At 50.4% G+C, this 125610-nt stretch overlaps 5 protein-coding genes across 12 annotated transcripts; 2 read left to right on the top strand and 3 right to left on the bottom strand.

The window, feature by feature from the left end:
* Positions 1-8094: 8094 nt before the first annotated feature.
* On the bottom strand, positions 8095-11744 carry POU4F3 (POU class 4 homeobox 3). Of its 2 annotated transcripts, none has more exons than XR_009968406.1 (2): positions 11219-11327; positions 8095-9299 (listed from the first exon to the last, which is right to left on the bottom strand). XR_009968406.1 is itself a non-coding variant. In XM_062638204.1 (2 exons), the coding sequence occupies exons 1-2, from the start codon at positions 11333-11335 to the stop codon at positions 10102-10104; spliced, it is 963 nt and encodes a 320-aa protein (XP_062494188.1). In that variant the 5' UTR covers positions 11336-11744; the 3' UTR covers positions 9993-10101. The 2 variants fall into 2 exon arrangements, 1 of the variants encoding a protein (XP_062494188.1); XM_062638204.1 differs by lacking the exon at positions 8095-9299 and adding an exon at positions 9993-10947 and having other exon boundaries at positions 11219-11744.
* Positions 11745-19330: 7586 nt separating this feature from the next.
* On the bottom strand, positions 19331-42024 carry RBM27 (RNA binding motif protein 27). 6 transcript variants are annotated; one of them, XM_062638192.1, is made up of 21 exons: positions 41863-42024; positions 39626-39744; positions 38698-38822; positions 37622-37728; positions 36852-37045; positions 35815-36072; positions 35039-35275; positions 33716-33850; positions 31566-31715; positions 29581-29728; positions 29144-29297; positions 28214-28471; positions 27961-28089; positions 26992-27114; positions 26393-26467; positions 26120-26284; positions 25592-25696; positions 25299-25490; positions 24029-24115; positions 23041-23151; positions 19331-22416 (listed from the first exon to the last, which is right to left on the bottom strand). In XM_062638192.1, the coding sequence occupies exons 1-21, from the start codon at positions 41919-41921 to the stop codon at positions 22330-22332; spliced, it is 3018 nt and encodes a 1005-aa protein (XP_062494176.1). In that variant the 5' UTR covers positions 41922-42024; the 3' UTR covers positions 19331-22329. The 6 variants fall into 6 exon arrangements, with proteins under 6 accessions (XP_062494176.1, XP_062494179.1, XP_062494182.1 ...); XM_062638195.1 differs by having other exon boundaries at positions 36852-37042; XM_062638198.1 differs by lacking the exon at positions 31566-31715.
* A 1101-nt stretch (positions 42025-43125) lies between these two features.
* LARS1 (leucyl-tRNA synthetase 1) lies at positions 43126-63109 on the top strand. 2 transcript variants are annotated; one of them, XM_062638190.1, is made up of 31 exons: positions 43126-43284; positions 43861-43948; positions 44570-44650; positions 45079-45216; positions 45665-45826; positions 46526-46638; positions 47027-47090; positions 47619-47686; positions 48012-48237; positions 48634-48721; positions 48822-48898; positions 49341-49394; positions 49855-49995; positions 50645-50722; positions 51302-51387; positions 51473-51538; positions 51635-51717; positions 52347-52485; positions 53790-54002; positions 54192-54249; positions 55089-55152; positions 55775-55958; positions 56173-56263; positions 57108-57248; positions 57801-57941; positions 58035-58145; positions 58276-58386; positions 60769-60873; positions 61085-61180; positions 61806-61938; positions 62743-63109. In XM_062638190.1, exons 2-31 carry the CDS (start codon positions 43898-43900, stop codon positions 62946-62948), a joined length of 3369 nt encoding a protein of 1122 aa, XP_062494174.1. In that variant the 5' UTR covers positions 43126-43284; positions 43861-43897; the 3' UTR covers positions 62949-63109. The 2 variants fall into 2 exon arrangements, with proteins under 2 accessions (XP_062494174.1, XP_062494175.1); XM_062638191.1 differs by lacking the exons at positions 43126-43284; positions 43861-43948; positions 44570-44650; ... (1 more) ...; positions 45665-45826; positions 47619-47686 and having other exon boundaries at positions 46524-46638.
* A 6786-nt stretch (positions 63110-69895) lies between these two features.
* SH3RF2 (SH3 domain containing ring finger 2) lies at positions 69896-96959 on the bottom strand. Its single transcript, XM_062638188.1, has 9 exons — positions 96878-96959; positions 95822-96307; positions 83935-84204; positions 80179-80499; positions 75954-76048; positions 73823-73993; positions 71947-72173; positions 71059-71411; positions 69896-70381 (listed from the first exon to the last, which is right to left on the bottom strand). Exons 2-9 carry the CDS (start codon positions 96191-96193, stop codon positions 70097-70099), a joined length of 2094 nt encoding a protein of 697 aa, XP_062494172.1. The 5' UTR covers positions 96194-96307; positions 96878-96959; the 3' UTR covers positions 69896-70096.
* Positions 96960-105107: 8148 nt separating this feature from the next.
* On the top strand, positions 105108-111943 carry GRXCR2 (glutaredoxin and cysteine rich domain containing 2). Its single transcript, XM_062638189.1, has 3 exons — positions 105108-107432; positions 109300-109515; positions 111227-111943. Exons 1-3 carry the CDS (start codon positions 107001-107003, stop codon positions 111404-111406), a joined length of 828 nt encoding a protein of 275 aa, XP_062494173.1. The 5' UTR covers positions 105108-107000; the 3' UTR covers positions 111407-111943.
* Positions 111944-125610: the final 13667 nt, after the last annotated feature.

Here is a 125610-nt window from a genome sequence, read left to right as displayed (position 1 = left end):
TGCCCCTGCTCCTGCTCCTGCCCCTGCTCCTGCCCCTGCTCCTGCCCCTGCCCCTGCTCCTGCTCCTGTTCCTGCTCCTGTTCCTGCTCCTGATCTTGTTCCTTCCCCTGCCCCTGCCCCTGCTCCTGCTCCTGTTCCTGTTCCTGCCCCTGCCCCTGCCCCTGCCCCTGCTCCTGCCCCTGCTCCTGCCCCTGCCCCTGCCCCTGCCCCTGCCCCTGCCCCTGCCCCTGCCCCTGCTCCTGCTCCTGCCCCTGCCCCTGCTCCTGCCCCTGCCCGTGCTCCTGCTCCTGCTCCTGCTCCTGCTCCTGCTCCTGCTCCTGCCCCTGCCCCTGCTCCTGCTCCTGCCCCTGCTCCTGCTCCTGCTCCTGCTCCTGCCCCTGCCCCTGCCCCGGCCCCGGCCCCTGCCCCGGCCCCTGCTCCTGCCCCTGCCCCTGCCCCTGCTCCTGCTCCTGCCCCTGCCCCTGCCCCTGCTCCTGCCCCTGCTCCTGCCCCTGCCCCTGCCCCTGCCCCTGCCCCTGCCCCTGCCCCTGCCCCTGCTCCTGCCCCTGCCCCTGCTCCTGCCCCTGCTCCTGCTCCTGCCCCGGCCCCTGCCCCGGCCCCTGCTCCTGCCCCTGCTCCTGCTCCTGCCCCGGCCCCTGCCCCGGCCCCTGCTCCTGCCCCTGCCCCGGCCCCTGCCCCGGCCCCTGCCCCGGCCCCTCACGGCCGCGGGCGCGGTTCCTCCGGGGCAGCCCCTGGCTCCCCGCGGGGTCAGTGGGGGTCACCCACGTGGTTCCGCTCGCAGCAGGACCGTGGCCGAGCCGAGCACGGGCGCGCGGCGGGGACGTGGCTCTGGCGCAGGGGCTGCAGCGCGGAGGTGGGAGCCCGGGCAGTGCCCGGCGGTGCCGCGTTCAGTGTGGGGAGCCCCGCTGCGGCGGGCACCGTGCGGCTGCGGCACCGCGGGTGCCCCGGAGCCGCGTCCCGTGGGGCTGGCGGCTGGTGAGCTGGGGACTCGGTACAGCCGTTAACGAGCGAGAGCAAGGGAAGCACACAGCCGGTCCCGCGCTGATCCCGTGTAACTGAACCGCTCCACACGCGGGAGAGGAGCCCTTCCTGCGGCGCTTGCAGGGGGACGGAGGCGGCAGTAACCCCGCGCAGCCGCCTTCCCTGTGCCGGGGGAGCACGCCCGGAGCCATCGGCGCTTCCCACCTCCGGCTGCTTTGATTTTGTGGTCCCGATTTTCCCACTCCTCTTTGTCAACGTGCCTATTGTTAAACAATAAAGACGATGCGAGCTGCTGAGGGGCGTCCGGAGGTGCCGCGCTCAGGAGCCTCTCGCAGACTTTGATTTCGCTGCGCGGTTTCTTTATTCATGTGCTTTGCTTTGAGCTGCTGCCTCGAGGACTCCTGACAGCGGCCCCGGGAGCTGCTCCCAGCCTGTCCCCGACCCCGCACCTCGGTGGGAGCAGCCCCGGGAGCCGGGTTCTCCGTCTTCCCGGGGCCGCTGTCAGGAGCCGCGGGAGGAGCTGGGACAAACTCCTGGGCTCTGCCCAGTGCAGGATGCAAGGAGCCCGTCTGTGCCCCGCGAGGGGAGAGGGGACGGAGCCGCGTCCCCTTCGCGAGTGATCGTCGCCTTCTGACAACAGGAGATAAAACAGGTTTTGGACGCGATAGCTCAGCTGCCTGCCACCAGCGTCTGGGGGAGCTCAGCTGCCTGCCACCAGCGTCTTTCATCCCCTTTTCATCTGCTTATTTCAGGATTGTCTCAATAATTTATTAATTACAGGTTGGCAGAGAAAGCTGCCAGGCCCGTCCCTGTGCTCGGGGGGAGCCGGGCCCCGTTCCACGCTGCCCCCCCCCTCCCTGCTCAGCTTTGTTTCCTCAAAACATTCCAGCCGCTAATCCTCGGGCTGCAGCTCTTCCAGGAGCAATTAACCTTGAGTCACTGTGGCAACTTCGATGGCCACTGCCCGTGGAGCAGGATGGGGCTCTTGAAAGCAGCAGTTTGTTGTGCTTAACACCTACTTCCTCTCAGTGTCATTAAAAACCTGAGTTCTGGTAACGCAGGGACACCCTCGCTAATGAGCCGGCAGAGCAGTACATGGGGACTGGTGGGCACGGACACGCTCGGGTGGACACCGGGGCTGGAGCAGAGCAGGCCTGGCCAGGACCAGCCTGTTCACCTCCTGGAAGCGCCTCCGGCTGCGCTCCTGCTGGAGAGCACCTCCAGCAGCAAGGGCTTGGCCAGGGAGAGATGGAAACTCAGACCTAAACCGACTGCGGGGCTGCTGCGTCTGCTGGTGCAGTGTGGATGTGGTGAGAATGGACAGGGTTCCAGCCTGGGTTTCCTCTCACGGGTCCACCCCAGGTTCGTTGGGGTGGCTCAGAAGCTGCTGCCCCTGCTCCAGGAAGAGCGTCCTCCGTGGAGGTTTTTGAACTATAAACCTTTTCAAGTGTCTGATCCCTGTGATTCCTGAAGGGCTGTTCCCTACGCGGTCCCACTTCTCCGCCAGACACACAGGGAGGATGCTTGAAATGTCTCTTTCCGGATATTCCCTCTCAAATCTGCCCAAGTTCCTGAGGTCCGAGTGGCCTTTTCCTTCCTTGTGGCAGCTGTGTGATAGGAGCTGGTTTTCAGCCCGGAGATGCTGAGTTCCTGTCATTGCTGTTCAGCTGCTCTCAGGGTTGAGGCTGAAGCGTGATGCTGAATCAGAAACTTTGCCCTGGGCTTTCTGCAGGGCTCTGGGCTGCTGCAGGGCCAGCATCTGCCGAGGAGACCCAGCTCCCGCGCCGCAGGGCGGCATTCCCGAGCTGGCATCGCGCGGCACAGCGTTCACCGGCCTCCTGGAGCCGTCGGGGCAGCTCCCCGGGGAGGGAAGGTCCCTGCAGGGCCCAGGGCTCAGCCTGGCTCCAGGCTGTCCCGTTGGCAGGAGCACAGCACGGCTTTGGCGAAGGGGAGTGCCATATGCTGGGTCTGCGCATCCCTGGAAGCTGCTTACTCCCAGACCCAGCAGCTCTTGCAAAGCTGTGGACTGCAGATAAACAGGAAGGACGTGGACGACGGTTCTGATCGGGATCTGCCCCCCTCTGTTCTGCTGATGCACCCGTTGTTTAGTCCTCGTGTATTTTTTTTTAATGCAGAATAGCAATGAATAAAATGGAAATCGGCTTCTCGGGCTAATTTAACTTCACAGCAAACCTGCTTGTGGAGCAGCCCTCCCATGTTTTCTGGCTGCTAGGCTATTAAACTAAGGGCAGGGAAAAGCATTTGTGGTGGTGCTTTTCCATGAGGTTTAAATAACTGTTGGGTTTGGAAACCACACCTTGGGAATGCAGGGGAAGACCTGAAGGAAGCCTTGACAGCCAGCGATGGGGAGTCCAGCTCCTTGGCGTGCACACTGCAGTGGTGGTACCCACGGTGCCACATCACACTGCACCCTGTCACATTGCACCCATCACATCACACTGCTCATCCTTCTGCTTCTGCAGCCCTGAAGGGGGATAACATCATTTAAACCCTTCAGTAATCCTGTGGTGGGGCTCAAGAGGAGGGTTTGGGGGCAGAAACCCTGGGACTGGCATCCCCGGCCCCACATGTGCTGGTTGTGCCCCTCCACCAGCCGTGCCTGCACTGTGCTCCTGCTTGACAGCGGGGCTGGAGCAGCAGATGGGCCTGGGCACTTCCAGACTTTAACACATCCCCACCCACTGCATCAGCTGCTGCACAGCACACACACAGACCCTGGCACAGAGCTCCCTGCTCTGGCCTGATGCTTTCCCTGTATTTATCTAAATCCTGGTTTTAATGTACGTGGGGAGTCTGAGACTCCCCTGATAATGCAGGACAGGGCCTGCAGAGCTCAGCTGTGGTGGGAGCTGCAGAGATGGGTGTGAGTTCCATGGAGGTGCCCAGTCAGCCAAAGCAGAGGGTTTCACTCAGGCTCGGGAGCTTACAGGGGAAGTACAGCCAACAGAGCCATGCCCAGCCTCTCTGCCTGCTGTTTGTGCCACAGCCATCCCCTGCAGCCCCTTGGCCAGGAGGGACCATGCCACCCAACACCCAGGTCCTTCTGGAAGCACTGGAGACCAGTGACAGCCACAGGGCACTGCACACTCAGCCTGGAATTCTGGGGGTGTCCAGGGAAACTTCTGCCTGAAACCAGCCACGGAGCTGACGCTGATAGAAACAGACCATTAAAAAGCTCTGTGATATTCTGTTCTCCTGCTTCAGGTCCCTCTCTGCCTTTGTTGCTGCTGGCATTGTATGCATTATTGATGTGCCTAGGTGCTGCTGCTCTCCCGTTTCCACCGCCGCTGCTCCCGCTGCCGCAGGACCGCGCTGTGCTGCCATCAGGCGATGCCCGGGGAGGTGGCAGCAGGGCTCAGCCACCGGTGACCCCCCAGCAGAGCCCCGCCGCCGAGCAGCCTGGTCCCGGTGCCGGGGCACGGACCCGGCTCCCGGCTGGCGGGTGGGGGCTGTACACGGACGCTGAGGTGCCCCGGGTGCATCTCTGCTCGTGCCGGGCTCTCCTCCAGCTCTGACCACGGCTTCTGCTCGTCCTGGGCCCCTTCCCCAGCCCGCGCTGCCGGGGGCTGCAGGCCGGGGCTGGCTCAGCTCCCTCGCAGAGCGCGGGCGCAGGGGCAGGGTGTGTGGGGCAGACGCGGTTTGCCCGAGTGCTGCCAGGGCTGAAGCGCCCCCGGACCCCCCCAGCGCCCCCCCAGGGGAGCAGGATGGGCCGGGAAGGGCCGCGGGGTCAGCTCAGGGGACAGCCCCGGGACAGCTCCGTTTCCCTTCCCGGTGGGAGGTGCGGGCTGGGGTGGCCACGTGCCAGCCTCGTGCGTGTGCGTGTGATGGGGTACAGGGGAGAGGAGGACTTCCACAGAGCACTGAAAATGTGCCTTTCCCTGCGAGACCGGGAGCGCTCCGCCTCGGGGTTAACGTTTAATGAGGCAGCTTTAGGATAGAAGCTGTCTGGTGGAGGACAGGGTGGATGCGCTCTCCTGCTCCTGCAGCGGAACGGGAGGGTCCCCAGTGTCCGTGGGGCTGACCCTCGGGGGATGAGGCTGGCAGAGGCCATGGGGTGACATGCGGAGGGCTGCAGGAGTGATGGGATCTGTTCTGTCCCGGGGGGAGCTCCCAGTCCCGTGTCCTTTTGGCTGCGGTGAATTGGAGCGAAGCGGCTCCTCGTGCTCCGCTCGGCTCTGCCGCGCCATCCCACAGGACGGGACCGGTGTGGAAACCCAGGACACGGCCCTCACAGCCGGTTTGCTCAGGTTTCCTCTGTGGGAGCTAATGCGTTTTCCATGTTAAGGTGCCCGCACGTGGCATCCAATGCGACTGCGACACGGAGCCGCTGACACTACGTGACTGGCTCATGTGCCCCGTGTGCAGGGGCTGTGAGCATCGCTCTGCCCCCCCGGGCAGCGCCGGCCTGCACTGACCCCAGATTCCCAAGGGCTCCTGGCAGCACACGGCCAGAGGCAGACAGGACCGTGCAGCCTCTGGTGCGTTCGGCCTGGGCGGTGTCACCGGTTCTGGGGGGAAGAGACAAGGATGGATCGAAGCTCAGAAGCAGTTGGTTACAAACAGGATGCAGATGGGGGGAGCTGGGGCCTGGCTCTATGCGGAGCACCCCAGGGATGTTCTGACCGAGTACTGATGCTGCCAACAGGGTTGAAATGCTTCACAACTCCAATTCTCTGGTCTGAAGACCCCTGGGTGCTGCCAGGGAGACCTTGGACCACTGTGTGCTCCCCATGCTATCCCTCTCCCCCACAGGTGTCCCTGTGCCACCATCCTCCCCCCAGCAGCATACCCAGTGTTCCCAGGGTCCTGCAGCAGGGCTCACCCTGTGTAAACAAGGGCTGGTGTAAGCTCGCAGAAGGCTGGTGTCAGACACAGCAGCCTCGAGGAGGAGGGAATCAAAGGATTCCCTGCAAATCCATCTGCCCTACATCTCCTCTCCGTTCTGATCTCCAAACTCATGCAAGTTTAAAAAGCAAGTAAATGCTGGCAGTGATTAACCTCCCCACTGCTCCCGGCTTCCTGCTCTCCTGGGAGGAGAAGCTCTCAAGGAAAGGTGTAACCCAGGGGGAGCAGAGCCCAGGTCCCAGCCGCAGCCCAGTGCAGTGAAGTCCAGACCCCTCAGCATCCAGCCCCTTGGTGCTTCCTTCCGCACACGCGGCTTGTGGAGCCCCTCGCATGTCGCCGTGGGGTGCAGGGTGCAGGGTGACTGCTACCAGATCCTGAATTTACGATTATTGCACTTATGCCCCAGAAACGTTTCATGAATCCTCAGCGACGCCCCAGCAAAGGCAGCAGATCTGCAGCCAAGAGGTGTTTTTGTGCACCCCCTTCTGCTCTGACTGCCTGCAACCGGGGATCCCTGCTCCTACCCAGTGCAGCCCCCCCTGCCCCACAGGCCCCTACCTGAGCCGCAGCACCCACAGGCAGGGTGGCTGGGGGGGGTCTGGGGCTCAGCGGCTCTGAGGCCACCCCTAGTGCATGCTCTGTGTAGGAGCTCCACGTGCTGCAGGCAGTTGGAGACGTTTGCTGTGTGTCAGTGCCATTGTACAGCAGCTGATCCGGGTTCACGGAGCGTTATTGTACATTAATTCCCTTTGGATCTGAAACCAGTGTTTAATTTTCCTCTTGTGCTCTTTTGCTCCATACAAAATTCGATTGAAAATGTTGTGACGTGTCTCCATACAGAGTTCTAAATTTGCTTAAGTGGTCTAAGCCATGTCTTGGTGATGGAATAAATTTATATCATTTCCAGGCAAACTGCAAAGCACAACTGGTGTCATTAAAGACAAACTCATTGAATTGCTCTAAAATATCCTGCCCTGGAGATAACTACAGGGGCTCTATGGCTGGAATGAGCTCCTCTTGCTTTACACCGGCGAGCAGTGGGGCTTCCTTTCCCATCAGAGGGTCTCCAAGCCAGCGGGTGACAGAAGGGCCAGGCCCGTCCCTGTGCTGAGCTGCTGGGGTCAGCGGGGTGCTGGGGACAGGGGGCTGCCAGGCCAGATGCCCCTTCTTGGAAGCCCTGCTCAGAGATGGGCATCCAGGAACAGTCCTGGAGCTGCGCTGAGCGCTGATCCCGTGCTCAGCTGGCCTGAAAAGGGCTGAGGTGGTCTGAATTGAACTGGTCTGGTATGGATTGGGCTGGGCTGAACAGGACCCCATTGCCCGGGGTGCTGGGATTCGGGGTCCCCCTTCCCCAGCGCCATGGCATTCCTCAGCCTGAGGTCCCACATCTCCGGGTGCAAGCGTTGATCCTCCCTCCTGCCTTGTGGAACACAGCCAAGGCAGGGGGCCCGGCGCTGAGGCTGGGCTGGTGTCACGGAGCAGTTCCATCAGATGCTGCTGGCCTAAGGAACGTTGTATCCCAAACCGGATGTGTCCCCAGGGGAGGGCGAACCTCCTCCTCCCAAACTCGGGAGAAGCGAAACCTTGGAGCGGGGAAGTGCAGAGAAAAAAGACCCTGGAAGATGGGATTTTTGCAGCTGAAAATCACTCTGGGAAACAAATGTGGGACTTGATGGTCTTAAAGGTCCTTTCCAACCCAGCTGATCGTATGGCCTTGTTCCCACACCTCAGCCTACCCTGCACACCTCATCACCCCCACCCCGCACACCCCAAACCCCTGCACCACCAGCCCTCTCTTGCCGGGTGTCCCCACATGCCCCATCCCAAGGCTGTCACCTCCCTGTGTCGCCGTCCCTCCACCCCCCTTTCCACAGGTGTGCTTTTGTACACCTGGGGCTCCCCCCCACCTCCTGTGCTATCAGATGTGCCTCGATTGATTTGCTCCCTGCACTTATTAACGGGATCATTTTTCCATCCTTCGTGCATGAAGGGAGGTTTGGTGTAAGAATCTTTGGTGTAAGAATCAATGGGATGAGCACCGCCGGTGGCTTGTTTGGGTCGCTGCGCTTTCATCCTCAGTGCGCAGTCCCCGGGAGACGGCGAGAGGCAGATTGAGGAAAAAGCAGGGAGTGGGGAAGAAAATGAACTGATTGTTCAGAAACCAGAGACCGGGGATGCCCGCGGGACACGCACCGGCTTCGCCCGGCATCTCCCAGCCCATCTCCGGTGCTTTGCAGGGGCTCACTGAAGGGATTGCTCTTTCTCAGCAGGCCTGGCCTGTGGGAGGTGGGCTTGGGAGGAAGGAAGTGTCCCGGGGAGGTCCCACAGCCCTGCGGACCAGGACAAGGACCCCCGCGGTCCTGCAGGGAGCGGGGAATCCTGATCCTCACGCGCCTGGAGAGAGCAACAGGGAGCGGAGGGAGCTTTGGAGGCAGCTCCTCACCGAGTCGGTGCCCTGGGAGGGTGAAGGGGGTCCCGGCGCGGCCCGGCACAGCCAGGGGAAGGCTCAGGCATCGGCAGTGACTAAAGCAGCTCGTGGGTGACCTCCAGAGCCAAGCCCCGGGAGAGGTGTCGGGTCCTGTGTGTGGGGCAGAGCAAGGCACAAACCTGCACCTGCCGGGTGGAAATAAACCCGGGGTTTGCAAAGAGGGAAATCCGGGCAGAGCCTCTGCAGCACTGTGTCCATGCAGGAAAACCGGGAATACAGGGCAGGGAGCTAGGAGGAGCAGGAGCTTCAGGTCTCCCGATCAGCGTGTTTGAGTGGGAGAAGCCCACGGGAGCCCGCTTCTGGGACAGCTACTGCAAGTCTGGGAGAGTTCCTTTAGGACTGGGTTTACACCTTTAAGCCATTTCTCCAGACCTGGCCAAACGAAGAAATGTAGAATTGTCACAAAAAGTGCAGATCTCGGCAAAACCAGCTCCCAAAAGTGACGCTGCGGTGACACCTTTGCCATGATAAGCACGACCCGATGTCCTCCAGAAGCGAACAGGCAGGAAGATAACGGCCACCAGGTCTGTAAGGCTCTCAGGCAGGTGAGCAGAAACACGGGCTAAGTGAGGCTCAGGCTTAACGCAGCCCGAGAGGACAATAACCCAGTCCGAGGACAGCTTTGGGAGGGTTGTTATTCCTGTCGCATACTAGAACATAAAGGCTTGTGAAGCGGCGGGGGGGTTTGGCCGGGGGCTCAGGCTGATCCCTCCTCCCGAGCCAGCGGCACCGCGCTTGGAACGAGCCCCAGTCCCGCCGCCCCGACGGCCGCCGGAGCCGGTCTCCAGCCCGAGGGGCCACCTCTGGGGGACGCTGCCGGCCATGCACGGGACGAGGGAAGGGACGGAACCGCCTCTTACCTGGCTCGTTTGCATAAAAGCACCCGCGGAAAGGCCCCGCGTCCGGCGGCACCAGGAGAGTCGGGGGACGGATGCCGCCTGGGCTGCACTCGGCCCCTTTGATCCTACGGTAGGAATTAATATTGCATCATCAAGTGTTCAGGACCCCCAGTGTAATGGCACAAGGGCTTTTATTATTGAAGGACATTTGGGGACAAATCGTTGGGGCTGACAGGGGAAACGCGGAGCCAAGGAGCGCCCCGGCTCCCGGCAATTGCCAGGCTGGATTTGAGAGGTCGCTGGTCCTTCCCCAACTGGGGAGGCGGCTGGGACCCGGCTCCCGGTTTGATGTCACTCATTGAAACGCTGAAGGGAAATATTCCGAGGAGGCTCGTGCTCATTTTTAATCGTTAAGGTGCTTCGGAGTCCTAAATAAAAACCTTTTCCCCTTCTAAAGAGCATCAGAAAGGAGCCCGCGGTGGGTTTTGCCTGTGCTCCCACCCGACAGGCGGGACGAGCCCGGGAGCTGCTGCCGGGTCACCGGGCGGTACCGGGGGCCCGGCGGGGCACAGCCCCGGCGCATTTCCGGGGGGGGGAGACGGGCCGCCGAAGGGTGTTGGTTTGGTCTGCACTGGCCGGTGTTTCCTTCGGTGCTGCCCGCGCGGGCGGAGAGGAAAGACACGTCCCTTCGGATGGAAAAATAAAGCTTTATTCCGGGGCGGGGGGAGCGGGGAGCGGCGGCTCTGCCCGGAGCGGCCCTGCCCGTCCGAAAAACCGCGGACCCTCCGCCGCCGCCGCGATCGGCTGCGGTCCCGGAATGCCCCGGAGGCGCAGGGAGATTCGCGGTGCCGTCCCGTCCCGTCCCGGGGGTGCGATGAGGCGGCGCCGTCGGGGCTGTCGGTGCCGGTGCGGCGGGCCCGGGTGCCGTCAGTGCACCGCCGAGTACTTCATGCGCTTCTGCTTCTGCCGCTGGTTGCAGAACCAGACGCGCACCACGTTCTTCTTGAGGTCCAGCTTCTCGGCGATGGCCGCGATCTTCTCCGCGGAGGGCCGCGGCTGCAGCGCGAAGAACGCCTCCAGCGAGCGCTTCTCGGGCGCGGCGATCGAGGTCCGCTTGCGCTTGCGCTCGGTGCCCGGCAGCAGGTCGGGGCCCGCGGCGCGGTCGCGGTGCGCGGCCTCGGCGCCGTCCAGCCAGGCCTGGAGCACCGGCCGCAGCGCTGCCATGTTGTTGTGCGACAGCGTCAGCGACTCGAAGCGGCAGATCGTGCTCTGGCTGAGCGCGCCCACCCCCGGCAGCTGCAGCGCAGCCAGCGCCGCCCCCACGTCGGCCTGGGTCACCCCCAGCCGCACCCGCCGCTGCTTGAACCGCTCCGCGAAGGCCTCCAGCTCCCGCGGGTCCGACCCCGCTTCGGGCGCGGCGGGCGGCGGCGGCCCCCCTGGGGCGCCCACGGGCAGGGCCAGGGGGGCGGCGGGCGGCAGCGGCGGCGGCTCGGGCAGCCCCCCGACGGCCAGCGGCGAGGAGAGGTGCTCCAGGAGGTCGCCGCCGTCCAGCGCCGGGTGCGGGAGCGGGTGCGGGAGCGCGGCGGGCAGCGGGAGGGCGGCGGCGGCGCAAGGGACCCCGCTCATGGCGGAGAACGCGGCGTCCGGCTTGAAGGGGGGGTGGTGGTGGTGGTGGGGGTGGCCCTTGGCGTGGGGGGCGATGTCGACGGCGGCCAGAGCCTCCGCGCGGGCCAGCAGGCTCTCATCAAAGCTCCCGAATATATTGCCCTGGAGCTGCGAGCAAGAACGCGCATGGCGGAGTCAGTGGGGAATACTGTCATCGCCGGCTGAAAAACCTGCCCCGGCACCGCGGTTCCTCCTCGGAGCTCAGGTCATAAAAATTAATAGGAAAGCTCGCGCAGACGTGCGGATCAGAGACGGGAGCGGGAGAGGGGGGAGAGGGGCGCCGAGACGCGCGAGTGTTTCTGGTGACATGAAAAAAACATTAAGTCGGTGCCTGTCAGAAAATGTGCCTCAAAGCGGTAATTCCGCTCCGTCTACGTACCTGCGGGGCCGGGAGGCAAACTCTGCGCATCGCCTCCGCGCTGGCGTGCAGGCTGGAGAACTTGGGCTCCTGCAGGGCGGCGGGCATGGTGAAGGGCTGCTTGGCGTTCAGGGCCATCGTCCTGCGCCCCTCGCGGGTGCGCAGCCCCTGGCATCGACTCGGGGTTCGCTCCCTGCCCCGCCGCTGCCCGAGTGAGCGATGTTCGATGGCAGCGCTGCCTCTGCGCGCCCGCTCCCCCCCCCCCCCGCATCTTCACTCATCTTACATGCTGCCTGCCAGGAGCGGGCCCCGCGCAGGCGTGCAGTGCAGTGCAGTGCGGTGCTGTGCTGCTCTGTGCTGTGCAGTGCGGTGCAGTGAAGTGCGGTACTGTGCAGTGGGACAGCGCGGGCAACACACGGGCAGTGGGACCTCCTGGCCGCCCTCCACAGCGCTCTGCTCGGGGCGGCGGGACGCGCCGTCAGGGCCCGGAGAGTCTCGCAGCCCCGGGCATCGCCTCCCCGGCCAGCCCCGGCAGTGGCCCCGCTCCGGGACCGGAGGGCCCTGGGACCCGCCGCTGCCAGGCGCTTCCCGCGGCCAGGACCAGTGCCGCTCGGTTACCCGCCGCGGGGGGAGCGTAACCAGAACAGGAGCGGATCGAGGGGGCGGTGGCTTTTGTGGCTCCGCAGCGCTGCCCCGGGAGTACCGGCTGCTGCAGGCCCGGGCCCCCTCCGCCCCTCGGAGCCCGGGCCCTCGTCAATCCCGTGAAACGCGGTGTCGAGCACGGGGCGTGGTAAAACGAGCAGGGGGCTCCGAGCGCTGCCAAGGGCTGGAGGTTCGGGAGGGGAGAGAGACCCTCAGTGTGGCCAATGCCCCCCCCCCCCCCATTCCTCGGGAGACATCGCCCCGACGTTTCCACAGCACCCGTAGGCGGTCCAGGTTTGCTCTGTCCGGTTTCGCACCTCTCCAGGCACTCGATGGCCCGGGCCCGCTGAGGGCTCTGCAGGGCTGAAACCACCCAAGTAAAAACCTGCCGCTGGATTTGAAGTCCCCGAGAGCTCTGCGGGGGCTCAGGGACCGCAGAGTGGGGCCGCAGGGGCCGCTCTCCCGGCTCCCTGACACCGCCGCCAGCCGGGCCCTGCGAGGGAGCGGAGGCAGCGACCGGCGGCGGAGCTGCTGCCCGCCGGAGCGGGGGGGAGCGCTCCGGGAGGCAGCACCACGGACAGCGCCGGGGCTCCGGCGGCAGCACCGCGGAGAGCGCCATGGGGCGCGCAGCGGGGTCGGGGCGCGGGGTCCCCGCGCTGCAGGAGCGGGGAGCGCGCAAAGCGGCCTCCTCCCAGCGCGCTGCGCAAAGCTGCGAGCCCTGATTTGCGATGAAACATTTAACGGAAATCATTTATATTTCAGAGGGCCTAAAGAGCGGCATGAAAGTTTTATCTGAAGTGGCACCATATTCACAGCAGCCCTGCTGGGGTGCGAGTAATTAATAGAGGGATAAATTTCAAGCCTTTGTTTGGTTTTGCTTTGAGCCCTCCCCCTCTCCACTGCTGTCTGGTTAACACAGATAAAGAAGAGGTTCTGAATGGGAAGCTGGGGGTAAAGCCAGAGGCAGTGCCCGCTGCTCAAAGCACGTCTACCAGCCCTGGCTCCAGGATCGTTTGCACTGGGTGGCATCTTTTTTCCATCTCTCCCTTGTTGTTTCCCTTTCAAAGAAGGAGGAGACAGAGACATGGGAACACCTCCTTCCCCATTCCCGAGTGCTGTCCAGAGGCCGCGCTGCAGCTGAGCATCACCCCTTGGGTGTGGAGCTCAGGTTGGGCTCCCAGCTCTGAGCACTTCTCTGTCACAGCCCACCCGAACACACTCCCCACTGCCTGTTCCAAGCACAGGGTTTTCCTTCGCTCCTGACAGCAGCTGCCTTGAACAAAACTGGGCTGGGTAACGGAGCCGCTGCGCTCCCTGTAATTAAAGCTGTGAAATATTGATGTTCCTGGCCCTGTCGACTGCCGTTACACCTCACAAACAGGGGAGAGGAGTCCAAAGGATAAACAATAAGTTAAAAGAGATCAGGTGGTTTGCCATCAGAAACTATCTGCAGGCTCAAAGGTGTCACTGCAATAGATTTCAGAGATCATTCACCTACTGGTAAATAATTAATGGTACTACTGGAAGTAAAAACCCACCAAACCCTGATGAAACATCATAGGAGACTCGCTGAAAAGCTGAAGGGAAAATCAGATTCAAAGCATGGGCTATTTTGCACTTGATCACGATTCAGAAGTTCTGTTTTCTAATACACCAAACCATTGTTATTTGGAATGTAACTCAAAGCCCATCACAGAGCACTGGCGATAGGCTCTTGGCTTCATGGCATTAATTCAATTTAAGAATGCTATAATAAATGCTTACACAGGCCTGATGGGAAGTTTGAAATACAACCACGTGTTACTTCATACACAGCACATGCTGACTCCATGACTTCATGCTGACTATGAGCAGCGTTACCCATTACAGTCACAAAGCCAGCATAACTTGCCCCATTGCATTTTCTTAAATTACCATTTGAAACAACCACAACAAATCTGGCTCCTCTGGAGCAGACCACTGCAGTACTCACCTTCTGAGACCTGCCAGTGCGCTAAAGCACAGCTAACACAAGGACACTTTCCCTTTGCTCCAGGGGGGAGCAAAAGCGTACCCACTTTCTGTCTCCTCTGCGGAGCCTTGGCTTCCTGTCCTGCCCATCCCAGGTCCTGGTAGGTTTCCTGTTGCTCTCACATTTGTCTTCACTGGGCATCTGAAAAGGAATTTGGGTTTTTGAGACCTCGCTCAAGATTGACACGCTATGTTCTGGTGCTGAGATGCAGCATTTCGTTATCACAAAATCTTGGAATCCCAGACTGGTTTGTGTTGAAGGGACCTTAAAGCTCATCCAGCTCCAACCCCTGCCATGGGCAGGGACCCCTTCCACTGGAGCAGCTTGCTCCAAGCCCCTGTGTCCAACCTGGCCTTGAACACTGCCAGGGATGGGGCAGCCACAGCTTCTCTGGGCACCCTGTGCCAGCGCCTCAGCACCCTCACAGGAAGAGCTTCTGCCTAAGAGCTCAGCTCAGTCTCCCCTTGGGCAGGTTAAAGCCATTCCCCTTGACCTGACCCTACAGGCCCTTGTCCCAAGCCCCTCTCCAGGTTTCCTGCAGCCCCTTCAGGCACTGGAGCTGCTCTCAGGTCTCCCCTTCAGGAGCCTTCTCTTCTCCAGGCTGACCCAGCCCAGCTCTATCAGCCTGGCTCCAGAGCAGAGCTGCTCCAGCCCTCGCAGCAGCTCCATGGCCTCCTCTGGCCTCACTCCAGCAGCTCCACATCCCTCTTGTGCTGCTGTCCCAGAGCTGGATCAGGGGGTCTCTGCAAGGGGGGGTCTCCCCAGAACGCAGCAGAGGAGGAGAATGCCCTCTTGACTGCTGCCCATGCTCTGGTGATGCAGAGCCCCAGAAGCATGAGCCCTGCACCATCCCGTATGCTATGGCTGTTCCACCACACAATCTGATCAGGAACTATCTAGGATTACCCAGACAGTCAATTATTCATCAGCTAAATGGCCAAGCATCAATTACCTGGCTTGATTCTCTTACTCATTAAGGAGATTGAAGAGCCCAACTTAACAAAGCAACAAGAAAGTTGCAACGTTACAGGAGCTGCCCGGCTCAGTACCGTGCCACAGGGAGGGGTCTGACACAAGGACGGCTCCGTGGCGATAGGACGTCACCAGAGCACTCGGGTTTAGAGGAGCCCTTCCTCCACAGCATGGGAAGTAACGGGGTCACACAGGGAGGCAGGACCACGCTGCGGCAAACCGCTCCCGGTGCGGGTCATGCGGGGCCTGGCCTGGGGAGGCTTGGGAGGGTGAAAGGTGCTTAAGGGGGTTCCAAAGCACTCAAAGGGTTGATGCGAGGGCAGGGAGGGACCATCCCCATTCTGGGAAGTTTTTAACAGAGCGGGGTGGGATGGAAACTGTTTCAGAGAGAAAAGCTGCAAACGGCATCGCCCCAAAGGTGCCACTCGGCAGGTGCTCAACTGGGTCCTGCAGCAGAGATTGTGCAGGCAGCTTGAGGCAAGAGCCTTCATCCCATGCAGGCAGGCAGGCACTGGGGGGCTCTGCTGCTTTCCCAGGGTCACCACAGTCCAGGGCCGGGACAAACCTGGAGGTGGAATGAGCCGTGGAGCTGCAGGAGGGGGTCCTGTGAGCCCCTCTGGATCATGGTGTCCGTGCTGTTCCCACACCAGCTGTGGATCTCAGTGCTGAGCCGGTAACAGCTGTGCAGCAGCCAATCCAGCTGCCACCAGCACAGTCTGCACCCTGGGTTTCATCCCATGTCTCTCTCCCACGCTTCATCTTTTGCTGCTCCCACCTCGTGCTGTTGGTGAGGCTGAGACCTGGGAAGTCTGTGTCCAACAGGCGGGGGGATCCTGTGGGTGCGAGGAGGGTGTGGGAAGCAGGATAACTGCACACAGGTCCTGCTGCTGGTGGGCTGGAAGCAGCAGTGAGATTTCCCTCCCAGGACTCCATCCCTCCCAGCTCGCGCCCAGGCAGGGTCCCCACTCGCCAGTGCACTGAAGGACCAGCAGCCAGGCTGGCTCCTGCCCGTCCTTCCAGGGAAGGGATGGGAGGTACCTGGGGTTTGTGTGTGGCTTCAGGTTAAACCCAAGTGCTCACTCTCATTCTCTGCAAGTAAAGACAACGAAGTGTTGCTGCCTGCACGTGAGGAGATCTTGGAGAGCCAGGTCCTGGCCATGCCCCTGGTCAGTGGCAGCCCTGCGAGGATGAGCGGGTGTTTGCCAGGGCTGATCCTGCCTCCGAACTGAAAAGCTTTTAGGTTCAGAAAAGCGCTGTGGCCACGTTGGAAAAAGAGGTGCCAAAGGGCAGCCCTGAAGCACTTTTTTTGATGGAGGTGGAACAAAGAGCCCATCCTCGGCAGCAGCACCTGCAAAACTACTGGAATCCAAGGTTTGGATCTTGCCATAGACAAGGTTTTGATTTGAAGTCCCCAGAACACAGGATGCCGGAGAGTTCATGCCAACAGGGAGGTCTTGTACTCACTTGTAATGGGCATGAATTATAGAGCTTGTTTCTTGTATCATTCCATGAAATGAAAATTGAGCAAAGGCCATGGTGCTTGTTAAAAATGAACCCGACCTGGTCTCGATGGGGAGAATAGAAACAACCAGACAGCATCTTCTGGGGGGCGGAACGAGCCCTGATCTGTCAGGCTGCTCTTTCGTCTTGTATTTGCTCTCAATTCTAGAAATGCATCTAAATGCAGCCCAACAGGACTCTGTTCCACAAGAAATTAATGAGGAACAAACATTAATTATTCATGCCTGAAACAGGAGGTCTGCTAATGTTTTTGCTAATCAACAAGTCAAACAGCTCTATCTTTGTCAGGGCGGCTGTGGGGGGGCTGGAGGAAGAGCAACATTGATGTGTTTTACCCGCATGCCCCCAGAGCCTTGCCCTGGGTTTGTGCATCCCTCCATTGGGAGCCCCGGATTCCTGCTGCTTCCAATGCCATCGAACCGGGACTCTGCAGCACAAGGGCAGCTCCAGACTGGGCCAGGCTCCGGTGGGGAAGCTCTGGGAGCTCCAGGCTGGTTCTGTAGGAAGAAACAGGGGAAGGAGACGAGGAAAACAAAAATCCAAATGGAGGAAACGGGAAGAACAGGGATTCAGCTGCTCCAGCCTGGAACAGGAAGCAGGTATTTGAAGAGCCTCACTTTTGGTACTTCTGGTCTTTGGGCCACTGGGGTCGGGGAGCCCTGCACAGGGGCGGATGCAGATGGGCTCCAGGTGCCCTTCCCTGCTGGGCCTTTGTCGGGTGGATGTAGGGAATCGCGCCTACAGGAACATCACTTCCAGGTGCTTGCCTGGACAGAACGCGCTTGAAAAGGGGTGGCTTTGTTTGGAAAACTGATACTGTAAAACAGGCAAAGCACCATCCAGAACAGTGGCTGCAAAGGAGACCCTGGAGCCTTACACAGAATTAGAACACGTTCCCTTCAAAAGGGCAAGGATTACATCGCCAGAAAGAGCATCCAGCCTCACCACCCTTTATTAGGCCTCTCCCCAGATGAACCATCACTTTGGTAAATCCATAAGGATCTATTCCTTCCAGCACAGGCAGACCTCAGCCATTAACACAGTTGCAGTTAAATTAACAAGGCTCATTGCTGTACTCCCTGTCACATTGATCTCCACTGGCTGACATTAGAGCTTCCACTGCACACAAATACAGCCCCGAAATACCTTTCCTTAAAGCCTAGAGATGCTCACAGTCACGTGTGCTGTTACCTCGCTCTAGACTTAGCTCCCTCTTTCACAACAGACACCGACAGTTGGAGGTGTCCTCACTGAACTTGTCCTCCTCACTGTTTGAGCCGCGGATAATCCAAGGCCACTTTAAAAAGTGAGAAGGAAGCAGATGAAACCATCGTCTGACATCGTCAGTCACCAGCAAGCACACAGAGGTACGTTATGTGGAGTTGACTCCAAAGAGCCTTCACATGAATTACTGAAGTGCCAGAAATGCATCATTCATCAGTGCTTAAATAAATCACGGGGCAGAAGTGCTTTAAGGTCACTGGCGCAAGCAGCAGGGACCAGGTTATAACTGATTCCAGAACATTGCTGGGTTTGGAGCTCCCAGCGGTGCTGCTCTGACACCACCAGGGCACAGCAAGACAGGGTGAGGAGGGCTTTGGATGAGCAGCACCACAGCAGCCAAACCTCCGGGCTAGGAGCTGCTGCTGCTGGCCTAGGAGCCTGTCTGTACGGTTCTCGGCTCGGACCAAAGCTGCAAGAGCACAGGAGCTGAATGAGGCTGTAAGCATCCTATTTACCCAAGGGTCAAAAGCAAGAGAGCAAGAAGAGAGTACAGAAGCTCAGGAGCGGTATGTAAACTCTATCATCATAAGCAAGTGTCCTGTTGTGAAGGCACATTTAAAATCAAATTGACAGTAAAATAAGCAGACCAATCCCAGCAAAATGCATTAGAACTTGTGACAGTCACAGAAGATACTGCTTTAAAATAGATCTACCTGGAGAGTAACATAAATCCTGTTCTAGGTGGTTCCCAATGGATGCTCCTGGTGCCTGTGCAGCCCACCATGACAAAGGCACATAGAGGCTGGTGCAGCCGGTGCAGGACAAGGAATGGGCATCCCCGGAGAGCCCCATCCCTGCTGCCCACGGAGCTGTCACACTCACCTCTGAATGTCCCCTCTGAGGGGGAAGGATTCTGAACTTCAATTATCAGCAAGGAGCAACGTCCAAGAGCTGCAGGTTTATCAGGCAGAGGCTCTCATCGAGGCAGAGCAGCCCGCTCATGCTTTGGAACATTCACACTGCAGGACCACTGAAGGACAGGGGAGATGGCAACAGAAATGGTTATTCATAGAATCATAGTTAGGGTTGGAAAGGACCTTAAGATCATCCAGTTCCAACCCCCCTGCCATGGGCAGGGACACCTCACACTAAACCATGTCACCCAAGGCTCTGTCCAACCTGGCCTTGAACACTGCCAGGGATGGAGCATTCACAGCTTCATTGGAAACCCATTCCAATGCCTCACCACCCTTACAGTAAAGAATTTCCTCCTTATATCCAACCTAAACTTCCCGTTTTAAGGTTTAACCCGTCAAACAGATGAGCAAGCGCCTTCCACTCCTGCCCCTGCTCCTCAAAGCAAGAGGGCAGTGACAGAAGGAGGAAAGAAAGGTTCCTGTCCTTGTAAGATCTCGAGTCTGTTTTCCAAACCCATCCCAGCCCCCCAAGGAGACAGAGAAGGGGAGGGAAAAGGCTTTTAAAAACCGAGGCACTAACAAAGAGCTGTAGTGATGGAAACCACAGGAAAGAGAAGGAAGTGATGGAAACTTGTGAAAGAAGCAAACCCCAAGAGTAAGGTTAGCAACAGAATAAATCAGGTTTCAGGTCAATACACAGAGGGGTTGGAGCTGGCACATCTGAAGTTCCTTCCCCGTGCACCTGCACATATTGCCCAGGCTATTTACTGAACCAAACTCACACAACGCACATTCCACACCCATACCTCCCCCAAAAAAGTGATAACGCTCTTTTGGTGATGGGTGTCAGCTTTTTTGAATGGTTCTGCTGCCCAGTTTATTTAAGTTAGAAGTTTCTTTGTCTTTTCTAAACCTTGAACCATTTCATAGCGTAACTTTATTGCAAAAAGTCAACATGCAGCTTAGAAATTCAGATTGTAATCAATAAAACAAACATTACATATAGGAATTTAAATGTATAAACAGTTAGAAATCCAACAATATCTCCTATGATACTATTACACAAGTTCACAATTTGTAAAAACTATAGTACAAGGTTACTATACACCGAGAGCATCTTTATTCCTTTTCACATGATTTTGGTAAGAGCAGGGTTCTCAGCCCCTGCAGGCCACTGCCTCAGCTACCCTGCTGCTTCTATTTTTGCTTTGGGTAGTGCCACAGTGAAGGGGAGGTAAAACTCTTCCTAACACCCTCCCTTGGTGCTCATAGCCCAGGCTCAGACCCGTAACACCTAGATCCACATTGCCTGTAAACACTGGCTGGTGCACATGAATTCCTTCCTGGTCATAACATTTGCCCAAGGTACTCCCTGAAAATACACCTGAATTTCAAGTGTTGCTGTAAGACTAAAGCAAGCTGTGCTGCCCCCCCCCGCCTCACCCACAGCCAAAACTAACACCTCCCCCAGTGGTTCAATAGAGGCTAAAATAGAGGGAGCTCCCCAAGCCTCAGCAAACTGAAGGTCACTTCACCAGGAGCCAGGCCCCGCTCTTCTGCCCATCACTTAGACCCCTCTCACACAACTGCTGCTTCCAGTGCCCAGGCCAAGCTCTGGTACCACTCACTCCAGTGCCTCGGCAATTAGGAATTGCATTTGGGATGTCACCTGAGGACTGCTGTCAGCCTGCTAGGGAAAATACACAAACCACATGAAGCTCTCAAAGAACGTGCAACTGAAGCTATCCCAACCCTTCCCTTCCTCACCCTCCACACACAGGGGCCTGTTAACAGGCACAGCATGTGCCTACTGGGTGCCACTTCCCACCTAAACCATATGAAAAGGAATCCCATTCTAACCTGCACCAAAGGCTACTGCAGTTTTAACTACAGCTCCATTCATCCACTGTAATTATCATTTCCCAAATACAAAAATACAACAATTCTTATTGAAATCTATCCGCTGGTAGTTTTAGTACACAAAAAAAGCAAAGTATTTACAAAATTATACAGTTTAAGAAAAAACTCTGTACAAAAAAAATATATAAATCCTTTTGTTCCCTCTATTCTTTTTTAAACTGTCAGGACTCAAACGTTTGCTGCAATGGATTCTTCAAAATATACACTGAGCAAGCCACAGACATCACATTAGATATGAGGGGAGAACAGCCGGACAGTCTCCTAAGCACATAGGGTTGGTTTCCCCTTGTTTCTTTGTGTCTCTAATTTAGCCTCAGCATTAGCAGAGAGTCCTAATACATGAAGAGGGAGTTTCAGTGCGAAGAGACAGAATACTGAAAGACAAACTCCCTTCAGGTGACACAGCAACAGGAAGTGGTACAGGTTTGACTCTGGATACACCACAAATCTGGCACAAGGGTGGCAAGGGCAGGGCGCTGTGAACCCAAAGGCATGCTCAGCTCCCTTTCACTGCCCACAGTCAGAGCCAGGGCCATTAAAGGTTTTAATGTCGTATCATTCTTCAATTAGGAACTTGCTGGGAATTACCCTGGTAAGGAAGCTGGTTACCCAAGAGGAGAGCACCTCTGCACTGACATCCTGCTTATTTTGTAGAGAAATGTACATGAAGTACTGAAAAGTGTGAGTACAAATGGGCAGCCAAGGAAAACGGTGCTGGGTGACACGTTCATGAGCTGCAGAGCCACGTACCAGTGAAGACACACAGCTCGAGCCTCTGAACTTATCCTCGCAGCTACTACAACACACACCATCCTGGGTGGGGGGTGTGTGATTGTAATGCTACAACAGTAAGGCAACTGAGAATGCAATGGTGCTCATCCTGAATGTGCCAGAACAGAACTCTACTTGGAGATGAATTAATGACCTTCCAAAAGCAGCTCTGAACGTCTCTGAAGACTCTTCCCTCAAAGGCCTGGTTTGCTGCCAGCTGCTGAGCAGACACTGACATTCTGCTGCTCTTGTTGCTCTGAATGCTTCCTGGATTTGGTTTGAACATCATTTGGTAATAGGGAGAGGAGGAAGAGTTGCCATCGGCTGGGAGGTGGCTGCCAGTTCAGTTGGTATGGAACTCAATACATTCATACTCACAAATACTGAATGGAGAGAACAGCAACTTCAACTTGAACCTTACACTGAAACTACAGAAGAAAATCAACAGTGAGAGAAAATTCATCCACGTGTCACTGCTGATGTTTTCTCTGAAGCAGAATTTGAAGAAACAGAGTGAACTGGTCTGTGTGATAATACCCTGTTAGATCACTTCTTCCATCTCCTCTCACTAAAAGCAGGACATAGAAACTGTGGCTTTCAAACATACCGAAATACATGACTTACGAATCTAGCCACAAGTAATTCCTACAGTGTGATTCTGTATGAAATAAAATGCTACCCTTTTTCAATTAGCAAATGAGGCAATTTTTTCTTTCATAACATTTAATGAAAGTTTGTCTTTCCCCTAACCCCATAATATTGCTAAATAAAACCTGTAATATCTTTTCAATTATAAACTAGCAAATCAATCATGTTATAAAAAACCCAAAGCAAGGTAATACAGGTGACAAAGAAGAGGACAAGAAAATACTAGTATCTTCCCCCCTCTTTTTATCCTTCTTAAATAGGAAAAAAAAAAAGAAAATCACCACCCTGGTGAGCTTGATAATCATGTAAAAAGTTACTGGGCCTTTGGCTAGCTCAGGATCACAGCTCTATATCCGAAATGTTCTATAACAAACTTTGCCCACTTTAAATCCTGTGGTTTGAAAAGAAAGTAAAGCTTTTTTGGCTCATCAAACTTCCTTAAATAAATGTTTAAAAGATGTAGCCTGAACTAAATTCCTAAAATGATACATTTCCAACATCAAGTTTCATCTTCTCCAAGAACGGGATTCATCCTCGTCTTCGTCATCGTCATCATCATCTTCGTGCAAAAATAAATCTGAGGTTTCAGTCTCCTAGACAAAGGAAAAATGTACTTTTACAGAGAGAAGTTCCACTCTGGAACCTAGGAAACGTGTCACCAAATGTAGCACAGCATCAGCTCTGCTTTGCATCAGGGTCTGTTCACTGTGTGTCTCACAAAACGCACACTGCCACATGCAACAAGTTTTGTGGACAGAACACGAGCCTCACATAGCAGAAAAGGAAAAGAAGCCCAACTGCAAGAGACGTGAGAATCAACCACCCCACACCCTATGGAACAACAGCTGTCTGTTGAATGCCTTAGCAGAAAAACCCTTGAAAGCTTGAAGTGTTGATAATTACAGGGAAGAACACACATAACTTATCCTACAGCAGAGCACCAATACCATGAAGTAAAGGGACTAGCAGCCTCTATACAGAGACCACGAGGTTTGCTTTTGCAGTTGACAAATCAACATCCCACCCAGACAGTGTTTATTTTCCCCCCCTTTTCTAAAGGGTGAAAGTTACACCTGACTCTTAAAACCAGCCACGTTTCTGTGCTGCACAAACAGCTTTTATGAAACCTCTTCAGTAAACACAAAACTGTATCCTACAAGAGCTCCTGGCTGTTAGATTCCCAGAAGAGTGACTGGGTTAGTAACATATTCTCATACCTCTTCCTTAGACTCCTCTTCCTCAATTTCTGTGGACACAGAAGGTACCTTTGGTTTGTACCATGATATCTGTAGCCTTCGGTCTTTGAAGCGGGATCCCTGGTTAGCAGCCTAGGTTGGATTTTAAATGAACAGGTTTTCAGAAAGAGGGTCAAGCACAGAATTTTTAAGACCCTCAACAAAGAGCTAACATCATGTGGATCCACTGCTGAAGATTCAAACACATAACCCATAATCATCCACTTCGTCTTCTGAGAGCAATCACAGAATAGTTAGGGTTGGAAAGGACCTTAAGATCATCCAGTTCCAACCCCCCTGCCATGGGCAGGGACACCTCACACTAAACCATGGCACCCAAGGCTCTGTCCAACCTGGCCTTGAACACTGCCAGGGATGGAGCATTCACAACTTCCCTGGGCAACCCATTCCAGTGCCTCAGCACCCTTACAGTAAAGAACGTCTTCCTTATATCCAATCTAAACTTCCCCAGTTTTTCTAACCCATTACCCCTTGTCCAGTCATTACAGTCCCTAATGAAGAGTCCCTCCCCAGCATCCTTGTAGGCCCCCTTTAAACACTGGAAGCTGCTCTGAGGTCTCCACGCAGCCTTCTCTTCTCCAGGCTGAACAGCCCCAACTTTCTCAGCCTGTCTTCATACAGGAGGTGCTCCAGTCCCCTGATCATCCTTGTGGCCCTCCTCTGGACTTGTTCCAACAGTTCCATGCCCTTTTTATAATGCAATGTCACTTAAGCCTCAGCCTCTAAATAATTTCCTGCACCAGCAAGCTGGAAAGCTGAGCAGAGCTCTGAACAATTACCAGCAAAACAGCCAGGTTACTATTAAGGTAAATAGGAGGTACCTTCCCCTTCAGCGACACTATGTGCTAAGCCTGCTATATTTTACAATACAAAGGCAGACAGAAGTAGTTAAAAATTCTTATTTTAGAACTGTGGGGGAAAATAAAAAATAACCAGTTTTTCTACTTACATTTTCAGCTTCTGAGCGAGACTTAAAAGTCAGAACTACACTTAATGGGGAATCCTCCTCTTGGAGGTCTTCAATATCTCCAAATTTCTATGAGAGAAAACTCCATTAGGAGCAGCAGTAACATTCTCGTACAAACTCACCATCACCATGTGCTACAACTACACTGTACTGAAGCACCACTGAAACCCTGGGTTTTGGACAGAGAAGAGAGAGCCAAAGAAGTCTCACCTGCAGCAACATTGCAGCATTTGTACCTGTGTTTGTGGGCAAAAGCTTGGATTTATTCTAGTAAGCAGAGCTTAATTGTACAGGAGGAAAGGAAATGTGTATTAATTTATAGACAGTTTCACTGAATTTCTCCAGTTAAAGCAGTAGCGGTGGCCTCTACCCTACTAAGAAGTGAGGCTAAAGCAGAGTAACAGCTTCCCTAAGAACACAGCCTACCCCACTGTGTGGAAAACTGCAGAGCTCCCTGTTCCTGCCCAAACCAGAAACAAATGAGCTTCCAGGCTACCAGCTATCTCTTGAGCCCTGCTGCTGCTCTGTTCCCAGCTTGAAAGGGTAGGGCTCCACAAAACCAGTTTTCTGTCACTTGCTTTGCAGAGAGCATCCAGAAACACCAAACTGACTTGATCAAGCTTGGATTTCACGCTGTGCCTATTTATGAAGTATCTCTCCAAGACATTTCCACGTGTAAAGTTTGTAAACATTTCATTCTGGAAAGAGTAACTGAGGGAAATGTAAAACCAGTTTTCCCTTTATGATGCTACCTCTGTTACAACGCTAACAAATCTGTTAACTTGGTCCACAAACCAGTGAGCTACATGCTCTACCCTGAGTCTGCTAACAAATTTAGCTACTTCAAAATTGATGTCCTGTTTAGGACCTCTTGTTTTAAACTACTTAAATGCAGAATGAAGAAAAGTAAGCTATTTAGCTTTGGCCATTAAAGGAATGCATTGGGCAGCTATTGTAAAGCAGCTATAAAAACCATTACATTTACACCCTTGATAACTCTTGAAGCTGCATGTCTATACCCTGTTTGTGAATTTAGCATGAAGTCTTTGATCTATTTGCACTAATAGAAACAACAGACTTGCATCTTCAAGGATTTGGACAAGGAGCAGTTGTTTGCAATGTTCTTAGCATGCCTCTCCTCACAAGTAAGCACACATTCAGGGTACTGGTTACCTACTTAACCTCAGATTTACAGCTCGGCAACAACTCTCCTCTTCAGGTTTTTCTTTGTTTAATGTGACCTCATACTTACAGAGAAGTGCTGTAGCAATTCATCTTTTTCCTCTTCAATGAAGCCTCCAACTGTTAGTGCTTTGGGACGGTGATCCACCACCATATGGTTCAACATCCCCCTTCCTCTGCCACCACGACCCCGTCCTCGTCCTCTTCCTTGGGCTGGCACAGTCTTTCCTCGACCAGCAGGCAAAATGCCTAAGCGGGCAGCCTGATTACAGAAAGCAAATCATGTACACATCCATCCTCACTTTGAAAGGATTTAAAACATTTATATAAACACATTAAAAGCATTAATCCAGACAAACTCACCTCTACTTGTAACTGGTTTAGCTTTTTTCGCAGTTCAGTTGTATCTTCTCCAGAAGAGAGTCTCTTATGGAAGTCCAGCTCTGCATCTAAGAGCTCCTTTTGTGCCTTCAAGAAAAGGTGCAGAAAGAGAAAACAGAAGGGAAAAGCAGAACTGTAATATGTGCTTTTAATGTTTTATTCCATGTCTTCAGCAATACATTTATGTGAAGGATACAGACACATCAGTGCACAATATCCATGCCTTCCTCTACATTCAGTTGTTTGGATTGCCCCCATGGCCCTCCCCCAGCCCATTTTCTGAAAGAGCCAGAACCCTCTGCTTCAGAACTGGAACAAGCTTGAATGAGCTACAGGAAAAACTAGGTCACCCAAGCTCCTTAAAACCATAGCTTGCTCACCCATGGTTATCACCCTCAAATTCAAAATACTGCTTGCAAGTGTTTTGATCTAATGTTGCTGCATTTTTAGGACACCGTATTAGAAACGGTTGCAAGAGACAGGCAGGCAAATGTCTTGTGCAATAAATACCTCTGTCTTGGACTTCAGTTTTGATTGTGTAGAAGGTGTAGATGAAGTTTTTAGTTCATCCTTTAACTGAGATATTTTTCCTCCTAGTTCTTTTAAGGTCTTCATTATTTCTGCTCTCTCCTCTGGTTTCATGGCCTTATTTTTCTCCAGCTTGGATATCAACATCTATGTATTATTAAAAAGAGCATGAATATAAAATTCCAGGAAAAACAACACTGAACAGACAGGTATCTACAGAAGCAGGATATTTACTAGAAGACATTCCAGACTTACCTTCTGGCATTCAATTTGTTTTTCTAACATCTCCTGCTTCTTTTTCCTCATGTCTTGTTGGAGTTTCATTGCCTCCTAAATGAGAAGGAAATTATTTCAATCAGTAAAAAGCAGTCTAGCATTATATGCACTTACAGACATCATATTTTCTTCTTCAAGCTATAGAAGTGAAGGCCATAATGAAAACTACTTGTCTGCAAAACACACAAGTATAAAATACACAAGCATGCGTATTGGGGGTTTTTTCCAGATCAGAGTTGCTAACTTCCTGCTGTGAAGTGCCCTACTAAATTCTTGTCCTCTTCAGATACATATCCTATGTTGTCATTTAAGTGTCTCATACCTGAAGAGAAATGCCAAAGAAAGCCCAGAAAATCCCCACATGACCAAGTGCCTCAAGTAAGACACCCCAGAAGGAACACTCCCTTACCCATGATTAACCGCAGTACACTTGTGAGATAGCCCAATAACAGTGACAAAGCCTACACTAGATTATGAAGCTACACAGTGATATTTGAGGTGTAAGCTGCCTATCAAACCTTTCTTTGTAATGGACTTTGATCACAATACTGTCTGTCAGGCAGTGAACAGTAAAGTACCTGCTTTTTTTTAAGGGCTTCTTGCACATCATGAGGTTTAGACCCTGCACCAGGCTTCAGAGACGTCTTTAAGTTTGAAGTACTGTAAACCATTTTTGAGTGACTTGTTGAAGTAGGAAATGCCTGAAATAGCAAAATCACACACAGAGAAATATGTAATAGCTTAAAAAACCGTGATGCACCATCAATGGATTCTGGAGGAACGTGTTTGGTGAAACAGAAACACAAACGTCCAGATTTGTGCCATGAGACAGGAAAACCAAGGCAACGGAAACACACACAAACATACGAATCTAACAGTCAGCTTGCTTGTAAGCAAATCAGCTTAAATGCTTGTGTTAAAAGGTATTTCTGCATAAGATAGTTTATTTCCTTCTTCATCCAGAGCTCCCTCTGTATTCTGATACCACTAGGAAGACCACCAAAGCTGATCTGCTTCTGCATTATATTCAGCTTGGCTGTCATAGTCTAATATCATGCTTTCTGATCAAATAAGACAGCAGGAGTCACCTGCATACTGCCTTTCTTAAAAGAAAGAGATGCTGCACTGTGGCATCAGTGTGAATTGAAATGTATCAGCTTGAACTCTATGCAGAAGTATTCTATAAGCTTCCAGCACTACTGTTCAAGCACAGCCTAAGCTCAAAACTCACTGGAAAAGCAATTAGATTCACCAACACAACGCTGGCATCATGTACAGGCTGTCAAATTTGTTTACTATGAAACACTGCCAAAAATATTTGGCGATACTTAAAATGCTGATTCTGTTGCTGAAGTCATTGTCCCCGTTTTATATAAAGAGCTAAGGAAACCAGGAAGAAGTGACTGATCATGGCTGGATGGAACATTAGTGAGAAGAAACAAAACCAACAGGGAACAATTTGGAAGTTCTATCTGTCAATTCCTTCTTAGCTAAGGGGCCAAAGCTTTAACTGAACATATGAAGATGGTCAACCTCCACAAACATACCTGAGAATCCTCCGCCACAGCCCCGGCCTGGCTCAACTCAGACTGGTTTCCACCTCCTGCTCCAAGGCGACGTTTCACTGGGACTTTATTAAGGACATAGGCACCAGATGCCAGTGGCTTATTCATCACCTGTGGGTGTATCAACAGATATTAAAACATTGAAGATTATATACCCTGCTTGTTTGACACATCAGATATTTAGGAGCACTGACAGCCTTCACTGCTCAGCTGGTGGTGTGGGGCAGCATGGTACCTTTGACAGGTTGCTGTGCATTGTTACAGCCGGAGATGGGGTCAGGGGTTGCTGCTGAAGGTGAAGCTGCTGATGAAGAGGCTGTGGGGGTGTCTGCTGCTGCTGCTGCTGCGGGGGCTGCTGCTCACTTTCTCTGTGCCACAGGACCCTTATAAAGCGATTGTTTAGAACTGCCTCTGTGCTGGAGATTGCCTTCCTAGCCTCGTCGTTAGTCAAGTACTGAATCAGAGCAGCTTCGGGATCATTCTGGAAAGCAACCTAAATCAGAAATTCATTAGAATGTGTTACTTCTCAAGGAATAAAACAGGTAGCAAACCAATCTACAGATAATTTGCAATAATGAGTAGGATACCCAATGATATTAACAGCTCAAAATACAGGTAAAACATTCTACGTAACTAAAGCCAAGCACCTTACGTCAAATGCTCCATGTACTTGAGGCACAACCTATATGTGGTAAAATAAGAGCTTGTATAGTGCCACTGCCCTTTTTTCAGTGCAGGGCACAGCACTGAACTGGAGTCAGTTCTAGGATGCCAAATGGAAATAAACCGAAGCACGTAAAGACTCCCCTATAGCATCTTTGTCAAAATCATGGCTATGACTTACCACAGGGCTATCAAACAGATAGAAATTGTTAGAAGATCTCTCAAAAACTGTATACAAGTTGCTCAGAAGCCTGATTCAGATTCTATTAAACCTGCAAGCCTTTAAAATTTTGTCAGGCCTCCTGAAGGCAGAAGCAAACATACTGTTACAGAACTGAGACGATAATACAGAGACCACGAAAAGGTTTCTCTGAACTGATGACCTACTCTCCCAGCCAGCCTCCATCAGGACTTCTCAAGGAACATAGTTCAGCTGCAATACTCAAGAATGCTTCAGAACAAATCCCACACCTACACACAGGCATAAACCCAAACTTTTTACCTGGATGTTTACAATCGTTCCAAACTTGCTGAAGTGCTCATTGAGCTGTGTGATGTTGTTCAGCTCCGGGGGAATCTTCCGAACTTCCAGTTTTGTGTTCGTATACTGATTCTTCTTCAAAAACCCTGGCTTGGTCTGGTTGTTATTTGCTTGCCTGGAGGAAACAAGAACAAGACAGCCACTCAGACAGGCACTGAGGCAGGGCAGCCACTGTTAATGTACATTTAACTCTTACTTCTCTCATTGAAAGTATATGCTCTAGACATTAACGAAAGAGAGCTCCTCCCACCACCAAATACTTGGGCTCCATGTGATGGGGACACATATTTTCTGACCCAACCAGCTCAAGTTACAAGGACCAGTGAATCCTGGTGGTTCACAGCACTGACAGCAATGAAGTGCATTCCAGTTAGCCAAGTGCAGTTGTTATTTCTTACTTTCCCAGCCATGGTTTCTTCAATGGTGGACATTCCAGGCTACTTGGAGATCTCTTCCGGCTGTCTGGTTCAAGGACAACTCTAGTTACGTTGCTGCTGTTATTTGTAATGGGGATGGGAGGTTCAGTCTGGATGATGATATTGGCAGCTGGAGGAAAGGAAAGGCCTGTGTTACTTACCAGACATCAATGGAGACAGACAAGCTTTCACTTAAACAGCAGAACAGGGTTGAGTTTAAATCCATGAAAATTAAGATAACTTTATCAAGTTGGTCAGGTTTGTTTATGAAGTTACTTCAGAAACCCCTTGCTAGTTTAACAACTTGAGGAAAACATTTAGTCCAGCCAGTAGAGATGAGATTTGATCTTTACTGATATTTAAGCTTAGTATTAGAGCTTGAAGAAACAAAGCTAAACCTCCATCTTTGAGGTACTTAAAGTTCACATTCTGCAGAAAAAGGGGAAAATAAAAAGGCAGAACATCAAGGCTGGGTTTCCAGACTTCAGGTCAGAGCTTTGCAATGTGGCACATGCTGGAGCCAACTTTCACTCTATACCCTTGACAGTGAAAAAGCAACCAAGAACCCCTTCCTCTAACAGCTATCTACCTCCGCTGTTATCCTCCATCCAGTTTTCAGGAACAAGCTACTAATCAAGCACAACTATGGCATGAAATTTGCTCTCTGAGACATTAAAGTTTGAACCAACTTCTGCAAGCCCAAAGCTAAAGCACTGGATCACAGTTTGCCAAGTATTTATTTACAACCTTCTTAAGATTCTCCTATTGCTGTTAGTGTCCTGTCTACACCAAATACTGAGCTCCTAAAAAGAAGTCTGAGTTATAAGTCAATTTTCTGTGGCTTTTATACATGCCAGAGCTCGGCTGCTTACGCTAGTGAGAACAAAGACTGTTTGTTTCAGGGTAGAGCATCAATCTTTCTTCAGGGATGATTTTAGAGTAAACCCTTCCCACACATGTGACAGAGGCAGTGAAACAGGCCTTCGCAAGCATCACTGCTGAGCACTCACCCATGCCTCACAGCTGCAATGGGTTCTGAGAGAGAATCTGGGGCCAGCAATAAAACCCAACCCTACCCTTATGATGTTCACTAAGATGCAGACAGCAAGAGCCATTTCTGCAACAATATTTAACCATATTCTTTCCAGGATGAGTCACTGGAAGGAAATACTGAAAACAAGTGTCTATCTTATCTAAGGAGCAAGAAACATGGAAGTAATAGTAAACACTGAAATTTAACATCTTTTCTTTAGAGGATCAGGGCAGGGAAAGCAGGAGGGAAAGAGAAAGTTACACTAACAAAGCAAACATTTCCTCAAAGAACCTTGACTTGTTCTCTCCCCTGGGAAGATACTGTGAGCATGTCACCACTGAGAGACAACATCCACATCCATCTGGTTAAGGATTCAGAATCACTTAAATGCAGACTGGGATTCCCTTGTGCTAGGAGGAATGGCACCTGCAATGCCTGCTGGAGAGAGTGCCTGCCTGGCAGGGCCAACCCTTCAAGTGCAAACCCATGCCGTGACAGCTCCCCTTGGCACTAACACCCCAACAGCTGGGCAAGTACTGCAGATCCTCACCTCTGTGCCCCAGGTCCTAAACACACCCTTGGCAAACCAAAGCAGTTTTAAGACCATACTGCTTAAAGCTACCTTTCTGCACCACTTTTATTTCTAGAAGCACCCAGCATCTGAAAAGTGCCTTCACAGGCTAAAGAGGAATAAAACCCAACCAGCAAGCCCCTCATAACATTCCCAAGCAAGTGGTTATTTTTTAATCAAAAAGGCTGCTTTGACTATAATGTAGTTGTATTAGCATTAAAAAAAAAGGTAGAGATGTATGAAAATCGCTCTGAAATACTACATCAGTAAGAAAAACTACTGCTTTAGCCTGAAAAAGGACAAAATAGGTGTTGACAGTCTTGGAGAAAAATAGCAACAGCAATGACTAGAAACCCTTCCTACCTCTTGGATTTGTATCCATCTCCCCAGATGTTAGGCCAATTAGATTTGGACGTTGCGTTTGTGCTCTTGTAAAGAACTGTCGGTACTGAGATCTACCAGCACTGGTAATACTAGGAGCTTCGGGGTTATAGCCATCTGGCTCATATGTATCTATAAAAAAAGGAGAGAAATGAAAGGATTTTTTTTTACGCGAGTTTAAGACTCAGGGTTAATTTTCCATTAAGGAAATGCATGGATGTGCAAGTTGGTTCTGGTTAAAGAGGTGGGAGAAAGAGGATGTGCAGCCAGTGTTTAGCCATTTAAAACCCTCAACTGAACTTTACACCAAAGTCTATTCGGGCACATTCACTTCTGGTTTTTAACCTGAGTATTGCTGATGAGCTACCTGAAAATGGAATGAGAAACGTACGTCAACATTCAAAACATCTGACCATGCTACAAGGGGAACAACAGAAGATTCAGTCTGAGCATTTACTCTGTAGGACCCAAGATGCACAGATATTTTCTGCCTTTGCTGCCCAACAATCTAGTTTGCTTCTGAAAAGGATTTCTGGGGAAGAATGTACTTAATCAAAGAAAGCTGAGAAATCAGGTGATTTGACCAATACTTACCTATCAATTCTCTTAGTTTATGTAGAGTGACATCAGGTGCCTACCTCTAGTAAGGTACTAATAATTATTTTGATTAAAAGGGATAACCAGGAGAAGACAAGATGACAGAACTGACCCATATCATTCCTCCAGCCCAAGGTCTACTTCAAGGATGATGCATTTTTCCAACCATAAAAAGGAAAAGCCATACAACAACTAGAATGAATGAAGTCTGTGAAAAGCTTCCATAGAAACACAGTATACTTCCTGGAACAGAAATTAATGCCTGCACAATGGGGTCTGGCAGACTTGGGGCATTCAGAGTTTCAGCTCCTTACTCCACAGCAGCAATAAAGATTCTATAATGCAAAATAGCTGCCCAGAACTGCAATATGCATGTTTTACACTTTAGTTTCAGACTCTGCCAAGAACTTTGATTAACCTTGCAGAATCTGAACCACAAGTTCCTCCTCCATGGCTTGCCAGATCGATTGTAAGAGGCAACCAGCAGTTGTTACCATAGCAGTCCAAGAACAGGACATGAGAGTCTCCACAGATGTTCTGGAGAACAGAAATGAATAACGCAACCAAAGTCAGTGGTGCCCTGCCAGCTCAGACAGACAGAATCACACATCGGAAGTTCTGAAGCTGAAAGAATCAGCTGGCAGATCTAAATGCCTGCCAGCATTTGGAGGCCATTGGCCAGATTATCTAATGAGATACCTGAGTGAGTGAGAGCATGGAAGTCATGAAGGGAATGACATGGATCATGAACTAGAACCCTCCTTTGAATACAGAATGTTTATATATATATATATATATACTTAAAGAAAACCCATAGATGGGAATATTATAAACCACTGAGATTTAATTATCTTATTTTGCTCATGTAAATGCCATTACTTCTTTCATTATCAAGAAATGTAAGATTGTTGGATTTAAATGGAGCAATCTGGGACTCTCCAGATGTTTTTCTATTTCTCCTCATAAACCTCCACTTTTGACAACCTGAGCTCTGTTAAGGAAGATGGACATTATGGACATGTCCACCAAGAGCCGTCTTTATTTTCTTTTAAAGTTAGAAAGCTAGAACTGAGTCGATTCTGGAAAAAAAGACAGGAAGACACTACTAGTGTATATGATAACTGTAGACTATCGTGATACACAGATGGAAGAAACCAACCTACCCCTCTCACCTGTAGTAGCCCAAACTGGATAGGAATAAAAACCAAATTAAATGGTAACTACAGGTTTGCAGATCCGTGTTTGCCTACTGGTGGTCTGCTAAACAGCTTGAAGATGAAGGGATCCCTTATTCAATGGCCTTACTGCTTTGAGCATATGACACCCAAAGGGAGCTCCCCACACAGCAGGAGAACACTGCTGCTACTTCAAGGGTAACAGCAGATGATGGGCTGCCCACAAGGAAAGCCATCAGACTTCCTTTTTGATTTGTATGTACTGGAGGAAGACAGAGATAATAATTTCCAATCACACATCAACAGAGGAATTTCAAACTGTGTATCTCAGGCAGAAGGTAAAGAAAGGTACATGCTTACGTTCCGATACTGTGTAGAGCAGGTTCTGGGGTAAGGGAGGAGGTAGCCTTGGTCCTACGGGCGCAAGGCTGGGCACTGCACTTGTCCCAGGCTGGTCACGGTTATTTATCAAACTTGACTGTGTTAAAGGTGGTCCTACAATGACATCACAGAACGCATCACTGAGACTTGGAACTCCACACAAAGTGTGCAAACAATTCAACACAATTTGCTGGTGCCTTGCTTTGAGCAAGGTCAAGGTTGTCAATATTTACAACCCCACTACAGTAAAGGTAAATTGAGAAGCTCTGTTCAGGTAAGTTACCCTGATTCCAACATCCTTTCTGTTTCCCAGAAAGCACAAAGCTTTAAGCAAGGGGAAGTGTCTTTTCTTCCCCAGAGGTTTACTTCCGTTAGAGCTTGTGTTAACTAAAGCAGCTTCTCCCTCAGCTCTGCCTTGGAGAATCAGGGCTTGCTCAGAGCAGGAGATCACAACAGCAACATTTAGAGTAGAGTTCTAAACCAAGAACTATGGGCAAAAGGCATTCACAGACACAGAATTTATCTGGCTGGTTTTGCTTTGCTTCCACTGTCTACACATTCCTTATTATAGGACTCCAAAAGGATAGTGACCTACATTATAGAACCCACCAAGAGACAACTACAACCAGAGAGCACTGTCAGTTCGCTCCACAGCAAGCCAACTCCACCCACTGAAAGGTTCCTCAAAGTTTAGGATCAATCCTATACAAAATTATGTCACATCCCATAGCTGCTGCTGCTATTTGACGCAACTATCACAGTCTGCACTGAGTTGCTGGAGTAGAGAGTACTGAAACAGGGTAACCACATATCCGATTATTTCTTCATAGAATTTACATTATAAGATGCAGTAAGGTAATTAAAAAAAGGCTGAACAATTTAGATGTCACTGTTGAGATAAAAAGATCTTGGATGTATCAATTACATACTGCTTTTCAGCAGCAGAAAATATAGCACAAACAGATTTATAAGAACTTTTAGGAGATTAAATCTCAACATCTTTGCATTAGGAAATAAAAGCTAGTAATCCAACTGTCAGTGAGCAATCCAAACACCACCAAGCTTATGGAATAATGGTAAAGATATCCCCTCCACTTCCTGCCTCATGCATCTAATTCAATTGGAGTGCTGGGAATGTAGTGTTTTACAAGCTGGTTTTTCAGGATTACTTGGAAGTAATTTGAATAGCACATGGCCAGCAAAGAAACCTGAACTCATTACTTCAAATACACACAGATCTTCTAGGAAAAGCCATCATTCTAACTCAGTGACAAAGAAACACAGAGCAACGTTGTGACTTACTTGGAACAGGAAGTACAACAGGAGGAGGTGCCTGTGGATGAGTTTGTGGAATTGGCAACCTCATATTACGAGGTAGACCTGGCAAAGGAGGCAGAAGCATCCCAGGAGGAGGAGGAGGAAGCCCAGGAGGTGGTGGAGGAAAAGGAATCATACTTGGCAAGGAAACTTCATCTACTACTAAAGGATCATTTCCATGATCAAACTGGCAAAGATCACCAAGTACACAAAATCCTCGCTCTGCAGAACAGGACGATCGAGAGAAGAAAATAAAATTAGTTGTAAGCAATTTGCAGCATCTCAGGTTTTGCTGGAATTTCTTACTGAAGAAAACATGCAGTCTTCCAGCATCACATCAGCAGAGGAGGTTTCAAAAGAACTCAAATCCAAATAATCTCCCATAAAGCAGACAGACACACATGCATCCGTCATGAAGCTTCTCCACAGCTTTTAAGTCAGAAGTTCTGCCTGTTTTTCATGAAACACATTCCCTGCAATCTTTACCAGAACTGCATGGGCTGAACTATTTGCCAATCATGTACAGAATTGTGAACAAACTCTCTATGTTCTTATCTAGCAACTGCCAGTTGTAAGTAAACTGCTTCCAGTAAGACTAGTTATTTCCTCAGTACAATACAAGCTGTATACAGCATCTTTTACACACAAGGCACATGCAACATGCTACAGCATTCTCACCTGCTGCCTGCATTTAGTAAATACCTAAAAAGATAGTCACAGAATAATTGAAATAAGGTATGAAACAGAAAACTAAGAGTTACCATCATAATCTTGGCATCTTCTTTTAGGCGGAGGGTTTCTGCCAAAGGGGCTGGGATTGCTGTGATTGTTATAGTAATTTGACCAGCTCTCTGTTGTGTTTTCCAGATGGTGTGCAGGTGCAATTACAGTAACAGCACTGGGAATAGACTGTGCAGAGGAATATTGTTCACTAGATATACTGGGAGACACAGACACTGGATTATAGGAGCTTTCAGCATCACTTTTTTCAGTCTTGAATTTTGATCTCTCTCGGTGCTCTGTTAAAAAAACAAACAAACAAACAAAACAAAAACCAAAAGTAAAAGTCTTCATCCTTTGTTTCTGCATCAGAGCCTTGAGAGGATGACACTACACAACAGGGCAAGCACTTCCACAGTCAGTTTTACCCATGGAATAAGAATTAAACATAAGGCAACCAGGGTTTTAACTTTGAAATCTATGTTTTTTCTTTGCAAAATGCATACTCGTAGTCCTTACTCCATCCTGGATGACAGCTTTCTCCTCTAAAGCAGAAATAGAGGGGGGGAAAACCCAAAACAAGAAATCTACTCCCTCTGCTTAACAGTGTCTCAACATGCGTGGAAATCTGTTGCAGTCTGTGCCCCTGTTTTTTTCCAACAGACCTGAACTAGCCCTAGAAGAAGAACGGGTCACACAGTAACTACTTTCAGTTACAAAGAAACCTTCTCCAAAACTACACAGTAACACAAAGAGGGCGACATTGTTTTTTCAAGAAGATCAACCTTGGGGAGAGCGGAGGGGAAGTAAGTAAGAACTCAGCAGACTTGTCAATATCCAAAGCACACAAAGATCATCCGCTCTGGTATACACCTGTGGATAAATTAAAGGGTAGCAAAGAAGAAAACAACCCTGTTAATTGCTGTGCTCCAAAGAACACCATCTTCATTAATCATTTCAGGAACACAAAGCTCTGGAAATTTGCTCCATCTACAGCCTCATAGGCCATACAGCATGTAGGAGTCACCTACATCACCGGCAGGAGATGCTCTCCTAAAGCAGCACCTTGGGTACTCACCAGCACTTCTGCTTCCATCATGGTCTTTGCTTCTGCCCCTACTGCGGCTACGACTTCGGCTCAACCCTCTGCTTTTACTGCGACTTTTACTCCTGCCGCGTCGCCAGCTCGACTTGTCTCTGTACAAATCACTCCTGTCATAGTATCTGTCATAGTCCCTCCATTTCCCATCATCTCTCTTTTTTTCTCTGCTTCTAGAAGAGACAGAGGTAGAGCACATTTACAAAAACAGAAACCAAATTCTCAATTGCAGTTCTCAATTGCAATCAGTCAAGCCACTGTTCATCCCTCCCACCCAATCTGGGCAGAGAAACATCTGAGTCAGGCTTTACAGAGAATTACATAGAAAAGCACAGAATCTCAGAGTAGAGGAGGCTCTACTAAGTCTCAGAAACAAGCAAAGGGAGGACTAAGAAGAATCAGAAAGGTGAGAAAGTTAGATGACCAAAACAGAACATGTTTTAAGTGATGCTGACACTGTGTTAACAACCCCCTTCCGCTGCTTTTCATGTACATAAAAATGGAATTAATGGAATTGGTGACATTCCAAGGTATTAATACTTGAAAAATACTGTCATTTCTTCAGAGGAGACCAGCTCCTAGTGAAGGGCTCTCATGCACATTATCAGCATCCATTGCAGAGACAGAACAGCAAGGAGGAAATCACTGTTTTAATGAAAAAAATCACTACCTATGTAGTAAAACCCCTCAGTTCAAGATTCCCAGCAAATACAGAAGAATATATTCATATACGAGTTCAAAAAACTAACCTGTGCTCACTGGAATCTGCACGGCTTCTCTGCGGGCTGGAATACTTCTTTTTCCTGCCTTCCCGTTCTTCTTCAACTGACTCTTGGTGATTCTGTTTATGAGACAACTACCAATAAAGGAAGAAACAAAGAAAATTACCCCAAGCTTTAGTTCAAGTTACAGTCTGCATCCCATTTAGAGCACTTGTCAGAAAAACACACTCCCTGTGGTCCATTTATAGAGAGCAACAGGTTTTGCTCCTGACACTGCATGACACAAGCATCTCTTATGAGGGGAAAGGACCTGAATTTCATATACACTGACTTCATCTGCATCTTTCCAGCAGTAACTGAAACACAGATTCAGCCTAAAGTATCTCTGCAGACTGTGATCAGAATACAGAGAGAGAAAGTTTACTTCCATGGCAATTTTTTCTACAACTCTCTCTCAAAGCTGGTACATAAGGATGCTACAAACACAGAGAACAGGTCTCTTCCCTTGGAAAATCACCAACTTAGAAGAAAAAACCATCTTCGACAGGTGATACCAGAGGATACATAATATACAAAGAGCTCAAGACAACTGTGGAAACAGCACTCTGGTTTTCTGAAAACTTAACTGATCTCAATTTTGCCAATGTAACTTGAAAGCAAGATAAAAGAAAGAACTGCTGGCAAACAAATACTGCCTCACTTTTAAAAGGAATTATCCCTCATTACAGAGGCCACCATATTTCACTGATTTTAAGGACTAAGGAAAACATTTTGATCAATTTCTATTCCTCTCAGAATATACAAAATTGAACAAGAAAACATTCTGGAATGGTTTTGTTTCTTCCCCCTCTCTTAAAGCCTTCCAAACCCTTATTAGCTCCTATTGCCAAGGAGCTCCGGACAGGATTGCTATTAACCTGTATCAAAAGTAGGCTCTACAGAGGGATCCCGAGTGTTCTCTGAATGGTCATCTCCATTTCCCTTCAGATGCACAGACTGCAAAGGTCCTTAATCACAATAAAGTGGATTTTTCTTTCACATTTTGCCTCACAAATGGCTAATTTGAAAATTGGAGGCAAGGAGACAACAAAAAAAGAAGTTACCTCCTCCTTGACTTCTTCTTTGTCCTGACTCGCAGGCTTTGCATCCGCCTTCGGGGGTTCGAGTGAAGGAAGGTAACTCTTTGTGTACAGGCTTTCAAACAGTTTATCTACAAACCCTGAGGTTTCTGAGGACACAGAATTCAAGACAAGACTGTTAAATATTGATTTAGGGGCACTGTTAGATTTACCAGAGGAGTCCCTGAAACAACAGTCATCCAGGTGGACTGCTCAGTGCAGAACCTTACACTGATGAATATTAGTTCAATTCAAGGAGCTGGAATTACATTTATGGAACTCTGTTGTTTATTTGGACAAAGAAATTAATCAGGTACAGCAAAGACAGAAACAGACTTCTCCTTAAATCCCATTTACAACTTGGAAACTTTCTAAGGGGCAAGTGTGACTTAAAACTTATGATCAAGGAGTAAGTCCACGGTTACTCCATTAACTACAGTCAGCTGCTGCTTCCAACAATTTTTATCAGAATAAATCATTCCCAGAGGACTAAACATCGGTTCAGCATCAGATCACAAACAAAAGCATAAGAACTTCCTCAGTGAGTGTCAGAATTTCAAGTGTTTAAAATCTTGAATCTGAACCAGATTACTACTAGATGTTCACCAGAAGCCTGAAAGATTAATATGGACCAGGTCTCACAAGTTACCAAACCTCTGGCAGCATGACTTGAATGACTTGAGGATTTCCTCCCAGCCACCGTGAGCCAGTCCAAGCTGCACAACTGCATCTTGAGATGATTATTATTATTATTTGTTTTAAATCACAAGATCTTTATCCCTTCACACATTGCAAGAAACATCAGATTCACAGATAAGAAGTATTTTGAAGGCAACAATGGTGCATCATCATCCTCCCTCATCCCACCAGTGGAATGAAACCCACTGAGCAGCCAAAGCAGAGAGCATGGTACCTTTTTGCAGAAAGACATCCAGCTGATCAGCACAGAAGGCTTTCAGCTCTTTCTCTGGCTTGTCCTTCTTCACTAATGCCACGACATAGTTGGCTAAGGCAGAGGGGTCTGCATCACATCTATGGAGATAAAGAAGGGTTCTGGGCTCAGCTCAGTGTGCCAACCCCTGCACTGGACAAGAGCCACCAAAGACCTGGCAACAAAGACCTGTTTTCTGACCCCAAAACTGCCCCGACTTGCCAGCAGAGCTGTTATTACTTACAGCACAGTACTTTTGCTGCCCTATGACCACCCCGCTCCCTCCCACCTCTCACCATGTCTTACTGCATTGTTCCTGCTTGAGCTTTGCTTAGGACAAACAACCTCCCTTTTTCACAGAGATCCAGTTCTGGGGCAGCTGAGCAGATGCTAATGCTTCTCAGCTTTCCCTGAGCATAACTACCAACCAGTACAGCATTATGGGAACAGCAGAGCAAGCATTGGGAAAGCCAACTGCACAGCCACTGTGAAGTGTTAAAGTGGTTACAAAGCATTAAATAACCATGAAAAGTAGTTCAGAAAGACAGATGCAAAAGCACAATTCAAATATGCACAGATATGTTCTGTATGGCTGCAGTTACTGGGTGTGGGGTTTTCCTTCTCTAAGGACTATTTCCAACCTAAAACTTTTGCAATAATCCTTTAATGCTGGTAAAGTGTCTGCGAGGGTTCAATTATTAACACAGATGCAGGACCTAAGCCCTTCTCTAGCTTCACGAAGGTCAAAGAGACCCAGCTCTGAGCAGCGATGCTCTGCCACTGATCCTTACACTGAATACAGCTCATCCACGACCAGAAACCCCCTCAAAGTACAAACTAGACTAACAAATGGCTCAGCAGTAGCTCCTCATTTTGCCTCTCTCAGAAGAGGCAAGCTCTCAGCAGGTAGGGAAAAACCTAAACTGATGATTTAAAGATTTATATTTATTCTTTAGGATTAACTTTGAGAGGGGAGTATGGACTTTCTAAGGACATTAACTATGGAAATCAAAGGAAATAGCATAAAGTCTATAGACCTCAAAATGACCTCAAGGGAAAATACAAACACCAAGACACCCATCAAAGCACAGGAACATGCAGATGACAACTCCTTAGAGAAAACCAAGCCTTCCCCCAGCAGACAGGCAAGCAGCTCCACTCCAAACTACCTTGCTGCTGGTTCCAGCACCTGATGAGAGCTGGGTTAAATGCAGCAATTAACAACAAAGAAACCACAACTTTACAGAACTTACAATTCTTACACACACTCTCCCAAAGAGAAATAAACTGTGTGGAACTCTGGAACATGTTGTGTATTAGTGCCCGCATGCAGCCGACTATAAACTTATTTAAAATAAAGGAAATGATCCATCCATATTAACTTCCCTTACGGAGGCACTGCAAGGTCTGCAGGTGTTATCATAAGGTCTCTGCCTCTTCAGGCTCATGCACTTTTCTGTTTTCCCTCCCCAGTCCCTGTCTGTCAGGACCCAGGAGTCTCTGTCTCCATCTCTAGTGCTGACACCACCGGGGCACGGGGCTGAATGTAGGGGGAAGGAGCAAGAGTTACACCCCGGTCCAACGGGTTTCAGAGGGATCGCAGCAAGTACCAAAGAAAACTACTATCGGAATAAAGAGAGCAGGACAATCGTGCGGGATTCCAAAGGCCTTCTGCTTGACGACTGCAGCTGAGCAGTTCTGGGGCCTATTTAAATACAAACAAAGAAGTGCCCGTGGAAACACCAATGAACCGCACACTACAAACGTGCGTCCTGCCTCCCCAGCCGGGCCCGGTGTCACCCGCGGAGCTGGCACTGCGGGGACCTTCCTGCGGGGCAGGGGAGCCAGCGCTGCCGCACCGCGCGGGTCAGCGCTGAACGCGCTGCTTGTCCCGGCCCCACAACCGGTTCCAGGGCTGTCCCGCGGACAGTACAGGCCCTCGCGGCCCGGGCCCGCGGCGGCACCCGGAGGCCGAGGCGCGGGACGCAAGGCCGCGCTCAGCCCGCCGGCCCTCGTAAAGCCTAACTCCCGGCCGGGCCCTTTGAACCAGGCACCCCGGTAGACCCAGCATGGGCTCGGCGGCGACGGCCGGGCCCGGGGCAGCCCGAGCTGGGGCAGGGCCCGGTGCCGCACGCAGCCCCGTCCCGGGGGGGCCGGGGCAGGGAAGAGCCGCCCGCCGCCCCGCTCCCGGCACCGCGGCCCTGCCTGCCCGCACTCACATCGGCTCCAGCAGCTTGGCCAGCCAGGACTTGAGCGCGTCCACGTTGTCAATGATCATGGTGCCCGCCTGCGCCCAGCCCCGCGCTACACCGCCGCCATGGCCGGCCCCTGCCCCGCCGCGGCCTGCTACAGGAACTAACCGCCACCCCGCAACGCAGCCTGCTAGGCACAGCCGTGAGCGGCGCCGTCCGGTTCCGGGGCGGCGGTTCGCGGCGGGGCTTGGCCGGGGTGTCCGCCGGGGCCGCTCTCCCTGCGCTCCTGCCGGTGCAGCCGCCCCTTGTCACACGCCGTGTGCGGTGCGCGGAGCGGGGGCAGCCCGGCAGCCCCTCGCCGCCGCCGGTGTGAGGCGGTCGTTGGGGTTTGGGGACGCTTGGAGAGCCCTGGTGGCTCCCGCAGCGCGCGGCTGGGGCTTTGCGAGGCGCGGTGGTTACGGTAGCGGTGGAGTCACGCTGCGGGGTGTGACTCAGTGCTGTGGGAACCAGGTTCTAGTGATTAAGCTCCTTGGCACGGGGTAGAGCCTCTCATTAAGCTGTCGTGGTAGCTTTGCTTTCAGAGGTGTTTGGGGTTCGCTGTAGTGCTTTTGTTGTTAACCAGGACTGTGTTTGCTGACACGACCGAGGGGGGCACAGCCGCTGCCCCAGCTCGCTGTCTTGGGGAAGAAAATCCGAACTCTCAAACTCTGTGCGCCCAGGTTTGTGAGCGGGACCTGCGGTGCGTTGTGTGCTAAATGAGTGAGGGGAAGGAGTATTTAACACTTACCGGCGGGGTTTAAACACAGCATAATTCACCTGAAGAACCCTGAACTACAGTTAGAGTGGACCTGTGCACCAGCCTCTTCTCCTGGCAAAGGAAGTACCATTCCCGCTCAATGTGTAGCAAGATAAAGAGACATTAGTGGGAGTTGTGAAGAGTCTGGACCAAAACGAGAGCTCTTGGGGGTTTTGTTGGGTTTCTTTTTTTTTTGCTGTGCAGTTCTATCAGCTCCTGTCTCCTCAGTTCAAACGGCAATAATTAAGTTTGTTAATTATGGGTAATGGGGCCAGTTTTTTAGAGCGTTCCTTTTGTTGGCTACTGTGGAGCTCTGCCTGGGAGAAAGGTTGTTAACCCTTTCCTTACAGATCTTGGATCCTGTTTCCAAAGGCTGACTCTCAGTAGTGATGCTCTGCTGTGAGCTTGTGCTGTAGGTTAGGGAGCCCAGAGGAAGGCTTGCCTGCAGCGAAAGGGGTTCAGGAGGGTTCTTTAATGTATTGCAAGGCTGTGTGCGTTAACCGTTCACCTGGGCTTCTCCATTGTGTTTCACAGGAACGTAAAGGGACAGCAAAAGTTGATTTCCTGAAGAAAATTGAAAAAGAGATTCAGCAGAAGTGGGATGAAGAGCGAATCTTTGAGATCGATGCCTCGGACAGGCAGAACCAGAAGTGGTATTGTTACTTCTGATTTCACAGGGTTTTATCTTTAACTGCATGAAATGTCTCTTCAGGGGAACTTACTTCCTTCAAAATCCATCAGAGAAAAAGTGGCCCCTTGGTCTGTGCTGATTGGTGGCTGGGTTTTTCCATTCCTTTTTTTGCATTTGCTATTTCTAATTAATGTGAAGTGTTGTGAAATGAGTAAGTACTTGCAGTGTGCCACTAAACAATCTGAGCTGGGGTGGTAGGAGGTTAAATAAATGACTTTAAGTCTTTGCAGTAATTAATTTACAGAAGCAGCACTAGAATTACTTCCCTTTGGGAAGATGCTGTGTCTGTTGCAGTTTCTTTGTGATCTCAGTCCTATGCGGGTTTTTCTTGTGCGTGCTTATTTTCTGTAAGATGACAAAGCCTGTTGGGATATCAGTTCTGTAAAATCGGATACTGGTGTTGCTGGCAGGAAGACATTATTTTAATGTAGTGTGCGCTGACAGTAGCAGAACATAGCAGTTAACTGTTTGACCCACGCATCATCTGATGGTCATTTTGAAAGCTAATTACGTTTTAATGCTCTGGATTTCTTCTCAGCAAAGGGAAGTACTTTGTTACCTTTCCTTATCCCTACATGAACGGCCGCCTTCACCTGGGACACACCTTTTCTTTATCTAAATGTGAGGTAAAGATTTTTCCTTTGCTAATCCCTTTGAGTGCTACTCTAGAATAAATGATGATTTTTGTAGTTAAGCTTTGAGCTGTCAGAAGCCTTGTGAATGACTTTATAGGGTCAGTAATGACTAATTGAGACTTTCATTTTTGCCCATATTTTCAGTGAAAATGCTTGAAGAGAAATGCCACTCATCACTTCTTTCATTCTGGGAGAGCAGACACAGGTGTTTCCTCTTGTCATTCTCTCAGAATAGTGGAAACTTCGCAAGAAATCTCCTTGTCTCTTTTGTTTGTGACCACTGCGCTGTTACCTGTGTGTGGACAGGTTTTAGGCCCTCTGGATAGGGTTCTGCAAAATCCATCTCTTCTTTGCACCCATTTTGCAGTCAAAACCAGCCCCCTCCACATCAGGAAGGCTTGGACTTACACAGCTAGGCAGTGGCAGAGCTGGTATAAAACTGGGTTGCACCTTCTTTTCCATTGATTAGCTTCCTAGATGGTGTTGATGTCATTCACCTGTCTTTCAGTACTTTCATGTTAAAGCAGGAGTTGCACTTACTACTTGAGCAGAGTACTAATGAAGCCTTGTGCTGTTCCTGTGTAATCTGTTTCATTTTTCCATTTTAAATAGTTTGCAGTTGGGTACCAGAGGCTAAAGGGAAAGAGTTGTCTGTTTCCATTTGGCCTGCACTGCACTGGGATGCCTATAAAGGTAAGATGCTTGGAGTTAGAGGGATTTTTCTAATACTTTCCCCCAGTGAAGACTACTTAGAGCTGTCTGACCTGAACATCATGTTTAATTTATTCAGAAATTCATCAAGACAGTGAGATTTTGAACCTGAATTTGTAGTATGATATCAGTGTTGTGCTGGAACTCTTACTGCTTTCTAGAAAGTAAAATGCTTTTAAACTAGGTTTACCTATTGTACTTTTTCTTTGGAAGAAAATGCTCCCTGTAAAGCCCTTCCTGCTGTGGTAGGAATCTTGAAGTAGCAGAATCCCCTAGAAGCTAATGCAATGTCCTGAAAAAGTTTGAAGCATTGTAGTGAAATGCAAAAATGCTTATCACTAAAAGCACTCCCTAGCTGTGATTGAGGCAGTTGTCCCAGGAAAGTGCTGCTTGCCAATGTCTTCGCTTAGGCCTGTGCAGATAAGCTAAAGAGAGAAATGGAATTGTATGGCTGTCCACCTGAATTTCCTGATGAGGAGGAGGAAGAGGAAGAAAATTCTGCTAAAAAAGAGGAAATTGTCATCAAAGACAAAGCAAAAGGCAAAAAGGTAAACTTTAAACAAAGGCTTCCTGGGTTGGTGGCTGTGCTCTTGGACTCCAGGTGTGCATCAGGGGGTTCACACTTGGAGAACCCTGTGGTACATTGTGGGTTTGTACCCACAGTCATCACCTGATTGCCCAGGACCTCAGTGAACTGGTCATTTCCTGCCAGTTTGTCATGCTGCAGCCTGTCTGCAGATTGACCTGAGCATGTAACAGCTGAAAAGAGCATAAGGGGGTTAATGCATGTACAGTTGATACAAGCTGGGAAAAAGTGTAGGTTAGAAACTCTAATCATCAGTCTTCACTGCTAGAAAAGGATGCTCAAATGTTTGTATTAATGTGTATATCTGGGCATAGAAACCCTAACAGTAAGAGGGAAGAATGCTCTGAGCATGTAAAGCTAATGTGAGTACAGAATGGGCCTTTTTCCCCTCATCGCAGTTGTCATTTCAGAGTAAGGCTGCTGCCAAGGCTGGCTCTTCCAAATACCAGTGGGGAATCATGAAGTCTTTGGGGCTTTCTGATGAAGAAGTAGTCAGTTTTTCTGAAGCTGAGCATTGGCTGGATTATTTCCCTCCCCTTGCTATCCAGGACCTGAAAAGCATGGGATTGAAGGTAACTATGAAATCTAAAACTCAGCTATGGGAGCAGCCATGCTTCTGGTGGTGTTACGTTTATGGATGTGTGGCTTTTGCTTTGGGGAGGTTTGCAGTGTGATACCAGCATGGTTCTGGAAGTGTTTCTGCTGTTTATGGTATTATTCATTTAAACTTTTAGTAGTCTTTGGTGACAAGTGCTTTCTCACATGGTGCTTGTACTCTGTGCAGTGATTGCAACTGGAAGCAAGAATTGAATAAAGGAATTGTGACTTTCCCTTCTTGTTTTCATATTAGAAACTGCTCCGTAGTTTCTAATTGACATTATTGACAGTAGTTTAGGAAGAATAAAGATGTGATATGAAATAAAGATACTTGTCCTACTGACATTGGATTTTTAAAAATAAAGACAGGCAGAGGTTACAAACCAGGGTAGTTCTGGGATTTAGCTTGAGTGGTTGGTTAAAACTACCACAAAATCTCTCAAGTTCATGGTCAGCCGACAGACTGTGAGCCTTTGGCATCTCAGCTGTGAAGGAGCATGCACACACAGACTGCGGGGCAAGGGTTTTAAGCACACGCCTTGTGTGATATGTACTTGTATTATCTGTTTTTTTGGAGAGAAACTTTTTTTATTCTTAAAACAACAGTTTTGCTATTGTGAGGTTCCTCGAAGTTCTGTATTGTATTTGCTTATGGGGCCTCTTGCACATTTCAGGTGGATTGGAGGCGTTCTTTCATCACCACAGATGTTAACCCGTATTATGATGCCTTTGTACAATGGCAGTTTCTTACACTGAAGGAAAGAAATAAGATTAAGTTTGGGAAACGGTAAGCATGGAAACTACCACTCAGCTGGAAGCTTACTGTGAATGTGGAATAGCTCAGCTTCTCCAAAGGCAGAACCCCCCAACACGTCTCTGGAGCGTGCTTCCAGCTCCCATTAAACCAGAATCTTTTCATTTGAAATGCTTTCCTGGACAGAGTAGAGTGTGTTTATTGTGCTGGTGAAGTGTGTGAGGTTGGGTTCCTGGTGTAGTTTTCCCATGGGTACCACCTCAAAGCAAAATAGGGCCAATACCAAAAGCTCTTGTCAAAACTGAATGTGCAAGTTTGAAAATACCATTAAGTGGTCTCTTTTTCTTAAAGATTTGGGTTCCCCCGCCTTGGCCTACACATTATTGTATTTGCTACTAAATGAAAATATCCCTTTTTCCAGATACACAATTTATTCTCCAAAAGATGGACAGCCTTGCATGGATCATGACAGGCAAACAGGAGAGGTGATGTTTTAAATCGATATTCTTACGCGTTGCTTATGATCTTAAATACTGAGTGGAAAAATTAATTGTATCTTGGAGCAAACTGTATTTTATACATACAGAGTTATTGATTGTCAGTACATGTGAAAATGGAGTGAACTCCTCTATCGAGGACATTTGTCTTGACCTGTGGATGGTGTTTTCCATCGAAGCCATTTTCTGTGATTATTTGACAATTGGTGCCAGAAACCACCACTACATCGTATCATTGTCTGTTGAAACAAAACAAACTGGCTGTTATTAACTTGTGTAGCTAAGATAGTGGCTCTGCTGAGTAAATTTTTTGACTTTAGAATAAAGTACCACCTCTGTCTCCAGTCTGCACTTTTGAAACAGCCATTTGTATCGATGAAAATCTGATTTTCAGTGATGAGAACATCAGTACCTTAAACAGTAGTTGGATTCAGTTACTGCAGAATATGGTTTATTTTCTTTACTGCTTGAGTCCATGTCATATATTGATTGCTGCATTGTTTATGTGAACTGTAGGGTGTCGGGCCTCAAGAGTACACACTAATAAAAATGAAGGTATTAGATCCTTATCCCACAAAACTAAGGTAGGTCTGGAATTTGTAATGATAAATAATACCATCTTGTGGCCAGAAGTGACTGTTCCATTGGACGGTCTGTTTGCCTAATGCAAACTTCAGTTTCACCCTGTTTGTGTCACTTTAAAAACCTGGTAAATGAAGCAGTTTTGAGCTCTTTATTCATTAGTCTGTGTGGAACTCAAAGAAAATGAAAAACCCGCAAAGAACTTACTGACCCACTTTCATCCCTTAGTAAATGTTACTGAAAGTTCATATTAGCTTAAAAGCGTGTTGTGTATTACCCTGACTGGTTTTGTTTTGGTGACTTATAAAATGCTTTTTCCCTCCGCAGTGGCCTAAGAGGAAAAAATATCTTTTTGGTGGCTGCTACGCTCAGACCAGAGACCATGTTTGGACAGACCAACTGCTGGGTTCGCCCAGATATGAAGTACATTGGCTTTGAAACTGTGACTGGGGATATTTTTATCTGTACCCAAAGAGCTGCCAGGAACATGTCCTACCAGGGCTTCACAAAGGATAACGGAGTCGTACCTGTGGTCAAGGAGCTGATGGGAGAAGTAAGCATCTTGCAGCTTGCTGTGCAGGCTTATCAGTTCTTGTGAAGCTTATACCTGCAAAGGTGACGGTAGAATCCTACTTACAAAGAAAATACAGGATCCATTACAAAACTTTTGGGGTGTTCAGTGACTAAAAAAGCGAGCAGCAGTCAGCTTCCCTGGCAGCTATGCTCAGCTGCTGGGAGATTAACCTGATGCACTTCCCTGTGGAATAACACGTTACTGTTGCCTTGGCAGTCTCTCAGCAATCTGTCTCCTTGTCTAACTAAATATGTATATATTTATTTGTTTGTAATACGTAAGGAATGCCAGCAGATTTGAAGACACCAGCCAGAAGAGCTTACTCAGGCTGAAAAACTGCTGTTTATTGTAACGCTGTTCCCTTGTCCTGCACAGGAGATACTTGGAGCTGCACTTTTGGCCCCTCTCACCACCTACAAAGTCATATATGCTCTGCCCATGCTCACAATCAAGGAAGATAAAGGTAACTGTACAGCAGCATCACGCCAAAGCCTGCCTGCACTCTATGCATTCAATACGTGTTGATTAATCTTTTTATCTGTGATATCTGTTTCTTTGTTAAGGCACTGGAGTGGTCACAAGTGTTCCCTCTGATTCTCCAGATGACATTGCAGCCCTGAGAGATTTGAAAAAGAAGCAGGTCAGTCTGTTAACCGAGTTGCTTCTGTTTCCTTGCCATAGTGTGGAGGGTCAAGGTTAGATATCCAGTGGGTAAAACGGAACTCCCTTTGGTTGGAGTTTTGCTATCTCTAACTTGAAATCAAAGTAGTTAAAAATAAATGAAGTTAAAACGAGCAGAGCTGGGACAGATGTTTGTTCTCAGACTTCAAGTAGAGTTTTGAATGAGAATCAAGTAACTTCTGCTGCATGTTAAGGTAGAGAAGAGTATCGGAGAAATAAAAACAAATGTCTGTTGTGGAAATGACTTTCAGAGATGAGTTTTGTCTGCTTTGTATAAAATATTATGAAAAGACCTTATGAATGGATAAAAGCCTTTCAATCTTGAACATTTTTCTTCTATCCATATTGGTTAAGTTTTTAAAAATTTATTTATCTTTTTAATTTTCTTTTACCTTCCAAAGGCTCTGAGGGTGAAGTACAACATCAGAGATGAAATGGTGCTGCCATTTGAACCGGTGAGTCTACCCAGTGTGTCCAGCTGCAGTGCATGTGTCTGGGCACTCACTGGTGAGAAACAGACCAGGAGCTGTGCCTGTCTTTTCCAGAATTTCTACTTAAAGTCCTCCTCAGCTGAAACAATGAAGCGTTTAAAGTCCTCATGTTTTGCTGTTGTTGTAATGTTTGCTTCATAGGGGGCTGCAACAAAGATTTGTCATCTGTTGCTATCCTTCAGACGTAAAGAAAAGTGTTAATTTTTGTAGGAATTACTGTTTTGGAGATTGGTTTGCATCATTATACTGATAACCTGTTGGGTGATTAAAACTTTCCGCTGTAATGGCCAGATTGTTACAGTATCTGTTCTGTACAAAGAGCTAAAGTCCTTTACTGTGACAGCAGGGTTGTGCTGAATTGGTGTAGATTTTATGGCATTGAGATAGCCTGAGCTGACTGTGTGATACTGGTGTTAATTCTCAGGTGCCCATCATTGAGATCCCGGGCTATGGCAACCTTTGTGCTCCATTAGTCTGTGATGAGCTCAAGATCCAGAGCCAGAATGACAGAGAGAAGCTTGCTGAGGCCAAGGAGAGAGTGTACCTGAAGGGATTTTATGAGGGAGTAAGTAATAAAAGATTTTGAGTATTTTCTTGCTGAGCTTGATTGGGGTGAAACAAAGTGGGTGAAGATGATAGTACGTCAAAAAAGACTGCAAGAAAGAGGGAGATGTTTTCAGTTTTCCCCAGACCACTTTTCATTCAGAGTCTTCAGCCATGTGCTGCAGTTGTAGTTTTGTAGAACTGGAGACAGGATGGAGAAATCTATGACTGCAGACTGAGGTCTGTGATCTGATTTCCTTGCAAGTGCCCATCTTCTGGGGGGTCGATCTATCTTGCTACAAGTATTGATTGGGAAACTGGTGGAAAGGGCAATGTCTTGAGGTGATTTGTTTGGTTGTTTTCTCCCCTCCTGCCTTCCCTTGTGTGCTGGCTCACTGTGATGTATTTGTTCCTCAGCTGTTTTATTGTAAGCTGGTAACAGCTTTATTTCTGACTGTGTGTGGTTGCCTGTGTGCATGCTGACATGGAGACAGACCCATTTTGGGTAGATGTTTGTTTTTTTTTTCATTAAATACAGTCAACTTTATTCCTATTTTTTGCATGTCAAAGATTGCAGTAGCTGCTACTTCTTAATGCTGATCCAAAGAGGTATTTCACCTATTTGCTGTTCATTTTTAAAAACATCAGCTCCTGTGACCCATCTTTTACAGGTAATGTTGGTGGATGGATTCAAAGGACAGAAAGTTCAAGATGTCAAGAAGCTTATTCAGAAGACGATGGTGGATAATGTATGTGATAGAGTGCACACAGCTCCTTTCAAATTACCCATTTTGTCCTTTTCACTGTAGCTGAGTCACTAAAGAAACCTCTGCTCTGGTTCTGCTGTCATTACTGGTGCAGTAATCACTGCAGAGTTAGGAAATACTGCTGAAAGAAGGACCTTGTGTTCTTGCACTAAGTGGGATGAATAGCTTAGAGACCTCTTACTCCCTGCTTCATCCTGTCACCTTGTCTAGGAGGTATTTTGGTAGTCTGATTTAGTCTTTGATATAGTTGTTAAGACACTGAAAGTGTAGGATCACTTTACTAAAGACAGTGATCTTTGTGCTGCTGTCCTCCTTTTGGTTATGCATGGAGACCTGTACAAAATGATATGAACTGATACCTCAGAGGAGCGCGTAGTCAGTGTTGCTGTTGTTTTACTGAAGAGAATCCTGAGGCAGAGCGTCTGTGCAGTGGCAAAAGCCATGCAATAAATGCTGCAAAGCAGATTAGAACGGGGAGGATGCTTTTTGGTAAGATGTGAAGACTTTCAAGACTTCACCAAGCACTTCACTCTTAGCTTTTACTGCCTTTTCAACTCTTAGGATGAAGCCATGATTTATATGGAACCTGAGAAACAAGTTATGTCAAGGTCTGCTGATGAATGTGTTGTGGCCCTTTGTGATCAGTGGTAAGTGAAGTAGTTACAAAGTTAGTGCCAAATTATACCGTAGCTGTGGATTGCTTTGTTAACAACAAACTTTTCTTGGCTGTAGGTATTTAGATTATGGTGAAGTGAACTGGAAGAAAGAGACATCAGAGTGCTTGAAACATCTGGAGACGTAAGTTACAAGAGCAGATGGAAAGGGGAGTGCTTGTTGGCTGTGGCTGGTGGTGGTCTAAGGGGGCTGGGAGTAGTAATGGCTTATTTCTGACAGGTTTTGTGAAGAGACAAGGAGAAACTTTGAAGCTACTTTAGGCTGGCTACAAGAGCATGCATGCTCCAGGACATATGGCTTAGGTAGGCAAACTGCTCCTTTCCTCACTTCATGAGAATGTCCTCTTGAGAGTTCTCCTCATGAGGATGGTATTCACTGGTTCATTTGGAAGGCTGAAGTGCTATCTAGAATCCAACATGGCGTGGGTAGGTGTAGAGTAGCTATATCCAACTTGTATCCTGACCCAGCATCCCAGAGAAGGCACTTTCCTGAAAATCCATGTGGCTGGGGGTTATTTAATTTTTGCATTATTACAGCGGTTCTGTGCACCATCTCTGTAGCTTTTTGCCTGGGCCATTGACTTGGAAGGGATCTCAGAAGAAAGAGCTAATTCCATTTCTTGGGTATTCTCCTTAAATTCTGACTAGCCTTCCTCTTATGTAGCCTGTGACATGAGGAAGCTGTTCTAACTGCATCGTAACACACAGCAAATGATCAGGAGCTGAAATCTGTTTAAAGGTTGTATTTTCTCTTAAATAGAATTTTCAAATGCCTAAGTTTAATTTTTTTTAAAAAGGATTTTTGAAAGCATGAGCACTTGCATCTCTGTGTGCGTGAATGTATGTGTTCCACTGAAAGTCATGAAAAGCTTTGTGTGCTTGTCAGCAGGGCTGGTACTGGCTGTACCTGATACTGGTTTCTGTGTCTCTAGGTACCCGGTTACCTTGGGATGAGCAGTGGCTGATAGAGTCTCTCTCCGACTCAACTATCTACATGGCTTACTACACAGTGGCTCATCTGTTACAAGGAGGTAACCTGAGGGGCCAGGGAGAATCTCCTCTAGGCATCAGGTAAGGAGAGTAAATCCTGAAGTGCTCTTGTTTAAGTGGATGTGTTTATCTCCTGAATTGTTCTCCACAAATACTTGCCAAGGAGGCTGATGCTTTGTTTTGGTGTTTAAAAGGCATCATTTTCAAACTTAATGTGCTGTTAGTGATCTTACCACAAACCTGTGGAAGGGGAAATAAGGAAAGAGAGGAGGAATATCCCTGAAAGCAGAACTGTGCACAGGGTAAATTGCCTTTTTAACACAAAGTGGTCCTTGCCAGCAATTTTTGAGTGATTGGTCTCAGTGGCTGCTGTAGTGTCTCTGCTCACTGAGGCTGCTTTGCAACTATAGAAAATTGTATGCTCACAAAGTGAGCAAGACTTTATCACTTCCTTTTTGTCACTGTATCAAAAGTTGGTAACTCTCTTAGCTTGGAACCATCTTAAATCCACAACTCATATGTGGAAGCCTTCAAAGTAAGAGGGGGAGGCATTTGTACCATATACTTCCTAAGACTGCTCTGTGACCTCTTGGTTGGAATGGTTGTGAACTTTCAGTGGTAGAGATCAGAGAGATGAGGTAGTACAACTCCTCTAGAATTGAAAAAAACAACTTCTAGTCTTGCCTTGAATCTTATGCCCTAGTTCTGTGTGTTTTCTGGAGCACTAAACATGCTGGAACTGGAACTTACCTCATTTGATGCTATAATGAATCTGAAAAACATTTCTCAAGTAAAGATTCTTACAGACAGAAATAGTTCTGAAAGGCTGGGCAAAGCTTTCATTTTGGCTCAAACCTCTCTAATTACAGAGAAGCTCCCTGCATCCTAGTCATGTCTGGAAATGAACTTTGAAGTGAGCATCCTGAGCACAGAATTGCAGATCTGTTGGAATTAAGTATACGCAATTAGAGTGTACTCGAACACAAACAGATAACATCTTCCTTGTGGTGTTAGCAAATGCTTTTTACCAAGACTTCCTCTGTGGGGGACAGTAGAAAGGGACTGCACACCACAGTAATAGAAAGTATAGAACAGTAATTGCCAGAACTAGGTCACTAAAGAGGTACGTGTAAGATGTTGTTTTAGACTGGTGGTATCAATTCAGCTGATTGTTTAATGTGTACTGGAGGTGCTCTGGATCCAGAATGTTTTTCCTGTCTGCATAATACAAGCCAAAGCACATGCACATTCTTTGTGTTTGCTCTGCTTATCAAATGGAAGGTGTTGTGAGAACTGATTGTGGTTTTAATCTGTGTTACACAAACTCCTGTGGGGCAGAAGAGGAACTTTTACTGATATCTCAATATGGGACTAATTCTGTGCAGAGCGCATCAAATGAGCAAAGAAGTCTGGGATTACATCTTCTTCAAGGCAGCTCCGTTTCCTAAAACAGAGATTCCCAAAGAGAAGTTGGACAAGCTAAAGGAGGAGTTTGAATTTTGGTATCCTGTGGATCTCAGAGTTTCTGGCAAAGATCTTGTTCCAAATCATCTTTCTTACTTCCTCTATAATCACGTGGCCATGTGGTCAGATCAAAGGTGAGTTTGGAGATAATGTGAACCAGGCGTGCAGGAGAGAAAGCTGGAGAGTTTGGAGTTCTGGTACATCTGCTAATGGCTTTTTTGGACCATGCAGCATTCAGAATTAGGTTGAAAATGTGTGTTTTCATATTGCAGCTTTGCTATGTATTTACTTCACCAAATGCTTTCTATCTTGTCTTTGAACAGAGAAAAATGGCCAGTAGCTGTGAGAGCAAATGGACATCTCCTGCTCAATTCTGAAAAGGTAGAGTGGGGTTTCATGCGAGAGATGGCTTTTGTGGCTTTCAAATAGGCACTTAGCCAGGCTGGAAAAATGCTTCTTGCTATTTAAGAGGAGGAAATAGTGAAAATTCCAGTTTCCTCATTGGTGCCCTCCAGTTTTGCATTCATCAGAGGTAAAGACCTGCCTTTCTTCCAGTTCTATGGGATGCTTTTCTTAAGTTAGCTCTTGTATAGCTTCACCAATTTAGTAAAGATTTCAGTGCATTTCTGTGAAGTTTTAGGGTAATACAGAATGTAGAATGTTTTGGTTTTGGGATTTCTTGACTATAAATTTTGGCTTTGTTAAGCACTGGAGTAGATGCAGTGAGAGGAAAACATTTGTGCTGGTAACTCGCTAATGTGTGAAAGTTCTGAAATGAAATTAAAGTACCTGAACCTGGGAATTAGGCCTTGGAGACTGTCTAACATGAAGGAAAAAACCCCACCAGAGTCCTTGGAAAAAACAATGCAGGATGAACTGGAAATACCTAATTTGAAGTAGTATTTAAGTTTAATTTAGGTAGTTTCTGGAATGAACTTTTAACACTGGTTGTCCTGCCTCACAACCTGACAAAGGCTGGGCTGGAACCCAAATGATGCCACCACTTACCCTGTAGCTGTGGTGTGTGTGGACCTGTTCAAGGTTCAGGAGGTAGATGAGCAAAGTTCAGTCTCCTTTTCTGTGTTCAGATTTACCCAATTGCTTTTGCTGGGGTTCATGAGCAAACACCTTCGCAGGGGTTTGGCCAAGCCCCTGTTGTGTCTTCCTTATCCAACAAGAAATTGGATGTGCGAGCAAACAGACTCTTCTGTTTCTTGCAGATGTCTAAATCTACAGGCAACTTTCTTACCCTAACTCAAGCTATTGACAAGTTTTCTGCAGATGGTAAGTGTGTTCTGACCTCCATCTGGTTTTCGGTTATGCCAAAATGACTAAACTGAGTGTTCTGCTCTCAGAGGAGCAATGGGTTTATTGGAGGATTGAATTGCAGTAAATCCACTGCTTACCACCTGTGCTTTTTGACAAGCTGAACTCTACTGGGATTTTTGACAAGCTGAACTCCTCTATTCAGGCACACAGCCTGTTCAGCCAAGAGCTGCTCCTGATGTTGAGACCCCTCAAAAGGTGCCTGCTTCATGCTTCCACCTTCCACATTCACCTAAGAGATCAAAACACATACAGATACTGGTGGTGCACAGAGAGTGTCTACATGAGTGCCCATGTTCCATGTTCTTGCACACTGTTGGTTTTTGGGCAGTGATTGTACTAGGCTCCTGGTCCTTGGTGTGTGTCTGGTTTCCTCCCTCAGGAGGGCAGTGTACCTCTACTGGGTAAAGTCCATCCTTTCAGACAGCTTTCTCTAGCTGGCCAGGCAGATTGAAAATGCACTCTGCATTTTATTAACTCATAATGAAAAGGCAGCTGGAATTAATTTTGAGTCCCTCCTGCATCTGTAGCTACCAGCTAATTGCATGCTGGCCACATTAGCTGATGCAGTTTCTTTCAGGCATGCGTTTAGCCTTGGCTGATGCTGGTGACACTGTTGAAGATGCCAACTTTGTGGAAGCCATGGCAGATGCTGGTATTCTTCGTCTCTACACATGGGTGGAGTGGGTAAAGGAGATGATTGCAAACAGAGACAGTCTGAGAAGCGGTCCTGCCAACACCTTCAATGACAGAGTCTTTGCCAGGTACTGTACAAAAGCTAATAATACACTTTGCTTCTTTGTTTTTCGTGCAATGTGCATCTCTATTCTACAAATTAATGAATGACATAGAACAAAACACTTCACAGGGTAGGGTGTGGGATTGCTCTGCACGGGTGATAGTGGTGTTTTACACAGTCTGCCATTACGTGGGGTAGACTCTGTAACGTTGGTGTTCTCACTTTCCTTCCCTCCCTAGTGAAATGAGTGCTGGCATAATGAAGACAGACCAAAATTATGAGAAGATGATGTTTAAGGAAGCTCTGAAAACTGGCTTCTTTGAATTCCAGGTAGGAGGTCGTTTGTTAGGTGTAAGAAACTAACACTTGGTATTTGTTACTTTGTGGATTTCTTTTGATCCTGATGTCTCTGATCCTTAATTAGCTGAATTGGAATCGGAATCGTGCCAAGAAACAAGACTACTTGAATAAATCTGAAATTATAAAGGTCTGCTTGTGTGATTTTTACCAAGGACCAGGGGTAGACAACTGTGTATCTGCAAATAGTCCTGATTAACGAATATGAGCAAAAAGCTGGTTAAAACAAAGACACTTATAAAAAGAGGGTTTCCTTTCTTCAGCTCCTTTTTAATAAGGACCTCTTCATGAGAAATCCAGATAATGCATCAACAAAGTTGTTTGGAAGCAGAGTGCTTTTTGATACACTCCATAAGCCATGTCTCCAGAGTGTCTGCTGAACCACACACTGCTCTTTAATGAGTTACGGAGACTCCTTTATGTGGCCCCTTTATGATACCCTTGAATATGATAAGTAGGTTGAATTATATGTATAATGATAGATCATATTCATTGTCTTTTTCTTAATATTTATTAGTATCTCTATGCAAGCTATTTGAATGACAGTACCTGATACACAGTTGTGGATATTTTTGTCTCTTATGTCTGTGCCAATAAACTCTTTAAGTACCATATTGCAGCAGAAATACAGTGGCCGCCTGACAGATTCTCACTCAGGTGCTTCAGGAAAATGTAGTTCCTGTAATAATCCATGATTGAGTTCTAAGCTGTTTGCATTCAAAAGGCATATTAGAGCAAGGAGTTGTGTGTTTTCTTCTTGATGTTTTTCCATGGCAGGTGGGGTGTGCTAATGCTGGTTGCATTGGCTGTGTTTCAGGCAGCAAAGGATAAATACCGTGAGCTGGCGATAGAAGGGATGCACAGAGAGTTGGTGTTTCAGTTTATTGAGGTTCAGACGCTGCTGTTGGCTCCTATTTGTCCCCACTTGTGTGAGCACATCTGGTCGCTGCTGGGAAAGGTACTCACTGACGTTTGGGTTTTGTCACGTGATTCAGATCTCAGCTTTTCCTGATTTTTAGTGAGGCTCCTGTCAGGCTTATGGATGTCTTTTGCATGCAAATAGAAGAAATGTCTTAAGATGTAAAGAGCCATAATAGCTCATTGTCCATAGGACAGTGAACATATTGGGTTAGCCTGTTACTGGGATGACATATGCAACTCTAATACAAGTCACTTTGATTATCTACTCACAAAGAGGTGATCTAAAATTGACCCAGATAATGTAATATTCCTACACTTAAACATGAAACTTTGGGGATTCTTTACTGCCTTATTCTTGTAGGTGATGTTATGTAGGTGTATGGCAGGTGTAATTGTATGTGTAGTCCTTAACATTCTTGCAAATAAATGTTTGTTGGCTGTACCTTTACTCCTTTACAGCCTGATTACAGGTGGGTGTTCACTGAGGTTCCAACTGTCTAAACTGTTTCCAGTCAAGCTGGGGTTGAAACCCCACCAGATACTAATGTGTTTTCATCTCTGTACATGTTACTTCTCCCTTTCTTCAAAGCCTGATTCCATCATGAGAGCCCTGTGGCCGACAGCAGGTCCTGTTGATGAGGTATTGATTCGCTCATCCCAGTACCTGATGGAAGCAGCTCATGACCTGCGACTTCGCCTCAAGAACTATATGGCACCTGTGAAAGGAAAGGTGAAGTGTGTTAGGTCATCTTTTTAAGTGTGCTGCCTGATAATTCTGTATTGCTTCGGGAGTCCTTCCTAATTTTTTTGCTTATTTCCTTAGAAAAGTGCTAAAGAACCTTCCCAGAAGCCTTCTCACTGCACCATCTACGTGGCAAAGAACTACCCGCCCTGGCAGCACACCACCTTGTCAGTTCTGCGCAAGCACTACCAGGTCATCGTCGTTCCGTGTTTCTTTGGGCTGCTTACCTGCTGCTCTGGCGACTCTTTTTCTCTATCTGTAGAAAGTTTCTAAGCTGTAATTTGTTACTTATCCTTTATAATGGGTGTTCATTGATGTTTAGGTCTGTGGAGGTCAACTGCCAGATAATAAAGTAATTGCCAGTGAGTTGAACACCTTGCCAGAGCTGAAGAAGTACATGAAGAAGGTTATGCCTTTTGTTGCCATGATTAAGGTGAGTGCCACAGGGACAGTTCTTGTATGGAAAAAGCTTTTGTGAAGGAAACTTGTTGGACAAAGGCAATGATAATCTGTAACTTGGTGCATGGGTATTGTTGTTTCCTTTGTTTCGTTCCTGGATCTCCTACTAACATTTGACTTCAGTCGCTTTCCTCCCCTTGCTTGTTTGGCATCTTCATGGTTTGTTTATAAACTGTTTTGACATCTGTGGAAGAAAGATACAGTAAAAATGTCTCTACATGAATTAGCCCAGGTGAATGAATGGTCTGGCTGGGGCTCAGTAGTTTCTGTATTTTGCAGGTTATAATCTGTGCTTCAAATACATGTGAATTCCTCTGTGTTTGAAATGCATCAGATTTCACTCTTGAGTTTTTTATGCTGAAATGAGAATAAGGTGTTGCTCTGGGGACATAAAAGTGCTTAACACTTGAAAGCTATGAACAAGGTTAGAGATAAGTGATTGCATCACACTTAAGGGAGAAAGTTGGGGCTGTTCAGCCTGGAGAAGAGAAGGCTGCGTGGAGACCTCAGAGCAGCTTCCAGTATCTGAAGGGGGCCTATAGGGATGCTGGGGAGGGACTCTTCATTAGGGACTGTAGTGACAGGACAAGGGGTAACGGGTTAAAACTTAAACAGGGGAAGTTTAGATTGGATCTAAGGAGGAAATTCTTTCCTGTGAGGGTGGTGAGGCACTGGAATGGGTTGCCCAGGGAGGTTGTGAATGCTCCATCCCTGGCAGTGTTCAAGGCCAGGTTGGACGAGGCCTTGGGTGATATGGTTTAGTGTGAGGTGTCCCTGCCCATGGCAGGGAGTTTGGAACTGGATGATCTTAAGGTGCTTTCTAACCCTAACTATTCTATGATTCTCTAAAAGGGTCTGTTCTGAGCCCTGAGTGGGATTATGAATTTTGTGTGTTATTTGTGTACCATGCAAAGAATAAGCAAAAACTTTAAAAATAAACAGGGGAGGGGATGGCCAGAATAGGATTTAAAATCTTTTAGACTTCTTGTGGTCTGGAGAAATTGAGAGGGATTGGTAACAGGAAAAATCCTAATGAGTGTGAAATACTTCTTTACTTAAGTTTTAGCTTAATTTTTAAAATTCCTGCAATAATATGTTCTGTTGCTCTTATAATTTATAAATGGAGGTGCTCTTTTGCCCTCTCTCTCGGGTTATTCTAGTGACTCCTCATGGTAGCTGAGACGCCTTCAGAGGAGCAGAGAGCACAAAACAGCTACAAAGCTTCCTGTAGAAGTGTGTAAAGAGATGTAGTGATGTATTAGATCAGCTGGTGTAGTTGGAAAAGGTCAGAGAAACTTTCAGTCCTACAAGTGTATTAGGTCTGAAATGTCCTGGGCTTGATGTCCTTATTCTGGCAGAAGTCAGTGATCCTGGTGCAGCTGGGAAGGGGCTGGCATACTGAGCTACCCCAGCATCGATCCTCTCGCTTCTGAAGAGCAGGGAGCAATTTCACATGAAGACATAGAAACATCTGAGCTCAGGCTCCCTACATCAGTGTGTTTTTCTCGGAAAACCAATTATTCAGCAATTCCAGTGCACAAGGAACATTACTTCTTGTGCTTCCTCTTTGTCAAAGGAGGGCTTAAATGGATGAGAAACTTTGTAATTTACAAAGGGGAGCAATTCAGTGTGAATGCAGGGAATCTTTCACATTAAACTGACAAGGAAACCAGGAAACCACAGCCATGCTGAGTCTGACAAAGCAGAGCTTCAAAGGAGACAGCTGGCTCAGCATGTAAAAGCAAGAAAAGGGCAGATTGAATTCCAAAGAGGAAGTTCTGTTTTAGTGTTAAAAAAAAAAATCATGTGGTTTTTCTGTTGCCTTTAATACTTTGTCTCTTGTGAGTGTTGCTGTTGGCTTTCTCAACTAATTAAGTTACTTTTATGTTAACATATAAAGTAGTTGTTATTTCCCTGCAGAGAACTTGTTTTACGACTGCTGTGAACATGTCCAGTTGTTGTAAGCTTGGCCTTTATTTCAAACTAGGTCATAAGACTGCATTTCCTGCTGTGAAATACCACCGAAATGCTGACTTACTTTGTGAATTCTCAATCTGCACATTAAGTAGGGATCATAAGTAGCTGAATGTCAAACACCTTTTCAATTCTATATTAAAAATGTGTTCTAATTGCTCTTGCTCCTCCCATCAGTGTCGCTAACTTGCTATAGAAGAAGCCCTGTTACAAGAAAAATATTGCTCCTACGTTAGCATGTTGTGCCAGCAGAGAGCTCTCATGGTTAAAGTCCCATTCTGTTCATGACTAATGGAGATAGTTTGCTGTTTTGAAGCATCATTTTACTGCAGCATTTACAGTTTTAATCCTTTGATTCTTTTCCTTTTTTCCCCTCTGACAGGAAAACCTGGAGAAGAACGGCTCCCGGGTTCTTGATCTGGAGCTGGAGTTCGATGAGCGGGCAGTGCTCATGGAGAATATTGTCTATCTGACAAATTCCCTGGAGGTTGGTACAGACCTGGCATATTTATTGCTTGGGTTTTACTGGCAGAGGTGGAGGACCAGCCTTTCCTAAGGCTCTAAGCATGGTTGCATTAACTTCTGGGTGTATGCTGCTCAAGCAGTGGTTTTTATTATCAACTAAATAGGTCTGATATCTCCTGTTCCCTCCAACTGGATTAAACTGTTTATTCCCCTTTCTCCCTTCTTTGTCACAGCTCGATCACATTGAAGTGAAGTTTGCTTCTGAAGCAGAAGATAAAATAAAAGAAGACTGCTGTCCTGGAAAACCATTTTCCGTATTCAGAACTGAGGTAAGATCAGAAATTCACATATTGGAAGCCTGAGAACCTCATTTAAAAAAAGCCAGACAAAAGCAAACATGCCATGTCAAAACTTGGATCAGACATGGACACTGGATTCATTTTGCCTTTCACCCAGCACTCCTTCAAAACAAGAAACATTTCCTGAAGCAATTGTATTGTTTTTTGTTTTCCTTCCTCTGTATAGAGCCCTAAATGTCTGTGGCTGTACCTTAGACTGAGGTTCTTCCAGTCAGCACCACTTAGTTATCTGATATGAAGACTCTTAGTTCATCCATTTATAGTGGCTAAGAGATTCCCTTCAGTGGCATAAAACATTTCAAAAGGATTCCTACAGCTCTGTTGTGGATCCTAGGCAAGTCATATGTAAGATCAGTGACCCTTCACAACAGTGGCATTCCCTAAATACGTCCTCAAGACTTGTGCTTACTCTGCTGTGTGTTTTAAAGAGTTGGGGCAGTGCTCACATTATGCCACTGGCAAGTGTGCTTCTAAATGAAGTTTTTCCACCCAGAATGCTTGCTGACAGCAGATGTTTGGTTTGGTTTTGTGTTTCCTTTGAGGCTTGGATCACATGCACAGATCTCCTTTAATGTTTGTATTAACTTCCTTACAGCCCAGTGTGTCTGTGTTCCTGGTGAACCCTCAGCCATCAAACGGCCACTTCTCTACAAAAATTGAAATCAGGCAAGGGGACAACAGGGAGACAGTGATCAGGCGCCTGATGAAGATGGACAGAGGGATCAAAGGTAAGGTGCTAGCACAGCTCTGTGGCTTAAGAATCAAATACATCTGAAGCACTGAGATGGGTATAAAAGGAAAACTGGACCTCATCCAAGATCTGGTGACAGCAGAGTAATCTTTTCTTTCCAAATCTTTAAACAGCTTGTGTTTATATTAATGTTTATCTGTAGAACAAAGACAGCTACCTACCGGTGACGGTGCCCAGAGGAGCAGGGGAAGGGCACTGTGTACACGGTAGATGTGTGTGTGCGTATCTACTGGTGGTATGCTAGGTGGGTACTTTTTGATGATGGAAAACAGGTGAGGTTAAGCAGCGACTTTCTCACTCCTTCTTTTCCAGAAGGTGTCACTGTTCTGTTGGTGACCAGGGCAGAAGGTTGTACTTGGCTTGGCTGCAAGACAACAGGCTTTCTGAGCTTTGTTCTAGGTCTGCTTTGTGTGTGAATAGGGAATTGTACTTAAAACAACACTTACCTGCCTCTTTCTCCCGGTCTGTGAAATTCATTGCTCAGAAAATGATACGATAATTGCTCAGTTACTCATGGCTGTCCAAGCAGCAGATAAAGCAAATCTAGTGCTTAGAGTGGTACTGGGAGCTGTGTGGTTTATCCCTATTTCTGCTGGTAACATGGTGTAACCGCTGAGTGGCATCTTTGTGGTGGGTGTAAATCTATGCATGAATGTTATTCCCTAGAGTGTATTTCCTTGGAGCAGATGTAGAAGTACTGGGTATTGTTTTGATCAGTTCAGTTGACACTGCAGCCTGTGTGCATATCCTGGAGCCTAACCAGCCTCTCTCTTCACTGCAGATCTCTCTAAAGTGAAGCTGATGAGGTTTGATGATCCTGTGCTTGGCCCCCGGCGCGTTCCAGTCCTTGGCAAGGAGGAAGCAGACAAAACACCTATTCTGGAGCAGGCAATCTTCCACATCGACCTGGGCGAGCACCGTGTTCGCCTCTCTGAGAACGGCCTCATGAAGGACATTGGGGACACCATTGTTTACCTCGTCCACTGAACTGGCATGTCCTGGGGTGACTCTGAGCATCTTTAATGAGCAGAGATGGGAATTTGTTCTGTAGAAAACAAAGCCTCCCTCTGCATGCAGGCTCACCCCATCTCTTTTAAACATGGATAAAATAAAACTCTTTTCCTCTGGCCCTTTGGCTTTACTTGAAAGGAGCAGTTATCCTCAATGTTAATGTGGCCAGTCTTCCTTTTCAGCTGTGGCCAGTGGTTTCAGGAGCAAACTAGAGTACCACACTCGGAATTCCTCTCCCTCCAAATAGGCAAAGACCTGGGTAGAAAAGTTGGTTGTAAATCTCATATAATAGAAGGGAACAAGTTGCTTGCACGCGTGTATTTTGCTTTGCAACGACCCAGGTGACTGAACAGCATCAGGGCACTTTTACACAGACCAGCAGTTCAGAAGTAATTTGATGCTGAAGAACTCTTAAGCAAGAGTTAAATAGGAAAGCTTCCCTGCTTCCTAGCTCTTAAAACAGGAGTGCCTGTAGCACACGCTGTTACAGATTGACTTTTCCTTTCTTATTCTTTCATAAAACTGTGCATGAATCTATTTTAAGTAGAAAGGTGAAGTGTTCTTGTCATAGATTTTGCATTGTGATGGGTCTTGGTAATCTCGGGACTATCAGGCTGCTTTCCCCTTTTTTTGGATTATGAATCATCACACCCAGCTCCAGGGTTTGTGTCTGCAGAGTCAGGAAGGTGCCTGGTGCCAAACAGCATCCTTTGTTCTGTACCATTGCTCCTCGGCAGCTTCACAGCTCTCAATGCTCCATATGGCTCAACAGTTCAACATCCTCTAAGTACGTAGTGGTGTGGGAGGAAGGAACGTGCCAGAGCCCAAGGCTGCTGTACCCAGAGCTGTGGAGCGTGCCCTGCCTTCCCTTTGCTATCCCTTTGAAAAGGCAGGTTTTGTCTGTAGTTATACAGACACAACCAGGGCTTCCCTTTCCTGCTGCTTCTCTCCAGTCCCACTAAGCAACTACTCGATGGTTCTGAACACGTTTGCTCGTCAAGAGAAAAAGGTGATGCAGTGGCCATGGGAGGTCCCTGGGTGCTGGGGTCAGCAGGGGAAGGGTTGAGGCTGAGCACTGCTGGGTCTGTCAGGCTGCTGGATACCAGTGGGCAGGCTGCTGGATACCAGTGGGCAGGAGGAATGGCAGAGGTGGCCTCTGCTTGGTTCAGGGGAGCTTGTGGGCAGCTCGTGGGGCCTTCTCAGCACAGCCATGGGGAGTGCAGAGCTGTGGGGAGCAGGCTGCGGGGGGGGCGCTGGTCCCATCCCTTCCCTGCGGCAGCAGGGATTGTTCCTTTACGAAAGGTTTGCTTCTGTGTACTCTGAGCAAATCCCTTCCAAACTGGACGAATAACCTCCAGCATGGGCCCAGTGCCAGTTCCCGTGCGTGTCTGCGTTCATGAGGGGTTTGGTGTGTCAGAAATAGGAATCGGGAACCGAGCCCTTGTCCCAGCCCCAACCCTCCTCTTCCTTGCCATTTGCTGCTGGCTGTTGGTGAAGGAGCCACCCAAAACAGGAAAGAGATGAAACTAGCCTGGTTTTTCATGCAAAAGGTTTTAATGGTAACACGGAGCTTCCAGGGGGTGGGAGGCTGCAGCAGGAGCAGTGCCAGGGCCGGGTCCCCCGTTCCCCCCCTCCATCCTGAGTGTCTGCGCTGCCGCTGCAGGAGGGGCTGCGATCCCTTCGCTCCATCTGCAGGCTCCAGCTCTGAGCAGTGCTGCTCGAAACTGACAGCAAGAAATGTCCGAAAGCTTAAAATGGTTTTAACCGGTTGTTCCTCAGGTGCAGAAATACAAAATAAATATCTTGAAGATTAATACAAAACAACGGGAATCCTTTGCTCATCGGCTTCTCTCTTCTCCCCAGGGCGCATGAAATCGAAAAAGCCTCGTTAAAAAATGAACTTCACATCATGGAAAAAGTATTAAGCATCACAGAGTTTGTACAAGTGTCTCTGAACCAGCAACTAAATGTATGTATCTTATTGATTCCTCCTACCCATCACCAAATAAGAGATGATTATATACCCTACTGTTCCTAAGCATATACATGTGAAAACAGGCGTTCCTGTTTTCTCCTGTAGTCACACGGCTGTAACATTTCTGCTAACGATTCCCGGGCTCAGTGCCGAAAGAAGACAACAGAATTCCCTGCTCTGCTCCGCAGGGTCTCCAGGTGAGCACCGCCTGCTGATCCCTGCTGCCTCCAGGGCTTATTTCAGTTGGGACTTTGGTATAACAGGGCCCTTCCTCCACTTTTATCCATGGACAGTGCTCACCAGCCCCACCACTGCACGGAGCTGTGCGTGCCACGGAGCTCTCTGATCCCTCCACAGCCTCCCCTTTGGAGCAGGTACAAAGCCATGGGCTCGCATGGGTACGTCCCCATCGCTTCACCTGTGCAGGTTTGGGTTCTGACACTGACTGGGTATTTTGAAGTGTGACTTTTCAAATGGGGGAGATACTGAGACTTAAGGCAAAACCCCTGAAAAACATGAAGTCAGAGCTGTTATTGCACTTAAAACACGGAGCTGCACAAATGAACTGCAGCAACTGTGTGGCAGTGAGAAAACCTCCTAAAACAGTGGTCAATGTACACCTGAGCTTCCACGTTCCTGAGCTGCTCCAGCACTGTCTGCATTCCCCTTTCCTGCAGCTGGTGGAGGCGGGACCAGCTCTTCAGGCTTGGGGTTGTTTCATGCTTTATTCTCCCAGATTTTTCTCTTCAAGCTCATTTCTTGGGTGTGCTGGATCTGGAGGAGGTGCTCAGTGCTTCAGCAGTTCCTGTTTTGCTTTGGCTTATGGAAAATTCACCAGGATGAAGCCAGGAAATAAAACATCAGTGTTCATGAACACACCTGGTGACCAAGAACGTGGTGTGGATTGGGAATCAGGATGCACAACAGCCTTAAGGGTGTTTCTTTAACAGTGACCATCATCCCCTGGGGCCCTGTGCTCCTGAAGGGGCTGGTCTGGGAGCTCCTCTTCATTCTTCTCTGCCTGGGGCGAGCAGCTTCTGGCTGGGGCAGGGGGGATGTGGAGGCATCGGTCAAGGTTCTGTTCCTATCTCTGCTCGTCGTTCATCAGGAAGCACGGCAGCTGCTCATGCACAGGGGTGCTTGGTTACTGAAGCACTCCAAGGGTTCTGCCAGGCTGGGCAGGCGGTTGGAGCTGAGCTGAGGGATGATCTGGTCCAGGCTCCAATTTGTTACTGATCATAAGAAACGAGCAGATTAAAAAGAGGCCCATTCAAGAGCCTGTAGAGGTTCATTACTGGTCCCTCTGTTCTGGGTGCTGCTTTATGTGCTTTTCCAGAGCTTTTCCAGTGTTTTTCTCCTGCATGCTGCCGGTGAGCCCACTGCTCCAGGTGAGAGATCCCCACTGGCCTGTGCCTCCAGCTGGACGATGTGTCTCATACACAGTGCACTCTTGTTGTGTTTTGCCTTTCCTAACGCTGTTTCTTCGCACTCTGTGCTCCAGGTGATGGTCTGTGGACCACACGAGTCTGCAGACTTGGTGGATCCCCAGGGCCAGGGCTTGGAACAGCCTCTCCCCACCACTGAGAGTGCGGAGGGGAGATGTCCCGAGGTGAATGGGGTGTCCTTTCCTGTGTTCCCTCCTGGCCAACTGGGAATGATAAACAGGGTCCCTATGCCAATGCCTAACTTCTCTTCACTGGGGGAATGGGCTGAAGAGAGTCTGGAGGGTGGGAAGGCAGGAGGGAAGTTAAATAGATGTGTATATAAAAAGAACAGAAACCCTTGAAGTGCTCGCCCGCCTCCATGTGAAGCTGCCACCTCCTGCCAACATGTGATACCTCCCGTTCCACTGCTGCCCAGCTAACAAAAATGAAAACAGGATGAGGGGTTTGGAGCAGATCCCCAGTGAAGATGCAGCCCAGAGCTGAACCAAGCATGCGACATTTGCTCATGCTCCAGGGAGCCGGTGGGCTGATGACGCTTGCAGAGTCAAGGTGCTTGGAGCTGACTGTTCTGGAGCAGAGGGGTTTAGCCTGGTGCACTTGGAGAGCTGCTCCTGACAGACCCAGCTGATGTTGGTTTCTCCATGAGGACAAGGGCCACTGCCTTGCTCCGTGCCGAAGCTCCGGGGTAGTTCCAGGAGGTCCTGCTTTAGCCTGTGCTTTTGGAAGCAGAAGGTCTGAGTTCTCGTCCCTCTTCCTTGGGATGTTCCTGGTGAAGTAACAGGGTCCAGATGCTTCCTCCTAAGTGTTTCCAGGGGAGGAGGTGAGGAGGACTTGGCAGTTTTGCTCAGGGGGGCTGCAGTATGAAACCCGTGGGCAGGTATGACTATGGGAGCCAGATGCTTATTAGAGCTGTTGCTTTAAAATATGCCTTGTTTTCAGTTCTCTCTCCCTACATATTTTGAATATATTTAGGGCACTTATCACCATAGCATCAAAGCACTGAAATATCCTGTGCAAGGAACTGAGACATCTGTCCCAAAATAGCTGCCTGCTCTTTTACCAAAGCACTGGTTTCACTCTCAGTGCTCCCTTTCCCTGCCATTGCCCGTGACTGTGTGTGCACCTGAGTGCTGGAGCTTTCCCTGTCCCCATCAGCCCAGCGCTGTCACTTGTCATAGCAGTGGGTCAGGGGCCAACTCCAGGAGAGATTTGTGATGCTTTGTGATGCATTTGCCTTAAGACTTCAGTATCGTGTGGTGGGCTGAGAGGTTCTGCATGGGCACGGTGAAGCATTATTGCTGTTTATCTTGCTATGAGATGATAGAGAGTGGCTTTGTTCCATGGAAGCAATGTTCTGACCCATCATGTGAGCAGAATTTGGCTGCTGGAACCCAGAGAGATGTGCAGAAAGACGCTAAGGCTTGCTAAGCCTTAAGGCATGCTGAGCACCTTTAGCTTTTCCTGGTGCTCCTGGTGTCCCCTGATGCTTACTGCATCCATTTGGTAAATGGAGCTGAAGAAGCTGCTGTTTCTCCTTGTATTTGGGCTTTGGCAGGACCGAGGTGTGAGAAACAGAGCTGCAGCCACCTCTGCTACTCTGAGACTTTCCTTTTGCAGATCCAAGCTGAACTTCAAATCCTTCCTCCCTGCTGGCCCCGCAAGCCTGCTTCCCATGGGAAACCCTGCCACACTGGCGGGTACCTTCCCAAGGGGACTTCCTTCAGTCACATCCCTCTGACCCAGGTGAGTGATGGGGCATTGTTTCCTTCCTGCCCCTTGTCTTCAGCTGCCCGCTGCGTGCAGACTGCGCTGAGCTCCCCCTGGGGCTCAGCAGTCCCTTGTTGCTCCCTGGTCTGGAGGAATCTCCTCCTGAACTCCTGATGGGACGGACACTGGGGTCCTGCAGGGCAGGGTTAACGGACATCAACATGGGGAGCTCTCTGGTCAGAGCCAGTCCCTGGCTGCTCGCCTCGTTCCCGGCTCTCCAGGGCCATGGAGCTGTTCACCCTCTCGTTAGCACACTGTGTGCACATCCAGTGATCACATCTGGAGCAGGCGTGGGTGGGCAGCAACTCTGCCCCCTTCAAACCAGAAATTACCTCCTGAGCTGGTCCTGGACATACCCAATGCAATCCTCTTTGTTTCTGAATGTGCTTGGGGGAAGCGGATGATCTTGGTTACAGAAGCAGCTGATGAGGTGCTCTGGGTTAGTTTTAAAGAGATGGGAAGTGTCTTCAGCAAAGAACTGGTGTCTTCTCTGAGACGCTCAGCTGTCCCTGAGGTGTCCTTGCTGAGAGCCCTGTTCACTCTGATTTGCAGCTGGCACCACCTTTTGTACCTGGGCAAGCTGCGCATTCTCAGTTTGTCGGGAGTACAAGGTAAGAGCTCGTTTGTGCCTCTGGTGGCTTCTGTGCCACTGAAAATCCCTGCCAGCAGATGCCAGTGTCCTGCTCCACAGGCAGAAAAGGGCTGTACACCAGGAACTGATTTTGTGTGTTCCTTTTTCTCAGTGCCAGAAGACAGTTCCAGGGCTGTGCCAGTGGCTTGGAGCGTTCCTGTTGACCAGTGGAGTTAATTGTGTGCTGTCCTCTGCGGATGTGGTTCTCAGCAGGTTAGGATGAAGCACAGCTGCAGGTTTGGGGATGGAGCCGTTGGTGGTTGCAGCAAGGGCAGAAATTGCTGGTCTGGAAATGGGCAATGAATCCAAGTCTGAACCCCAGGAGCTGCTGTGTGGGGTTTGCTGGGGGCGGCCCTGAGGGGGGCAGCCCGGTGTCCCCAGGGCTCACACGGGGAGGCTTGAACTGGGGCCAGCTGAACACTGGAGCTGGTGCTGCGGTGGCAGAGGCTGGGCTGTGGCATGGCCGGTGCTGGGTTCTGCTCTGTCACACGGTGTTTCATGCATCTTAATGTAGCCTTGAACCCATGAATTCCCCTTAAGATATTTACAAAAGCGGTATCGAAATGGGAAGGAGTTGGAGGGAGCTTGTGGGCTGCTGGGAGGTAGCTGATGGGTAATCAGAGATCAGGCAATGAGGAGAAGCAAGACTCGATACCCCTTCTGCAGAGTCTTGCCTGTGTAACGGCACGTCCCTTTCATTGTCCCTTTCCTCTCCAAATCACCTTTGGAACTGTGTTCTGGTTGGAAGTCCTGGACTAAAATCAAGCAGAAAAGCAACCACCCAACACAAAAATAATCTGTGTGACTCCCCCTCCAAAGGCACCACGAGCCATTAGCCAGGAGCTGGCTGATTGTGATTTATAGTTTCTTTACCCAGCAGAAGCAGGAGGGTAATGAACCAGTGTTTTGATCTCTGCGGGCTTCCCTGCAGCAGGGAGGAGATCAAAACAAGCTTAACTATTCCTGATTCCCACACGTGCTCTTCCCCCTCCCGCTCCTCCTCTGCTGCTGTCGGTAGCCTCACAGGGCGCCAGGGAGCATCAGTCTTGTGGATGCCACAAACCCGCCTCGGCAGGGCCAGGACAGGGCTCTCCCGTGGGGGACAGACGTTGTCCTGTCCCGTCCCGCTCCCTCGCGAGCAACCCCAGTTCTCTGCAGCCCCAGAGCGGTGGGTGCTGAGGGTGCTGGTGGTGGGAGACGCTGGGGATACCTGCGGCGGCAGCAGGATGCTGCGGGTCCGGGCTGCTCGCCCCTCGCAGCGCGGGGACGGGCGCAGGCGTGCGAGGGAGGCCGAGCGGGGTCGCCCTCAGTTGGTGGACACGCTGTAGCTCTTCCGGATGGGGAACGTGAGCTGCCCCGAGAGGTCCAGCGACAGCGCCTTGGGGTGCAGCGCCCGGCGCTGCGGCAGGGGGCTGGCGCTGGGCCTGGGCGAGTAGAGCACGGCCAGCTCGGGGCCCGCCAGCCCGGCCTCCAGCACCACGGGCTCGGGCAGCGGCTCCGTCCTGGCGCGGGGCAGGCTCGGGGACGGCTGCAGGCTGTGCCGCTTGGGCGGCGGCGGGCTGTGGTTCTGAAACCTCACCGTCTTCACTTGCTGCAACGAGAAGGGACCCGAGTCACCGTGGGAAAAGCAGCCGCGCACCCCCCTCGCTGTGATGCGCCCTGGGGAGCCGGGGTGCTCCCACCACCGTCTCGCTCTGGTGGTGCTCTCCTGGGGGCTTGGGTGGGCTTTCGGGGCCTTGAGAAGCAGTTTGCCCTTCTGGTGCTGTGGGAAGGGAAAGCTGCCGCGAGGGCAGGTTGCAGAATGACTTTTACCTTTAAGAAATTGCCCTCTGGCTGCCAGAGGGGAAAGAACTTTCCCTTCCAAATGGCTCAGCCAAAGCAAAGGAAGATGAGGGCAGCTCTGTAGAGACCAGCTTGATGTGAGGTCTAGCACCCAGGTCTGTGGCGTTTGCTCATTCACTCCCAAACTGTCAGGGACCTCAGTGGGATTCCTGCCTGATTTAAGACCTCAGAATAGTCTCAAGATTTGGTCATGACTGAATGTGAGTTTACATGCAGAGGCTCTGCAGCATCTTGCCTTTCTAAAGGGCTTAACTCGGTCAGCAGCATCAGCAACACAAATACCCCATTTCTTAACATATGTACCAATCCCAGTAATTTCTATCATTAGAAAACGTGTTGGGAATGTGCAGCCCTGGTGGGATCTGGGCTGGCACTGAGCACCTACCGGGCTGGGGGCCCCAGAACCGCAGTGCCCACTGGCCCTACCTTCTCAGCGCTGTTGCGGGAGGATTCAGGCTTCACCAGGATGGACGGTGGGGCCGAAGCGGGCGGCTTTGGGGCTGCCTCGCTCTTTGCCGGGGGATCTTTGGCATCCAGGACCAGGGAGCTGCACACGGAGGGGGTTCTGCTCTCCCCTCCTCTGACCACGAGCACCGGGGACACGTCGTGGGAGAAGTTTGTCCTCGCTCCTGCCTCGGAGGGGATGCTGTGCGGCGAGGGGCTGAGGTGCGGATAGAGCTGAATCTGCTGAGGCCGCAGCACCGTGGTGAGAGGACGCCGGAGGGAGCCGGCAACGTGGACGGGGGTCCCCGCCTGCCCTGGCCTCTGCAGGGATCCGTCTGCGGAGCAAGAACCAGTTGGAAAGGAGTCAGCAGGACTGAGCACGGCACAGACAAAGCACGGAGGCAGAAGTGAGCAGTGGTTACAGGCCTGCACCAACAGCCCCCTCCATGGGGATGCTATGGGGCTCCCAGGGATAGCCACGCGCTCAGCGCATGCAGTAACCCCATGTGCAGCAGCACCGTCTGCGTCCACAGACTCTCCTGGGGATGCCGCCACCGCCGGGCTCTGGCAAAGCCAGCAACTCGGACCCCTCAATCCCCCTGTACTGGCACAACAAATGCCACAAGTTCTCCTGGACAGGAGCGATCTGGTTCCTGAGAGCTTGCTCTGCCTTCTCCTGGCCTGCAGACACGCTCTGCGTGCACACTGGAGTGCGTTAACCCTGAACATGGGCTGCAGAGCCCCAGCACGCCGTGCTTGGACGTTCCCGCCCGGCTCCCGAGCCGAGGACCCGCTGTGGCAGCGCTGCGAGGAGCAGGTAAGGACCGGACACGGGCTCCTTCCTCCAGCTCCCCCCCTCCAGGCACTTACTCTTCCTGGCGCTGCCGCGGCCGCGCCGCAGCGGTGCCGGTCCCGGGGCCGCCGCGCTCCGCCCGGGCGAGGGCACGGGCACGGGCAGGGGCAGCAGCGCCGGCTTCAGCGGCCGGCTCTGGCGGGGGCCGTGCTCGGGGCCGCTGCCCTGCGAGGACAGCGAGGAGGTCGACAGCGTCCAGGTGGCGTAGAGCGAAGGCATCTTCGAGTCGGAGAGGTTCGGCTTCCTGCGCGAGAAGGAGCAGGCAATGAGCTCGTGCGGTGCCCGGGGTTTGCCCAGCAGGGATCCTGCGGGGTCTGATGTGCGTGCGGCGCCCCAGGCCAGGGCTCTGGTGGGGAGCACCGCGGACCAGGTTTCTGGTTCCATTGGAACGAGGGCTTTCATTCTGCACCGGATTTACAAGAAATTATTCCCATGCAGGGTTTGGATTCGTTACACAAACCCCATGGCATTTCAAAAGGGGCCTCCAGACACCAGCCCTGCCTTTGTGCTTTGCCCAAGCCCCCTGCCCTTAACCGCTACCCCATTCCCATCCCTCTCTGCGCTGGGCAGCACCTTCAGCAGTGCTGTCAGAGGCAGCCTTGGTGCAGGGGCAGCAATTTCTCCTGCCTTCCCTAGGGAAATCACCATCACATTTTCACCTGAGGCCACTAAACTGTCCAAACTCTGCAGCCTTCCCCATCAGCACAAGGCCAAACACTGCTCCGGATTCCTTGAGAGAGTGAGTGGGCCACAGTGAAATCCTCCTGTGAGCTCCTTAGGGAAGGAGAAAACATCCCTCTGATGATTCTTCACCTTTTTGGGGGTGGAGGAATGATTTATGGTTTGATAACTGAGCAGTGATTCATCAAGTAACTCAGGCATCAATCTATTATGAAGACATTTCCTAAGAAGGGTAGAATAGCAGCTCCAAACCCGGTGCTGTGGTTGGGATACTTTATGAGGCTATTTAGGGTGACGGGGCTCTGCTCTCCATTATTTGTTGGTGCTGTTCTTGGTGAGGTGGGGCTGTGGTGTTACTGGAAGCTTGGTGGTGAAAAAATGAGCTGGGGAGGTGGAGACTGATCCCTGGTGCTCCTGAGCATGGGGAGGGTGCAGGGAGCAGAGCTGGGTTTAGAGTAGCACTGGGACCTCTGCTCTGAACTGACTGTTCCTTGTTTCCCTGGCTGGCCTGAGCCTGTCTCAGGGGAACGGGGGCACAGGCAAGTTTTTATCCTTCTCCTAAACAGTATTTTAATTATTGCTGTTCATAATGCATGCTTGTTTGGTGAGATCAGTGGCGTCCAGTCCTTAAATGCCAGTTCTGAACACTATTTTGACTCTAAAAGAGCCTTCAACATGTGGTTTCCTTCCTGGCAGGAAAAAAGAAAGACTGGAATGAACCAGAAGGAATAAAGGCGAGTCCAAGCACAGACACGCTGCTGTCCATCCTGGCTCCCACACTAACTCATCAGTGCTGGTGCGTTACCTCTGCCAGAGCTCCTGGACTGAACTACACAGTGATGGGAGAAGCTGCTGCTGCTGCCTCTGTTGACATCCCAGGTTACAGACAAGTGGATGAAGGCTGATGTTGTGCTGTTCCCTCATCCCGACTGTGTGGCCCCTGAGGAAATGCTGCTGGACCCCCTTTCCCTGCCATGGCCCTGGCTGCTCGAGGGAGATGTGATTCCCACCTGGTGCAGCTGAGTTAGGACACAGAGAAACTAAAGGGGTGAGAGCTGCTGGGAGTCATCCCACCCAGAGAGTCATCCCGGCTCCCGTTAGTGCTGCAGGAATCCCCTGCAGGGATTTCTGTGGGGGAACAAGAAAACCCCAAATCCTGCGTGTTACCCACTCCCCTCCACATGTCCTTGTATCGTGCAGGAAAAGCCAGACCTGAAGAGGGGAGCGACGTAGTTGCTGGGGAAGACGCCCGCTCTCCCGGTGACCAGGGACATGCCCCGCAGCCATCCATCATGGTCCTTCCCGAAGACACGGACCCCTTCTCCCTTCTGCAGCTCCAGCTCGTCCGGCCCATGAGCCTCATAGGAATGGAGAGCCACGCACCTGAGGAGACAGAGTGAGGGAGGCGGATGCCGGAGCACATCCCGAGGCTCTGGGTTTAACTGTGCTATGGAAGCCTCTGGAGCCAGACCCCATCAACTGTCTGGGTGCTGCTGTCATTGTGGAGTGAACTCACAGGGAAGAAACTGTCCTGGACTTCAGGCCAAAGGGGGTGTGAATAAGAGAAGAGCCAACAGGAATGGAGAACAAAGCAGAGCCCGTCAGTGCTTTGTGTCCCAAGGGCCAGCCGAGCCAGCCATGGGCAACAAGTGTTAGGGAGGACAGAGCTGGTGCTCTCCACCTCACAGTGAAAATACTGATCAAGGGCTCATGTGTACTTGTCCTAAGGCAAAGCAGCATGAAAGAGTGCAGGTAGGACGGATGCTGTGTCCACTGACAGCATTGAGAATACATTCTGCCTTTGAAGCAGGTGGTGAGCCAGAGGCCTTGCATCTGCTTGCCTTGAGCATCATCTGGAGGTGTGAGGTGCGAGGTGCAGGAGGAGCACTGCTCGTGCAGCAACCTGGATGTTAACCTCATCTTCCTCCCTTTTCTCCTCCTCCTTCTGGGAGCAGAATAGAGTAATGCTGGGACTTCAGCTGCTGCCACCAGGGCTTTGAGGACAAAGTGGGCAAGGGAGGAGGCACATGGCTCCTCTCCGGGCTAGCAAGGACACTGGGCTGGAAATTTACTTGAGATCCCCTCTGAAGCTCTGTTTTCTGGGGCTAGAGCAGGGGATGAAGCTTTGCTCTCCACAGCAAACCACGAGCACAAGAAAATGACATATTTTTCAGAACTTTCCCAATATTGGTCTTTAAGGAACCTGAAGTCTCCAGTGCAACACATTCCATTGCACTGTAGGTTTGGTTTCTGTTTTCAAGGGGAATGTGATCTGCTCCCAAACATTGAGTTATGGACCAATACAGCCATTACCAGATAGCATCTAGAAAACAGAAACCACAGACAAGTGTCCGGATAGGCAAGGGCTGCCCCGTGCCTCTTGAAAGGTTTTTCTCTGGGTGTTGTTCAGAACAACCACATGAAAGTTCACCTTGCACGCCTGTCTCTGGATGGTGATTTGACTTGCAGAGGCCAGGCGAGGTTCAGCTAAGGGAGTTCTGATTGTGCAGGTTTATCACTTCATGTAGGAGTCGTCTTGAGGGGCAGGACGCGCAGATGCTGGTTTGCTATTGCAGGGCTGGAGAAGGAGCTGTGCCGAGGAGGCAGCTGGTTGGGCACTTTAACAGGATCTCCCTGCAAATTATTTTGAGGAGTTTGCCTGTGCTCACGATCAGGGGCGTGTGGTAGTCTTGGGAGCCCTATGCTAATGCATGGACATAGCAAACATCACGAGCGTGGCACAGATTGCAGCTATCACTCATGTACTTGTGCTTCCAGAGGTCGGGCTCGATGCTGCGGAGGTGCTAATTGCCATGTAGGCAGCGTGTTGCTGTGCTCTTGTCATTAGGCAGCTCACTACAGTGCCAGGCTGATGAATCTTATCTAGGGGAAAACAAATCACTGCAATACATCGGCTGCAGATTTCAACTCTGGGAAAGTTTTAAAAGATTGGATCATCCAAAACACCACTGACCTGCTTCGAAAGAAATACCTGGAGGCACTTCAGCAGTAACTCGTTTCTTTAAAAGATCTAAAATGTACTCTTGACTAATAGGCAGGACTATGTATGTCCATAAATACTGAAGTGAGGTAGTGAGGTGCAAGGACAGTTCACCAGCTGGGAACAGAACAATTCAACCTTGATACTAAGTCTGTGTGAGCCCCTGCCTAGACCAGCCAAGCACATTCCTGCATGGATCTGCATTGGATCCAAGTGCACGGGAGCTGTGCCCTGCTCTGCCCTTACCTCCCAGCTCCCAAGAGCCTGGGGCTGGATAAGCCTGAGGTGAGGGGACCAAAAATTACATGACACCCCCCAAGGTGTATGGGTTTCTGTACGTACATGTAAGCTGATATGTGGTGCTGCAGGTGGGGAAGAGTGACGATGGCCGCTGAGTGCCCCAGCGATCCTGGCGCAGGGTAGTAGGATGCACTGACCTACAGGGAGAAGGAAAGCAAGGAAAAGCAAGTGTTAATCCAAATATGAACTGACTTTAGCCACTGGGAGAGCAGCTAAAGGCATTCGAGAGGCTTCATCCACCCTTCGGAAAAGCCGACAACCAAAGCTGCTTGAGGAGAAAGAAGAGTTTGGAGCATTCGACAAAATCCTGGTGCCTGCTCCAGGGAGGAAAGGGGGTTTGGGAAGCGTTTCAAACCCAGACTTTGCTGACGAGGAGGAGAGCGTCCCGCCTGCCAGGTGAGGACTGCTGTAATCGCTGCTATTTCACTTGTTATTTATGTAGCTCTAGCTGGGAGTACTGGCATTGTCTAAACCCCAAATAATACAGTCCTTGCCCAGTGATCTTTTAATAACTGTTATTAAAGCTCTTTACTATGTCTGTGGCGCCCCGAGTTGCTCCATAGCCCTGTGTGTACAGGGAGCTGTGGCTGTGCCAGGAAGAGCAGCAGCGTGAGAGCGCGGGCAGAGGCTCCTTGCTTGGGTTTATTTGGTTTGGGGTGACCCTTTCCCACTGTCACCCTGCATCCGCAGGGAGGTACCGGTCACCATGATGCCCCCTCTGCCCTCCTGTAGGGGTTCATGCTCTGGGGAGGAACCTCAGCTCCGTTTCTGCTGTCAAAGGTGATCACCTCAACACGTGGAGGTTTAAGTGTCTCCTCTGTGCTTTTCCCCTGTTGGGGCCACATCTGGACCATGTGTTGGTATCTTCCCCCTTGGCCAGGAGACTCGCAGTGCGGGGGGCGGGTATCTGTGTTTCAGCGAAGGGAGGCGCTGGCTGGACCCTGCTGTGAGCTGTGTGATGGTGTGCTAGAAAGGAAGTATTTCTTTTGCTGGTTGCAAACATACATAGCAGTCAGGGTGCAAGGTCTTTCAATGAAAACTGGGAGTTTCCTCAGGAAGGCAGTGACCCTTCCCGTTCCCATCAAAGCCCAGCTGCCTTTCAAATGGCAAGGGAAAACAGAACTCTTTGACCTGTCCTGGCTGGCCGCTGGATGCCCAGCAGTGAGGTGGAGGGTTAGTGGGAACAAGGACACATCCACGGGGGGCTGGAGCCATGGCTGTATGCCCTGTGGGTCTGCGTCACCTTGCTCTGCTTTGGAGCTGCTCCAGGGCTGATCTATCCCTCCTAAAGCACAAAAAAGGAACCCTAGGGTGAGCTGCTGTGAGCCAGCCCCCCATCCCCATTGGAATGCTGGGAGGCATCAGCTGGGTTGCACTGTGGCTGCTGCTGGGATGCGAAAGCGAAGTTCCCAGCAAGGCAGAGCAGCATCCCTGGGGAATCTCAGGCCAGGGAAAGTCACTGGGCTGGGATGTGGCTGGCAGCCCTGCTCGCCAGCAAAGACCGCAGCACCTTTCATGAGGAGGTTGTCAGGGCTTTAATCTCTCCTTCATTTCCAACCTAATTTCTAGTGGTCATGTCTGTGACACAGAGCTGGAGCGCTGGCTTAGCAAGGACCGGGGCAGAGCGGGAGTGACTCACCGGTGCTGCTGCTCCCCGGTGAATGATGTTAATTAAACCCCAGCAGCTGTAAGTCTGTCTCCAGACCTGGAGCTCAGCTTCAAACCAGCTCTGGGCCCTCGTTTTCTAGCCCAGGCAGGGGCAGAGCAGGCTCTCAATAAATGAAGCTGATTGGAAATTACAGTTTTAGTAATCTTCATAATCAAAACCTTTGAAATTTGGGGATTTGGAGGGTTTTTTCCTTGCACTGGAGCAAAATAACAAACTATTGCTGTTTCTCCTGATGGAACTGTGGAGAAATGTCCACTTCTGAGTGGAGAGCTTCATGTTTTCCATCTCTCTATTACCCCTCTGCATGGAAGCAGCGATCCTTCCAGAGCCTGCATCAAAGCTGTGTTTGTATTTTCAACAAAGAGGAAAAAGACAATGATTTTCCAGGCACGTGTGACTGATTTCAGCATTCACTTGTGCTGATCTCTTGTGAGTACCTTTCAATCCCTTACAAGTATAAGGAGTTTATTTCCTGCCTCTCCTAAAATCCCTCTCTTGCTCCATCTCCCTATCTAGGTTGTCACCAAGGGGATTTCCAGCTCCTCCTCTGTACTCTGCTGACACCAACAGTTCCTTGTCCGGAGGTTTGTGAGATGCCTCATGGGGAGGGAGATCTGCATTCCACCACAGGGCTGTTGGTGCTCTTGGTGCTCCTGACAGCTGGGTCCTGCAAGATCAGCTTATTTATTACCTAGAAAAGCCCAAAGCACTGGATGCAGGTGCCAGGTTTATCAGCCCCCTTCAACGAGCAGCAAAGGGTTGCACCGAAGGGCACTTCATTGTTTGTGCTTCGGGGGATACAAAAGATCTCCTTGGTCTCCCTCAAATGTCTGCAGTCTCATAGTTTAGGGACAGTCTCACGTAATAGCTACAAGGTACTGGAAAATTCCCTCTCTTTTTACTCTCACTCCAAAGACAGCAATGAACATCCACTCAAAATGTGTGCATTTGTTTTTAAATTACACAGGAATCACATGGAAACACATCGATTGAGGATGCATTTCAACCCACTCTCTTCTTTACTGTTTCTAATAACAGCTTGATACTTGTACTCTGGGCTGAGTTTTCAGGGCTGGCAGCAGCACACAACTTCTTTACTTCCATTCTTCTGTCTTACCTGGACTATTGTAAACTACAGGAAACACAGACCTTTTCCTTCCACGTGGTGTGGTGTATATACAGTTAGCTGCATGGAACAACCACACTTTTGGAGATGTGCTGCTGTTTTTCCAGAGTCTCAGCGCTTGCTACTGAAGCTGAACTTCCTCTGAAGCTGCTGAGCAGGGTAAACCAGCCCTTGGGATCAGCATCAGCTCCCGTCTCTCCCACTACTCATCAGTCCTGCATCTTTGTTCTGATCACGCAGCTGCCTCATCAACAGGTTCATCCCTCAGCTTTTCCGTCTGATTTATACTAGGAAAAGGGACGAGTGACCTCAGCGGGATGTGGCCAGCGCAGCCCAGGCTGGCAGTGCTCAGCGGGGCCTGGCGAGGCATCAGCTCAGCTCTGCAGTCAGTCATCACAACCCAAACCCAGAGGTGGAAGAAGGGGAAGCTGCACCCTGCATGGCCCCGTGAACAACACGGATCCTGCTGCGACCCTCCAGGAGCAAAACTTGTTCAGAGGAAAGGAGATTCCAGCCCTTCGAAGGCAAAGTGTTAATGCATTCCCTCTATTGCTTCTGCTGTTGACAATAGTTCACACTGAGACATTCCTGGTAAAATTATATTGGGTTTGTGAGACGATACCATTGCAATTGAATTATGGTTCTATTGTAAGACTTCATTTCCTCTCACATAAAACAGGATCTAACATCCAAGGCTCTTTGCAAGCTATTGCTAAGTACAAAACGCCTGCTGGGTTTTATTGCACAGACACTGAACTGCCAGGGGCTGGCTTATTGCTTTATAAAATGTTAGAGCAACCTTGAATATGAAAGATGTCATATAAATCTAAACAAACCCTTTTTTCCTCCCATCTCAGATGATGTGTGAAGATTCTCTATTGAGATCTTTAGTCAGAGTGTGAAGAAGGAATTGAGACCCTTTTGCCTCCTAAAGTAAAGGTCGGTCTGCATTTATTATCTCTGACCCAAACCGGGCTTCTCTGAGCACGGCCCCAGGTTCCAGCTGGAGCCTGGGAAGGGCTCAGGTAATTGTCCTCCCTGGCAGAAGCTATTGCTCAGGTGCTGTGCAGCTGCAGGCAGAGGCCTGGCTCAGGGCACAGCCCCTGCCTGCTCCCCCCGCAGCGCTTTCTGAAATGAAAGCTATTGCATTTGATAAGAGAAACTCTCTGCTCTCACCCCCTTGCCCCTGGGGCTCACTGCAGGAGTCGGGATGGAGGATGCGCTTTATCCACGTTCAGTTACTCTGATAGCTTCATTTCTCTTTTGGTGAATTCCCCTGAGCTCTCATAGACCTTTCCAGTTCAAAAGGATAGGAAAATATCCCAGCAGCCTGACGCGGATGACAGCTCTAAGTGGCGCTGGCAGCATGGTGCTTTGTCTGAGCATTTGTGCTTTAGCTTTTCCAGCTGTCAGCTGTGCACCGTGTTTCTACCCAGGATTTGCACTTCGGACTCTTGCCGCCGGTTCCTTACCTGGATGGGGGTGCTGTAGGGAAGCTCCGCTTTCTCGCTGCTCTGGGTGGCCACGGTGGGGTTGCTGGAGCTGATGAGCACGGGGGAGCTGATCTCCAGCGCCTGCCGCTCAGGCGAGTGGACCATGCGGTTGAGGGTGTTGAGGGCCGTGGTGATGGAGAACTGCCGCAGGCTCTTCCGCCGGGAGTCGGGCACCTTGGGGAACGCTGGAGAATCCGCGCCCTTGGTTTTGGGAGACGCCGTTCGCAGGGACGTGCACTTAAACTGGGGGGACCAGTGGCTTTTGCTGGTTTGCAGGAGCTGCCTTGCAGTGGTGGTTGGCTGGAAGAGACAAAGTGGGAGATGATGGCACGTTTCACAGGTCATGCCTTGGGTTCTCAGTTTTCCCGTTTTCCTCCCTTTTCCTACGCGGCAGCAGATTTCAGCTGATGTTACAGGTGCTCTTTACCAACACGTGCCTCAGCCTTTTCCCTCATTGTCTTCAGTGACAAAGGCCGGATGCAAAATCACTGCTGCAAGGCTGACAGCAAATTACAATTGTTTTACAAAGTTGTTGCTTAGCCGACACGTTACGAGGCCGAGCGCCCTCCCGGCACGCTGCGGACAGCCTTTGGCTTGCTGGGGTGCAAGGAGAGCTGGCTGCTCTCCAGCAGTGCCACCATACATTGAACTCGAACTTAGAAGGGACATTTGGGTACATCTTCCCTGTGCCTGGCAGCAGGACATGGAGCCCGGCAGCCGATGAGCACCAATGGCTTTCCCAGCAGCATTAGATCCACCCAGTGACATCTCTGTAGGCCTCAGTATTGGTGGCTTGATCCTGCTGCTGTTGGAAAAGGCCTTGCTTGTTGAGGATTGGGCTTAATGAGGGAAGTTTGCATACGGGCAGTGTTCAAACAGCACTTGCTGGGAACTGCTGATGAGGCAGTATTAATAGCAGAGGGCATGTGGTGACAGTGTTTGTACCACGATGGCTGCCAGAGGAATTAATCCTGATTTACTGCTGACACCAACGAATTGCAAAACATGGAGATTCTCACCCACTCGTGTGGGGCAATGCGCCCAGGACCAGCAGCGCTGGCTCTCAACAGGGGAGGTGCGGGAGGCTTCAAGTGGTTGTGTTTTAAAGCAGGGCTTGTTGTTGCATTTCCCTTCTCCTCGCTCCTGAAAGCAAGCTTTAAACCTGAGTGTGTGCGTGTGTACACGCGTGAGATGGCGATGCTGTCAGCTCTATATGCAGTTAAACTTTAGCCTGAACAGGAAACTTTTTCTGCCTTCTCCAATCCCCAGGAGATGCAATAAATGTCAAGCCAAGTGACAAGCCAAAGGACACCCAAGTGTCAAAGCCAAGACAAGCCTTGCATCTCCCCAAACAGACCTGCCCTTGCCTTCTCCATAATTAATTTCTAATTCCTTGGTGCCTTTACCCTAACTAACTTACTTCTGTTAACGCCAGGCTTAAATGAGTAATTACTGAAGCTAAAATGATTTCAGTAAATGAAAAGACATTTTACAAAATATATTAGAGCTTCAAATAAGATCTTTTACTTGTGTTCTTTTATAAAACAGCACCGAGAAGGGCTTGCTGTAATTATGATGATTACAAGCATTAATTTTATTTCTAGGAATTCTTGTTGGTGCCACTTACACCCTGCATCTCACGCCAAACTGCAGGAATACAATTAGCACCAGGAATGCCTCCTGTGCTACGCTGAGCTGGCGCTGGGGCAGGCTGGGGCATTGGGACCAGCAGAGCCTGGCACCAGCACAGCAGCAAGGGGCTCATCCTGCCTTTCCAGAGAGCAGCAGCATCAAACAGTGCCTCACGTCCTCTGCTCAGCACGGCTTTCACAGCATCGCAGGGTGGTTTGTGTTGGAAGGGACCTTAAAGCTCATCCAGTTCCAACCCCTGCTACGAGCAGGGACACCTTCCACTAGAGCAGCTTGCTCGGAGCCCGTGCAGATGCGCTCTGACCCGCCAGCACCTCTGGCCTTACTCAGCACAATGCTCAAGCTTGGCTTTAATTTAAAGGTGTGAGCGTGGCTGGGTCGGGGCCGTGGACGCGGGTCTGAGGGTGAGGACATGAAAAGCTGTTGACTCGCTGGAGGTTTTCCATCGTGTGGAAATGCCTCTGTAGTTGCCACACACAGAACTAATGATGCAAATGGCATTTTAGCTATAAACTGAGAGAAAACCCCTGTGTAAGCACTGGGGCAATTGCTGCCATGCTGAGCAGCTCAGGTCTGTTTCAGGAGCTGAAATAACCTGGCAGTGCTGGGGTGCAGGTATCTGGACTATTGCAGAGGAAAGCAGCTGGTTTGTATTGACTGACAGCTAGATCTCTTTGGAAAGACATTTCTGAGCACCCCAGAAGAGTTAAATCTTGTTACGTTTTATGATGTTTTCATTTCATCTTGTGAAGGATCCTGCCTGGGGAGGGGAAGTAAAGAGAATTTATGGTTTTCTCCCTTTTGAACTAAGGTGCAGTTTTCTGCTCCAGTTTTATTGACTCCAAGGCTGAGGCTCAGAGAAGGCTCCAAACCACTCACCCCCGTGCAGGACACGTGCACAGTGTCTCCATCTGAACTTGTGGAGATGGGGTACTACTGCTGCAGTAAGGTAAGGGGCTCTTTGCTTTCATTTGTGTGTCTGAACAGTGGAGGACCTGGCACTGGCACTGCTTTGAGGATACTGTGGAGGGGAGTTACTGGTAACTGCCCCAACCTGTGTCATTTCAGATGGTAACAGCCAGTGGCTGTCACAGAGCTGGGGGATCAGATGATGCTCCTGCCTCTCTGTGGAAGCATCTGTGTGCTTTCTATGTGTGTTGACTCCCCACTTGTGAACTCTGCTGTGGGAGCAGAGACCACAACACCTCCCAGTGAACTGTGCAACAAAGGCAAATGGAGTGAAACCCAAACCAGTGCAGGTGGCAGAAAACTGAGGAAGGTGCCTCCTGCAAGTCAGTGAATCCTCATGGCAGGGAGTGCTGCTGCCTGCCTGGTTCTGTGCTCCTCACCGGGAGGCTGAGCACCCACATTTCACAGAGCTGCTGGTGAGTGTGATGCTGCTCCTAAGTGATGCTTTTCCCTTCTTTCCTCCCCTTAGTCAGCAACCACAGCTGACTCCCAGCTTCTGTTATAAGCACTCCCCATCCAGCTCTGACCCCCTGGGACACCCAGCCCACAGCCTTCCTCTCCTGCCTCCTCTTCCCATCCATGAGAATGAGGAGCACACGGCAGCAGTGTGATGGAGAAAGAGGTCACTTCTCTGAGGACGCTGATGCCTTTGGGCAGTGCTTTCTGTCCTGCTGTGCCTCGCCTTGTCTGGCACTGCAGGGACAGCTGGCTTTGGGAGGTGCAGTTACTCAGAGCGTGTCCTTTAACGGAGTAAACAGCTCTGTAGCCTCTGGGGAACAAAGGGGAGCACTGCAAGCTCACGTGTTGCTCTGTAAATGTGCACCACAGGAGGCCGGGCACGTGTGCTGTGTAAACGATGTATGGAGGGGACTGCCACCCTCAGCTGCTCCACATCACTGACAGCAGTGTGGGAAAGGGGGTCAGGCACTGCTTGTGATGGGAACCTGCATCCCTGGTCCTGGTCCTGTGCCCCTGGGGGGTTAACTGCTGCAGCAGGGTCTGAGGGGGCCTGGGAGACTGCCTGGTATCCAACAGGGAGCTCCCACGGAGGTGGGGTGGGTAGGACACCCTACAGCTTACACAAGGCCCCGGCCCAGCCCTGGGTGCTGCTGTTACCTTGTGCAGGGTCAGGCTCTCCTTGTTCTCGGTCCTGTCCCTGCCCCTGGTGTCGAAGCTGCCGAGCGCCCTGCTGAGGGGCACGGGCAGGGGCAGGTGCTTGATCACCTGCACGGAGCTGGCCGGGAACACGCCGCTGACGCCGTTCACCTCCCCCAGGTACCAGTTCTCGTCCAGCTGCCGGAGCAACACGATGATGTCCCCCTTGTTGAACCGCAGCTCTCCAGGGTTGTGCCCTCGGTACGTGTACAGCGCCTTGGCTCGCGGGACCTGCGGGGCGGGAAACAGCCCTTGAGCTCATCCGATGCTGAACACAGACAGAACTCCCCAGAAGCATCCCTAATTACTGGGGAAAACATAGAGGTCTATGTCTCAAGCATGCATTTCTTGGGATTAACTACCCACATCCTTTCTTGATGTCTTTTTCTAATGAAGACAAGCTGCAAAATACTTATGCTAAATTTGTATCAAGATGAAAAGCAGGCTGAACTTGTTTTAGAATATTAAGAAACAGTTAAAGCCTTAAACCAGTCTTCCCGTGGGCAAAACACAGAGTTTTGTACATGCTGCCAAGTGCTGGGGGCTTATGAGTAGGACCCTGCTCTGTTTTCCCAGCCATCACCACCAACAGCCCGCCAGTCCCGTGGGAATGGCGCCATTGTACCAGTGACACACTCTGGCTTTGCCTGCCTTTTTCTGCCCAAATCCACCTGTGTCAGCGGCCAGGGCTGAGGCAGGATTTCTGCAGAGTTCACTCACCCCCATCAGCCACTTCTGGGAGGTCAGGAAGGGGGAAGAGCGAAACCCGCCATTTGTTTTCCTGAAGTGTGGAAAAGACTGAATTTTCCATGGAAATTTAGTTTTTGGGAAGGAAACATTTTCCAGCACTGCCAAACACTGATGCTTGGTACAGAAAAGGAACCAAGAAGAGAAAAATTGTATAAATTGGATGTACTGTGTTTACTTCAAAGCTTTTGAAACAGGAAGCAATTACTTTAATGCTTAGTTCTAATTAACTCCCTTTGCCTGTTAGTTTCTGCTCATAGCAAACATTTGGCTTTTTGACACTGAAAGTATATCGCTGGTAAAAAAGGAATGGAGCTGGATAAGCTTTAAGGTCCCCTCCAAGCCAACCCATCCTGTGAGCCTCTGAACTCCCACTGCCGGTGCTTGCCTGGATGTACGCACCTTCCCAGAGGAAAAACAGACTGTGGGAACAGGATTACGGGAGCACCGGCTCCCCTTTGGAAAGCCAGTGACAGAGTCCCTGGTGTTAAACAAGGACAAGGAGCACAGGAGAGCTTTGATTGCCTCAGGAGCCACCAGAAAACAAACCAGGCTCGTGCAAACAGCAAGCACAGGGCTTGTGAAGGAGAAGCACAAACAGATGGGATGGTGAGGGAACGGCTGCACAGCAAAATCGTCAGAACATAAAAGGCACCAAGAACGAGTTATGGAAATGTATTAAAAATAAGAGAAACTCTGAAATGAAATGCATGCCTGCTACTGACTGGGAAAGGTGAGCAAGCCATGGGGTGCTGAGAGTCTGGAATATTCTTTCTTCAGCAAGGAAACAGATGAGACAGGAGGGCAGGCTGGAATAGAGAGCAGAAACAGGTAGGATAGGGGAGTTTGTGACATTAGGGCTGGCCAAAACTCATCCCTGTGTGTCTTCCTCTGACCTTGGTCACAATCTTCACTCCTTCACCTCCTTTCTAACCCTTTCCTCCCTCTTCCATGCCCTTTCAAATCTCAGCCCCTTCTGTTTTCAGGTTTCCCTCTAAGCCTGGTTTTCTTTCCCACTGCTGTTTCCTGAAGCTTGCAGTGACCACTGATATCAGCTCACCCCTCATTTTATAGAGCACTTGGATTTGCTCATTGAAATTTGTGCAAAACTTTGCATATCAGTGAAGACCAGTTCATATTGATGTTACATGCTTCTTTAGCATCCCAAAAACCTTCACAGCGTGGGTCTTTTGGGGCTTGCTGGTAAGTTTGAACGCTCTCCAGGTAACTAACACTGGTGTGGTCCTTCATGTACTGGTGGTGGTTCTTGACCGTCACCGCTCCCTCCCCAGCAGAGCTCCTGTACTGCAGGGATGGGTTCAGCATCTCCCTGTACTTGGGCCTCTAATATTTTAATACTCTGTTAACAGAAAAAATCAGGGTAATTTAAACCAAGAGAGGAAGGATTTTTAAAAGCCACAGCAAGGCAAAGCACTTTGGTTTGGAACCAACTAAAATTCACTTGAACATTTTAAAGATCTTCATAAACCCCCTAACCATTCAATTCAGGTGATTTTTCATGGCCCAAGTCAGTTTTTTCCAAGGTCTGTTGTCTTTTTGTACTGATTTTGTTTGTATGTTCAGATACTGAACCCAAACTATCCCATTAAATTCCCAGCTTTATTTAGGGCATAAACCAAGCCTTTATCTGCCCACATGGAGCAACCCATGTGGTTTGCACTGCACTGGGCGCTTTCCTGCTTCACAGGCCCTGCACAAAATGCATCTTCCAGAGGAAGCCTTCCAAAAGACGTGTATCAGGGTCGCCGTTGTGTAACGTGTGCACGGGGTGCAGGAAAGGCACAGAAAAGCATCAGAGTCCCAGCAGCAACACCCGGGCTGAGCAGGCACCTCATGGGCACCTGAGCTCGCGCCTTATCGCTGGTGCTAGAGCGCGGGCAGCCGCGGGTGCAGCTCGAGCCTGAATTCGTTCTCAGGCTGGGCTGGTTTCTGTCCACTCGTGGATGGGCAGGATCCTCTGCAAGGGATCTGCTTGGCTTTATGTAAAGTGGGTTAATTGCAATGGCAGAAACTGTGGTGCTAATTAAGCCCTGCGATAAGGACAAGGTGTGCCTGGAGGTAGCTCCCTGCAGGCAGAGGGAGCGGCTCTCCCGCACGCGGGGTGAGGAGGGACCAGGTTTGTTTTGATGGAGTTTCCTCCCGTTAGCATTGCCAGTTGCTTTTTGTTAATCCAGAAGCAGCATTTGATGTAGTAGGGTGTTGTGGCAGCAAAATGTTCAGCCAAATATTGCAGTTCCTGGCGCGCTCCCGAGCTGCGGGGCCAGTGCCTGTCATTACGTTCCATTGGGAAAACACTAGAGGAAGCCCGGTAGCAGAGAGGCAGCAATATAGAGATGGAACATCAGGGTGAATGGAGAAGGCTTCTTTTCCCAGTCTTGCCATGCAGTACTGCAGCTGCAGTAGTAATGCTGGCCGTGGCAGATGCCTCTCAATGCCTTGCCCCAATTCCTAGTGCTTTGAGGCCCATAAGTGAGCAGGATTTGATGTTTTGCTATTTTTGGTGTCTGGCACCAGCTGTGCAAGGGCAGCCATCCAAGACATCTGAGTCTCCCTCCGTACAAAACAAAGCAAATTAAAAATATGTACATGTGTGTGAGGAAGCGATTCAAAGCATCCCTCATAGCTGGGAGAAACGCACACTATAATTATCCTAAATGAGCTAGTTATAACTTCCTCATTATTGGCAGCGGATTAATGTAAGACCACACACTCATAGCGTTGGTATTTAAAAGAAAAGAGAAGAGAAAGACGTGTGTGAGGCTGGCTGGGGAGGGGGCACCAGGGACAGACATGGGGAGCTGTCAAGGAAGGAGGAAAGCAAAGCCGGGGGGTGCAGCGGAGCGGAAATATCTCTGATGGAGGCTGTGAGCCCGTCACCCTTGTCCCAGGGGACTCCATCTGACACCACCCAGATGAGCAGCACAGCCCCGTGGTGATGCTGCCTGTGTGACCAGACCGAGCCGCTGCCTGCAGTACCCCGGGCTGAGCACGTGGCCGTCAATGTCCCTGCACGTGGGGTTCATTCAGTCCATCACCCATTTCCGAGCAAGGCTCATCTCAAACAGCTTCAGCCAGGTACAGCTGATGACATCAGACGGGATCCTCCTGCTTCCCAGGTGCTCTGACTTCTCTGATGTCCATGACTACCTTGATGGTCGCATGGGATGAGTGACAAATTAATCTTTGGAATTAGCTGTTGATGTCCAGGAGTGCTTCCTTCTGATTTACAGCCTGCCAAAGGGAGGGCGGCAGGAGCTGTTTGGGCAGGAGCAAGCTCCAGGAGCGCTGCCTGCTCCGGGCATCCCTGTTCCTGCCTCGCTGCCCAACCCAGTGCTGGACCGGCCCCCCAACCCTCAGTAGCACCCCGCTGACTCCAGCGGTGCAGACAAACCCGTGGGGCTGAGGAGGCAGCTGGCACAGGAGCGAGAACGGCCTTGGACGGGTTTGAGCCTGCACCCGGTGGTTTCCCAGCCCTCATTTTCGTAACTCCGCACAGGGAATGCCCTGGAGCCGCTCTCCGCTGGGTCCCGAAGGCAGAGCCACCCCAAGCATGTGGCCTCCTCCCCGCAGCTCCACGTCCTTGCAGTGGGTGCCGAGGGCCTGATCCTGATCTGGGTTTCGCGGGTGTCGCCCCACGCGCAGGGATGCAGCCCGAGACCTGAGCTCTGGTGCAGGGCGTCCGTGGAGCCCCGGAGCCGCGGCCGCCCAGGGGCTGCCCCTCCGCAGCGGACCCGGGACCCTGCAGGGAGCTGTGGGAGGCAGGAGGGCCCCGGCTGCCCCCGGCGCAGGGCCCTGGTGGGAGCTGGTGCACCCCGTGCTCTGCACGAGCTCTGCCCTCGCCTCCCACCCCCGGCACTGCGTTATTTGTGCAGGAGCTAAAACCCGTGCTGTGCAGAGGCAGCGATATTCCTGTACATACACGACTCCTGTAGCACAAAACAGCCTCCCTGAGAGCAACTGTTTATTTGTAGGATGGTGCCAGGAAGAAGAGGAATCCGGTCCTGGATGCCTGCCAGTTTGTTTTTCTCCTAGTAGGTACAGCGGGTTCAGTTTGCAAGTGGGCTTTGATTACTTTTCACTTTGGAGCTGTTTGGAACCGGGCTGCTGTTGGTTGGAGGGGACTGGCACAGGGGAGGGCTGGACTCGCCAGGGCCTGCTCCTCAGGGAAACACATTGAATTGGATCCTGCTGAGCCTCTGAACTCCATCGCACTGCTCTAAGAGGTGGTATGCGATAGGTGAGGGCATGCTTCATGGCCCAAGATCACAAGTGAGCACTAGAGGTGTCCCAGGGTGGCATACAGTGACCCCAGACAGATCTGAGAGCACAGCCCGGGCCACGCTCCCGAGGAGCAGTGATTTACACACCATGAATGGAGAGCTGGTTGTTACCTGCACACTGACACCAAAGGGCACGCTGGCTTTTCAGTCGGTAACAACAGCCTGATTTGATTACTAACTTCCTGCAAACTGCCTTCAGCATCCTGCCACCGACTGCCCACACTTTGGTGGGATGAATGAGCCCCACATGGTCTTCTTTGTGTGTTCCAATAGCACAGTTTCAGGGCTCTTTAGGATCCAGTCAGATGAAAAGAGCTATTTGAATGTAAATCAATTTCCATTACAATTCTTTTTTTCTGCTTTTCGGCAGAGGAGATAACTTCAGCCTTGTCACAGAGAACAAAACCATCAAAAGTGAGCTTGTCATTTCAAGCTCTTCATATAATTATATTCGAAAGGTTCAGTCAGTTGGGTGGTTTCTGCATTATTTCTCCCCTGAGGAGGTTTGCTCCCATCTTCCAAGCACAAGCAGACTGTGTGCACCAGGGAGAACAGCATCAGGCCCCTCCTGCTCATGTCAGTACTGGAGCTCACCCAGTTCCAGGTTGGGTTACCGGGACCCAAAGCCAGTGCTGTCCTGGCTAAAGCTGGTGGCTGCCCTGCACCGTGATCCAGCACCCGGGGGGAGCTGGAGAGGCAAACTGTACAGGTTTAGCTGGACAAAGACTTCAGCAGCAGCTGTAAGTGGGTGTGATTTACACACCAGGGAGATGGAAAGCAACCAAAGGGGTCAGCAGAGGCAGGTACTGGAGCCTGTCACTCGGACTGCTACCTCTGCACAGGGGCGGTGGCAGCGGTGACCGGAGCCCTCACCCCGTCTGCTACCCAGCACCCCTCTGAAACACCACCGCACTGAGGCATAGGGCGCTTCCCATCCTTGCTTGCTGTGGTTCTGGCTTTGCACTGCAGAGATGAACTGGGAAATGGGGAAAACAACGGGAATGCAGAGCAGCTTCTGCCACGGGAGGCCGAGCGGGTGCCGCACCAGTGATGGCTGGGGCAGCGCTGCAGGTGCTCAGCCCCATTGCCTGTCAGTAGCGTCCCTGTGGCCTGATGGACAGTGTTGGATCAGGCTGTACTTTGCCTGTGTGAAACCACGAGAGATCTGCGTGGGCAGGAGATGGGCCAAGGTGCACACAAGGCAGGAGCAGGACCCGAGCTGGCTTTGCCTTGCAGACATGTGCTCCTTGGTGCCGGCATGGGCAGAGCAGGGATGGGCCTGGTGAGCTGTTGTGTGAGGCAGGAGGGAGGCTGGCACAGCCGGTGCTGCTGGCGCCGGGCACAGCCCGGTGCTGCCGGGGACCAGCGTGCTGGAGCTGCAGTGTCTGCACGAAACCTCTTCACGCCTCTTGCACTCATTGCTGCTGCTATCAGATGGTTGTGTCTCTGCTGCAGTCAGCAATCTCGGGCAGTGGTTAAGTTGTGTGTCATGGTTTTAAGCCGCACGGAAAACAAACTGTGTCAGCCCTCGGCGTGCCCGGTCATGATGCCCTGTCTCAGCACCGCGGTTCTCAGAAGTGGCTGTTTACTGTGCAGGGAGGAAACCTGCATCCCGCTCCCTGCTCCTGCTGCTCCGAGCCCTCTCCCTGCTGGCTGGTGCCCTCCCTTTGCTGGTAAAGGCAGCACTGCCAGGCCTGGCCCACGGGCACAGCCGCATCCTGGTGCCCTGCCCACCGGGATGGGGCTGGTGGCAGGAGGGGACGAGGGATGGTGGTGGCCATCCTCTGGCAGCAGGCCTGCGGAGGGGACCTGTGCTCAAAGCTGCCCTGCGCCTCCCGATTGCCCAGCAACCCAGGGCTCAGTTTTCACATGGTCGCAGGGGAGTGTGTGGTCAGTGACAGGCATCTCCCATGAGCTGCTGCCTCCCATCCATGCCATCCCCTTGGTAAATGAGCATCAAACAGCGCCCACCACTGTGCCCTGCCTGAGCCACCGGCCAGGACTGGGAGGATGCTGCCTGCCTGGCCTTGGGCATCCTCGTCTTGCCCAGACCTGGGGCTGGACACTGCAAAGCCAGTGAGAAGCTCTGGGCTCATCAGTTCTTGATGGCCCAAAGGGAACCCTCTCAAAGAAGTCGGGTTGATAAAGGACACAAGCCTGTCTGTCAAAACCAGCATCCTAACCCATGTCTCCCATCCTGACAACAAAGCAAAATGGAGGTTCCCTAAATCAGGAGCAGCTCAAATGTCCACTTACAAGCTGCTAGAGAAAAGGTTTTCTTAAAAACAAAGCTCATGTATTATTAATTCTCCCAGGGCCTTGCACACATTGGTGCTGAACGGAGTTTGGATCCCTGAGGATCAGTAACAGCAGAACAAAGTGCAGTGTTTAAGTGCAGGTGCTGCAGTTTTCCCCGGGTGCAGTAAAGCGGAGCAAGACAAGGTTTAGATGGCAGCAGTGAATGGGCCTTCTCCCCCCCAAGGTCCAGCCTCAGCTCTCGGGACACCTCTTAGCTCCAGCCCTGGTGCACTGGCAGTGCTGCCCATGAACGTGTCTGCTCCTCTCCCTTCCCTCCAGAGGGGCCAATTACAAGCTTAGGCCAATGACCAACTTCACAGACCCGGGGCCAGCTGGGAGCCTGCAGGGAGAGGAGGACTCCGGCTTGCATGGTCCTGGCTGACCGGGATGCTCAGCAGGTGAGCGCGCCGCGGAGCCCTGCTGTTCTATTCTGACTCGCATCTGAGCCTGACTCACTGCCGTGGTAACAAGTTAAAACACTTCCTGTGTTTGCAGCTCGGTACCTAATGGTGTGAACCCAGGGAAACTGCCTCCTGGGGCTGGCCCGCAGGTCCCTGCGGCATCGAACGAGCGTCCCGGTGTAACACCAACCCTTCCCCATGGCTGCAGCAGTGCTTACAGCTACTGCAAAGCCTCCTGCATCTGTGCTTGTGAACCTGTTGTTGTTGTGCACAAGCTTTTGGGGTGTGTATCACCAGGCAATCTGTATGGGGGTGACTTCACTCTCTGCAGTAGATGAAAGTGCTGAAACTACATGCAAGGGACAAAAAAGGCACATGATGGTATCCTGTGCCAATGCTCCTGTGCTGAGTCCCGGGTTTGTGACGTCGGTTTAACGTGTGTCCGTCCCAAGATGGTATGACACGCGTGATGAGGTCATTACTGTGACTGCACAGGAACTGCTGGGTGTTTTTGGGGGTGTGGAGGGTGGTTTGCACAGTGAGTGCCTCCTTCAAAGCAAACGTGAAGGTTGCTTTGAATAAGGTTTCAAAAAGATCCAGTAATCCAAGCCCTGTCTGTCAAATTCAGAAAGGAGCTGGAGATGTTTCTGGAGGAGAAGAAAATATCAAGACACAAGCACTATGTATAGACATCCGTGTGAAGGTGGCGACGTTGGAGTGCAGTGTATTTTTATCTCAATAGAGGTGTTATCTGTCTATCTCCCATGATATGCTGGAGGGGGGTGTTACAGCACTCAGTTCATGCAGAGAGAAAATAGCCAGTCACAGTTAGATTTGTGTGGTCTGTGTTTTCCAAAGGCAAGCTGTCATACCCGCAGCTTTTCTCCTCTGGCTCACTGCCCTGTTTGTTGCATGACAAAGTTCATCATCCAAATAGCTGTTCAGTGGCCTGGGTGATTTTTGCTGTGTGTACGGTACAGTTTAGGCCTGCTGCTCCTCAGGGACTATGGGAGTTTCGTGTACAGCTCAGCACACAGGAGCCTCTGTTCTCTCACCGGCGGCAGAGCTGTGTTTAGCTGACACTGGGGCTGAAGCCAGATAAGAAGGATGCTTCAGCACAAGACGTAACCACATCTGGCACACGCCAGGGGCGGTTCCTAAGAGTTCAAAGGCTTCAGCGTAGATTATTTACGCATTCACCTCCTAGCAAATCCTTTTATTCTTACATTCCAGACAGTTTATTATGAGGAGATCCTGAAAATCCAAAGTCTTGGCTTCTCTGCATAGATGCTGGAGATCCTAAAGCCTGGACAGGTGTCCTGGGAGCAGGTACTGGGCAGTGCCAGCGGTCGCGGTGCAGCACTGTCGGTCTTTACAGAGGCACATTCTGGGTACAGAGACATACACATGGGCCCATGGGCACAAACCCAGGCTATGCCCACCTTGGATTAGCAAGTAGGAAGTGAATTCAGAAGTGATTTAAGTGCTAGCAAATGAGGAGTTTGGGATGGGCTGTAACTGTAATATTGCCTGTTTACTGAGGACTGGCTCTGTGAAATTCCTGACTGAAACCCAGGTATTGAATTGCTGCTAATTCAGCAGCTCTGCTGCAGCTGGCTCACGCTTCCCTCTCAGAATGGTACGAGATCTTGGCCTGCTTGGTGATGAGGGGATTTATTTCAGTTTTTGGCCTTCATGGATGTTCACGAGGATGAAGAGCAAAAAGTTGGCAAGGAAACACCTCTGCTGAGCAGAGAAACTTTGATCAAACTTGAGATTTTCTCAGCTCCATGGAGTAAAGGAAGTTTATTTATAGAACAGCTTCTTTGGTAAAAACAAAACAAGTCCTGCATCCTGCTTTGGATGGCATATCTGGCTGCAGTGCAGCATGGTGCACCCTAATTTTACTTGCTTTGTAGCATGAAGTGCTGTATAGCATTAGCAGTAATTAGCAGGCTGCGAGATGGGGACAGTCTCTCTGGTGAGCACCTTGCATTGTAGTTGGAAATGAATGCTGCACTTAAGAGCAGCCAGGAAAACAGCTTTGGGGGATCAGCTGTGGTGCAGCAGGCTCCCGATAGCTGTTCCCACTGAGATTCCTGACAAAAGCACCTGCTCTGCCACCGCTCACCCCAACCACTTCAGATGAATACCCCAGCTCCAGCACTCCACGGTGCAGGACACAAGTCACCCTCAGCCCAGCCTTGTCCAAAGGAGTCCTGGCTCTTGCTGTCAGCAGGTACCACTTTTGAAGAGGGTCCGCATGCAGCAGCACCCCATTGGAGCACCACAGGTAACGCCTGCTCCCGTCTGCAGGGGTTTAAAACCACCAAACCAAACCGTGACTAACACGTTGCATTCTTCACCTTGCAGCTGAGGATTCCAGGGTGTTTTCTAATTAATTACCTAATTAGGGCTAAGGGTGTTTCAGTGTAGCGCGTTTCTGTATCGCTCCACCACAGAGCACCTGAAATCGGAGGCTATCTTGGTACTGCAGGAGCCACTCGCAGTCGCAGCCCGCACCCAGCGCGCAGCAGCTCTGCCGATTCATAGAACCACAGTGGCGACGGGTTGAAGGGACCTTAAAGCTCCTCCAGCTCCAGCCCCTGCCACGGGCAGGGACCCCACACTGGAGCAGCTTGCTCCAAGCCCCTGTGTCCAACCTGGCCTTGAGCACTGCCAGGGATGGGGCAGCCACAGCTTCTCTGGGCACCCTGTGCCAGCGCCTCAGCACCCTCACAAGGAAGAATTTCCCAGAAGTTTGGTCTTAAAATGCTTTTGGGAGCTCAGCAGTGGATGCTGCCATTACACAGCATCAGCAACAAGTTCCTGCCTGTCCTGAGAACTGGTAAAGGGAAGGTGAAACGGGTGAGAGAGCTGTTGCTGTCTGAGTGTTCGACCTCACACGAACACACCAGCAATCCCCACTCCCTGCAGAGCTGGTTCATGGCAAGGGTTCTCCCTGATGTGTCCCAGTGCTGCTTTTCCAATTGGAAAACCAGAGAGGGGCTGGACAGGGCTTGAGCAACCCGGTCCAGTGGAAGGTGTCCCTGCCCGTGGAAGGGGGTGGAAGTGGATGTTCTTAAAGTCCTTCCCAACCCAAACCATTCTATGCTTGTGTCTGGTTTTGATGTGTGATCCACCTGGGATGATTTACTAACGCCACAGAGATTCCCTGGGACAACACACCGGTTTGCACCCACGGGACACAGGGGTTCTCCATACTCCACAGCCAAGCACACACATGAACCACAACAGCGTGTGGGGGGGAAACCTGCCCTATGTCTGCATTGACATTTACAGCTCTGCAATCCTGAAAATGCCCTGAGATTGAACAGCCACTTGAGCCAAGCTTTTGAATGTTATGGAAAGGTTTGTACGGATGCTGCATAGAATAGTTCAGGTGGGAGAAATGGGAACCCAGGAATACAGAGCAGGAGAGGTGAAGCCACATCTCAGTCTCTACCCCACATTCCATCTGAGCCAGCCTCCTCGAACAGCTCTAATATCATGTCCTCATTAGTTAAGAAAAGCTTTTGTACTGTTGAAGAAAATGACAGAAACAACTTAAAAACCTCCCTAGATACAGTTAGTAACTCAAGTTTAATGGTTTTCAATAGTGAACCTCAAAGTACTGTGCCAGGGACACAAGCATCATTAGTCACTCATTCCTTTTTAATGCTGGGGAAACTGGGGTGCAGTGATGGGAAATACCTTTCTCCACATCTAACAGTTACAGCTTTGCAATTACTGATTTAATTGCTATCACTCACAAATCAGTATATTGCCCTGAAGTCAAGGTGCCTCAAATGCCCCCCAGAAGTCAGGAAGCACCTGAAAACTCCTGGGGAAAACAGATCTATGAAGGTTTTGTCAGAAGGGCAGCCTGGCTTTGTGTCAGCCTGAGAGCCAATGCAATCACTGCTGTGCTGCACCCGAAACAGTCAAATATCAAAGGACACAGCCGCCAGATTTGCAAAGTGATCTCCCTCACTTCAAACATTTCTGCGGGGCTGCTAACAGGGAAGTTTCATAGCTCTTGGCACACGGGAAGAAAGCTGTCTGCTCACGGACACAGTAAAGAACGTGGACTCTCCTTACCCCTTCCATGTGGAGCCTGGGATTGGTCGCCAGCCGGTGCTGATGGAGTTGTAGCCCCCTGGGGACTCTCCTGATGGAGGCAGGCGATGACAGGAGCCCGGTCCTCTGGATGGAGCCAAACCTGGCCACATTCTGTCCACACCTGACGCCATCCAGGAGGCGAATCAGGAGCAGGTTGGAGGGCAGCTGCTCGATGCTGCAGAGCACCAGGGTCCTGCACTCGGGGCACCTGAGCTCCTTCTGGGATTTCAGGATCCTTTGCAGACAGGGTTTGCAGAATGTGTGCTGGCAGGGGAGCACCTTGGCCGTGGCGTCGAGCTTCTCAAAGCACACAGGGCACTCCAGCAGGTCGAGGAGAGCTAAATCATCCATGTTCAGTGCAGCGCGGAGCCGGAGCCATCCGCACGCCACATCCACTGGAGCAGGCTGAGGCACCCTGCTGCGCCTGCGAGAACTGCACCAGCACGCTGGGCTGAGGCAGCTATCCTGCACGGAGGGAGAGGGAGGAGGGAGGAGAGAGCACAACTTGACTGCTGGAGTATGTAATACATCCCACCTACATTGCGAAGCGCTGCCTCACCAGCCAATTTGCAAATGTATACTTTGCGCCCGCATCCAAGTTTGAAGTGAGTCACTTGTGACTCAGTGCGTGCGAGGGGATGGATGGTGTTCGAGGGGATAGCAAGGGGGCAGCGTCAGGGCTGGCACTGGGGCAGGAGCACAGGTCCTGCTGGCTGGGCTCAGCAGGGTGAGCTGGACAGGCACACTCAGCCTTACTGGGGCTGCTCTCGAGGTGTCTTTAATGCTCCCTGGTCTGTGGATCACAACTGACACAGCAGTGGAGAATTCACCAGCTCGGGAGACAGGAGTCCCCGATAAGCATCAGACTGGACCCGTTCAGGCTGGGCTCCGGCTGGAGGCAGCCGCTCTCTGCACGCATCCCTCATACACCCACCCACTGCCTCGCTTCCCAGACTGGTCCCAGTTCAGCTCGCTCGCCACCCGTTCTGACAGCAGAGCTATAAAAACCCTTCAAACGCAAACCCTCCGAGGTACCTGGCAGAGGCTGAGGCGCTCCGCAGTGCCATCCTCGCCCGGTTTGGCTGCCTCAGCTCTCTGAAGCAACCCAAGACGATTATTCCTCCCACAGCCTGAAGTCACTCAACCTGTTCAGCTCCCCCGGCGCTGGCTGGGGCTGAAGCACACGCCACGGTGGATGCAAGTCCGGGCCTGTGGTGGCTGTGTGGCCCCGCAGTGCCGATGGGAAGCCAGTGCCTGCTGTGTGCCGAGGGGGACCCTTTGCATGGGGAGGTGCTGGGGTGGCTGCTGGGGTGGGCAGTGAGTGGCAGACCTGACCCAGCCTTGGCTTTCTCAGCCCAGCGTCCCAAACAGGGAGCGACTGCTCCAGCACTCGTTCCTAGGGATGCTCGCCTCAGCAGCAGCTGCTCCATGGGACGAGAGGTGTGTGTCAGTGCCATCACTGCGGGCTCCAGCAGCACCCAGCTGTCCTGCTCCTGGTGATGGCTCTGTGCTGCGGTTGGATGGCCACAGCTGGGTACTGAGTGTGTTCAGCACCCACCAGCACTCCCGTGAGCTGCAGTGAGACCCCAGCGGCAGCAGTGCAGGGTCTGACACAGGCTCCTTCTCATCCCAGTGAGGCTCTGGCCATGGCACAGGCAGGCCAGGGGGGTTTCATGGGACCTGTGATTCCCATGCACTTTCTCAGCTGAATCGCTGTCTGGAGTCTGCCTTGCACCTCCTGATGGATTGCCAAAGGAGAGCAGTAGATGTGCAAAGGCCTGAGATAGTTTTCCTTACAAAGGCTGCTACATCCCATTGGTGTGCTTACAACCTACAAGTGCTACAAATGTTAGAGGAGAAGGCTGTAAACCTGAGGGAGTGGTTTCTACCTGAGCCTCTCACAGATAACGCCATCAGACTGCACAAACTTCCCTTCCCTTTTCTCAGGAGGACTCATTCACAATTGCAGACTGGAAACGGTTCAAAACGGTTCTAGGTTCTTCCCCCTGGATCACCATTTTGTCAGAATAAAGGGGTTTCTTTCATTCTATTAGTTTTTGAATGTGCCCATTTGGCTACATTAAAATGTTGACAAACATCTTCAGGATAATGCAGAAACCAGTGACCTCACTGCGTTTCATCTCAAGTTCCCTTTGACTTTGGTATTTCTTTGTAGTCTGTTGATTTGCGCTTGGCTGGCTGAGCGCATACTTTTTAATGAATGATGTTGCAAATAGCATCATGTCATCTGCTGGCGTTTTTAAATGCAATGCATGACATAAATGAGAGAGAAAACAAAGGGTTGGAAGGTTGTTTTTCCTTTTTACATATTCTTCCCTATTTGTGCCCTGTGATTAACACTCATGCTGTATTTTCATCTGGTTAGAAAGGAAACAAGGATGAAGTACCCTGTGGTGGGCAGGGGATGGAAATGAGGTTGGATGGCTGGTTTTGTGCACGCTGCTTCATGCTCATCTCCGGTCAGATCTGTCCTGTGAGCACTTGCTCACTTTTTCCTATCCAGTAGAGCCAGGCTGCTGTAGCTCTGCCGTGAGAAGCAGAGCCTGTGTTCGCAACACACGGTTCCCAGAGAATTCCCAAGGGAAACCCCAGTCACCTCGTGGGCACCGCAGGAGGGCCCAGGCCAGGGATCCCAGGGATCCCACGTGCTGAGGGCATCCAAGGGCTCCAGGGGGATCTGGTGTGCGCTGCCTGGTGCAGGCAGTGGTTACCCTCTGGGCTCCTGAAGGAGCTGGGTCCATCCCCTCCCTGGCTGCTGCAGCGCTGTGCTGTCCTCTCCTGAGGATGCCACCTTCCATCCCCCTGACAGGGCTTCCAGCCCCTCTCCCGCCTGCCTGGGGCTGGGACAGGGACTTTTTCCAACCAGCAGTTTCTAAATTGCCTGGTACAACAAAGCAAGGCTCTGATCTTGATTGCAGTCTCTGGGTTCTGCTGCAATAGAAAGGCTGGTCATGCTAACACTTGGCATTTATGTAACACTTCGAATCTTCAAAGCGCTTCCAAATGCTAATTCATCCTTGGAACACCCCTCGGGCTAAGCATCACCCCCACTTTACCTGGAGAAAACCAGGGGACACACAGAGAGCATATCAATGTCCCATTTGGGATCGGGATGCGAGGCTTTCCTGGTTCTCCACTGAACACCCAGACCATCCCACTGAACTTTATTATCTACCACCGCCTCTCCCTCGCAGTGCATCTCGTAATTGGGGTTAGAAGATAAAGGCAGAGCTGGGAAGCTGCAGGTGCTTCCCTTTCATTTAGAACGTCTCTGTCTGCTGCCGATGCTGTAATTAACTGTGGCTGGACACAGCAGGGTGCCTGTTCTGGAGGATGCTGCAGAAGCCTCCTGCCACGTGTGACCGGCTGCATCCCATCCACTTGGCTGCAGGAGGCCTCCTGCACTCACCAGTGCCGGGATGCCTTGTATCGAAGGGATGGAAGTGCTGAAATATGCACTGCCAGAGTCTCGTCATTGAAGAGGTTTATCATGAAGCTGGAAACTGGGAGACACAGAGCAGAAGTTGTTCTGCTCTGATGTGCTGTCCTCGCTGCGCATAAGAGTCTGCCCAGGGAGCTGCGGCTTCCCCCCCTCCAAGGTAGAGTCAGAAAAGAGCTCAAACAGATCCCAAACCAACCAGCAAATGCACCTTGTCCCCATTGTCCCACAGAGCCATGCTGTCCATGAGCACGTCCGTGACCCGGGGACAGGCTGAGTGTGCCCAGCCATGCAGGGACACATCCATGTGCTCCTTGAGGGGAAGGCTTGGTGTCCACAGCACAGAGCGTGGTGGAGATGAGCCCTGTGACCCTGAGAGCACTGAGGGTTGATGGCAGTTTCTTGCTGCTGCCTCCCCAGGCCCGGCAAGATGGGCCATGGTGAGGAGCACGAGGTCTGTGCTCTCCAGCCTGTCGTGGCAAGTGCCTTGCAGGAGCCTCCGTGTGTCCCACCACCTCGCTCAAACCTTCCTCCGCTTGGTTCCTCTGGGTCAATGTCAGAGGGATTTCTGTGCTCACCTGAGTGCGTGCAGCTCCTCCTCCCCTGGGGCCACCAGCTCGGGGCTGAGCCTCCAGCTCACAACAGCACCAGAGAGAAGGTTTTGCCTTTTCCCATCTCTGAATCGCACATATTTTAGCTGGGCTGTGGTTGAATGAATGCTGCAGCACTGGCGCGTGTGTGCGGGGAGAGGGCACGGCCCGGCAGCGCTTCCCGGGGTTATAAAAAGCCTCTGTATCTCACAAGTGGATGCCACATGCCTCCTCCTCCGAAAGAGGGACCTTTCAGGCTGTTTATAGCTCCTGGAGGGCAGGCAGAGGGGGTGCCTCTTGCAAGCTGCTATAAATCATGGATCACAAGCTAACAGCTTGTCCTTCTACCCACCCCCAGGCACAGCGCCAGTGCTGCAGCTGCAGGGGGATGAATGGCAGGACCCAGCCATGCCCCTGGGGGTCAGGAGGGGAATGGGGACCACCCCAGCATCAGGTCAGGAACCCACTGCCCTGCTCCCCATGGACCACACGCCACTGGTTGTGGCAAGGAGTGGCACTGTGCTTGGTGCACAGGATGAGGCTAATCCTCAGACTGAGGAAATCACTGCGTTTGCTTGAAGACAGGAGCAGGAACACTTCCTGCAGGTCGAAGCGGGGGCTCCTGCCTCTCTATTCTGCTCTCATGAGACCCCACTTGCAGCACTGTCTGCAGTTCTGGTGTCTTCAACATAAGAAGGATATGGAGCTGTTGGAGCAAGTCCAGAGGAGGCCATGAGGATGATCAGAGGCTGGAGCAGCTCCCGTATGGAGGCAGGCTGAGAACATTGGGGCTGTTCAGCCGGGAGAAGAGAAGGCTTCACAGAGACCTCAGAGCAGCTTCCAGTGTCTGAAGGGTGCTACAAGGATGCTGGAGAGGGACTCTTCATCAGGGTCTGCAGTGCTAGGACAAGGGGTGATGGGTTCAAACTAAAACAGGGGAATTTCAGGCTAGATCTTAGGCAGAAGCTCTTCCCTGTGAGGGTGCTGAGGCGCTGGCACAGGGTGCCCAGAGAAGCTGTGGCTGCCCCATCCCTGGCAGTGTTCAAGGCCAGGTTGGACACAGGGGCTTGGAGCAAGCTGCTCTAGTGGAAGGGGTCCCTGCCCGTGGCAGGGGTTGGAGCTGGAGGAGCTTTGAGGTCCCTTCCAGCACAAACCACTCTATGAGTCTAAGTTGTAATGGGGCCATCACAGCTCTGCAGGGATGTGCCCAGCACTGGGTCCTGCCCCCAGTACAGCAAAAGCCTCCCTAAAACCTCCCATCTCCCAGACCATCCCCTGCTGTGTCCGAGGGCAGCGGACACCTCCCTGCTCCCTCCACCGGGGGCTCCCAGGGAGGAGTGACCCAGGGCGACCAGGAGGGACCCGCAGCTGCACGGACCCACTGCTGCTTTTTGTCCTTCACCTGCTTCCCTTCCTGAGGTGTGCGGCAGCTGGTGGGCAAACCCAAACACTGGGAAGCCATGTACACCACTGCAGGAGGAGTGGTTCAGGGAGCTGTTTATTAGTCTGACGGGGAGCCGAGTGCTGTATTTTGCCCAAAACAGCCTTGTGCAGTCTCTCTGCTGGGTAACTTGAAGGCTTCAGCTATTCTGAAGTAGCTGGAGCAGAGTGGCGCCTACCCAGAAATAGAGAAGTATTTTTAAATGGAATTTATTCAGTGATTTTCCTTAAGACAGAATGTTATGTGTTTGTTGAAGTGTCATTAGAAGCAGCTGGCGGTGGAGCTGGGCCAGGCAGCAGCGAGTGGATAGAAACCATCCTCCCTGCACCCATGGAGGTCACCCTCACCTCCTCCTAGTGCTGCTGCTGCTGCTGCTGCCTGGTCTCTGCACCAGCAGACAGTGCCCTGGAACCAAAGCCAGGCCGGTGGCTGCTGCAGGCTCCACTCCACCATCCTGCCATGGCTCTGGCTCTGCTTTCTGCTGCATTCATCCCTTTTTCCCTACAGTGCAGTGAAGAACCACAGGACAGAGCACCAAATCCTGCGTCACTGGGGTTTGTCTGATAAAGGCTGACTGCAGGGATGCAATTCTCACTTTTTAGGACAGGAAGATAAAGGATTCCCAAGTAGCACTACACCTGAGCACCACCTAACAGACTTTTGGAGGCTGCTCTGAGCACTTCTCAGCTGTTCTTCATGCAGGTCTGATCACAGGTAAGCATCAGGTTTCAATTACCTCATTAAACACAGATGCAAATACACTGCTTGCAAGGGTGCATCACCTTTTAGCATTCCCCGGTGCTTCTGGCAGTGTTGCAGCCCAGAGCAGAGCCCACAGCTCGGCCAGCACAGACAACCCAGCTATAAAACCACTGCTCGGGGGCTCTGAGCGTGGGTATGTAATAGATCACTGTGGAGGTCTCTGCTTTACTGGGGAGGAGTTGGCTCAGCTGTGTGCTGCTGTGGTTGGTCATGGTGTGGTTTTGGGGGGCCGGTTTGAGTTTGCTTCCCACCACCTTCTGCTTGTGGAGCACTGCTCCTTGTGGAATGGGGTCTGGAGAGCAGGATCCAGGCTGCTGGTGAGCCCAGTGAAGAGCAGTGTTGTAGAAAGGCACAGTGGAGCTGGAGTTCTTGTGGTAGCTACTCCATGTGGGCAGACCAGATTCCATGTCTGCAGGCATCTGGGAGCCATGGCCCAGGTGAGTGTCCCTCAAGGCTCATCCCTGATGGTGGTTGTTCTCTAAGAATGGTCCATTGCCCTCACATGGCTTCTTCCCCACTGTGTGTGTCCCGTGGTGCTTGGGCAGTTCTGCTGCGGCTGCTGCTCTGCTCCCTGCCCAGGACACACGTGTTCCAGCTCCACTCTGGGGATGCTCTGCCTGCGATGAGCCAGAGCAGTTTTGCCTCCCCAGGTAAAACTCAGCCCTCGGGAATTCCCCGCTTTGAAGCGCTTTTTCCTGGTTTTTGTTTCTTTGTGACTTCAAGACTTTTGTGCTTACTCAGGGCTCTTCCTTGCCCGGGTCGGAGTCTCGGGGCTGAGGTGGGTGCTGGCTAAGCCGCTTTCATCAGGACCTGCGCTGCTCCGGGGGTGCTGAGCTCAGCCCGCAGGAATGCGGCCCCGCTCCCGCCGAGCGCCGCGCCGAGACCTCCCCGCTGCCGCCCTGGGAGCTGGGCTCCTCCCGGGCACGGGGAGGCGCGGGCGCAGCCCCGCACCGCGTAACCGGTGAGCGCGGGTCAGCGGGGGGGACCAGCGGGGACTGCCCTGCGCCTCCCGCGGAAGGGGGCGGCTGGCGCGGCGGCACGGAGCCCCGTCGGCCCCTCGGTGGAGGGGGATGATGCGCCGCGACTTCGCGTCTTGCTTCAACTCTAATTAGATGCTCACAGCTCCCCATGGGAGACGTTAAATGCGCTTCAAACAAGGGAGGATGTTTGTATCTTAACAGACATCAGAGAATCCAGCCATGAGCTAAGCCCACACAAAATCAGGCTTCCCTTAGCTGCTGCATGCATGTCTACCAGCTTTTGCCACGATACCGGCGTCATTTCTGCTGTGTCCCAATCCCTGAGCCTCTATGGGGTGAACTGACAACAGGTTTCAGTTCTCTTTGTAACAAGAAGTTTGGATGGAGGATGAGAGATGATTAAGAACCCCCATGGCAGGGTTTGCTCACCAGGGGCTGGTGGTGATCAGCACCTCTGAATACACCAAAGGTAAAAAGCAACTGAGAAGCTGAAGGACACTACTCCTCACACCACCTCGTTCACTGGGGTGATGCCCAATGCCTTTCCCACCATTAAGTCTTGCAACTAGTAACTCCTTCCCTTCTTTCTCTCTGCGTCCAAGAGGTGTCTACATGTGAGTGAGTTTTTCCTACTGTAGCTCCAAAATGAAACCTTGTCATTAGGTTGTAAGCAAGCAGCTCTGTTTATGACTCCATGCAGCACAGTTTTTCTCCTGCCTTTACTTGCTGGCCTCTTCATCACGCACACCACCTGCTCTAACTCCTTTAAGTTACCAGCTAAAATTACCTTCTTGACCTGATGCTCTGAACTTTCTGCTTGCTACTCCCACACAGAAGCAAGTTTTATGCTTGTGTCCTTGTTTTTAAGCTTCTACCTTTTTCCTTTACTTCCTTCATATCCAGCTTGCCCTCTCATCCCTGACCTCTTGCCCTTCTTCGTGGCCCCTGATACTGCTCAGGCCCTTTTTTTCTTTTCTCCAGCAGTGACCCACAGACCTTGCTTTAAGATTCTGTGTGTGCTCAGAATACAGCACAGTGGGGAATAGCAGGGTTTGGGCATTGATGCAGCTCTTCCTCATCCCGATCTGTGCCTACCCTCTGCTTTCATGAGGAGGAGGACTGCAGTGCTTGCTTGAGGAGGAAGCAAAACACAACCAAACATTTTTCAGCAAAACTTGCAGGTGGAAACATGCCTTCAAAGCCTTGCTGTCCACTTCCCAATGGCTTTTCTGTCCTTCTTTGTACATACCCTGCTTTGTTGCAATACATCTTAACCAACATTACACTCCTCAGGGCAAGGACTGTCTTTGTTGTGCAAAGCCTCCTGCAGCTTCCAACAGTCGCTTGGTATTGCTGATGTGGGGAGAAGGGTGGAGAGAGGCTCTGTTCTTGAAAGACAGATGCCATTATAATACAGTGGAACAGTCTGAAGCAAAGCATAGTGCAGTGATGCTCCAGATCATGAAACTTACTGATTTCACTGTTGAATGCAAAATGATTATTGTATTTTTAGCAAGACTTGTGCTAGCTGTGGGAAACAAGCCCACACTGACATGCGAGTGCAGCATGAATGCTGCTGTGCTGGCACAGCTGCAGCTCATCCATCCATCCCTGCAGCTCATCCATCCATCCTGCTGCTGTCCAGTGCTCACAGCTCTGCTGCCTGCCCCCAGTGCTCGAGTGAGAGGGGTATGGCTTGGAGACAGGTCAACACCACCTGGAGTGTCCCTGCTTGGGGTGTTTAGTGTGGGAAGGTTGACCTGGGTTGTTCAGAACAGGTAGGAAATGCAGAAAGGCTGTTCGGAAGTCTTTTCTTAGCAAGATTTATCTGCACAGGGACATAAAGAGAAGGCCATACCTACATCTCTGAGTGTGGGTCCCCCTGCAGCAAGCCTAAATCACAGGCTCTGCGTGCTGACCATGGCTTTGCATGGGACTGTGGGGTGAAAGGATGAGTTTCACCCCTGCTGCAGCCCCAAGGGTTTTAGTGAGCAGCAAACCCAGCCAAGAGCACAGTGGAGGGTGGGATCGTTCCAAGGGGAAGATTACAGGGCCAGGGCAGACCTGTTGTGTTTTGGCAGCACCTGTAAGTAACTGTAAGGGATGGAAAGTCGCTTTGCTCATCTCGCAGCCATGGTGCTCGCACTTGTGTTCCCTCATTGCTGCTTTGAACTTCACTTCCTCTTTGTTCCCCTAATCAAAAGAAAATGACCTCAATTAAGGTATCTGGCACAGCAGCGTTTGTGTCATATGGAGACTGCTGTGTGCCTTCGGAAAAGCAGCAATGCTGGGGCCTGAGTCACATGGGGCTGACAAGAGAAAGGGGTGGATCGAGCTTCCTGAGTGCAGTGAGAGCCCAGTTTGATTCATGCAAATCAGGGGTTTTGTGTAATGTGAGCTCCACCTGTTTGAGATAGGATGGGTGACTGACACGGACCTTTTCATAGCGCTTTGGAAATGGAAAGGGCGTCTCTGTGGCGGAATGTTTACCCAGGCGTGCTCATACATGTTTGCATGGAGGAACACGCATCTCCTACGTGTGCTTACGGTGAGCCCCAGGAACCTGCACAAGCAGCGTCTGTCGTGACAGAAATTGCTCTTGGCCCACGAAGGCTGCTCGGTTGGTTGGGGGTCTGTGCTGTGTGTTCTTAGGCTCCAGCCTTCTGAGCTGCTGTCCTGGTATTTGGAGAGCAAATTTTAATGAACACAATAGATTAGTCTATGGAGAATGTTGAGCTTTAGAAGCACCGGCTGTGGATTACCAGCAGATAGCCTTGGCAGAATGGAGGCAGAGAGCTTAGATTAAGTCCCACTCAACAAAACCACATCTAATAGTGGAAATGTACTGATATCATGGAAGGTGAAAGAAGAGGGATTTTAACTCCTGTTCTGTGTGCTTGATACAAACAGGTACCAGGAGGTGCAGTCACTCTGCTGATGTATTTTGCAGCAAACCTACTCTGTTTTTTCCCTTGGAAGCAAAGATGAGTCACAGGTGCTCAGCTGGGGCTGGGCTCGGTGAGTGAACAAGGCACTCTCCAGTAAGGTACCAGTCTGGGGTCACTGGTGGGGATCAGTGGGGACAGGCTGTCCTGGGGAGGTACCGCGGGTGCAGGTTTGTGTGAGTGCTGAGGGGATGCAGTCCCGAATTGAAGCTGAATGCAGCAGCTGGAACCCACGTCCTGTAGAGCCCTGCGGTGCAGAGCAAAGCCCCTTGACCAGGCTGACCAGGGCTGCGGCCCGGCTTCTTCTGCTCTGCCCCCTGGCAAACCTCTGCTGCGCCTGATGGAGGCATTGCTGCTCTGAGCTCCCTGAGCACAGGCGAGGGATGGCAAATGAGCTGCGGATGGGGCCACTGGCAGCTCCCAGTAGGGCACTGTCTGTTAAACATGAAAAGCAAACCCAGATTGGTCAAAAGGGCCTGGAAGGAAGCAGGAGTTACAAATAGGGACTGAAAGCTGAAGAGAGAAAATCTTAATTAGATCTCCACAACCTGTAGAGGAACATATTTGGATTAAAATGAAACGGAGCTTTGTACTCTCTGGATTCAGTGCAAGAATGGAAGAATTATTCACATTTGCTATTTGTGAAGCTGGATTGCTTTTTCTGTGAACTTGTCTTTTTAACTTCTCACCTTGTCAGAAAGCTGTGAAAAGCTGCTGGGATGGTGTATTTGGGGTAGTTCTTATCGCAGCACATAGCAGAACCATTTCCATGGTTTCAGAACACGGGCAGAGTTCCCTATTTAATCTGATCCTCCCCACGTTAGCTCCTTTCCAGTGGCAAGCCGGTCTGTCCACCCTTCACCCACCTGCCTCATCGTTCACTACCGCTGATATTTTCTCTTTGTGAATATCTATCAATATTTAATAGGGTGGTGTCAGTGTTGCTGTAAGATGAGAGGAACTACCAGAAACCTTGAATTATGCATTGTGTGGCTGGGGGAAGCTGGGCAGAGTTTTCTTTTGGACCCAGAGCTCTTGGAGTTGATCTCCAGGGGCCGCAGCGAGAGCTCCCGGTAATGGAAGAGCCCCAGAAGAAGCTCGGTGCTCGGCACGAGGGGAGGCCCCGCAAAGTGAGGTTCAAAATATCATCTGCCTACAGCGGCCGGGTGTTGAAGCAGGTCTTTGAGGACGGGCAGGAGCTGGAGCTCCCGGCCAAGGAGCACTCCCGGCTCTTCGTGCGGCACTGCTTCGAGCCGGGGGACCATTGCGCTGCGGAGCTGCCCGAGCGCAGGCTGCTCCCGCCGGCCAAGCTGAGCGCGCAGCGGGTCAGTATATTCAAAGAGGGGCAGGCGCTGGGCCTGGGCAGCGCCTCGCCTCTGCTCGACCGCCCGCCCGCAGACAGCTCCTGCCAGGTAAGTGCGGCCGCCCCGCCGGCACCGGCGGCAGGGAGCCCGCCCCGGCACGGGACAGCAGCCTCGGGCTGAGCCTCGCTCAAGCAAAGCGCGTTCGGTCAGGCCAGGACTTAAAGGGGTCTGTACCCCTTCCTAAGGGGTCTGTACCTCCTTACCCCGCACACGCTGTGCTCTGCTCGCTGCTAATGGCAGGAGCTGCGTGCTCGGCAGCAGCCAGCACCAAGCGAACAGCATCTGCTGGGCTCCAGCTTCTTAGTGGGTCCGTTTGCGTCTCTCCATTTTGCAGACCAGTATTTCCATATATATAAGTATCTGTACATAGTAATCCCGATGCATCTAACCCAGGCAAATGTAAGGTGGATATTAATTAGCTCTATCTAAGACACTGAAGGTGCATGACTTCAGCTGGCAAAAAGGTTAGTGTCAGCAGTGTGTACCAGTGAGACTGAGCCAGGCATCTGCATCCCCTGGCAGATCAGAATTCCCCTTTGGTTGCTTTGGAAATCCCAGCTTAGTTTCACTGAATGTTTTGTTAGCATATAATTAATGCCATTGATACAGAAGTGTCTCTTTATTCCTACTATAAAGCCAGTACATGTGTAATACATGCTAAATTGGTTAATACACATGGGTTATGCTCATTTTCTTACACAGGTAGGAAACCCGTGTATTCAAACTACATTTAGTTGATGTATTGGACATCTACTTAAACTGAAAACACCACACCACCATGACTCCTGACAGCAGCCAGAGCACCAATGTGATCTTATCCACACATGAATTTGTTCTGCATTCCTGGGGAATGCTCATCTCTGTTCCCTGGCTTCCATAACCATAAATACCTTGAGTAATCACAGTGCCCAGTATCAGTGTTGTTTAGTATCAACATGCATTCGGTCTGTGGAGACACCGAGTCTGTGTAACAACAGTGAGGCTTTAAAGCCTTCTTTAAAGGGGCAGGATCTGGCCTCACCGGCCCCATTCCCAGTGTGCAGTGGGTGATGTTTCCCAAGAGAGCCGCTGGCCCATGCGACCCTGGCAGGGTGTTTCCCTATGGGAATGTCTCCTGCTTCGCTGCTTGACACAGGTACTTAAAAAGAGGGAAATAGGAAGAGTGTGTAAAGCAATAGGCTGCGGGAGCTGCCACCTGATCCTCAGTGCAGAGGGGAGAGGGCCAGGTAGCAAAGCGCTGTGTTCTGAGGCGAGCTCACCCGTACCACGCTTTGCTTTCAAATCACTAGAATACAAACCCAGGTGAGCCCAGGGATGGTTGTTTAGGCTGGCTCCTCTGTATCAGGAACAGCTCAGCATTAGATAATGAGGATGGTTTATGATCTGACCCTTTTTCCAGCATTAATTACACAGAAAAGCTTTATTTTAAATCTGAAAAACCCCATCAAAGGCTGCAGATTAGGTCACTTTCATGGGGAATTTCTACTTCTGGCAACAGCCATGAAAGCCCCCTCTGGCTCCCCCACCCTCCAACTACTCAACCTTCAAAGCAGCAGGTCAGTCCCCAGTTCAGGGGTTGCTTTTCCATTGGTGCCAACACCACTGCTCTTAGAATTGTGCCTTTGTTTTTCTCTTGCATATGGGTTGGAATGAGAACTTGCATCCTGAGAGCCTTCCCCAGCCAGAATGGGACATTCAAGTGAGGCTCCTAAGGCCTGACCAAAGTCCTGCTCCGATCTGCGGCCCATCTCTCTGGGCCCTGTCCTGCTCCCTGCTCTGGGTGGCGGGGAGGGGGGTCATGCCACAGTGCCAGCCGAGCCCATGACCAGATGGAGGGGATGGTCTGGAAGCCTGGGGACCACCGGTGGTTGTAGAGTGTATTTGTACAGGTGAGACTGATAAGATCCTTCTCCAGCCTTCCCCAGTTCTAGACTTTGGCAAGATCATCATCTACACAAACAACCTGAAAATCATCCGTGCACCGATGGACCAGAAAGAGCTCATGAGAAGAATCATCCAGACTGAGGGAATAAATGACTGGGCCTTCATATACCGGGAAAAGAAAGAAAGATTTGGTGGTGGACATAGAAAAGATGTGGAAAAAAAGGTTGTCTGCAACCAGTATGTGCAGGTAAGAGAATGGCAAGTGTTATTTTTCTCCTAAGGCTGTTGGGTTTTACAGTTGAGTATTTCCAGCCAAGCCCCATCTATTCCTGCATCTGGCACTTAACTAAATTTGGATGAAAAGCGTGGCTTTGTTCCTGTTTCCACTCGGGAGATAACTGACCAATGCTGCACTGCAGCATGTGCTCTGGAGGCCACTGTCCTCTTTCCAGATGCTCAAGTCTCCTACTTGAGTCTTCCCCTGGAGGCTGCTGACGTTGATGTAGCTTGGCTTAGGTCCATCCTTTGTCACCCTCTTCCACTGGAATAAGAGCAGGCCAGGGTTTCTCCAGCCTGACCAGGCTAAACACAGCTGCTCTGTGGCTGAGACTGCTGGAGGCTAACATTTTAATCAGTCGAAATAAGGTTGTGCCTTCCACTTGTTTCTCATGGATTAGTCTTTGTTGGTCAGAATCCCAATTAGTCCGACCATAATTTGATCCCACAAAACATCGTGTTGTCGTGAAGGGCAAACATGAAGCATTCCAGTTTCACAGATCTGAGACCAATCTGGTGCAGGTCACCCTGGTCCTCCTGCACCCCTGAGAATTGCCTGTGGCTTCATGCATAAAGACCCCGCAACAGCCCTGAGAAACCGAGGAGCAACACTGGCCTTTGCCAGCTTTGAAGGAAACATGTTCAGAGTAAGAGCTTTAACAAGAGCCAAGGTTCATCTACTGAGGACCTACCTGAGCCATCAAAAATCACCTCGAGTTTGAGAGAATACATGCGGAGAGGGACCTCCATAAGGTAACTGCCTTCCTCCAGTCGCCCTCACTGAGGAGCACGCTTTGGAGGACAGCAGCTCCTGTAAGGCATTGTTCTGGAGAAACTTGTTAACCTCGGAAGGACTTATGTTCTTGATGTTTGGGAACAAAAAGTAAAACTTGAAGGTCCTAAACTTATTTTTCAAGAAAAATGTTGGACTTACTCTAGTGTTATGGGCATTCATTTAAAGATGACCAAACCACAACAAGGTTATTCTTTCGAGAGCTGAATTAATTTGGATGATCAAATTCATAAGCAGGCACCAATATGAAGCATATCAGGCACCAGTTCCCTGTGTCTTAGTTAAACCCTCGTTCTATAGTGCCATGTAAAGTAGAATGGCTGTGCAGGAACAATGCAGGACTCTGAACAGAGTGAACCTGCACTGCGCTGTACTCTTCCTGGTGCAGGTATTCAATATCTCTGGGCTCTGTGGGAGCACTGGATTTTGAGCTGGGATCTGAAAGAAGAGGTCTGGCACCCTGGAGGGATGTGCAGGCACAAGGGACAGCTTGAAAGCAGCTGGGCCTGTCAGTGGTCAGGGATGTGTGGGGAGAGGGCAAGGACAGATGCTCAGAAAATGAAGCTCCAAACTGAGGATGCGGAGCCTGGAGGAGGGATGTGTTAAATGTCGGGAAGCCAGGTGCTGTGCAGAGCCTGGCAGGAGAAACATGAGTTTGAATGTATTGTTGTAAGCTCTGTCACGTTAACTTCTCATCTTCTAGAAGTATCCGCAAATTGTCCCCTTGAAGATCTTGCTGTTGAGAACTGAGCGTTATTGGCAGAGTGGCATGTGAGGAGCAACGACTACTTACAAGACTACAAGACAGCAACTCTCTCTTTCAAGCGTGTTACTGACTTTGACATCTGATATCCAGTAACAGATCTTTCTTGTGATCTGTCTCTTTCAGGAAGGAGATGACGAACATGGGTGCTCCCAGTGTAAGGGGTCGGGCTCTGCCCCTTGCTCCCTGTGCCACGGAAGCAAGTTTTCAATGCTGGCAAACAGGTTCAGAGAGTCCTACCGGGCCCTGCGCTGCCCGGCGTGCAAGGAAAGCGGCGTGCAGCCCTGCCACATCTGTGCCGCCTGACCAGCACCGCCGCTGCGACCTGCTGCGGAGACTGAGCTGTTCCACCCGCAGACAGCCCTGCTGTAACGCAGGGTTTAGGAGGTGGGAAAGGCACATTGCGCACATCTCACTGCGGATGTGAATCCTGCACCTCTGCTACCAACTGTCCCTCCTGTCTGCACCTGCCTGCCCTCTGAATCAGCCCAGACCCCAGGGGCTGCAGGGGGGATGTATGCCAGGTCGGGTCCCGACCCATCAGTAACATCACTGAATGCAGCAGTAGGTGCAGCTTGGGCAGCGTACTTGTCAGGGTGTGAAGTGTGTCTGTAGCACAGCAGCACGGTGCCTCCCCTGGGTTTAACTTGCTGAATGATTTAGAATTACACTGGCTTTTGTAGTTAACACTGTCCCTGCCCTGCTCTGTCACAAGCATTTCCCAAAGACTTTTCTTCCTTACATACACTTTAGTGGGCACAGTGGTTCCTTTGGGGTCTGATTTGTGGGAAGGAAGTGAAAGCCCTTCCCAAACCTGGAGCTATAAAAATGTACCATACTTTATTAGTACAAAATGGAGTATTTTTAGCCTACTTATGTGGAAGTGCTGAACCAGAATTCCCCTGCACGATGCTCAGCACTTCTCAGGATCAGGCTGATGGTGAGCAGCACTTCTGTTGCTTAATATTAATCCCATGTTGTAATCTGCAGAAGGTAAACTCTAATTAGGTGAGGTGAAGCAATGATGTGGGGTACTCTGCAGGCTGCCACTGGTGGCACAGAGCACAGGGGCTTCACCAGGCTAAGGCAAACAGGGGAAACGGTATTTTTTTCCCCAAAGCATTGACTTATTACATTATATATTCACAAGCAATGTTAATGCAGCCTTAACTTGTGTACTGCCTCTGGGACTGATGAGTTAAGAGCCTGCTCACATGTACTTCGTGCTGAGGTTGCAAGCCTAGACAGGGAAATTTATGGCCAAGTTTCTGTTTTCCTATGGTAGGTTATAAGATTTCTCTGCAATACTTCACTGGTTGGGAATTATGCTGGTTTAGCTCCTGGACTTCCACGTGCCTCCTCCTGCAGCTGTTCAGTGAGTACCAAGGGTTTAATTTCCAGAAAAGTGCATAAATCTACAGCAGGTACTTGATTGGCTTCATTTATCATAGCAGGATCTGCAATACAAACACATGTGGTCCTTGGGGTATTCACAGAGGAGACCTCGCAAACGGTCCAGTGGATCTCCTCCCTCCAATTTGACCTGTTTGATCTCAGTTTGCTGGGCCTAAGAGCTTGCTAGCAGGGTATGAGAAAAGCAATCAGGTGAAATTGTTGCCCGGCAGTTTTACTGTTTACAGTGACCCAGATGCAAATATGCATTTACAAAATCAGTGTTTATTGTTCTTCGGTAATCACGGTGTTTCTCAACCACTGCAACTCCTCCTGGCTGTGTCAGCTATTCCCATTCATCCCGACGCGTCACCGGGGCGATGCTCGCAGCCGAGCTTCTCCCTTATCCATCCCGGATCCCGCAGTGCACCGGGGACCGCGGGGATGTCCGTGCCCGGGGCCGGGCTGCAGCGGCACGGTCAGAGCGGCGCTCCCAGCGCATCCAGCGCGCTCGGTTTAACACCTGACTCCATTTACCCAATAAACGCTCTTATTTCACAGGAGAAGGAGCTCTGAGCATCGGGGGGCCGACCTTGAGCCGATGGGTGGAAGCGCTGCTGGGTTCAGTCCCGCTGCAGCCAGCGGTGCGGAGCGAGGAACAGCCCCGTTCCGCGGCTCCCCGCGGCCGCGCACAAGATGGTGGCGGCGGAGCGGGGCGGGCAGCGCGGGTACCGGCCCCCGCTCCGGGGCGGTGCGCGGCTGCCTCCGCAGGAGCCCGGGGCCGGCCCCGCCGGGCGGCAGCGCCTCACGGCAGCGTTACCGGTGGCTCTGCCCCGGCTCAGGGAGGGGAAAGCGGCGCTGGCGAGCTCTCCGGCGGGTCCCGCTGTGGGGCCGTGCGGATGCCGGGCCCTCCCTGCAGCTCAGAGCTTGCGCTCCCGTCGGTCGGAGCTTTCGCTTAATGCTTGGGTAAAAGAATGACTTCTGCTTTCCTGCCCCCGCGGGGTGCGGGCCCCTGTGTCGCTGCTCGGTGCAGTGCGGCTTTTGGCCTGGTAGCGCAGCAGTTGTTAGGCTGTTCAGTGGGCTCTAAACCGAAAACGTTTTGCAGTGGCAGTGGGCTGTGTTAGTGGCAGGTAAACAGCTTTTCCGTGCGGCATCTGCTCCTGGCAAAACGGCATCCTGCTGAATTCTGCGCACAGCTGTCTTTCAGACCTGAGCTCCAAACTGCATCGACACTGTCCTTTCTGCTGGTGTTTCCCTTTGAACAGCAGCACACAAATAGAAATTAATTCTAATCTTTATTAAAGCTGGTGCTGGGCTTTTGCCCTCTAGCTGTGACTGGTGTTTGCGAATACCACGATGGAGAGCAGCATGGGCTCCACTGTGTTTGCTTTGGCCACGTGTGTTTAAACACTAAGGATAGAAGGGAGCAGCTGCATAGAGCAGGGCATTTCCCTGGGCTTGTGAATGTTCTCTGCAGGACAAGATGTTTAAACCAGTGTTGACTTTGAGCCAGTTCAGCCTTGATGCAGCCAGCTGGAAACACAAGGAAGGATTTTTGCCTCAGCCACTGCCAGTTCTCGGCCCGCTGTTAGCAGCGGTCTGGCTTTGACAGAGGCAGTGCCCAAAGGAACCCGGAGCAAGGTGAGCGGCCAGCTCTGCCAGCCGAGTGATGGGTGACTGCTGCAGAGCAGAGCTCCAATTCACGGGCAATGCTGTGGTGACCTGTGGTGTGAAGCTCCCAGTGATGTCGTCCGGGTGCTGGGAGGCAGAGAGTGCCCCTGATAAGTAACCTTTTATTAAGAGTGGTCAGGTCCTAAACCTGGCTTGGTTAGGGCAGGTGTGGAAGATGGTATGTTGAGCTTCTACCAAGATATAACATGTTTTTCCTGTTTGCTGGAAGCCTGTCAAGACAACACTGGGCTTGCTGGAGTCACCAGGCTCCTGCGCGCGATCTCAGTGGGTCAGCTCCTGGTCCTCAGTGTCCCTCATGTGAGTGGATGACTGATGAGATACCCAAATCGCTACAAGATGTGCTGGTGTGGGTTTGTTTTAGTTGGCTGCCTGGTTTTCTCCTGGTGGTTGATGGCTCAGTACAGAACAGAATTGGATCCCGGCAGTGGTGTCCTGCCTTGTGATAGAACCCAAACTGTCAGGCCTGTGAAATTCACTTCCGAAGGAAGAACCTCAAATAAACTGAAGTGCCAGAACTTTGAACAGTAAATGCAGGCAAAGACGCTTACTCTGGAGTCTTTCTGGTTCTCTTCTGTTTCGTCAGCCATCTACAGCTACTCTTTTTCTCTTTTGCCTTAGAGCAGGACTGTGCAAAGACCCGTTTCAGTTTTCTGAGCGAAAAGAAAGGTAAAAAAGCAAACTCTTCCCTGTGTCCCTGCGGCAGGGATCCCGGGCTGCGTCTGGCAGGCTCTGGCAGCCAGCTCTGCTGACCGTGTGGCTTAGACTGCCACACGATGGCAAACCCGCGGATGTGCGCTGAAAGACTCGTTTGAAAGCTCTGGAGGGACTCAGCAGAGGAAGCAGGGCGCCTTTGGCTGATCTCCTGGAGTGTTAGAGGCAGTTAGAGGTGAGATGAGGAGTGGAGTCAGTGCTTTTGATCGTGAAAAATCCGAACCAGGGCACAAATGCAAATGGAACTTGTATTCTGTAGTATATGCGAGTCCATATGACTTGAGAAGGGCAGTTGGAGGTGAGCAGTGAAGCTAATTCTGACAGCCAGCGACACAGAGCAGGAAGGTTAAAATAATCCTCATTTGTATGTGGCAGCAAAATGCATTGCATGCTTTTAACCAGGAATTTGATATGATTGAAGAAATAATTGCCCTAGTTACTCATAAATGCCACAGTTAAAGTTGACTTCAGGGCTCCCGCTCTTGTTCTTTCTGTTGCCACTTTGCAGGTTGAACTTTTGAATCTTGTTATGTTGCAGAACAGGATGGGAAGGTGACACCAGACCAAAGCATTTGGGGTACTTCAAGGGCATGCTTGTTTCAGGACATCTCCGTGTATTGCCTTGACTGTGCTGTTTTACATGTGGGCTGCAATTCATGATCTCTGACAACAGAGCATGGAAGTCACTTGGACTGTGGGAAGCAGCGCGGGCTTTCTTATTTCTGTATATTGTTTTGGACCCCTCTCCCCTGGTGCACGTCTCAGGTTTGGTTTAAAGCATCCCTGCACTGCAGCAGAATTACACCCAGATTCTCTCTAGAAACATCCTCTTCACCGCAGAGATGTGTGCTCTGCTTTTGTTACATGGAATGGGTGAGAGCTGGGTGGTACCCTGATGGACAGCCTGCACGTCAGGTGCTGGGGTGTGTATCTGGGTATGTCAGTTCAGAAATATGCTGGAAAACATCCTGCATTTGCCACGTGTTTCTGGTGAACACAGCCCCTCATGGTGGCTGTGGAGCACATGTGCTGGCACAGCACCGTCCCCAGGCTTAGTGCAGGTGTTACTTCAAAGTGAGCCTGTGAACTGTGCGTCAAACGCATGGTTCAGGTGTGACAAACTGGTTTGTGTTTGAAATCAGTGTGTCTGCATGGGAAAGCGTTTGTATTCATCGCCCTTCACCACAGGGGTGATATGTGCAAGGGCAGATATATTTGTTTCTGTTTATTCACAACTGCCACTCTTCCGAACCAGGGACCAAGCGGAGGGCCCTGCAAGGGTCCCACTGATGCTGCAGCGTCACTGGTTCATTTCCTTGCAGTCAAACCCAAACAAAGGGGCAATATTTATGAATTGAAATATTGTTATTTTTGCAAGTCTTTGAGGCTGTCATTTTGATTTATGTCAGCTGCATTTGATCTTGCATGTAAAACCAGCCCTTCATTGCTTTGGAATAATTCATTTTTATACAAATCATTATCTGTAACCTGCAGTGATTTCTCTGTGCTGCTGAACACTGCGCTGCTTTTAGAGACCTGCTGTTTCCCTCAAATAACTTCTAAGAAACATAACCATGGTTAGGAACTGCTGCTTTTGATAAATGATCGTACACTTTCCTGTTAGGAAAGGTATGTGGGGGTCTTAATTCTCTGGATTCAGAATAATGAGTAACGCAATCAATTCTGCTCATTGTTGTTGGTAGAAAACAATCGATACACCTGCAGGAGACCGAATGGGAGCGCAGGAATTCTTTTATCTCATTTTCATTGTTTTTTGCAAGTGGAGAATGGAGCGCTTCAGTTCTACTAGGAGTGAAAGGAGCGGGGACTGTGTAACTATCTGGGTACCCCCGTGGCAAGGGGGTCTGGGTGCTTCCAAACTGCTGTTTGCTTGTACCTGTGCAAGGGGCTCTGGCATCTTCAGGGCACACTCGTGACTGGCAGTCGGGGTAGAAAACAGTCACTTGAAGCGGTGGATGGCTCAAAGGCGAAGTCCGCCTCGTGCCTGCCGCTGTCACCGGTTTGTCCGGAGTCCTCTTCGTGTGATGGAGGAGAAACGCCTTTGAAATAAGCAGATCTGGAGGGCAGCCTCCCCGGGACTGTCTCACCGTCAGAGACGAGCACGCGCGCTCCGAGACCCGTTTCCTTCCGCCCGGCTCCAGCGCCTGGGGCGCCCGGAGCAGCTCCGCTCGGGGGTGGCCGGCGCCCGGGCAGGGGCAGCGCAGCCCCAGCCGGGACGGGCCCGATCGCGGCTCGCCCACGAGGTGGCGCCGCGTCCTCGCCCTCCGCGCGGAGCCCCCGTCCGCCAGAGGCGCGCGGGGCCTGCGCTGCTCCCCGCGCCTCCGCCGCGCAGCGCCGCACCCCCGGGCCCGGTGTGCAGGGCACGGGGCAGCAGCCGGCCCGCAGCCTGACCGCTCCCGGCACCGGGGCTTCCCTCCGGGCTGCGGCGGTCGGGCCCGGCCGCGGTCAGCAGCGGGATGCAGCCGCCGCTCCTGGGGCGGTTCCAGGCTGGAAGCGCGGTGCTCGGTCCTGTGCCCAGCGCAAGGAGCGGGGCACGAGCGTGCTGGAGCCAGTGCCCGTGTGAGCCTGCCCCGCGGGACAGGGCATTATCCTCGTGTGTGCCGGTGGCGGGACCGCAGGGCTGAAGCCCTGGGGACAGGGACGGGGCTCCTGTGCCCCTGGTGCTGCGGAGGAGGGCTCTGGGGCTGCGTTACTGCGGGCTGAAGGACCAGGCAGGCTGAGAGCTTTGTTCTGTGCTGCTGTGAGCTTTGGCATCCCCCAGGGAGCAGAAACCTTGCAGGGAGGCTGTGTCGGGCTGGAAACGCTGTTTTTGTGATGTTAGACTCTCATGGCCATTACATCTGCTTGACTTGTAATGTTATTTCTTTTGCTGTGCTGTGTAGGAAATTGAGTCTATTTCTGTTTAAATACTGGGGTAATAGAGCCTACTATTTAGTGAAAGATTTATGTAAATGGCTCTTTGTTTCACACGATTGGGCCTTAGAGAGTGTAAGTTACATCGGTAATGCAATTATGCCACTACTGCCATTTCAAAGCAGAGCGTCGTGGAGAAGCCTCCAATTTCTGTGTAGAATAGGACTTGAAAACCTTGTGCTTTTAAAATCAACTTGTATTCTGCAGCCAGAAAGAATAGTAGAGCTGGATTATAGAACAGCCTGTTCTGACCCTTAAAATGCAATTTCCCCACCTTCCCTGAAACTTCATGTATTATTTATCATCAGTCTGGTGGTCGTCATTAGTCTGGCATTTGTATCAGCATGGAGGTTACAGTAACTTTGAGTCTGATTTGAGTACAATGAATTACCTTGTGCTTTACAATTTGGAGTTCATTATGCAGGGTTTCCCCTTTGTTTTCTAATCCTACTAAACTAATCTTACTAAATTCTTCCTTTCTGCTAACTTGAATGGAGAACACAAAGTGTTAACGTCTGGATCTCATACCTGTTGAGAGAAGCTATGGAAATGCTTCTGACTTGACAAGTGACAGCAATTCTCTTTCACCCACGTGAGCAGTGGTAATCTATGCTATGCATTTTTATCCCAGTATCCCAGTCCCATGAGAAACACGTCATGGCTGTGGAAACAGTGGAAGAGAAAACAGGTAAACCAGGTAACTGCCTGTTTTTTCTTGCAGAGCTGAGTGAAACATTTCACAACATTTAAAATTAGCTATGTAATAGTTGTATCTCAGTGGAAGCTGGGCACTGCAGACATGCCTGGGGTTCCTGCCTGCTGGACTTCGTATAGGCAATACTGAGGAAATCTACTTTAAGTATTTTAACTGCATGAAGCATTTGAATTTTCAGCTTATTCTGAGGCTGTTAGATGTGTTGCTCCTGGTTTCTCTGTAGTACATTCTTTTGTTGTATGCTTCTTGCTGTTTCTGTGATCATTTCCATCTGCAGTGCTCTTTGGATCAGATGTGAGGCCCCTGGAAGGAAGCATGGTGAGCTGTGTGGGTCGAGCCTCGGGCACTCCACAGGCATTGCACTACTTGGCTTTCATGGTCGCTGCCTTTGGAGGGATCACTTGCTGTTTCACTTCCAGACGAGGAGGTAGTTCTGTAGTTGATTGCTTGCTGTTTCACTTCCAGATGAGGAGGTAGTTCTGTAGTTCCGGGAGTGAGAGACTTGCAGAGTGGCCTTGCAGGATGCTGACAGTCAGAAAGTGGTCACAGATCCTCAGGCTCTTGCTTTATCAGTCAGGACTCCCGAAGTGCCAGTCATAATGATGATGGATGTGCTCGGGTCAGATCAGGTCTGCTGTCACCACATGGGATTTTGTTTTCCAGTGCTGAGCTTGCAGGAGGTGATTGCAGTTAGGTGCTTACAGTAACGTGCCTGTGCAGAGGATGTATTAAAGAGTTATGCCACCATGGGGGAATTGGGTACCATAGGATTTGTGTTGGAATAATCCCCTTTCTTCCTAACATGGGAACTGTCATCAAATACTCATTTAGGATGAAATAAAAACTTAGAGGCTTTAAATGTGTAGACCCAAATGCTTTAATCCCTAAAGTTTTAGTCCATAAACTCTTTATCATACTTTTAAAGAAGCCTTCTGTCTTGCAGCTGAGGTTTAATGGTAGCTCTTAATTCTACGCTTGTGCTCTCTTTAGTTGTTAGTGAGGCTGCCCTGAGATCCAAGGAAGCATTAGTGCTGCTGTTGCTGTTTTCTTCAAGTTTTCTTCCCAGAGAGTGCTTTTCTGCTCTCTTTCCTGGAGATGCTTCATATTATTAATGTGACGTGTCTGTCAGGTCTGAAAACCAAGCCTCCTGAAGTTTTCACTTCAGAATGCCACCACTGTTCGAGAAGGTGCTCTTTTATCCTGGAGAAGTCTTTAACCTGGGCTGCCTGCCAGTTGGCTTTGTGTTCGGTAGCGTCCTGTTCTTGATCTGGGTCATTAAATATTAAAAGGCAAAGTGGTGCTAAAAGACGACCTTTATTTTTCCCAGAGATACTCAATAACTGTAATTTGTTTCCTAATAGATAGTTTTGTCCTCGTCACTGGGCCCAGCTCCATACAAAAATAAACGTGCGATGAGCCAGGACTGTTCTGTAAAGCCCGTACGCAGCGTGTTTGCCCAGAGGATGAGCCTAAGAATATAAATTGGGGTGAGGACAGAAGGAAACTAAAGCTGCAGCCGTGTGCTGCTCTGGGAGCTCGGGTCCTCAGGCTTTCTCCCCCTCTGCCATGGTGCACCAGTGCCACCCGTGCTGCAGGAGGGAGCCCTGCGCAGAGACACGCTCATGATGCATGAGCAGTGTCAGCGGCTGGAGGTGGAATGGAAAAGGTCTCCCCTACAATAGCTCCCCCTTTTGAAGAGCCTTGCGTTGGCTGTAACTTTTAATTTAGCTCTGAAAGCCGTGCAGGCTCTGGATACTCTCCCTGACACTATCTGAACAAGAGCGTTGCTGGACTTTTTATATGGAAGACAGTTTAATTAAACTCCCATCATGAAGACAATTAGAGCAAATTTGCTGTACTTAACTGGCCAATAATTTAGTAGTTGGCTCTCATTAATAGACTTCTCCCTGTGACTGTTGTAGTGGTGCTGCATTGCCAGCTGCGTGCTACAGAAATCAATCAGAGATCAATGATCCCTGAGCCTCCCTTTTTTTTGTCCCCTACAATGGTGAATCTGCAAAATGAAGAACTACCCCCAGCTGAGGCCAGCGGTGGCTGTTTGACATCCATCCTGTGACTGGGAGAACTGCTCATGGTCTCCAGCTCCTGCACCTGATCTCCACATGTCCGTGTTCTTACCCAGTTGCATTGGCAGATAACAGTCATGGCCTGCTGAGGGTGTCGATGCTGCCAGGTCATTTTGTAGTTATCTAATGGATTCATTTTTCAGATCAACTTGGGTGTCCACAGTTCAGATCACGCCTTGTGCCAGTTTCTGTTCTTCATGGGGGGTGAATACAGGTGAGGATGGTTTGGTTCCTCAGTGGCATTAGCAGTGCCCTGTCTCTTCTCCCTCTGCAGTGCCTGGGCAGCCCCACAGTCCCTTTGGACACTCTTCTCTCCACTGGCACAGGGCCGACAGCCCTTCAGGCACCCATTTGGGAAGCCGTGCCCAGGAGCTGCAGAGGAGCCGTGCTCTGAGCAGCACCGTGGTTTATTCATTTGCTTACTCTTGATGCCTTTTTGCTGTGGCTTTAAAAGAACAAAGCAGACAGCAGCAGACAGCTCTGCCACTGTGAGCAGTGACCGAGAGAGGGAAGCGCGTCTTGCGGCTCATGACAGTGCAGAGCTAGCAGATAGAACAAACCAGCTCACGGTATCTCTACAAAGCTGCATTAGAAATCCCTTAGCGATTCTGGCTGTACCTGCAGAGCTGGGGAAAGGAAATACAAGCGCACCAGGTCTGGTGTAACCACACAGTCTTGCCTGGTTTCTCCCCTGCCTCCGACCCCCTCTCCACAGGGCAGCAGCTCTAGCGATGCGTTTCATGTCTTCTAAGCTGTTAGATGAGTTCCTGCTGTGGCTTGGCCATGGAGTAGTCTGAGGCACGTTTTACCCCAATGCAATAAATGGCAGTACAAAGGTGGTATTTAAAGTTTTCAAACATATGTTGGGTGAAGGACAATGCCTCCAGGCTTCCATTTCCTTCTTAGCTTCCAGTGCCTGGTCTGCATCCTTCCTAATGGCCTGACCAGCAAGGCACTGCTTTTCTTGCACCTGGAGTAATTGGTTGGAATACGGAAGGATGTTACTTATTCCTGCTGTATCTCCTCGACACTGACAGCAGAGCACTTCTCCATCCATCCCCTGGGAGAGGCTTAGAGGAGATAAGGGGGTAGGGAAACCATGGGAAGCAGCAATGTGAGGGGGCAGAGGAAACAGGGTAGGGGCTGAGCTACATGAAGAGCAGGAGAAAATAGAATATGGAATTTGGTGAATGCTAACAATAAAGCTCAGCATCCACACAGGCAATATTAAATATCTTTTATAGAATGAGGGGGAAAAGTTACTATTCATGAAACCATTCATGGACACGAGAGGCACTGATCTTTTTAATCATTATTTTTGTAACTGAAGGAAGAGCCTGTTCTGTGGGTAGGGTATTTTTAATGCCTAACAGAACAACAGTGACATTTTATGGTTTCTCATATTTGTCATATTTATCTTACTTTATTCCAACTCTGCCCAAAAATAGCCGAGATAAAGTCCTCTTCCCCTTTTGTTTGTAGCAGTGTGTTTGGATGGAGATTGCAGCATTTATGACTATCTTTTTCTTATCTGTTCAGAAAAGCTATTACTGAATGAGGTGCACCCACGTTATTGCCCACAGCACTTCCCTCTGGAATAACTCAGCAGTCGAGCAGATGTGTGGGTAAATCCCAGCTCCCAGCACAGCCTGGGCTGGGTCTGCTGGCAAGAGCCCAGCTTCCTTCGGAGAGGGGCAGGATGCTCCATAGACTTCCAGCAAAGCCTGGGGGATGCTTGTTCCTGCAGCAGTGCCTCCACCTTTGAAAAGTGAAGCTGTTGTACAGCTGGTCCATCAGAGAAGGTTTTCAGCTGCAGGTGCAGAGGTGCAGAGTGGAATGGGAAGGCGATGTTTGCTCTGCATTCTAAGTGCATCATTGCACTCAGTGTAAATTTAGCTCCTTCAAGCCTGATCTCCTGGGGCTGAGATTTATGTGTTTGAACTTTAGTTGAAGGGAATATATTGATTAGGCTTTGATTTAGTTGTTTCTTGCTGAAGAGATACTGGGCAATGACTCGTACCTGCCCTTTTGTATTTTATTCATTTAATTGAGTCCTCTCTCACTCCCCTTCTCCTCAACACCATTTTGTCTAAAAGTCTCCAGTGCTATGAGGAAAAGGAAAGAAAAAGCAGTTGTCACACTGTGAGCATAATCGATGAATAAGTAACACTTACATTCCCTCGGCAAACCTCTAGTCTTCCCTTGTGTCAGTTAGTGCCTCGGTCTGTAAACAGTGGCATGTCCACTTCAGGCTGATGAACTCAGGTTGCTGCCTTCTCCACAGAGCAGGCTGGGAAGAGGAGCTGCTTTTCACAGCTGTAACAAGTCTTGTCCTTTCTGCTTTTCTGTAGAGATGTGGACAGCAGCTGGAAGCACAGCATCCCTCTACAGGTAGGAAAAGTTGGAGTCTGGGATACCCCTGCATGTGTGCTCCTTGTGGTCCTACAGATAAATGTGGGGGTTTGCCCATTAGAAACTGTGCAACTTTTGAGGAATTAGCAAGAAAACCAGTGACCTACAGCAGTGTTAGGCCCAACTGCTCCAGAGCTGCTCAGCAGTGTGCTGGTGAAGATGACTTCTGCACCCCGTGTTTCATCCTCTCCTCATGAGTGTGATAGTCCAGGTAATAAGCTGTTGGTTCTAAGGGTTTTTCCTGGGCAGTAGTATCATCAGGGTTTATCTGTGAGGGAAGACATGGTCAACTCTTAAATTAGCTTCAAAACAAGAGCAAATGGCTATTGATTGCCTCCTAATAAATTTCTTCTAAACCCTATTTTCTCTGCTTCTGCAGGAGAAAATGTAGCTGTGAAGAGTTTCCTTGGAACCGCGAATTGTCATTGCCATTGGAATTCTATGGCTGTTGTCTACACTTAACTGGTACCATTTTACTGAGGGAAGAGGGTTTAATATGCACAGCTGGGAGGAAAGAAGACCACAGACTGCAAACCTTTCACAAAGGGTTCAGGAATTGTATTGCTTGAGGGAATGCTGATCATGAACATCACAGAGGAGCAAGAGTAGGCTTGGGAGCAGCGTCTCCCTGTGAACTGCTGCTGCCGTGATCCCCAGGGACTCAGAACTGGGTGAGGGAACCTGGAGCAGCAAACCAGAAATAGCCCTCATTGCTCTGAAGTCCCTCTTGCCTGTCAGCCCCGAGGAGGTGCCAGCACCGCCGGCACTGTCCATGTCATCATCCTGTGGGGCAGAGGCTTTGTCCTGCAGAACCGAGGCTCAGCTGCAGCAGTGGGGCAGGGTCACTGCTCCCGTGAGCCCCCTTTCCTTCGGTTCTCCTGGCTCTGTGCAGATCTCTGGTTGCTGAACCCCTGCCTGAAGGGTTATTTCCAGCTGTAAGGACATGCCTCAATACAAGCCTTGCATGTACTTGAGGTCTTTCAGAAAGCATTTCTCTCATGTTGCTTCTGAGCAGCAGAAGAAACCTGGAGGGGAGCTGATGGAGTGCAAGTGAAGATCCTGACAGTGTGCCCATCTCCTGCTTCTCCTCTTGCTGCACCCTCCGCATCAGGACAGTTTTATTGGAAACTTTTCATTTAAAATTCAGAAGAGCACAAGCTGTGTTTGACACCCGTCACTGGCGCTGGGTAACACCACACTTGACAAGCAGCCCCATTACACTCCCTGTCTGTTCTTTGTGCAGATTTGCCATGGGAAGTGCCATCCTGTGATGGAAGAGCCGCCACATGGTCCTCCGGAAATGACCCTGTTTTGTATTGGCACAGCAGAGCAGAACACTTCCCTTCATCTTTCCTGTTTCGGTTGTTAACTGACTCCTGTGAGTTGGGACTGGATGCTGAGCAGTCAATATTTATGAAATGTAATGGCCAAGACTAACCACATTCATTAGCATGTTTATTTTTATTGAGTGCTGCTTTGTGGGCCTGAGGAAATGATCACATTGCATCTGTTTGAACTGCTGTGCACAGATTTAGGACCAGCACTTTCATTCTCACGTCACTGTGGATTGGAATTGGGGTAGAAATGATTCGCATCCTCCCCACCCCCAGGGCAGAAGCAGTCTGTGAGGAGTGGAAGTCACTGCTCAGGGGAGGTCTGAGGAGCTCTTGTCACAGGGTGATGGGGACATGGGGACGTGATGGGCGCAGTCCCCAGTGAGAGGTGTCATGGTACCGAGCACATGGTCAATCCCAGTGGGCAGTTACCTTCACCCATCTGATTGCATTCAGAAAGAGCCCTGTGTGTCTGCTTCTCCCTGATGAGTGTTTTCATGCTGAGCTGGAGACAAGCATTTACAGATGCAGAAAGTAATCTGAGCACCCCGATGTCTCCTCTCAGGCCACCTGTAGGATGCTGTGTCCCATTGCACTGACCTCCAGGCATGAGCAGAGTCCCTTTAACTGCTCAAAACCCTAGGCAGCTCCGTGCTGGGGAAGCGGCCGTGCTGTGTCTGAGGAAGAGCTCGGCGCTGTGTGCTGGCAGCATCAAACACGTTTGCCCATGTGCTTCTCCAAAGTGATGTTTCTTGATAGGGGGGACTTTGGTTCCCTCCCCCCGATAAAAAAATAGACTTCCTGAGCAAAAACCTCAGTGTTTGGCCAAAAAGCACAGATATCGTGTGGTGGGTGTAGAGCAGTAACTGTGAGACTTGTCATAGAGATGCTTTACACCATGATGCTTGTTCCCCTCCTGACAGCTCGGAATACAAGGATTAATGGCGTTCAGGATAGTTTTGCCATGATCTAACCCATCATTTCAAACTCTTTGTTCTGGCTCTCAGGCCCATCTTGGTGTTTGCTGTGTTTATTTCTTGTTTGGTGAATTCTGTTTCATGTTTGTCTCGCTGATGGCACAAACGTTGCTGTGAGAGGGGCGAGATTTAGAGCACTTATCTGTTTCAATATTAATCAGTTGCCTCATTGGGAGCGGTAACAAGGCCTTGGGGAAAGGCACGTTTGTAGGAGCCCAGGGCACAACTCGTGTCCTTCAGTCTGTGATATGTGGGA

Source organism: Pezoporus occidentalis, unplaced genomic scaffold (assembly GCF_034315485.1).
Source record: "Pezoporus occidentalis ecotype Australia unplaced genomic scaffold, CSIRO_AGI_Poc_V1 ctg55, whole genome shotgun sequence".
Taxonomy (NCBI): Eukaryota; Metazoa; Chordata; class Aves; order Psittaciformes; family Psittacidae; genus Pezoporus; species Pezoporus occidentalis.
The sequence above is the reverse complement of the archived record's forward strand: the minus strand, read 5'-3'. Positions and strand labels throughout refer to the sequence as shown.

Bases quoted from the DNA above. Each gene is read 5' to 3' on its own strand.
- POU4F3 (XM_062638204.1), bottom strand. From the start codon at position 11,335: ATGGCCCTGAACGCCAAGCAGCCCTTCACCATGCCCGCCGCCCTGCAG. The intron at 10,948-11,218 runs GTACGTAGACGG...TCTTGCTCGCAG, and splicing joins TTTGCCTCCCGGCCCCGCAG to CTCCAGGGCAATATATTCGG.
- RBM27 (XM_062638192.1), bottom strand. From the start codon at position 41,921: ATGATCATTGACAACGTGGACGCGCTCAAGTCCTGGCTGGCCAAGCTG. The intron at 38,823-39,625 runs GTACCATGCTCT...CTGTGTCCTCAG, and splicing joins GGATGTCTTTCTGCAAAAAG to AAACCTCAGGGTTTGTAGAT. The intron at 23,152-24,028 runs GTAAGTAGAAAA...AATCCAACCTAG, and splicing joins CTCGCTCAGAAGCTGAAAAT to GCTGCTAACCAGGGATCCCG.
- LARS1 (XM_062638190.1), top strand. From the start codon at position 43,898: ATGAACGGCCGCCTTCACCTGGGACACACCTTTTCTTTATCTAAATGT. The intron at 48,722-48,821 runs GTAACTGTACAG...TTCTTTGTTAAG, and splicing joins CACAATCAAGGAAGATAAAG to GCACTGGAGTGGTCACAAGT. The intron at 55,959-56,172 runs GTACTGTACAAA...TTCCCTCCCTAG, and splicing joins AATGACAGAGTCTTTGCCAG to TGAAATGAGTGCTGGCATAA.
- SH3RF2 (XM_062638188.1), bottom strand. From the start codon at position 96,193: ATGGATGATTTAGCTCTCCTCGACCTGCTGGAGTGCCCTGTGTGCTTT. The intron at 80,500-83,934 runs GTAACAGCAGCA...TGTCTCTTCCAG, and splicing joins AGAGCCTGACCCTGCACAAG to CCAACCACCACTGCAAGGCA. The intron at 71,412-71,946 runs GTAAGTGCCTGG...CTTGCTCCGCAG, and splicing joins CCGCGGCAGCGCCAGGAAGA to ACGGATCCCTGCAGAGGCCA.
- GRXCR2 (XM_062638189.1), top strand. From the start codon at position 107,001: ATGCATTGTGTGGCTGGGGGAAGCTGGGCAGAGTTTTCTTTTGGACCC. The intron at 107,433-109,299 runs GTAAGTGCGGCC...ATCCTTCTCCAG, and splicing joins CCGCAGACAGCTCCTGCCAG to CCTTCCCCAGTTCTAGACTT. The intron at 109,516-111,226 runs GTAAGAGAATGG...TGTCTCTTTCAG, and splicing joins TCTGCAACCAGTATGTGCAG to GAAGGAGATGACGAACATGG.